Source organism: Odocoileus virginianus, chromosome 12 (assembly GCF_023699985.2).
Source record: "Odocoileus virginianus isolate 20LAN1187 ecotype Illinois chromosome 12, Ovbor_1.2, whole genome shotgun sequence".
NCBI lineage: Eukaryota > Metazoa > Chordata > Mammalia > Artiodactyla > Cervidae > Odocoileus > Odocoileus virginianus.
Window position 1 is genome coordinate 68002334 of NC_069685.1, and position 104992 is coordinate 68107325.

At 63.6% G+C, this 104992-nt stretch overlaps 4 protein-coding genes and 2 long non-coding RNA genes across 22 annotated transcripts; 3 read left to right on the top strand and 3 right to left on the bottom strand.

The window, feature by feature from the left end:
• Nucleotides 1–5244: 5244 nt before the first annotated feature.
• LOC110143758 (uncharacterized) lies at nucleotides 5245–7990 on the top strand. Its single transcript, XR_011490822.1, has 2 exons — nucleotides 5245–5382; nucleotides 6110–7990. It is a non-coding gene; the product is annotated as an uncharacterized lncRNA (long non-coding RNA).
• On the bottom strand, nucleotides 5352–34164 carry TXNRD2 (thioredoxin reductase 2). 3 transcript variants are annotated; one of them, XM_070475785.1, is made up of 18 exons: nucleotides 34039–34164; nucleotides 32221–32286; nucleotides 29011–29067; nucleotides 28730–28871; nucleotides 28298–28372; nucleotides 27577–27655; nucleotides 27123–27185; nucleotides 26154–26224; nucleotides 18245–18264; nucleotides 17557–17648; nucleotides 16227–16401; nucleotides 10067–10203; nucleotides 8894–8989; nucleotides 8622–8714; nucleotides 7318–7389; nucleotides 7154–7251; nucleotides 6285–6464; nucleotides 5352–5515 (listed from the first exon to the last, which is right to left on the bottom strand). In XM_070475785.1, the coding sequence occupies exons 1-17, from the start codon at nucleotides 34106–34108 to the stop codon at nucleotides 6341–6343; spliced, it is 1530 nt and encodes a 509-aa protein (XP_070331886.1). In that variant the 5' UTR covers nucleotides 34109–34164; the 3' UTR covers nucleotides 5352–5515; nucleotides 6285–6340. The 3 variants fall into 3 exon arrangements, with proteins under 3 accessions (XP_070331886.1, XP_070331888.1, XP_070331887.1); XM_070475787.1 differs by lacking the exon at nucleotides 34039–34164 and adding an exon at nucleotides 33888–33995; XM_070475786.1 differs by lacking the exon at nucleotides 34039–34164 and adding an exon at nucleotides 32040–32083 and having other exon boundaries at nucleotides 32221–32292.
• Nucleotides 34092–47769, top strand: COMT (catechol-O-methyltransferase). 2 transcript variants are annotated; one of them, XM_070475788.1, is made up of 5 exons: nucleotides 34092–34175; nucleotides 42742–43033; nucleotides 43732–43925; nucleotides 44128–44259; nucleotides 46217–47769. In XM_070475788.1, exons 2-5 carry the CDS (start codon nucleotides 42742–42744, stop codon nucleotides 46460–46462), a joined length of 864 nt encoding a protein of 287 aa, XP_070331889.1. In that variant the 5' UTR covers nucleotides 34092–34175; the 3' UTR covers nucleotides 46463–47769. The 2 variants fall into 2 exon arrangements, with proteins under 2 accessions (XP_070331889.1, XP_020759145.1); XM_020903486.2 differs by lacking the exon at nucleotides 34092–34175 and adding an exon at nucleotides 34432–36564.
• LOC110143760 (uncharacterized) lies at nucleotides 38723–42475 on the bottom strand. The gene is made up of 2 exons (XR_002315678.2): nucleotides 42187–42475; nucleotides 38723–38921 (listed from the first exon to the last, which is right to left on the bottom strand). It is a non-coding gene; the product is annotated as an uncharacterized lncRNA (long non-coding RNA).
• ARVCF (ARVCF delta catenin family member) lies at nucleotides 47715–78409 on the bottom strand. 7 transcript variants are annotated; one of them, XM_020903488.2, is made up of 19 exons: nucleotides 78190–78409; nucleotides 64056–64264; nucleotides 56769–56927; nucleotides 56142–56662; nucleotides 54947–55446; nucleotides 54407–54590; nucleotides 53745–53862; nucleotides 53332–53503; nucleotides 52840–52857; nucleotides 51947–52018; nucleotides 50962–51089; nucleotides 50658–50808; nucleotides 50370–50568; nucleotides 50029–50140; nucleotides 49853–49943; nucleotides 49537–49590; nucleotides 49119–49204; nucleotides 48650–48769; nucleotides 47715–48354 (listed from the first exon to the last, which is right to left on the bottom strand). In XM_020903488.2, exons 2-18 carry the CDS (start codon nucleotides 64248–64250, stop codon nucleotides 48662–48664), a joined length of 2868 nt encoding a protein of 955 aa, XP_020759147.1. In that variant the 5' UTR covers nucleotides 64251–64264; nucleotides 78190–78409; the 3' UTR covers nucleotides 47715–48354; nucleotides 48650–48661. The 7 variants fall into 7 exon arrangements, with proteins under 7 accessions (XP_020759147.1, XP_070331880.1, XP_070331881.1 ...); XM_070475779.1 differs by lacking the exon at nucleotides 52840–52857; XM_070475780.1 differs by lacking the exon at nucleotides 49537–49590.
• Nucleotides 78410–81438: 3029 nt separating this feature from the next.
• TANGO2 (transport and golgi organization 2 homolog) lies at nucleotides 81439–101607 on the top strand. 8 transcript variants are annotated; one of them, XM_070475789.1, is made up of 9 exons: nucleotides 81439–81510; nucleotides 89739–89833; nucleotides 93490–93578; nucleotides 96853–96972; nucleotides 97324–97438; nucleotides 97938–98008; nucleotides 99885–100056; nucleotides 100347–100451; nucleotides 101163–101607. In XM_070475789.1, the coding sequence occupies exons 2-9, from the start codon at nucleotides 89778–89780 to the stop codon at nucleotides 101557–101559; spliced, it is 1125 nt and encodes a 374-aa protein (XP_070331890.1). In that variant the 5' UTR covers nucleotides 81439–81510; nucleotides 89739–89777; the 3' UTR covers nucleotides 101560–101607. The 8 variants fall into 8 exon arrangements, with proteins under 8 accessions (XP_070331890.1, XP_070331893.1, XP_070331892.1 ...); XM_070475792.1 differs by having other exon boundaries at nucleotides 100351–100451; XM_070475791.1 differs by having other exon boundaries at nucleotides 99903–100056.
• The last annotated feature ends 3385 nt before the right edge of the window (nucleotides 101608–104992 follow it).

Genomic DNA, 104992 nt, shown 5'->3' on the forward strand with positions numbered 1-104992 from the left:
GTTGTTCAGGTCATCTATGTATATGTATTTTTAATTGTAAAATGTAATAATTAACATTTATCATGACTATTTCTAAGTATACATTCAGTAGCATTAAGTACATTCATATTGTTAGGCAAACTTCATCACCATCACCTCCAGGACTTTTGCATCACCCCAAATGGGCACTCTGTCCCCGTTAAACACGCCCCAAGCCCCTGGGAATCTCAATTCTACTTTGTGTTAGTTTACCTCTTCTAGGTATCTCATGTAAGTGGTCTCAAGTATTTGTCATGTCACTTAGAAGAATGTTCTAAAGGTTCATCCGTTGTGTGGCACCTATCAGAATTTTTGTTCCTTTTTAGGGCTGGATGGTATTCCTTCGTACGTGTATAAAACATTTTGTTTATCCATTCATCTGTTGGTAGACACTCGTGTTCCTCCCATCTTTTGGCTGTTGCGGCTGATGCTGTTGTGAATGTGGGTATACAAATATTTGTTTGAGTCCCTGTAATTTTCAGTTCTTTTTTTTTTTTTGTATGGGTTTCTTTTTTTTTTAAATTTATTTTTATTACCTGTTTTCATTTCTTTAGGATGTATGCCAAGGAGTCGAATTGCTGGGTCACGTGGTAATGCTATGTCTAACTTTTTGAGGAACTGCTAAACTTTGCTACAGTGGTTGCATGATTTTTCATTCCCACCAACGGTGCACAAGGGTTCCAATTTCTCTGCATCTTCACACATATTTTTTTTTTAAATTATAGTTGGCCTAATGGGACCTTGTGGTTTTGATTTACATTTTCCTAGTGACCAGCGATTTTGAGCATCTTTTCCTGTGCTCATTGGAGCTGGGTGTGTGTTTGGACTGGGAGGCCCAGAGGCAGTGGTCAGCCTCACGTGTTCAGTTGGTGTCAGGTCTGTGGCTCCCCAGAGCCAGGGCAGCCGGGAAGCAGGGACACGCACGGCTGGGCAGAGGCTCCAGGCCCCGGTGTGGGCCTCTCCTCAGTAGGACCTGGTACTGGTGGCTCTGGAGGGTGGGTGGGAGGGCATCCCGGTGCAGCTCCTCCCCTGGTGTGCCCAGGCGCTGATGGGCACGCGTCTCTGGGAGGAGGCAGGCGCCAGGCGGGCCTCTGACCTGCAGAGAACGGCTTACGGGAACAACACTGCACTTGTATGACGTCTCCCCTTTGAAAACCAGATACTCCCTGAGCTATGGAAACCCGACCGCTGGCTGAGCATCAGGACATTATTATTACCATCACCCGGCCCGATTTCAGCCACCGGGGCAGGACAATGCACCTTTGAGGCTGTGCGGAGGACTCGCCTCCTGTCCACCCTCTCCCACAGGCAGGGGCCTGGCTGTACCTATGCGCCCCTCAGTGCTTTTGCCCAGGGGAGGTCTGCTCATCGGTCTGTCTTGTCTGGTAGAGCCCGAAGGAAATGCGTCCAGGTCTTGCTTGACTGCTTCCTGTTCTGTCCCACATCTCAACCATGCTGGGACCTCAGGAGCAACTTAGGTCTGCTTGGGGAAACTTTCGGGTGTGAAAAAGTCTTCAAAGACACGAAGAGCACCAGGGCCTCTTCGCCATGCTCACAGTCACGGGCTGCCTCTCTAGCTAACATCACTATGAAACAGGGCCCATGGAGGGCATGCCCAGTGCCTGGAGCCCTTGCTGGGTCAGTGACTGGCAGCTGGGGCAGAGAGTGGGGCCCGCGGGCTCCTGACCACCAGCTGCTACGTAGCGAGGCCATAGAGCCTCTTGTTCTTGGTCCCACTTTATTCCCAAGCTTTTGGTGTTACTTGATCATCAGTTTTATGCCAGAAAGATCCTGATTTTATTAGGGGAAAAAAAACCCAACAAACATAACCTTGTGGAATTGCAAGGCAGGATTACCTTCCCATGAAACCCTAGAGCCAGAGCCTCGAGGCTTGAAACAGGCCTGTGCATGCTCAGTCGTGTCCGACTGTGTGATCCCAGGGACTCTAGCCCACCAGGCTCCTCTGTCCATGGGATTCTCCAGGCAAGAATACTGGAGAGGGTTGTCATTCCCTCCTCCAGGAGATCTTCCCGACCTGGGGATTGAACCCGCACCTCCTGAGTCTCCTGCACTGGCAGGTGAGGTCTTTACCATTGCGCCATCTGGGAAGCCTGAGACAGGCTTCCCTCTCCTGTTTGCTTCTGCTGTCACCACTGGGCAGCCTGAGGAATGGACGGGGCAGGACGTACCAGGCAGCGAGGGCTCCACGGTTCCTGAGTTCACCTGAGTTTGTTAGGGTTGGGTCTTCACCCTGCAGGTGCCCTGATCCCACCGGGAATTGGCTCCAGACAACAGGCACATGGAGGGAGGTGGGGGTCCTCCTGCTGCCGGTTTGACAGCGCTGGGATCCCAGCTTGGTCTTTGGGATCAGGGACACCCGAGCACCATAAGGGATTAGGCAGGCTCAGCTCTAAGAGGCTCTGCTGGCCCCAGGGAGGCACAGGTGCTTGGCTGGGGCCCAGGGCATGCAGAGCTTCCAGAGCCCTTGGGGCAGGCTGGGAAACCTGAGAGCCCTCCAGGGGCTGGCGACGGAGGAGTGGGCCGGGGGAGGGAAGATGGGGAGACAGGGGGTCTGCAGGGGGCGGACCCGCTGCACTCCCTGACAGACGTCAGACCCAGGTCTGAAGGCTGTGGCCCACCTGTCCTGAGGCCGGGCACCTCGCGGTCTCCTCCCTACCAGAGCAACCACAGAGGTTGCTCCAGAGACCTGATGGGTCAGCAGGAGGAGGACCCTGGACCCTTGGGGGCAGGCTGCACACTGCTGTCCTCTCGGTCCCCAGGCACTGCAGGAGATCAGGTCCAAGGGGTGCGGTCCGTGGCCATGGGGATGGGGCATTAGTTCAAGCAGAGATGCCTCCCGACGGGGCCGGGCCAGTGGCATGACGTGCCGTGGGACCTCAGCGCTATGGCGGGGGCAGGACAGGGACACTCATGGGGCTGTCTGGGTTCGGTCACCTCAGGCCCAGACATCCTGCTGGCCTGCTTGCCAGGGTGGAGGCACCTCCCGACCTGTTTCTGGCAATGACCTGGACCCAAGGGTGCGCTGAGTGGGACCAGTGGGCACAGGCCCAGGTGAGGCCACCCAGGGACCCTGGGCCAGGCAGGGGAGGGAAGTGGCTTCCAGGGGGCTCAGGGACAGGTGGGGACAGCCCCTGACCTGGCATGAGCTTCTCGTGGAGAACTCGTTAAGGATCAGAAGCTTCTGAGAGTGACGTGAGCGGGTTGGGCTCTGACTGGAGCGGGGCGCCAGGAGCCTGAGCGGGGTCTGCAAGGCTCAGTCACATGGCCTGGCAGCCTGGCCTCTGGATGAGCACACTGCTCAGCCAACTCACGAGTCCCTCTTGCAGGGCCCAGGGCCGTCTGGCAGCTCCGCGTCAGGTGACGAGCAGTGGGTGAGGGTCTTGGGCCCAGTGCGGGTGCCTGCTTCAGGCCAGGGCATCACCCACGTCTCTGAGCTGCCGCCTGGCGTGTGGCCACACACCCTGACCTGTAGGTGCTGCCTGATGCCAGCTGTTGTCACAGGATGTCTGCGTCTGGAGGGACTCTGGACGTGCCTGGCGGGTACCTGTTCAGCCAGGCCTCCAGCCACAGGAAAGCATGGCTGAAGCATGTGTGGGGTGGGTGCTCCCTGCTACCCACCCAGGGATGCTGGGGGTCCCAGCACGGCTGTGGGATGCAGAGGCTGTGAGTCCTCAGCACAGCCCTGGGGGACAGGTCACTCTCATGTCTTATTATCCACCTCCCCGGCGAGCCCAGGGCCTTGGGGACAGCACCCCCGAGGGCTGGAGGAGTCCGGGCGGTGGGAGGGTGAGGCAGGGGAGGGGTGGGCTGGCCCCAGCATTGGCAGCTCGCCTCACATCCCTGCACAACCTGCAGCCATAAGGGGAGGAGAGCAGGACGTCCTGGGGGTAATTGTAGGTTACATGAAACAACCAAGGAATTAAAGTCATATTTTCATTGCACCATAAAAACATGCCAAGGCGCAGGAGGCGGCCCTGGGCCCAGGCGGAGAGCACCTGGCTTGTGGGGTTCTGGCCCCTCCCTGCGCCCTCCGTGGGGAGGGGTGGGGGCTGGGCCGGGCCGGGGAGCAACTTTGGAGCCAGGCAGGCCTGATGGACGCCCAGGACAGGACCCCCTGCGGCCCAGCTCAGGTGTGAGACCAGAGAGCACGTGGGAACCTCCGCGAACGCGGGGCGCGGGCAGGGGGGCCTGGGTCCACGAGGCCTGCCCCGCTGGAGCCCCCAGGGCAGGGTGCACTGGGATGGGGCCAGGCCCACTGCGGCCCTGCGGCTTGCGAAGGGGCTAGGCCCCCGCCCGTGACCGCGCTGGGGGGCGGGGGCGCAGCTCAGCCCCGCGCTGGGGAGGGGCCTCCAACAGGCGGCGCCCCAGGGTTGGCCCGAGCACCGTGGGGGGCTCTGCTCTGTCCTCCACGGCCACACCAACCACGCCAACCGGCCCGGACGAGGGTGCCACAGGCACAGCTGGAGCAAGGCCGCCCAGCTGGGAAAGGGCCTGCGGGGCATCGAGGTGAGGCGGCCGCCCGGCTGCGTCACGCGGAGTCACTGGAAGAGGTGAGGCCGCCTGCGTGCCTCGCCGGCCCCACGCGGTCAGCCCGGCGCCCATGGCCCCGCCCACCCCGAGGCGGCGGAGGCCCCGCCCACCGTCGGGGCCCCTCCCACGGCACCGCCCGCCGGGCCTTTAACGGTCCGCTACTCTAGCCGGAGACCCGGCCCTCGGCGTCTCGCTCGGGTGTCTAAGGCGGTCGCGCGCGCTTCACGCGAGCCTATCCAGGCGCAAAGACATTCCTTTGTTCGCTATAAGCAGGGTCCCACCCAGGGCTCCCGGGCGGCAGACTGAATGATGTTTTCTTAGGGAAGACACGAGATTAACCGCTGCTAAAGCCCCAGCACAATGCAGGGCCCTGCCTGGCCTGTCAGCGCCGTCTCTCCGCCTGACTGACAGGTGCCGGGGGCCTCGCTCCCCGTCGGCCTCCGCGCGCGGGATTAAGCCTGAGCCCAGCCGACAAGCTGGCTGGGGCCCTAGGGGAGCGAGCCGCTCGGGGGACGGGGCTTCAGCGCCGGCCACCGCCTGTCACCGGCCACGCCGCTGGCGGGTGGCTCTGCACAGAGCCCGTGTTCCCGCGAGGGCGGCGAGGTCCCCCGTGGCGGGGCTGCTGGGGGCCTCCGACCCCACCCTCCCCCACCCCACCGGCTGGGGACCCCCGACCCCGCCGTCCCCCATCCCAGCAGCCCACTGCCCCCATCCACACGCCGCCACCCCTGAGCCCACGGCGGGGAGGTGGGCCTGTGGAAGACATCACAGGCCGGGCATGCTTCCGGAAAACAGCCTCTTTATTTACGCCAGGTAATGCCAGGGGCTCAGACATGGGCAGCCCGCAGGGGGTTTCCGCACAGGTCCTCATCATCTGGCAGGGTCCGGGGTGTGCGGTGCCGGCCTGGGCCATCCTTGCCGGGCGCTCGGGCGTCAGTCCAGTGTCCTGCCCAAGGTGGGGGTCAGTGTGGGGCAGCCCGCGTCCCCACACCCCACCCCACACGAAGGGCCCCTGGGGGGTCGGATGAGAGAGCAGGCGAGGGCGGCCCTGCCCGATCAGGTGGGGGCATCGTTGTTAGAAATGCCGAGTCGATGAGGCTCCTCAGAAGCTGTCATAGGGCTTTGTGAAGGCACCAGTGTCTGAATGCCCAGGAGAGGCCAGGGCCTGGCCCACTAACCTTTGGCCTGAGAGCATCTTATGGGCACTCACTGCTCTGTCCACAGGCCCCTGGGGCCCTGGGGACCCCAACCCAGGAGGAGGTGAAGGCCGGGGGAAGCCCCTCCGGCTGACAGGTGGAAAGGCCCAGACCACAGGCACCCCGTTGACCAGAGGCAAGGGGGGGTTTCCTCAAGAAGAGGCTCAGGACCAATGGCACACCAGGGCTTCTGGCCGCCTACCTGGTGGCTTTGCCAAGCCTAACAGAACGAGACTGTGTGTCCACTTTCTGAGCAGAGGGAAAGGACCTGGTGGCTCTGGGCTTGGCAGGCAGAAGGGAGATCACTGAGTTTCCCCACCCTGTGTCCCCGCCCCACCCCCCAGAATAGGTGCTGTGGGTGCACCCGGCCTCCAGACACCCCTGCTCGTCAGCAGCCCGGCCGGGGTCTGGAGTGGCCTCCCTCCCTTCTCAGCCGTTTCTCCGGGGTCACCTGCAGCTGGAGAGCAGTGGGCGGTGCACCCAGCCCCCTCAAACACAGGACCAGCCCCGCACGCACACCTGGTCACCGGGGCAGCAGTGGGCCGAGCACCCGGGCTTTGGATGGCCGCCTAGCCTCAGCAGCCGGTCACTGTGGGGTCCAGGCCGGAGCGCTTGGAGATGCGGAGCTTGGCCACCTCCTCCGCACAGGTGGGGTGGATGCCCACTGTCCGCATCACCTGCAGGTAGGAGGCCCTACACCTGCACGGCGGGATGGGGGTGGGGGATGAGTTAGTCCAGGGAGGCATGTTTGCCCCCACCCCCCCACCACTTCCGAGAAATCTCTGATGGCAGGACTTGGGGGAGGGCCCCGAAGTCAGTCTCCTCACTGCCCTGCAGCCCCGGCCCCTACCCTCTTCTCCAGCCGGCAGCCAGGAACACCTGCCAACTCCACCTCCCACCCGCCCGGCCAGGCCCCCTGCTGCCCCCAGGAGCACACGGCCCTAAGTGAGTCCAGCCCGCTCCCCTCTGCCCTCCTGTGTCTGAAAGCCCTTGCCAGCTGCCCAGCCCCTTCACTCCCAGAAACCCAGCCCCGAAGGAGCGGCCACAGCACGGGCCCTGGGACCCCGCCATGCACAGCCTGCATCCGGGGCTGGCTCCAGGGGACATGTGCTCGCTGGGTGGCCCTCCCAGTACATGCGATGCCAAGCTGCTCCCGACCGCCTGGGCACTCATTCTGAGCAGAGAAGACCCACAGGGACCCCTTGGCTGGTCGAGGACCACAAGCCTGTCCTAGAGATGAACATGACCACGCTTCGGGTGACTGGACCCGCCCCATCGGGTGGACGCTCTCTGAAAACACCACCCCACGGACAAGCGGTCTGAAGCAGCAGACTCAACAGCCGAGCAGCCTGCGAGTGGCGTATCGGCCGACATTCCTGCGGACTCACTTGATCCCCAGGGCAAATCCCTGAGTAACTTCGCCTGCGTTGGGGCCAAGGAAGTGCAGGCCCAGCACCAGCTGAGGGGGCTCCCGCAGACACACCATCTGAAAGGCACATGGTCAGCGGGGGCGGCGGGGCCTGTGCGCCCAGGCCCCCGGGGGGATGCTCACCTTTATGTAGCACTGAGATGCATCCCGCTGGGGGACCGTGAACTCTAGTGGCTTATAGAACGCGTGGTAAACCTGGGCGGCAAGACAAGGATTCCCGGGTCACTGACTGCAGCACAGCAAGCCCCAGGGCCTCCTCGAGTGGGTCAGGCTGTGGGCGCGGTGGGGGAGCCACAACCACCCACTGGGCCTGCAGGCTGTGATCCGGGCTGAGGACAAGGCCCCGCTGGCCTGCAGGCGCCCGCCCCCCTGGGCACGGCAGCCTGTGGACAGACCGTCTCCCAGCAGGCCCGAGACTCTGGAGAACTGCGGCAGTGAGGCAGGCTGCCCTCTGACCTGCCCCAGAGCCCGGGGCTCAGAGCAGGCCCAGGCACCACCCAGGCGGACACTGCCCAGACTGGGCGCTGGAGGGGGCCCAGCTGCCCGTCCCGTTTCCCCAGCCCCCAGTGCTCTCCAGGCCCTCACTCCAGCCGGCAGGGGGGCAACCACAGCCCCCACCGACTGCGGGACAAAGGCTTTCAGCGCCCGAGAAGGGCCGACAGCGTGGTCAGGGCTGCGGCCGCGTAAAAAATGAGCAAGGTGCTCACATGTGCTGCACAGCCATTATTAATTAATGCAGCTTCAGAGAATATTGTTCTAACGGAGACAGAATTGAAAAGAAAACAAACAAAGGGCATTTGGCCATTCAACATTGTGAAACATAAAACAACATCACGGAATGCCACGGACACATGTCCCAGGGCCCTTGTGATGAATTAAACAAAAATAGCAAATAAAGCACAGTTGATGGAGGACGGGGCAGGCCCTGGAGCCCAGGGCTCCCTCCCAGAGGGAAGCCAGCCGCACTGGTGGCCTCGTGGGGTCTGGTGCCTCCCGGCCCACCTGCAAGCTCCTCGGGGCACGCGCTGCGGCCAAAGCAGACCCCAGAGGCACCCGTCTGGTGACCAAGCCCTCCTCCGGGGTGACGCCCACACTGGGCTGGCAGAGGCCCGTGAGGACCAGAAGTGGGCAGGAGGGCAGGGGGGGAGGCGGGTAGAGGGCAGAAGGAGACTTTCCAGACAGTGGTAGACATGCTCGCCACTGAGAGGGCCACTGCTCCAAGGCCCCCTGGTCCCTGCCATGCCTACTGACACCCCCAGCCCGTCGCAGCCATCACGCGGGGCCCCATGCTGCCCTGCTGAGCCTCAGGCCCTGGGAAGCAAGGCTCCGATATTCCCGCCGGCCCTCCGGCCTCTGTGAGGGCAGCCATCACTGGGGTGGGGGCCACACAGGCCTGCATGCTACGCCCCCCCGGGGCCCACACTCACCTCCACGTGCTCCTCGCCATGGCGAGCCACAGCCGCCTCCTCTGACAGCCCCACGCAGCCATACTCCAGGGGGGTGAAGACGGTCGTGGGGACCTGGAGGGCAGGCCCCCATCAGGCAGGCCCCCGGGGGTCCAGGGCAAAGATCCCCCAGGGACACCAAGAGTGTCCAGTCACATGTGCACGCTTGCACACACGCACACACACACAAGCCCCCAGAACGAGCTGCAGCCTCACACAGGCTAGACATGGCTCTGGAGAGCAGAGGCACTCACGTTGTCGTAGTCCATCAGGTCTGAGGTCCGGCCGCTCAGCCGCTGGGCCAGGAGCCTCCCGGCCATGATGGCCGTGGGCGTCAGCTCCGGCCGCCCCTGGAAGCAGGGAGCATGGGTTACTACAGCTTGGCCCACGGTGGGGGCGCCGCCTTCGCAGTGGGGCCTCTGCCTTCCAGAGACCCCCAGATGCGGGTTGCCTCCTACTCTCGCGTGCTCCCCTCCGACGCACCCTAGAGAGCTGCCAGTCTCCCTGGAAGAGGGGGTGGGGTGCTATCGAGCCCAGCCATGCCAGCCACGCTGGCCACAGCAGCGGCACCTCCCACATCCACTGGGGGTTTCTCTCAGGGCCCTGCTTCATGCCAGTGCTCTTGGAGAGTGTTCCCACAGCAAAGCCCAAGCGAGACCCGCCGCCATTCACTAGTTCCCATTGACTGGGGTTCGGGCTAAGACAGGCCCAAGGAGCACCCAAGGGCCCCGACATGCAGCTGGTCCAGCACGCTGAGCCCAAGACAGAGCCTGGATCGGACCGCGTTCTGCAGAGGCCCCTGCCCCAGGTGTCCTGCCATGGAGCAGAGCTGGCACAGCCCCGTGTCCCCATGCGTGTCAGCCTGAGACTAGGGGCTAATCCCCCACAGCAGCAGGAAACGCCGATGTCCGACACTCTGGAAATGACAGGGATTGGCAACGAGAGAGCACCCCACCAGCCTGACCAATGCACACGTGGCCCACACAGCACACACGTCTCCCCGAACCGCAGCCGAGCCCTGGGGGTGAGCGCTTCTGACTGCTCAGAGGGACTTTAGTCGTGACTGTCTTAATTAACGGTCTTCCCAGGTGGCTCAGCGGTAAAGAACCCGCCTGCCAATGCAGGAGATGCAGGAGACACAGGTTTAGTCCCCAGGTCAGGAAGATCCGGAGGAGAAAGTGGCAACCCACTCCAGTATTCTTGCCTGGGGAATCCAATGGACAGAGGAACCTGGCGGGCTGCAGCCCATGGGGTCGCAAAGAGTCGGACATGGCTTAGCAACTGGGCACACACACACGTTTTAACACACAGCACTGCCTAAGCAGCCAGGTCCCAGGGCGCCGAGCATGCGTGAGCCTCGTCCACAGCAGTGGGCTGATGAGGTGGCCAGGGTCAGAGGGACGAGGAGCAGTGGGCGCTGGCTGTACCTCTGCCACGTCGCCGATGGCGTAGATGTGGGGGACAGAGGTGGCTTCCTGGGCATCAACAAGGATCTTCCCAGTGACGGGGTTTGTATGCACACCAGCCTTCTCCAAATTCAGACTTGAGGTTTCTGGAACTCGGCCTGAAGGACACAGAGCAAGGTGGAAGGTTTCCATTAGATTCCAGGTTTATTTAAAACCCTTCTCAGAACGTTCACTTAAGAATTGGTAAGACATCAAGCACTGACAGTGCCAAGGGCCTCAAACATGTGCACACGCATGCACGTGCGCACACATGCAAACACATACATGTTGCACAGGCACACTGTGCATGTGCATGCACGTGTGCATCCATGCAGTGAGCACACGGTATGCACGTGCACATATGCAGGGTGTACACACGCACACACATCTGCACAGAAAATGAAAGGACAGCGCAAGAACAGGAGGAGAGGGGGCAGATGAATGAGAAACCCTAAACACAGCGTATGATACAATTTTGGTTTTTTAAATTATACAGAGTTAATAGTCATACTTATTCAAAAAGTAAATCAAGCATGGAAAAAAAAATCCTGTAACTGGTGAACAACCAGAAACAAAGGGGCTTATTGGTTTTTTTGTCTAAATTATTTACTTTTTATTTTCAAAAATATTTACTTATTTGGCTGCACCAGGCCTTCTTTGTGGCATGTGGGGTATTTAGTTATGGCACACAACATCTCGGTTGTGGCACATGGGATTTAGTTACTTGACCAGGGATCGAACCTGTGTCCCCTGCATTGGCAGGTGGATGCTCAACCACTGGACTACCAGCAAAGTCCACAAAGTGGCCTGTGGTAACAGATAACTTGCTCAGGAGACCCCGGGGGCCCACCCTGGAACTGCACCTCCGCGGGTCACGTCTCAGCAAGTGAGATGCTAACAGGTCCTACGTGTCACTCCAAGAGGACGTTCAAGCCCCATAATGCTGACTTTGTGCTAGAGAGCCATGATTTCTTTCGAAAGTGCCTGGCTCTGACAACAGAAATGGTATAGAAGCAGCAGCTAAGTGCATGCCACATGCCCCCAGCCCCAGACCGGATCCCTAAGCCCCTCCCCGCTGGCGGGGCTGCGTTCCAAGGGCCAGGGACCCCAGGTCATGTGGTGGAGCGATGCAGGCGAAGGATCAGCTTGGCTACACACATGGCCCAACGGGGCCACACAGCTTCCGAGGCATCGGCCAAGTTGGAAAGTTGGAAGTTCCGGCAAGTCGGAAACTCCAGCCCATCCCTGCATGCACCCCTCGGTGGGGGCATTTCAGGGGCCCTCAGGTGGTCTCCCTGGACCGGGGCACCCCCCCGACACTCCTCTTGGGGCCCCTGCCCTCTACCTGCCAGGTTACCCCACCTGCCACAGGGCTACGTGTGCAGGACAGGCGGTGCCTCATGTCCCCAGCCCCTGGCAGGGACGTCACCCCAATGCCCGAGGAGGGTGAGCCGACCCAGAGAAAGCAGACGGTGCGCACGACCACGTCCTGCCCAGGGTCCAGGGCTGGCAGGCACAGTTGCCCATCCTGGCGGGCCATCAGCTTGTGGACTCCGCCCTTAGATAGAGGCTGGGAGGGGGCGCTGCTGGGTGGACACCCCACCACTGCCAGCCCATGTGCTCACAGCTCGGGGCCTCGTTCAGACGACAAGGCCTCTTCGAGTGGGGGTGGCAGTGGGGGGGCAGTGGGCGCCCCGTCTTCCCGGGGCCAGGCGGGGGATCTGGCAGCGGGAGGCTCAGCTTCAAAGGCACAGATCCCACGGCTCCCACGGCTCAGGCCCCCGGGGTCGGCAGGGGCTGGTGGAGCCGGGGAGGGGAGCCTTAAGTCTCCAGCTGCTCTCCCCGCGGGAAGTCAAAACACAGGCTCAGCTAAACCTCCTTCTCAGCGATGGCTCCGGCTCGGCCCCAGGGATCAAGGGTTGAGGGCTGGCGCCCTTCACAGCAGACTAGACACGGGCCCCACGAGGCCGGGAGGGCCCCGCCTCTGACCACACTGATGCTGGCGCTCCAGCCCTGATGGAAGCCCATGAGCCTGCATAGTGCGATGTGCCACCTGCAAACATCCTGCCCTGGGCCTAGGGGCCCAGCGGGCACCTGGGAGGGGGCCGGACCATGCTCCAGCAAGGAAGAAGTGGGCCCCATGGGCGGGGGGGGGGGGGGGCGTGTGCTAGGGGGGTCGCCAGTACTGGAGGCAGGGGCTCCTAGGTCAGCCCCGGGTTTCTTCCCAGGTCCTGGGCCCTGAGCCTCCCGGTGACGTTGGGCCGGGCCGACGAGCCGCAGGCAAGGCGGCAGCGCCCAGGCCAGGCACTCTGATGTGGCCATGCCGCCCCCAGCTCACCCTGCACCCCAGCCCGGCTGGTCGCAGGAAGTCAACAGCACTTCTTCCTGGGCCTGTGGTAACCATGGTAACTGCACACCTTGCAGAGGCTAGAAAACCACGTCTCAGGTCCCCGAGGACACAGAGATAAAGTTGAAGGCAGAAGCAGGAGATGGCGGCCACGCTGGCCCCCATGGTCCATTTCGAAGCCAGGATTTTATAGGATGCGCTGCCTATGTGAGCTGGGAAAGTACGTGGAATGTGTGAGCCAGGCCACGGGTTCAGAGAATAAGCGGCTGGATACCGCTGGGCGGCAGTGTAAGACGCACGGGCCCACACAGCAGGCTTCCAGGGCCAACAGCAGAGGAAGGGAGGCCCGAGACGGGTCAGGCAGGGTGGACGGGCCCCAGCCTTCGCCACACTGCCCCGTGTGCTCCGAGCCGGGGGTCACACTCCCCGGCCAACTGGCCTGGAGCCCCAGAGGCAGGCAGAGGTGGAGAACGGTGGGGCTGCTCAGACGCCCACTCAGACTGGGCTGGGCTTGAATGGCAGCAGTCACGCCATCCCCCACAGCCTCTCCAAGGGCAAGCAGTCCTCCCGTGACAGCTCACAGGGTGCCCTGTCCAGCCTGTGGGCCACCCACTCCTCGCCCCCGGTGCGGTTGGCAGCTGGTCCCTGGGGGAGGCCCTTCCGGGCGGGCGGCCCCCTCCCTCTGCACTCTGCTCCTTGTCAGGGTGGGGGGCTGGGAATGTTCAACGTGCGCTTCTTCAATGATTCATAAAACACAGTGTCCTTTGGCCACGTGTTAGTGAGCTGGGCTTCCTCCTGAGGATCACCGATCCGGCCCTTTTCATCCGTTTGTATGATCCTGAGAGCATCTTTCTTAGGACATGCATGACTTGCTGCCACGGTTACAACAGACGAGGGCGCTGAGACTCCAGTCACACACCCTGCCTTGGGGCTGCCCCCCTGCCTGCTGGCCAGAGTTCCTCAGGGGACCGTGTGACCCTCGCAGCTACCCAGCGCTGACCACCCAGGACAGAGCTCTTGGTGGGCTGGTCTGGGCCAGCCTCCCCTGGTGGTGCTGGGGGAACCACCTGCTGGTCGTTGCCACCTGCTTCGTGCACCCAGGGACACAGAGGAGCAGACACGCCCCGTCACAGGAAGACGGGCCTCCCTGCAATTTCATGCCTCCCTGGAGCACACGTGCTGATGTGCAGGGGATCGTGTAACGAGGGCAGATTCAGGGCCGGCAGGAGCCTGACAGGTGAGCGCGGGCTGCAGTCGGACAGACCTGGGAAGCCGCATGGGCAGGCCTGGGCGAGGCGCTGGGAGGCTGGGCAGGGGCCCAGGCTGGGGGCCTGGTCAGGCTGCGGTGGGGCCCCTGCCTGGAAGAACAGAGCCACACTCAGGTGTCCTGCTGCTGCAGCAGGACGCAGTTCCAGGGGCAGGCCGGGTGGCTCAGACCACCAGCACCTCCGCGGCCTCCAGGTGGCGGCCTTGGATGGAGGGGCCCTGGCCGCAGCCACAACCTCAGATCCCCGGGCCTGGCATAGTCTCCTCGGGCCCGCCTTCATCCTGGGCTGTGGTCCACGTGTGCACCAGCGTGGGGACGGCGCTCAGAGTGGCTTGGGGCCTTCAGGATGGGGGTCGGCCAGAGTGGGGAGGCTGGGACCCACGGGCTTGCTTCCCCCCACGCTAGAGGCGCCCACGTGACACAGGTGAATGGCAACGGCCTGCTGCAAAGGAAACGCCTGAAGAAAAAGCACCGACTTCAGGGGTTGACTGCCCACGGCGCCCCGCTGCTTCTGCCCGTGGGTGGGGCTCCTGTGGCCCGAGCCTTCGTCTACCCTGGACGTGTAGCCCTGCCTGGAGGCCGCCGATTCTGGGGTGGGGGGTGCTGGGGACTGTTTTTCCAAGGCCAAGGCACTCAGACCATTCTTAAAAACAAGAGGAAGTCACAGCAAAGCCAAGGGTCCCTGCTCAGAGGTGTCCACAGGGCTCACCAGTCCTGCTCTGCGCACCATCCCCTCCCCAGCTGGGATCCAGGCCACAAGTGGTTAACTGTGGCGGCCCGAGCCTGTGGGGCGGGCTGACTGTCTTCACTCAGCACAGTAATCGGCGCATCTGCAGACAGGAAATCCTCCTCCCCAGCTCCCGGCCTGTTATCTAAGACACCTGGTGTGAGCGGGTGATTCACAGACAAACAATGAGCCGGCCCCCTGCACAGCAATTAACTGCTTTAGCTGCTAATGTGCTTAATCCACCTCGTGGGGATCAAGGCCGCACCGCGCGGAAGAGGCTGGCAGGCTGCAGGCCAGGCCCACGCCGGCATCCGCGGGTGTCCACGGGCATGAGCCGCAGCCCACCCGTCTCATCCGTGACACATTGGATCCAGTGGGCGCCCGGGCAGACCAGGGTCTGCCAGCTCCTGGTGGGCATGGTGTTCGGACCCCCGGGACCACCCTTTATCGCACGCAAAAGTAATGCCCGGTTCCAGGCTCTCCAGGTAAAGGGCAGAGAATGTTCCGGTTGCTGAAATGGGACGAGGCTCCTGGATGTTTACAAAACCCGCCATGAGCTGCGCCCCGCCAGCACTTGCCCGCGGCCGGGAGGCGTGCCGGGAACCGCCGCAGCGCCTTGGGAAGCAAGGTCAGAGGCCAAGGACTGTGAAAAGCCCCCACCCCCGGCATCAATCACACCAGCAGACTGTCTGGGGGACGCTCGTTTTGAAAATACAGAAAACAAAACGGACTCCCGGTGGGGGAGGGCTCCTAGGGCCTCGCGTGCAGCCCACCAAGGCCATCTGGACACAGGGAGGACCCCGAGGGCCCGGGGGGTGCAGGCAAGGGGCCAGAGGCGAGGGGCCAGGCAGGAGGGGGGCGGCCACCTCGGCCTTTAGAACCGAGCTTAAAACCACGGCCGTCAGTTTGCCTCTCTGGGTCTGAACACTTCGACGATCCTTCACAGTGTTCATCAGAACAAACCCCCTTTAGGTCTACTCTCACGATTTGATCAAGAACATTTCCTCTGGTAATTTAGCGAATCTTGGCCAAGAGTTCGCTCTGGGGTGTCTCAGGTTTTTGCCTCATTCCTAAAACCTGCTCCCGTCAAGCTTCCACAGCCTGGCGCTGACTGCTCCGGGGTTTATTTCATTTTCTGATTTCCACCCATTCTCAGCATTTCAGAAACAGCAGGCTTCTCAGAAGTGCGGCCCCACCCCGGCCCCACCTCGGGGCACGTGGGGACCCGGGCAGCCTGGGTGGACAAGCATGCGGGACAGGCCCTCTGAGGGCTCGGTGGAAACGTCGAGAGCTGAGGAGCTGGATGTGGGGTCTGATGGGCACAGAGACTCAGAAGCCAGGCCCGGCGAGTCGGGGCATGAGAGGCCCGTGGGCTGGAAACACGGAGGGAAGACCCTGACTGTCTCTAGGTCTAACGTGCACACGGATGGGTTGGGAAAACAAGTTCCAAACGCACGGGCCACAGGCCCCAGGGCAGGACGGCGTCCAGGGAGGTAAGCCCAGCGCCCTCTGTTGGGGCAGGCCCACCTCCCACAGCTCTGGGCTCCGGGCTGTGCCCCCAGCGAGGGGAGGAGGCCTGTGGCCTCGCTCCTCCAGGCTAGCCATCCGCGGCCCTGCAGGAGCCCCCACGCCCTCCGCAGGGGCAGCCGGCTGCAGGAGGGGCCAAACCTGGGAGTGTGTCCCACACGGTCACCCGGGAGCTCTCTGTGTCGCCACCCAGGGGGCGCGAGGGACTGGGAGGGGTCCAGATGCCCCATGGCCGGGAAGGGGAGCCTGGGCCCCGTGGCACGCACATCCTCACCTATGGCCCAGAGCACGGTGTCAAAGGTGCCCACGTCCCTCCTGTCCGAGGCAAGGTCCACCCAGGTGACACGGAGTTGCTGGTCTGGGAGCTTTTCCACCCTCTCGGGGGCACAGCCCCGCAGGACCCGGGTGCCGTGGCTGGCCATGTGCTCGGTGACCAGTGAAGCCATTTGCTGCGGAGGGTGGAGAGGGTGCGGGGTGAGGCCCCGGTGCTGGGGGGAGGGTCAGCGCCGGGGCCGCGTGAAGGACCTGCCCGAGTGGGCCGTCCGGGGCGGGGGTGGGCCTCACGCCCCACTCCGGGGACCCTGCTCTCTGCAGAGCTGAGAACTAAGCCAGCAGAGCTTCTGGCACCCCCCACCCCCACGTCTGTGGGCCCAGGCCCTTGGGCTGGGTTGTGTGACCTCTGGACACTTCTTAGATGTTAATGAACCAAGTCTTCTCTAAAGGGTCTGAGACCCGCCCCTGCCCCCCGCCCCTGGCTCTGTCTGCCAGGTCCTGCCAGGCGCGGTGGCCAGGTAGCTGGGAGCAGACGTGGGCACCTCTCTGCCCCCCTTCTCATCCCTCCAGGCCTGTGTCTCTCAGGCCCTCTCTGCCTGTGTCCAGCCCGAGGCTCGAGGCTGTCCCTGGACGTGTGTGCCAGAGGTGTGCGCTTGGGCATGTCTGTCCAGGGGGGTGACAGGACCTCGGGGGGTGTATCGTCCCGGAGCCGCCCGCTGTGCAGACACCTGGTGTTCTGACAGTGACAACACAGACCTGGGCCTTAAAGCGACATCTCCTTGGAGGGACTGTGGCTTCAAAAGAAACTACACGTGCTCATTACGTGGGCACGTCCACCGTCAGCAAGGGTGCCCTGCTCCGGGGCCGCCCGCGTGGCAGACGGGGAGGTGGTGGGGACGTAGGGGCCGGCTCAGCGTCCTGTCCGTCCCATCTATGGTGGCCGGGCTGCTGTCACCCACGACAGTCACCCAGGGCCTTGCTCCCCGCCATGCTGGCCCTATAGAGACACGCCCCTCGGGCCCCAGGTGCTCAGCAAGGGAGCCGGGACGGCATGGCTGCCCACGCTCACCGGCCGCTGCCCTCCCAGCTGGGGACTGGCCGCTGTGCCCGCCCTGCACCCCGGTACCCGCTGTGGCCGCCGCGTGCTGACCCTTGCTGCCTCCCGCCAACAGGTGTTTATGTGGCCAACAGTCTCCTCGCTCAACTCAAGGGCTGGTTACTAAAGACTGAGACCTCGCTCCCAGCCCACACCTGCTCCTGCCCGGGCAGTGGGGTGGGCGAGCCCTCTCGCGACAGCAGGGGCCCGGGTGGGGGGGCCGACCCGGCGCTACCTGGTCGAAGGCCCGGAGGGGCACGCTGCGTATCATGATGGTGGTATCCAAGCCGAGCCCGGTGAGGAGGCCTGCACACTCCAGGGCCACGTCTGCCAGGTGGCTAAGGAGCGCTAACGATGGCAATGTCGGGGCCGGGCAGCAAGACCCCGCGCCCTGCTAGAAGCCCACCCCCACCCATCCCCACCAGCCCAGAGGAGGCTCCGGCCTGGCACCCATCTCAGACGCCCGTCGAGGGCCAGGCAGGGGCTCCACGCACGGGCACTTTCCACGCCCCCTGGAGGTTCACCCCAGGCCACATGGGGACGGTTGGGAGGCGGCGCCCGGACCTCATGTCTCTGTCTCCCCTGGAGTCGCCCCTCCTGGCCCCTCCCTGGCCCCCCATCTTACTGCTCCATCTGAAGGAACTGGCCACAGCGGGGCTGGTCTCCAGGGAGGACCACCTGCCTCACGGCTGTGTCCAGCTGCCCGGCCAGCGAGCGGCTTGGGAAGAGCCTCCAGGAAGCCCCAGACTCAGAGGTCAACCTCAGAGTGTCCCCTGAGCACAGAGGACAGAGCAGGCCTTTACAGGTCGCAGGGGGCAGCCCCCATGGGAGGGGCGAGGGCAGGGGCCGTGCCCGAGCGTCCACTCTCAGGATGGCGAGCAGAGCCGTCCGTCTGTCCATCACCCACATGCAGCAAAGGATACAGCTGGCTCCGACCACCAACCTGTTGGAGGGACGGACAGAGAGACATATGGGTCACAGGGGCTGCTGGCCGCGGGCAGCCCCTGGGGCTCCAAGGTCTGGGCCTCGTGCAGGCGTCCGGCAGCTGATGCACCACTACCGCTGGGTCACTGCCGTGAACTGTCCAACAGGCTGTCCCGAGGGACGACACCCACTCCCCAGGGCTCCTGCCACAGTGAAAGCCAGCCACCAGATCGGGAAACTGCCTGGTGGCGAGGAAGGGACCAGCGGGTCCGGGGACGGGCCTGTAGGCAGGACTGCCGTGGACCAAACCCAGGCGTTGCAAGCTTCTCCTTGACTCCCGAGGGCCTTCTGCCGAGGGTCCCACTGGACCCCTGACACCAGGCTGCAGACAACCAGGGAGGTGCCGGACATGGGCAGAAGGCTCCGGGGCCACAGAGGCCGGGTAGAGGACCCACGCCTGCCTGCCCTGCGTCCCGGCACACAGAGGCTGGGAGAGTCAGCACGGGCAGCAGGGAGGGGCCATGAGACCCAGCAGACCTCTCCTGTTACACACCCTGTGTGCACACACAGCTGAACATATGTAAACACACGCACACACACCTGAACATGCACACGTGCACAGAGCTGAACCTGACACAGACTCCCCGCCCAGGCAGCGTGTGGGTGGGCTTGTCAGATCACCCTCAGCCTTTGAAGGAGAAGAGGTGACGCGGGGGTGGATCAGCAGATGTCAGCTTGATCCCGGCAGGTACTAATGATATAATTCCATTTCAAACAGACACTCGTCCCGGGAGGACTGCCGCTGGCGCCCTGCGGGGAGCTGTTGGCACCCAGCTTCCTTGGGACGGGTCGGGGCTGGGGGCGTCCATGTGGGTGAGTGGAGAGAGCTCGGCATGTGCACACGCAGGCACGCGCACAAAGGGCACACACGCAGGCACGCGCACAAAGGGCACACACGCAGGCACACACACATGGGGCGCACGCGCAGGCACGCGCACACGCAGGCACGCGCACATGGGGCAAACACACAGGCACGCGCACATGGGGCAAACACACAGGCACGTGCACATGGGACGCACACACAGGCACGTGCATGGGGCGCACACGCAGGCACGCGCATCGGGGCGCACACGTAGGCACGCGCATCGGGGCGCACACGCAGGCACGCACATCGGGGCGCACACGCAGGCACACACACTCGGGGAGCACACGCAGGCATGCACACATGGGGCGCACGTGCAGGCACGCGCACATGGGGCAAACACACAGGCACGCGCACATGCAGGCACACACAGGCACATGCACATGGGACGCACACGCAGGCACGCGCACTCGGGGCGCACATGCAGGCACGCGCACACACAGGCACACACGCAGGCACGCGCACAAAGGGCACACACGCAGGCACACACACATGGGGCGCACGCGCAGGCACGCGCACACGCAGGCACGCGCACATGGGGCAAACACACAGGCACGCGCACACGCAGGCACACACAGGCACATGCACATGGGACGCACACACAGGCACGTGCATGGGGCGCACACGCAGGCACGCACATCGGGGCGCACACGCAGGCACGCGCATCGGGGCGCACACGCAGGCACGCGCATCGGGGCGCACACGCAGGCACGCGCACACGTCCGCGTGTGGGCACACACAACACAAGATGGCCTGCACTGCCTCCATCTGGATGTGAACAGGGAAGAGACAAGCCTTCCTTCAAGACAGAAACTGTGAGGCTTGGGCTGCCTTGAACATGCTGCCCCAATGCGAGAACCAATGAAGGGCATGTGTGTGGACCTTGTGGTGGTGGCCTGTGCCCCCGCCAGGGTGCCCACAGCTTGGGCGACTGAGCCGTGCAGGCCTGGGGAGTCCGCTGACCACCCGCCACACAGTCCCGCTATCCGAGTCTTCCTGCCTCTGCAGAGCAGACTCTGGTGTGGGGTCTGCAGCCTGAAGCCCCAGCCCAGCTCCAGGCAGAGCAGCAGCGTGGTCTCCTGATTTTGGCAAAGGCGTTTTTGCTTCCGGAGCCCCTGAGCATGCCCCCAAGCCCTGGGTGTCCCACTCCCCCCTCAAGGTCACGGGGCCCCACCCTCAGGCTGCTGGCTCCAAGCCGCCAACAGTGGGCGCACCAGGGGGCCACGTCCTTGACCAAGCGCCAGCGGGCGAAACCTCCCAGGGGGCGGGCGTGTGCTGGCGCCCACGGTCACCTTGGTCTCCTCAACGGGGTTGCTTTTCACTTCACCCCGGCCCCCAGTTCATCAAATAAGCAATTCGTTATCAAACAACAATTATCTGGAAAAGGCAGGATCCAAGGTCTTAGCCAGAGAACTCCCTTCAGACAGACTCGATGAGAAAACACTCAAACCAGGGCTGGACCCCAGCGCTGGGGGCCGGTGGGTACCGCGCTTCTGTTGGCGGGTCTGAGCTGCACGTGGGCTTTGCTGGCCCCCGAGCAGACCCTGGCCTGGGTGGGGGGCAGGCCCTGGGGGCGGGGCCCCATGGCTGCGTGTGTTCGGGAAGCCCCCCCGCGCGCCCCAGTGCCGCCAGCACAGCACGCCGAGGTGTAGCTGCCACAGGATTACCCACCACGGGCTGGCCGCCGCCTCGCGTCTGGAGGCAGAGGAAGTGGCAACAAAGCCCTCCCCAGGTGTGAAGTCCCGGCTTAGGGAGCTCTCCACCTGCCTCTCGGGTCTGAGGGCCCCAGTCCGCTCCCGGCGGGGCAGGGAGCACCCACACCTCACGAGGGGCCTGTGGCCACCCCGCCAGCGCAGGCAATGCTGGGGCTGTGTAGGCAGGAGCCCCGGGAGCAGCTGGACGTGGGCTGTCCAGAGGGTGCCCAGACCCCTGGGGCAAAGCAGGTGGGTCACCTGCGGAGGCTGCTGGCCGCCCCGTCTCACGCAGGTGACCCTGAAGATGGTCCACACAGGGAGGAGGGCGGACAGCCCCGGAGCCCACAGGCCGTGGGGAGCTGGCCAGCGGAGGCCCCGCAGCTGCAGGCCGAGGCAAATCTGGGCACACCGGGCACCCTACGGGCAGGCTGGCCTCCTGGATAGGCACTGGGGCACGGCCTGCCCACCTTCGAAAGGCCTCCAGGGCAGGGGCAGCCCTCAGGCCCATATTCATTTCAGCTCTGTTTTAAAGGCAAGTTAAAATAAACACCAGGAATATTTATAAGGCAAATAAATCTGGTAGAAACAGCCCCTCAGAGTGTGAGCCGAGGCCCCCAGCCCGGCCAGAGCTGATAAAATACAGAAATGCTACTGTCGGCCCTCGGGCTTATTTTGACTGCACACAGGAATGTAACGAGTAAACACTGCCTCCCGTATCACACTGTTACAACTTGCATTCACAGCTCGGCACAAAAGCTGCGTTTCACAGAAGCATCGTTCGGGGATGTATCTCCAGCTTAATTTTTAAAAAAAAACCATTTCCTCACATAAATCATGCTCAGAACGGAATGGGTGACTGATACGTTGCAAACACTTTTTTTCCTTAAACAATAACATACCTAGATTCCTTCTAAACGAAAGAGCTAAAAAAAAAAAAAGTCTTCTAAATGGTTTTTTTTTTCCCCCGAGGAAAATAAACACTTTCCTGACCTCAATATCTGGGGCTGTCTTCCCCGGCCGTGCATGCCGCGGCCCCAGCACGTGGTCAGCAGGGCGGCCGCGCGGGGCCCTGTGCCCGGACCTTGCTGTACCCCTGCCGTGCGAGCCGTGGGCAGCGAGGACCAGCAGACAGCGGCCCCTCTTGGCGGCTGGACTCGGCGTTCAAAAGGCAATGCGGAAATAACAAACGAAAGAAAACAGAACACGCAGGAACGAGGTCAATGAAAGCCCAAGATTCAGAAAGCACTGGCGCTGGCAGTGGGCAGACATGACCGAGCTGCAGCAGTGGCCTCGGCCAGGACACAGGCCCTGAGCCGCGAGCCAGCATCCAGGCAGCTGTGCCGTGAAGGCCGCCGGCACCACGGTCTCCACGGCCCCTCGCGGAGACGCTGGGGAAGCGCCTGCGTCACCCCCAGAAACCAACGCCCAAGAAAATGACGCGGGTCCAAAGCCTGGTGGACGGGACAGTGAATCAGGGCCAGAGTGGGACAGGGCCCCATTCAGAGGAGTTTCCAGGCCGACGGCAGGCGCTTGTGGTGGGTGCCTGGGGCCCCATCTTCACGCAGACGAGCTACAGACGCCTACCAAGGCCCTGGGACCCACAGGAAATCCAGGGCTTTTGTCAAAAACCATCTTGCTGGGTGGGGGGAGGCTCTCCTGAACATGCAATAAATCTAACAGCAATTAAGCGTAAAAGAGCCTAAGCCACACTTAAAAAACCCAAAACACTGGCTCCTTACTGGAGTTAAAAGACATGACAAGCCGACAAAATCTGCAATTGTAAACAACACGAGATTTTAGCTCTGACAGCAAAGCTGTGGGCAGATAAGAGAGAGGAGAGGCAGAGGGCAGTCCCAGGGCAGCGCGGCCCTGCTCACAGCCACACGCTTACAGACACACATGCTCACAGACACACTCTCACAGCCACTCGGACACACATGCTCACAGCCACATGCTCACAGCCACTCAGACACACACGCTCACAGCCACATGCTTACAGCCACACACGCTCACAGACACACTCTCACAGACACACACTCACAGCCACTCAGACACACATGCTCACAGCCACTCAGACACACACGCTCACAGCCACATGCTTAGAGCCACACGCTTACAGCCACACACGCTCACAGCCACACTCTCACAGACACACACTCACAGCCACTCAGACACACATGCTCACAGCCACTCAGACACACACGCTCACAGCCACATGCTTACAGCCACACACGCTCACAGACACACTCTCACAGACACACACTCACAGCCACTCAGACACACATGCTCACAGCCACACGCTCACAGCCACACGCTCAGTCACTCAGACACACATGCTCATAGCCACACGCTCACAGCCACTCAGACACACGCGCTCACAGAGACACACACACACACACTCAGACACACACAGAAACACACGCTCACAGTCACTCAGACACACATGCTCACAGACACATGCTCACAGCCACTCACACATGCTCACACACACGCTCACAGTCACTCAGACACACATGCTCACAGCCACACACACACACGCTCACAGACACATGCTCACAGCCACACGCTCACACTCAGACACACACACTCACAGACACATGCTCACAGTCGCTCAGACACACTCACAGCCACACACAGACACACACGCTCACACACACACAGACACACACACTCATAGACACATGCTCCCAGCCACTGAGACACACTCACAGCCACACACAGACACACATGCTCACACACGCTCACAGCCATTCAGACACACGCTCTCACACACACTCACACACACGCTCACAGACACACGCTCACAGACACACACAGACACACACACTCACAGCCACATGCTCACAGTCACTCAGACACATGTGCTCACAGACATACGCTCACAGACACACACAGACACACATGATCACAGCCACACGCTCAGAGCCACATGCTCACAGCCACACACACACATGCTCACAGATACTCAAACACACACACTCACAGACACACACAGACACACATGCTCACAGCCACATGCTCACAGCCACACACTCACACACACAGACACACACTCACAGTCACTCAGACACATGTATTCACAGCCACACAGACACACACGCTCACAGCCACTCAGACACACACGCTCACAGACACATGCTCACAGACACACACAGACACACATGCTCACAGTCACATGCTCACAGACAGACACATACTCACAGACACACATGCTCAGACACATGCATACTCAGACAAATACGCTCACAGCCACACACGCTCAGAGACATACACACACCCACAGCCACACATATACTCACAGCCACACTCTCAGTCACACACATACTCAAGCACACAAGCTCACAGCCACACACATACTCATAGACACGCTCACAGCCACACATGCTCACAGACACACATGCTCACAGACACACATGCTCAGATACACACACTCACAGACACACGCTCACAGACACACATGCTCACAGACACACACTCACAGACACACATGCTTACACACATTTACACACACACACTTACATAGACACACTCATCGGCACACATGTTCGATCACACATGCTCACAGACACACACACTCACAGACACATGCTTACAGACACACATACTTACACGGACACATTCACAGACACACACGCTCACACACACATGCTCACAGACATGCTTACATTCACACACACACTCGCACACTTCAGACACACACTCACACTCATTCAGCATGCTCAGATATATTCTCATAGGCACACTCACACGTTCATGCTCATAGACACACAGGCTCACAGACACATACATTCACTGACACACGCACTTACACAGATCCACAGTCTCACTGACACACACACACAAAGCCACACACATTCACACTCACAGCCACACATTCAAAACCCACACTCAGACACCCACATTCATTTTAAACAGCTAGTAAATACCAAGGATGACATAATAGCAAATGCGAAAGAAATCAGACCACATTTAACCTACTAGTCAGAGATAAAAGAATTAGCCCAGATACTATGGAGTAAACAGATAATGTGGTAAATGTGACATAAAATTAAATCCTACCTCCAGGTGGACGCGCCTGGCACAGCTGGAGCCTGTGGAGGTGGCTGCCGGGCGACCCGGGCTGCAGATGGGAGCGGCCGAGTGGCCCCGCCTGGCGGGGCAGGCCTGGTCCCTTCGGCCCACGAGACAACGCCCACCCGGGACCGCGGGTCTTGACTGGACACAGCCCCGGCCATGCACACGGCACGGGAGAAGCCAGGGATGGTCAGGACCCACAGGTCGGGCTTCCCTGCAGCCAGTCCAACCAGGGGAGAGAAAGGGGGCTGGGGGGTCTCAGGAGCCCCTCGCGAGGGGCTGCGCCTGGGCCTGCAAGGACGCCTTGTGAGGCCAGGACAGCGAAGACGTGCAGAGCGCACAGCCCGGCATGCACACACGCTCATGTGCTCACACACAGGCACACACACATGTTCACATGCACACACGTGTTCACACATGTTCACACCAGACACACACATGTGCTCTCACACAGGCACACGCTCACACACAGGCACACATGTTCACACAGGCATACACGCTCATGTGCTCACACATGCTCACACCGTCACGTACTCACACACCGGTGCACACAAACATGCTCACACACATGCTCGCACACAGGCACAAACACACATGTGTTTACACACATGCTCGCACACAGGCACACAGACCTGTTTGGACACAGGCGAACACGTGTTCACACATGCTCACACAGACCACACGCTCATATGTCCACAAACACACGCTCGCACACAGGCACACACACACACGTGCTCACACCTATGCTCGCACACAGGCACACACATGCTCACATACGGGCACACCGCCACAAACAGACCCCCGCACCTGGCAGGCCGCGGGCGGCAGGCCGCCCCAGCCTGGCGCTGTGACGGCTGAGCCTCTGCCGCCCCCTGGTGGCCAGTCTGGTCCTTGCGAACACAGGTCCCCAAGATACCAGGAGGCAGTGCCCAGAGCTGGACCCCAGGCTGGGAGCGAGCCGGGCCCCTGGGCCCTGCCGATCTCAGGGGCGCCCAAGACACTCGGGGGGCAGGTGAAAGCGGGACATCTGATCGGGGCTAGGCTCCCCCCAGTGGGCCCAAGGGCCGCGGGAATCCTGGTGAACATCAGGGCTGCAGACAACGGCCTGGAACACCGGCCGCAGGCCCGGCTTTCTGCCTTCCCTCGGTGAGAAGGAACACAGGCTACCCGCCTGCCCTGTGCACAGAGGAGTGGGCCCCGACACCCCTCAGGCCTTACGTTTTTCCAGGGGATTCCTTCAGCCAGAAGAGGTCATCGCTTGTGATCCCGTATTCCAAGGCACCTTCAATCTGTCTGGGAGAAGGGTCGACATGAGGCAGCGTCTCTGGCCGCTAGGGTGCCCACAGAGGACGCTGGCTCACAGACACGACTCGGCCAGAACCACCGCCCGTGTAGGGCTGCCCCTCTCCAGGAGCGGCTCTGGGATGGGGGCCGGGGGGCCGCAGCCTCTTCCTCCAGCTCTCCAGGATCCCCAGTTCAGGTCCCAGGGCTGGGGGCAGGAGGGGCAAGGCCAGGCGGGCTGGTCCCCAGGGTGCCGGGCTGAAGGCTGGGCGGTCCCCGAGGGACAGTGTGGTGGGCCCCGTGCCCAGGGGCCATGCAGGTCACGCCACGCCCCAGCAGGTGGGGGACGTGGGACGCGTGCCCTCCCCGTGGCCCTCGGGAGTCAGAAGCGCTGGAGAGAGGAAACGGATTCCAAACAGTTTACGGTTCCAATTGGCAAAAAAAAATAAAGTTTCATTAAGTTTGCTCAAGGGAGACCGAAAGGTCTGGGTAACACAGGGACCAGAACACAGGCAGACTTGGCCGGCAGAGAGGTGGGCGGCCAGCGAGTGGCCTCCCCAGGACCTGTGGCTCCCACACTGACCCCCAAAGCCCTTCAGGGGGCATCGGGGTGGGAGCAGACCAGTCCCCACGTGGGCAGCTGGGCAGCCGAGCTGATCGCTGGGTCCCGGGAGCCGACCATGGCCGTCAGGGACTTTGAATGCAGCCTTCACGGGCCCGGCTGTGGGGAAGGGTCACTGACGGTCACTGCTTGGGCCCTGCCTGTGTGGTCACTTGGACAAGGGCCTGCCCCCCTTCGGAGGGCTGTCCAGAGCCACCAGTCACAGCCGCCAGGTCCCCCGACCTGGAGGCGGCTCTTGCTGGGCGGACCACAGGGGTTGGGGTGGGGGCTCTGGGGACACTCACGTGTGTAGGGTACCGCGGCCGCCCTCCGGTGGCGATGACGATGTGCTCGGCCGAAAGCAGAGTCTGGGGAGAAACCGAGAAAGCCGCGGTCACCCAGGCACCCCACGGACACCTCGCGAGGGCTCCACTGTGTCCCGGTCACGCTGCTGCCCTGCGGCGGCCCTGAGAGGGGTCTGAGCACCGGCAGGACAGCCTCCCAGTTTATACAGCATCCCCGGTGGGAAGGTCTCCAGAATCCCACAAGGCCATGCCGGGCTGGCCGCCGGAGCCGCGGGCAGCCTGGCGTGGTCGCTTCCTCTGTCACAGAGGACTGGACTGGCCTCAGCCCCAGAGGGATGTCCTGTCAATCCCAGTGGCACCGATTGCGGGGGACAGTGCAGAGGCCGCGTGAACCCGGGCGCTGCCTGCCCAGGCCACAGACTGGCCCCTGGGAGCCCAGGAGGTGGACGCTCACCTCCTCCCCACCTTTGGAGACACCACAAACTGTGTGCGCATTGACAAAGCTGGCCTTGATGTTAAAATACTTGACTTTCCTGCAAAATAAAACCAGGATGCTCAAATGTGACCTTGGGCCACCCACGGCTCAAGAATGGGGGGAGGGCATGGCTGCTGTGTACCCAGGTCTCCCCAGGTCTCCCCAGACACAAGGCCCACAGCCACCATGCGGGGACGCCCTGAGGCCCAGGGCAGCCCTGGTATGTGGGGACAGAGGTGGCCAGGCTTCTGCTGAGCTCAGTCCTGCCACCTAGACATGTTCCCCAGAAAGAGAAGGCCCCCACGTGCACCCAGTCCTGTCCCCCCAACACCCACTGATGTCCTGCTGCCAAGGAAGGGGGTCAGCAGGCAGGGGCTGTGTGGCCAGGCCCCGGGAGGGGTGAGAGGTGCCTGGTGCCCAGAAGCTGGCTTTTTTTTTTTTAAATCCTTCCAAATGGTGCTGTGTCTTTACTTTTCAAATATTTACTTATTTATTTGGCTGTGCCGGGTCTCAGCTGCAGCGTGCAGGGTCTAGTTCCCAGACCAGGGATGGAACCCGGGCTCCCGCGTTGGGAGCATGGAGTCCGCCGCTCGACCAGAGGGAAGTCCTGACGACCGGGCTTTCTCTGCAGCTCTTCCCTCCTCCCCCGCCTGGGGAGTCAACACCCACGACCGCCCAGGGCCCGACGCGGCAGTGGTACCTGTCCTGCAGCTGGACGCGGTGGCCCCAGTTCAGGGACCTCACGTGGTTCTGAACGGCGTCTGCCATCGTCGCCCTGATGACACATGCACGGTTCAGGGGTGGGTCCCGCCAGGACAGGGCTGCGAAGGGCCCTTCGCAGGCACACCCAGGGGCCAGGCGCTTCTCAAGGTGGCGGGGGTGGAGGCTGTCCCCGGGCCAGGCGAGGGGCTCCCGACTGGGGGGCCCTGGGTGGACCACCTGCCACCTGCCGGGCCTGGCACCCCGAGGGGGATCCTGGGCACCGTGGGGTGCAGCAGGGCCCAGGCCCCACCCAGGGGGTGGGCAGCCTCCCCCACCCACCCCAGGAGACAACCAGAAACCTGGCCCAGACGTGGGAGTGGATGGGCTGCCTGGGGGCTGCAGGGACCCTGGTCTCCCCGTCGCCCCTCACCAGTCATGTGGGGCCTGGGCCACGGCCCAGCCATAGTGGGGGGCATCGCGGATCATGCCCCCCAGCAGCGCCGCCTGATGCATCAGCTTCTTGGGGATGCAGCCAACGTTTACGCAGGTACCGCCGAGGCCCCACCTGGTGCCTGGGGGGCGGGGGGAGCTTGGGTGAGCCGCCGCCCTGCTGACCCCAACTCCGCCGGGCAGCGGGCTGGGCTCAGCCCCTTGGGACTGATGCCTGCCCCCCAGCCCCTGGGGCACGCGGCGCCGCCAGGGCTGGCCTACCTCGGGGGGAAGGCTCCACGTAGTCCAGCACGGCCACCTTCTTCCCCAGCTGGGCGGCTAAGGACAAGGAGCAGGCAAGTGAGCACGCTGGGGACTTGGGGGCCCAGGAGCCTCTGCCCTTAGCCACGCTGCCCGCAGACAGGCACCCGGACTCTTCCTGACCGCCCACCAGGGCAGCGCGGCCCAGCCCAGCCCACCACCCTGCTCCAGGGCCAGCTGAGACCTGGGGCACCGCAGACAGGCCCCCGGCCCCCAGGGCCCCCTCGCTCCCCGCTTCCCCAGACACCACGGGGGGGTCCCCGTCCACCTGCTCAGGGCCCTCAGCTGGGCATTGTTGCCTCTTCTCAGGAAAGTGAAGCTCGGGGGTCAGATGGCAGGTCAGCCGGGCCTTGAGCCAGGGAGCAGGAGTGGACCCCACTCTGCACCCGTGACTGGAGTCCACCCTGCCCCACGCCCTACCCCCAACCCCCACCCTTGTCTGCAGGGTCCGCCCAGTTGCGAGCCCCACATTCTAAGCCCAGGGACAACTGCAGGCTTCCCACCGGCCAGCCCCAGGCCCCGGACCTGCAACCCGCTTCATTCGTGGCTACCACGATCAGAAGCAAGTGTACAAGTCTTCATCAACAAAACCACTTCATTCAACGATGACCGAGGGGACCCTGGCGCTGGATTTAAAGGCTGCAGCCAAGGGGACTCCTCAGACACAAGCACTGCCAGCTCCTGGGTCTGACCGGGATGGGGAAACGGGGACCAGAGTTACCCTCCTGCTCAAAACAACCAAAAATACTGACAAAATGTGCAAAATAGTGGTTTCAAGAAACTGAACAGAAGAAAACAAAGGCCAGTGATCTCTGGGAGGCAGGAGTGGGCGGATGTGAGCCCCAGGAACGGGGGGTCCCTAGGACCCAGCCCGGGAGAGGATGGGCATTCCCGAGAGGAGGTGGGGTAGAAGTGCTGCCCAGCCTCCTGGAGCGGTTGGTGTCATGTCAGGAAGGTCATGTCTCCGAGTAGTCAGGCTGAGACTGGGCCCAGCACCAGCCCCGCCTAACAGACCTCACGCAGAAGATTCGAAAAGACCAGGCTGTCCCTACCTACATCCCAGAACACGCTCTGACACATTTCTAGTAGTGTCCAGAATCCAGAACCCAGCAAACGAAAGTTAAAGAGTGTAAGTCACTCCATCGTGTCCGACCCTTTGCGACCCCATGGACTGTAGCTCACCAGGCTCCTCTGTCCATGGGATTCTCCAGGCAAGAATACTGGAGTGGGTTGCCATGCCCTCCTCCAGGGGATCTTCCCAACCCAGGGATCAAACCCAGGTCTCCTGCATTGCAGGCAGATTCTTTAACAGGTGAAGCCAGTGAGGTACAGTCCAAAGTGTCTGGCACTCTAACAAAAATTACCCGGCACACAAAGGAGCAACCAGTCCATGAAGCAGACCAGGAACCAACAGTGACGTCAGGATCAGCAGAAAAGAAAGCAAAGCAGATGTTCCAACTGCACTCCACGTGTGTGAAGAGCTAAGAAGCCACGCGAAAGCCAAAAAAAAGCACCCGCGTCCAACTGTAGAGATGGACCTGCACCAAGCGGCAGGAAGCCCAGAATGGGGGGATCTGTGTGTACGTGCGGCTAGCACAGCTTGCTGGGCAGCGGGAACGAACACAACATTGGAAGGCAACTGTGCTCCAATAAAAATACTTCAAAAAAACTTGCACCGAGTGGGGTTCATGGTGGAGTAGACATCACAGACTCTTTTATTAGGGAACCTGCAAACGGGAATAGAACCTATCCACAGCGGAGAGAGCTGGGCGAGCTCTGAGACAAGCCAGAGCAGCTGACACACGTGGAACTAATGTCGCCCACGTGAAGGAGTGACCGATGGTTGAACAGTGTCATGGATCAATGAAAACTATGACCCAGCCTTTTCCCCACCCTTTTTGGCACCAGGGGCTGCTTCTGTGGAAGACAATTTTTCCATGGATGGTGTGGGGGGATGGTTTCGGGACGATCTGAGCCCATCACATTTACGTGCGCTTTATTTCTATTGCCATGACATCAGCTCCACCTCAGGCATTAGGGCCCAGAGGACGGAGACCCCTGATCCACAGACCCACGGAGCTCGATGAACACCGGCAGGAAGAGAATTCGGCAGGCACCAAGGCACGCTATCGTTAAACTGCTCAAAAGTAATGGAAAGAGAAACCCTAAAAGCGAGCAGAGGAGAGAGACACACAACAGAGGAACAAAGAAAGATAAAACGGCAGATTTCTCATCAGAGTCGATGCCAGAGCGCAGACAGCGCAGAGTCCCACGGCCCCTTGTGCGTCAACATGCAGGCGTGGGGTGAAGTCCTCATCACCTCCGGGTTGGGGAACCCACCTCTCCAAGCCACGGTCCCCCTTCTGGTGACCCTCTCCCAGTGGAGAAGGATCTACGTGTGCCCTGGAACCCACGCGGCACAAGCAAAGAAGCGGCCACAGTGAGAAGCCCCTCAGCAAAGAGCAGGCCTGCTCACCGCAGCCAGGGAAAGCCTGGGCAACAGAGACCGGCACAAGCGAAAAGCAACAGAGAATAAACTTGGTGGTGACGGCTGCACAACTCTATGAACGCAAAACCCACCGCATCAGGTGGTTTAGACGAGTGATCTCCAGGGTGTGTGACTTACATCTCAACAGAGCGGTCTGAAAAACACGAGACCCTCGGGTAAAACTGACATAAGATGTGAAAGACCGTTTACCAAACTGGCAAAACACCACTGAAAGAAATGAAAGATACCTAAACGGGAGGGACACCACATGACCCAGCTGTTCCACTTTCAGGCAATCCTCCAGCAGACTGACAACATGCATTCACACAGACACACACACACACACAAATGTTTCCAACAGCCCCAAACGGGAAACCACAGGTGAGACAGACACAGTCTAGGCAGCCGCATGAGGAGGCGAGACTCCGGATACACACGCAGCAACGCAGATGACCTCCCGAAACAGGGCCCGTGGGAGAGGCCCAGAAGTAAGGATACTCATAGCGCGAGTCCATCGAAACGAAATTTCAGAAAATGCAACATGATCTACAGCGAGAGAAAGCGGGTCACCGGCTGCCTGGGGAGGGGGGCCAGGCCCGCAGCAGAGAGCACGCACGCGGGACGCAGCTCCAGCCCCTGGAGGCCCCGCCGTGCCAGCCGCATGTGGGACGCAGGACACGCACCTTCCTTGGCACAGGCCAAGCCGCCGGATCCACCGCCAATCACCAGGAGGTCGTAGCATTGCCGCCCTGCGGGGGTGAGGGGGGCGTCAGAAGGAAGGACCAGGACCAGCCGTGGAGGGGGCGCCACCCAGGAGGCTGCCTGCGTTCCAGGGCGGTCCTGCAGCCACACTCGGCCCTGTGATGGTCTGGGCTGACTACGTGTCCCCCAGCACGCACTGATCCCCGCCACCCACATCAAGAAGGCAAGTGAGCCGCCCTGAGCTCAATGTCACCCGACATCCTGGCAGAAGTGGGTGGAAAAGTTTCTCTTGAGTCCACCCGTCGGGCGGCGCGGCTTGGCCGTTCCGAGTGCCCACAGGGCCTGGCGGGGCAGCAGCTCCAGAGGCCGCTTGCAGCCCCCACCCCTGCCCCTGGCGGACCAGCCGCCCCGTCTTCTCCGCAGAAGGCCCCGTCTCTGCAGATGCTGCCACAGAAAGCAGCCCAGAGACAGTGGAACCGGGGTCCACAAGGGAGGGCGGAGGGCAGGGGTGTCCTCAGGGGCGGCCAGCTCCGAGCCGGGAACCCCAGCACCAGGCCTCGGCCCACCGCCTGTAGACAGAAACAAGGTCAGCACGAGCCCAGTTGCTCTTTCCTCTCCCCCGCTCAGGGACACACGGACCGGGAAGAGGTCCCTACCGTCCATGGCCGGGGCCAGCCCTCCCGCTGCCCCGCAGGGTGCCTGCGGCGACTCCCTGGCACACACAGCCCCTCTGCCAGCCGACTCTCCCTGCCCACGCGAACAGATGGCGCAAGGACTGTGGGCTTATCTCTGATGGTCCGCTCTCCCCACGGGGCACACCCAGCAACCCCCTCCGTCTGATAAGTAGGGAGGCGGCAGGCCGCCAGGCCTCCGTAGGCCCCACTGCGGGAAACCGCCTGTAATACCTGCGGGGTCTGGGCGGCCTGTCTGCAAGGAAGGACCCCAGGGGACCCCAGAGAGGGCACTGCCCTCGAAGTGCCCACTGGGCATGCACCTGTGTGTTCCAGGGCTCCCCAGGGCACCTCACAGCCTGGCCCCTCTTCTCGCCCTTCAAGGTCTGTCACCCTGTGTCCTGAGCCCTCCCTCGCCTGGTATTTTCCTCATCTCTGCACTCGGGGCCTGCACGGGGCCAGCAGAGCCTCCAGGAGCAGCCCCCCGCCCTGCCTAACAAGCCGAGACCGCCTGGCCAGACCACCGCCTCCCCAGCCCCACGCCCCAAGGCCACTGAGACACGCGGCGGCTGTGGGCGGTGCTCTGCCCACGGTGCCTTCTCCATGAAGGGGCCTGCCCAGCCCTGCCCGCAGGATCCCCCCAGGGCAGGGATGTGCTGGGAGAGGTTGGGGTGCATGGTGCCCCGAGGCCACCTCTGGGGGTCCCCCGCCCCACCCCTTCTCAGGACCCTGGAGGCGGCCCCTGCCCCTGCTTGTGGCCTTGGGGATACTGTCCGGGTGGGCCCAGGACCCCTGGCCATCCAGGAGGTCCGCAGTGTCGGCTCCCTCCCCCAGGGCGCCCCAGCACAGGGCAGAGCGCCCACCAGCAGAGGGGCAGGGCCCCTCCTGAGTCCCGCACGTGCAGGTGCTGAGCACATGCTCTGTGGGCCGCCTGGCCTTGGGGAGGAGCGGGGAGACCTGGCCGGCGGTCCCCGCACCTGCTGAGCCGGGAGGTGACCCACCCCCACCACGATCGGCACCGCGGTTAACACGGCCAGGGGGATCGCCGCTCCACGACCGGCCGCGGCTCGCCCCCGCGCGACCCCCGCGAGCCCCGGCCCCGCGAGGTCCCGACCCGCGCCCGCTGACCTACGGCGCCCCGCGCCCCGCCCGGCGCGCGGCCCCGGAAACGCGCGGCCGCTCCGCGCAGCGCCGCCATCGCCGCCCCGGGGGCCTCGGTCCGGGCTGCCCGCCGCGCTGCCTGCGCCGGCGACCGCGGACCCGAGGTGGGTGCGCGCGCGGCCGAGCCCGGAGCCGGGCCGCCCGCGGGATTCGCGCGGGGCCGGGGTCCCACCCGGGGCCGGAGCCACGGATGGTGGGGCGTGTAGGACCCGGGGGAAGGATCCTCCCGGGAGGCGGGCTCCAACCTGGGGTGGGGGCTCCGACCTGGATGGGGGGGGTCTGACCTGGGGTGGGGGATCTGGACCTGGATTGGGGGGCTCTGACCTGGGGTGGGGCTGCGACTTGTGATGAGGGTCTCAGGACCTGGGGTGCAGTCTTCAGAGGAGGGGGTGTTTAACCTGGGCTAGGGATCCCCAGACCTATGGTGGAGAGGCTCCCGGAACTAGAGTGGGTCTCCGGACATGAGGTGGCTTCCCCAGACCTTAATTGGGGGGGGTGCCCCGAACCTGGGCTGGGGGCTCTGACCTGGGCAGGAGCCTCTGACCCGGGCTGGGGGCTCTGATGCGGTGGCAGCAGAGACACCAGGCTGGTGGAGGGAAGGGAGCGGTGCTGCAGGAGAAGGTCCCCTCTGGCTCGGCGGGGCGAGGGTGGGGGGTGCGCACCGCAGGGCTCTGGGACCCGGACTCCCAGGTCGTGGTGTTCTGGGAGAGTGTGAACCTGGGACCAGGCTGCAGAGTAGGGTCTGAGCACCTCGGGTGCTCGGGGAGGGAGCACTCCGGGGCCCAGGCCAGGGCTCAGCTGTCTCCCCGTCCTGCTGGCAGGTTGGAGCCTCCTGGACCTTCCTGTTTTGTGAAACTGGCAGCCTCCCCGGGAAGAAGCCTGGGCCCCTCGGCCTGCTGCCGTCTTTGAAGTTTGACCAGCAGCTTCCTTTGGGCTTGTTGAGTCAGATAGACACGGCACGGTACCTGACTGGCTCAGGGGCCGCTGGGCCTTTGAAAGGGAAAATGCAGGTGGGGTGTCGGGGCCCAAGGGAGTCAGAGAGGAGGCACGGGTCCCTGGGACCCCCAATTGAGCTCGCCCGCTGGACCTGGCCTCTTGCCCTCCTGCAGAGCTGGGCGGTGTTGCTGGACATGTCACTTATTCCAGAAGCTGTGAGCTTGTTGGGAGGACACCTTGGGGGGCTGGGATGTTGTAGGGACGTGGCCTCCAGCCATGACATGCAGTCAGCTCTTTGTTCCAGTCTTTGCATGAGGTCTGGTGGCTGGGTCTGGCAGGGACCAAATCTCCTTGGTGGATGATCAGAGGCCACAGTAACCCGGGGTTTTGAGCCTTGAGGGAGATCAGTTGAGAAGATTCTAGATGTCGAGTTCTCAGGTCTCTAGATGGTGACGTGAGGCCGCGGTGGCCATCTGCTGGATTTCTCCAGTTTCCGTGGGATTGACCGTTTGTGGAGACATCAGGGTTGCGTGGCAAGGCCACTTGGGTCTGGAGCAGAGCTCGGGAGATGCAGGCACCACGTGGCTCGTGCAGTGACCCGCATCCGAAGTTCCCGCCACCGTGTCTCCCTCGACGTGCAGGGCTCTGTCAGACTGAGGAGGACGTGGGCAGTGACAGCACTGAGCCGCCGGCCAGGAGGGACAGAGGAAAATGGGGAAAACTGACGTTTGGAGCATTATACCAGGTATTGAGTAAACGGGGAGGACTGAGGATCTGGCGATGACGAAACATGCAAGCGGGCCGTGCAGCCCGACGTGCAGGTGGTGATAAAACCTCAAAGGCATCGACTGGGCAGGACTGGACTCTGATGACCCACAAGGTGTATTGTTTTCTCTACTGAGACAGAATTTCTTTCTGTGGTCACTTCCATTTTTGATCAGTGGTAAACTGAAGAGTATTCATGTTTACAAAATAGCTCTGGTCTCCCTTTTTTGTTGTTTCGTCACTAAGTCATGTCCGACTCTTTGCGACCCCATGGACTGCAGTGCGCCAGGCCTCCCTGTCCATCACCAACACCTGGAGTTTGCTCAAACTCATGTCCATTGAGTTGGTGATGCCATCCAACCATCTCGTCCTCTGTCAAACACAGGAGTTGTGAGTTATGTTTTATTTGGCACAAAATGAGGACCATAGCCTGGAAGACAGCATTTCAGACAGCTCGAGAAGGTGCTCGAAAGAGGAAGGGGAAAGGTCAGTGTACATGTGATTTTGACGAAGGGGAGTATTTGCAGTCAACCACCTCTGTGTGCAGAAGATTGCTGGTCAGAAGGAGAAGCTGTTGCCAGGAAGGAATCTAGTGCTTTTCTAGATGTGAGAAGGTGCCAGCACTGGGCTCATAAAATCAGCTCCTGAGGATAACTGACTCTCTGAAGACCTGTCCTGCCAGTTTTCCCTGAGCACCGAGGCCGTCTCTGCTCCCCACCCTGAACTCCTTCAGGGGGAGCTGGAGGTCAGCAGCTGCAGGGGCATGTGACTTAACCCTTGTGGAGGCAGACGGTGAGTTTGTAGTCGACAAGGATTTGTCTCCCTCTTTTTTTTACTTTTTATGGGTCTTCGTTGCTGGTTGCGGCGAGCGGGGGCTACTCATGGGTCTGGTGCACGGGCCTCTTGTTGCAGAGCGCGGGCTCGAGGGCACACGGGCTTGGTTGCTCCGCTAAACGTGGGGTCTTCCCGGGTCAGGGGTCATACCCGTGTCTTCTGCATTGGCAGGCAGATTCTCTACCCTTGAGCCACCAGGGGAACCCTGTCTCCCTTTATTATTTTGCTTGAGGACAAAAATGACTCTCCTCCCTCAACAAAAACGTATTCCACATTCTCTGCGTGCTTTTCGCGTAAGAACATATCTTCGTTTTCCTGCCTTGTGGACAAAGTTGTTTTCCTTTGTTCGGACTAGTAGTAGTTTTATTCTCATGTGTTGATTGAAGTTTGTAACCATTAGCAGCCTTTATTTTATAGAGAGAACAAGGAAGTAGACAACTGCAAATTATCTGTCTTATCCCAGTATTTTGTAGCAGATGAGCAAATTTTGTGAAGATAGGCTTGCATAATCTGTAAGGTTGGAGGAGGACATGGCAGCCCACTCCAGTGCTCGTCTGGAGAGTCCCATGGACAGAGGAGCCTGGCGGGCTGCAATCCACGGGGTCGCACAGAGTCGGATGCAACAGAGCAACCAACACTTTCACCTTCAAATGTCTTTAGCTTCTTTGTTATACAAACATCAGAAGCCAAAGTATAGAAACTTAAACTCATGCCGTCTTAATCACGAGTGTTTCAGCACTTTATCTTATATAGAAGTTATACAGATATTCAGTGACGTTAGGGAAATTTAAATGGAGGTTGTCTTGTTCAGGCTTCAGGAGTAGGGGAGCAGGCCTCTGACTGACCTCTGACCCATCCTGGACCACCTGCCCGCAGGCACGTCGGTCCTACCGGCAAGGCAGGCAGCACTGATAAGAAAGGGACTTGGTCTTGGAATTTCTTAAGCCCCTGTGGACCCAGCCAGCCCCCTGAGGTCTAAGGAATCTTAGGACTCACAAGGAGAAACAAACAGCATTGTGAAACTTAAACCACAACTGCAATTTTTTTGTGCACAAACCGATGATAGTATCAGTTTGCTGCCTGGGGTTATAAGTGGAGCCCCCAGAGCTGCAGTTTGAAGTCTTGCCCGTGCAGTGGAGGCACCACCCAGGACCCTCCCCTCTGGGGCTCCAGACCGCTGTGACGTGGGGTCTCCCCACACTGTGAAAGTCTGGGTGTAGATGTAGGCTCAGTTTGGTGGTGTATGCACTATTACTCCTCTCTTACTTCTTTTTTCCTAATGACTGTATTTGGGGATGTTTAAAAAATTGTCTTATTTATTTACTTTCGTCTGAGCTGGGTCTTGTTGCCATGCCTTCCCGGGGACGGCAAGTGGGCTCTGCTCCCGAGCTGGGGAGCACAGGTTGCTCGTTGTGGTGGCTCCCTGTTGGAGCGGACTTCAGTAGCCGCTCATGCAGGGTCCGCTGCTCCACGCCACATGGAGTCTTCCCGCACAAGGCATCGAACCTGTGTGCCCTGCATTTGCAGGCGGATTCATAACCACCGGGCCACGAGGCAAGTCCCTGGACATTGAGGTTAGGTTTGGATAATCTTCTGTTAAAAAGTGAAATTGTTTGTTTGTGTGTAACGAGTGCTTTCTCTTTTTGACGAATGCCTCAAACCTAAAATGAAAGGAAAACTTCTGGCAAAACAACGGGATATCTATTGTTTAACTTAACTTGGTAGAACTTTTAAGGTTTCAAGTTACCAAAAAGATTTTGGAAACTGCTTTTAGGCAGACTGAAACACATTATGGAAAGAAAGTTTGTCCGAATAGTGACTGGAGAATTTCCGTGGTGGTCCAGTAGCTGACATTCTGTGCTCCCAATGCAGGGGGCCCAGGTTTGATCCCTGGTCGGGGAGCTGGATCCCAAACGCTGCAACTAAGACCTGGTGCAGCCAAATACATAAATGAATATTAAAAGAGAGAGAGAGAATAGTGACTGGATTTGATTAAAATCAAATTTATAACCTTAAATACCTAATCAATACAATACCAGCTTGTTTGACTAGTCAACCAAGGAGATTTAAGTGTGTTGCAATGTATGTAATGTTGACAACTCTAAAGAGACACCTATTTTATGAGATGAACACTATTAAGCTGGTTTTATTTAGCAAAGATTTACCCAAGTACATGAACTAGAAAAACAGTTGAGTTGGTGCTTGTATCTCTGGGAGTTTAGGAAGGTTTACTTTACGTAAGTGCCCGTTCCTCTGGAAGCCAGTCAGGATAGAGTCCCTGGAAGGCATTGCAGAACTTGATCTGGTCATACCATCTGGAGGTGGGGAAGGAGCGTATGTATATTAAAAAAACACAATTGTACATAAAAATTTATGCCTAGCTATGCATCAGTCATAAACACAGTTACATAAAACCCACTAGTTTATGTAAGAGTTGGACTGTGTCTTTGCTTCATTTGGTATCTTAATCTGAATCGTGTTGTAGCAAGTGGGGCAGGTTGACACCCGTGTGGTGTGACGCCTGAAAGCCCCTCTGGACCCTGATGTATCATCTCAGGGAGGCACAGACTAAATGCTTCCAATTCACTGTTCTTTTTCCTTTTCAGCATCAGGTAGTTGCTTCTGGGGGATCCCTGAGTCCCTGGAGAGGCGCCAGGGGGCCCAAGGTTTCAGGGGCTGGGGGAATTGAGGGGCCGGGGAGGAGGGCGGAGGAGTCAGGGGCTGGGGTAGGAGGGCGTGGTGGGCCGGTGGCCTGGCAGCCCCTGAGGCCCACGTGCTCCGGCGCTGACCAGGAGGAAGTGGATGGAGCCAGCTGGGTGGAGCCAGCTGGGCGGCTCCTGTCCGCGAGGCTGCTGGGACCCCCCAGCCTAGGAGCAGAGCTGTCCTGCCTGTGGTCTGCGGGTCCAGAGCCAGAATCACACAGGACAGGAGACGAAGACACAGCCCCCCGGGGCTCTGTGTCCCACGCCGTCCCCCACACCACCCAAGCGCAGAGGCCCCAGCCCAGGCGCATCGCTAGTTCGGGCAGCCGCCAGGTTTCCCTTTCGTGAGGATTCGGGGCTGCCTGCCCCTCTTGCCCCCCACGGACCCCCGTGCTCTCAGGCCTGCCTTTCTTGGGGAGGCGGGGCCGGGCTGTGTGACTCCTGGCTAAGACCCCCCATCCAACATGCGGAGCCCTAGCAGATTCAGCACCAAGGGACTGAAGAATTTGTGGGTAGTCTGCAGCCCCCGCCTGGGCCTGAGGGGGCCGGGCCGTGGCCGGCATCTCCATCAGCCCCTTGGGGGTTATCGGGAGGAGCATAGGTGGCGATCCGAGGTGATGGAGGGTCTGTCTTGGGGTTGCAAGAAGAACAGTTAAGAACGGGCTTATAATAAGGAAGCTTTGAGGGTGGGCTGTGGCTGCTGTTGTGAGAGGTTTGTGCTCCATCTCTAGGGCACGGGGAACACACACCAGCCTGGGGAGGAAGCGAGGGACTCTACTGCCTTCCCCTTCTCCCAGAGGGGGTGAGTGTGTGCCTCCGGGTGGGGTGGGGCAGGTGCCCAGGCTCAGGGGGCAGGCCCGCAGGCAGGCAGATTGGGAGCTGGGCTGGTTTTTCTGGATCCTGCTTCCCAGTGGGGGTGCCATTTTCCTTTTTCTTTTGGGAACAGAGAGGACCAGAAACAGGGTTGCTTGTTTTCTTGGTTTTCCACCGTTTTTGATGCAGTGAAACATGCATAAGTTGAAATTTACCACTCTAAGCATGTGCACGCGTACAGTTAGGTAGCATCGAGCGTCCACGTGGCTGCGTAGCTGTTGCCTCTGTCTTCAGAGCTCCCGCCCCACCCCAGGCAGAAGTTCTGCCCCCTTCAGCAGTTACCCTGCGGCCCCCCGCCCCTGGCAGCCTCTGTTCTCTGTCCTGTCTCAGTGAGCTTGCCCTCGTGCGCGTTTCATCCAGGTGCGATCATTCAGAATTGATCCTCACGCGTCCAGCTCATCCCACTGACCATGACGTCCCCCTGGTCCCTCCGTGAAGTCACAGGTGTCCGCACGTCCCTCCCAGTGGGACAGGGTCAGGGTGCAGTCATCTTAGTGTGACTAAGGGATGCCCCAGTGTGCGGAGAGACCACACCTCATCTGTCTGCGGGCCGTGTCCCTTCGCGGCCGCTGTGCCTCACACTGTCCTGAACGTGGGTGGACAAATATGGGTTCAAGCCGCTGCTCTCGGGCGTCTTGGGTCCACTCCCAGAGGTGGAATTGCTGGGTCATGTGGTAACTCTGTATTTACCTTTCTGAGGAACTGCCAACTGTTTTCCACAGCAGCTGCTCCAGCCATGCTTGAGTTTCCGATTTCTCCATGGCCCCGCTAGCACGGGGCGGGTCATCCCAGGGATGTGAAGTGGTGCCTTGAAGCTTTGATCAGACTTCCCAAGTGATGTGCTTCCTGGTCACTGGTGTGTCTTCTTTAGGGAAATATCTGTTCATGTCCTCTGTCCCCTTTCGAACTGGGTTCTTTCTGAGTTGTAGGAATTCTTATATATATTTAGGATTTTAAACCCTCATCAGATAGGTGGTTTGCAGATATTTTCTCCACCCCCTGGGTTGTCCTTTGCTCTCTTGATGGTGTCCTTTTATGCACAGAGCTTTCATTTTGGTGAAATTCTATTTTTCTTTTGTTGCCCGTGCTTCTGGTGTCGTGTCTGAGAATCCATGGCCAAATTCAAGGTCATGAAGAGTTACTCCTGTGTTTTCTTCTACGAGTTTTATGGTTTTATTTCTTAAAATTAGGTTCTGGACGCGAGTGGAGCACACGGAAGCAGGGGGTTCGTGTGGGACACGCGAAGCAGGGGGTCTGAAGGTGCTGCTCGGCCACCAGCCCTCACCTCTGGCCAGTGGCTCCTTCGTCCTCCTCTCAGGGCAGTGGGGGCCCTCAGCCTCCCGGGGCCCGGAGCCACGCGGGGCGGCGGGAACCTCAGGCCACTGCCGGGGGAACCGAGCGACCTCACTGTGGCCCTTCCAAAGGGCAGAGCCATGGGCGCTCCAGTACTGGGACCCACAGCACAAGGGGCCCCACGGGTTGTCTCCCCAAGGAGGGGTCTGCCCAGCCCTGACTGGAGGGCTTCCTCCCAGCACGTCTGCCTGGTTCTGTCGGTGGGTCTGTTCTTGGTCCCCGGCACTGCATGAAGCTCCCGGCAGACCTGGGCCGTCAGGCGGCTGAGTCCTCGCCCAATTTTTATACAGTTCAGTTGTTGTGGGAATTACAAGCTATCCTTCACAACTCCAGGGTCCACCAAGGACTTTGGTCTTTAAATGGAATACTACTTTTTTTTTTATTTACGTGTAACATTGATTAGTTTTTTTCATCAACCCAGAGAATACATCAGAGTGGCCCAGCCTCTCTGCACTGCTGCTGAACACAGTGATGATAGTCACATAGGTGTGTGGTTGGGGCTCCTGAGCTGGCAGAACGGAACCCAGCGGGCAGTGCTGGCCATTGCAGGCCACGCGCCCCTGTTGTGTTTGTCACCCATCCCGGAAGTGCGGTTGGCCCCACCCCACCCACCTCCAGACTCCCCCCACCTGCCTCCGGCCCTGTGGTGCACCTGCTGGCCTGGCGGTGCCGCGGGGACCAGGGAGACTGCCGTGGTGTCCCGGGCTGGAGGGACATTCCGAGCGGCGTCTTGCTGCCTGTCTGCTCTCCCCAGAGAGCCGGCTTGGGGCTGCCTGTGTCCGTGCCCGGAAGCTCTCTGGCCACACGAGCTTCCGGGCTGTCCCCAGTGTGTGCGCCAGGGGGTTCTGCGTGCGGTTGGCCGCCCCTGTGGGGAGTGTCCAGCCTCGGGCCAGCCTAGTGCTCTGGGCTGCCCGAGACCCCGTCTCTCCACCCAGGGCGGAGTCCCTGGGGGACGTGGTTTGCATGTGGGCGGGGCCCCGGCCGTATCCCCTGAGTCTGGCCACCGGGCACGGGGCTGGCCTCTCACGGGGCTGAACCTCACGGGTGGGTCAGCCAGGCGGGCCGGTCACTAACACCGTGATGACCACGTGCTCCCACGGGTCCTGCGGGCGGCGGGGCCTCGCAGAGCCCGGAAGGCCCGCCCCGCCCCTCGCCCCTCCGCAGTTGCTGGAGGCCCCGCCCTGAAGCCCCGCCCCTCGCCCCGCAGATGCTGGAGGCCCCGCCCCTGCTGCTGGCTGCTGGTGCCGTCGGCCTGGCCCTGCTCGCACTGCGGTGGCTGGCCCCACTGGACCTGCGGCTCTTCGGCTTGGCCTTTATCTGCTGGAACGAGTTCATCGTGAACCCCGTCCGCAACCTCCTCATGGGCAGCAGCAAGGAGCAGCGCATCCTCCAGCACGTGCTGCAGCACGCGGTGGCCGGGGACCCGGAGAGCGTGGTGGCCGCCATCGACGGCTACAGCTCGGAGAAGGAGTGGGCCATGCACGTGGGCGATAAGAAAGGTGGGTGGCGGGGTGGCTCGGGCCCTGCCCCCCACTCCAGGAGGTGCCGCCTGGGAGCCCCAGCCAGTGCTGGAGGGGGCGGGGACGGGGAACAACAGAGTCATTGCGTGGTTTCCTTGCTCACAGCCGCCAGGCAGAGCCAGGTGCCCCCCAGGGCAGGCCATGGGTCCCTGGGTGTCCCGGCTGGCCCCAGGGTGCATGGAGACTCTTGGACTGAGTCCTGCGGGGGCGCCAGGCCTCGCCCCGCCTCCGGGGCCGCCTCCTGACCTTTGGACTCCAGCGGGGGGGCCCAGGCAGGCAATGCGTGATCACCACACCACACCCCCCCCCCCCCCCCCCCCCCCCGCCCCGAGTCAGGACAGCGGACGTGAACCCTGGGGATGGACTTCAGGGCAGCCAGCGGTCCAGCAGCCTTGAACCTTCCGATTGTGTCCAGCTGAAGGGAGCGGGGCAGGCTCTCTGTGCAGCCCGGGGCGGGAGTGGGGTGGTGCTTCCACGGAGGGCGGCTCTGGGTGGGGCCAGGCTGAGGGTAGCCGGGAATGCTGGGAGGGGAGGACCAGCGCGTGCAGAAGCACAGAGGCCTGGGGGCAGGAGCTTGGGCTGAGCCTGGTGAGGCCTGCGGCTGGCCGGAGGGCGCTGGGCCAGCACGGGGCGGGGGGTGGGAAGCCCCCTGCTCACCATCCCCCCTCCCCCCCCAGGCCAGATCGTGGACAGCGTGCTGAGGGAGCAGCGGCCGTCAGTGCTGCTGGAGCTGGGCGCCTACTGCGGCTACTCGGCGGTGCGAATGGCCCGCCTGCTGCTGCCTGGCGCCCGGCTGCTCACCATCGAGCTCAACCCCGAATATGCGGCCATCACCCAGCAGATGGTGGAGTTTGCAGGCCTGCGGGACAAGGTGCGGCACTGTCCCTGAGATGGCGGATGTAGGCACAGGCTCCGGGGGCCGGGAAGGCTGGGGTCACATCCCAGCGGCTCCAGGCCATGCTTACCAGCTGGCCAGCAGACCCGTCCGCAGAGCGGGAGACTCCCGGAGGTGGGCCAGAGCGGGGACCCGTCTCCCGGAACTGCCAGGCTCACTGGGTGGGGGTCTGTTCCAGGTGACCGTTGTTCTTGGAGCGTCCCAGGACATCATCCCCCAGCTGAAGAAGAAATATGACGTGGACACTTTGGACATGGTCTTTATCGACCACTGGAAGAACCGCTACCTGCCGGACACGCTTCTCCTGGAGGTGAGCCCTGTGCGTGCTGGCTGGGTCGGGCCCTGCGGAGGGTGGCCAGGGAGCCATGGGCTGGCCTGTGTGCAGTCAGGACACAGAGAGGAGTCGGGGCCTGGGCCAGGGCGGGCGGGCCTCGGGGAGCACTCTGGATGGCCTGCATCCGTAGAGAGCAGCAGATACCACCCTTGGAAGTGGAGGTGTTAGCTGCTCAGTTGTGTCCAACTCTTTGTGACCCCATGGACTGTACCTGCCGGGCTTTTCTGTCCGTGGGATTCTCCAGGGGGATCTTCCTGACTGAGGGATTGAACCCGGGTTTCCTGCAGTGCGGCTTGATTCTTTACCATCTGAACCACCAGGGAAGCCCTGTTGCCCTTGGCAAGTAGGAGCCTAATAGCTTTCTCAGTGCCGCTTGTTCATGGCTGCTCATCATCTCAAGGCAAGGCGTGTTCTGCAGCTGGCCCTGCCTTGGCCTGGCCATGCCGCCTCGCTCGGGCGAGGGGCTGGCAGGGCAGGCGGCCTTTGTCCCCATCGCTCAGGCCTCTCCATGGGCTGCTTGGTGTTCTTACAGCAAGGCGGCCGGAGACGGAGGGGGAGGCCTGGCACCCTCGTGACCTGAAGCCGCACCCGGGGCAGAAGGAACAGAGGTCAGGAACAGGGGACACTGCTCTGGTCCTCTGAGTGCCGGCACACGGCCTGGTTCAGACTCTCCAGGGCTTCATCCCCGCGCAGACGGCCGGCCTTTGCATCACTCTCCTCTGAGGCTGACCCATGGGTTCAGTGCCCCACGTGCTGAGCCCCAGCTCACCTTGAGCGTTTCCTCCCAGGGTTGAGCAGCCTGGGCCACTGCTCCCAGCGGCCCTTCCTCGTCAGTATCATGGGGAAGTTCCTTTTTTAGGAGAAATGCTCCACGATTCAGAGGCCCACTTTTTTCACATTCTGGCTCATGGGTTGTCCCAACCTCACCGACCTCTACAGCTGTGTTTTCCACTCCAGCCTCAGGGCCCAGGGACAGAAGGGAGGCAGCCGCCACCAGGAAGATTTGAGGGCTGCACCCACTCCAGTGGTCCCCGTGTTCCTAAGTCACCAGGGGGTGCCCGTCCATCCCTGGGGTCCCACTGGCAACTTAAGACACGCCTGGGGCCTCTTGCTTGACTTCACCTTCCTTTTGGGGGATTGTTTTTTTTTTTCCCACTTTAATGATCATGTAGAGAAAGCTCTGATGTAGCGCAGCAGCTGGGCTGTCCCTTCACTCCTTCATCAGGGAAACATTTCCTCTTGCTTTTTGATATAACCTAAGCAGGGCTTCCCTGGTGGCTCAGATGATAAAAAAAAAATCTGCCTGCAATGTGGGAGAACTGGATTCCATCCCAGGGTCAGAAAGATGCCCTGGAGGAGGGCATGGCAACCCACTCCAGTTTCTTGCATGGAGAATCCCATGGACAGAGGAGCCTGGCAGGCTACAGTCCTTGGGGTCGCAGAGAGTTGGACACGACTGAGCAAGTTTCACACACACCAAGCATCTCCTCCTCCAGCTGAGAGAGACTGGGGGTGAGGTTGGTGGGCACAGAAGTGCAGCTGCCCCTCCCTCTGTAGAGCCAGGCCTGACATGTTGGCCAACTGCCCAGGTGCTGGTGGAGACTGGGGTGCCTCAGGGTGGACCTGAGGGGCAGGCTTGTGGGTGTGGAGGTCTGCCCCCCAGCCCTGCAGGGTCCCCCTGGTCGGACCCTACTGAACCTCCAGTGACCGATGCCAGCAGCCCCCGCACGGGTCACCAGGCATCTTGGTGACCCAGAGGAGCCCGTGTTGCTGGCACCCACTGGCCGCAATCTGGGCCCCACCATCTGCACTCTCATGTCCCCCAGCGTGCAGTGAGCCCCTGCTGTGTGCCACGCTCTGTCCTAGGGCCTGAGGGTCCCCCTGCCCGCTCAGGCCGCCCTCATGCCCTCCAGCCATCTGCCTGTCCCCACAGGAGTGCGGCCTGCTGCGGAAGGGGACGGTGTTGCTGGCCGACAACGTCATCTTTCCTGGGGCGCCCGACTTTCTGGAGTATGTGCGCGGGAGCAGCCGCTTCACGTGCTCACACTTCAGCTCGTACCTGGAGTACTCCAAGGTGGTAGACGGCCTGGAGAAGGTCGTCTACAAGGGCCCGGACAGCCCTGTGCAGGATCCCCCGCCACGCCCGGCCCTGAAGGGTGAGGCAGCCCCAGCCCTGTAGCGCTGGCCTGTCCTCAGGCCAGCAGCCCCGTGGCTGCCTCTCGTCAGCTCCAGGCTGTCACGCTGGCCTGCCCCGAGCATGCCCAGCTCCCCTTCCAGAATCGTGGCAGTACATCTAGAAGGTGCCTGCCTGTGAAGACCCGCTAGGCAAGCAGTGCACGTGACAGTGTCGCGTGCACACACACACACACGTGCAGTCACACACTCACACAGCATCTCAGATTCACACCATCTCACACACACTCTCTCTCCCCCCCTCCCTCCTCTCTTTCCCCGCCTGGCTCTCCTCCCCTCTCTCTCTCTCTCCTGTTTCTCTCCTCTCTCCCCCTCCCTCCTTCCCTCTCTCTCCCCCCACCCCCCCCACAATCCGCCTTCTGCGGGCCGGCACCTGCGCTCTGCCATCACCAGGTGGCAGCAGTGCCTCAGTGATCACCGCCCCCCCACACCGCCCCCCAAACACACTGCTTTTTAAACACGCCTGCTTTTTAAGAATGAAATGCAACTTTTCTACAATCAGCCGCTACCAATCTCACAGACTAACACCCTGTTTAGAAGACAGTGAGGTAGAAAGTAAGGACCTGATTCTTTAGGTGAGACAGGACCTGAGTGCTGCTCTGTCTGCCCCCATGTCCCAGCTTCGCACCAGGCACCCGCCGCTCCCCTCGGCCGCTGCAGACGGCCCCACGGGGATGTCTGCGGGCCGGGCTGAGCCCTACTGGGGACCCAGGCAGCCCGCAGGCTGCTCTGAGCAACCAGTGCTGGGCCAGGTCCGGAATGCCCAGTACCCAGCCTCTCGGGCCTGGTGTGGCTCTGGGCAAACTGCGTCCCCGTCCCACTCGGCCTGGTCTGGGGATGAGATGGCGCAGTCGGAGCAGCTGCAGTGCTTCCGTGGCGGCCTGGCTGCCTGTGACGACGTGGTCGGCCGGCACCCACTCACGTCCACAGGTGCCCGCGGCCCCGACCCTGGCCCTCCAGCCCCCAGGCCCTCAAGCGGCTGGCTGGACCTCTGGCTGCCTCAGAGGCTCTCCCAGGTCCCTCACCCCGAAATTGCCCCTTCTGGCCGAGCCCGCCTGTGCCCAAGACCAGCCACAGTCGTCGGGGCCCCGCTAACTACCCGGGATTGAACCCACACACTGTGTAGAGAGGAGCCACATGGGGGACACATCCCGGGGGCCTGGATGCAGTGGACCCCCAGAGGGGCCAGTAAACAACAGGGGAGTGGCTTACGGACGGAGATAGACACGGGAAGTTCCTTTGTTGCTTTTTATAATTTTTAATTTTTCTTACAAAAATTTAGATGTTTACCAATACAGTCTTAGTTTGGTTTTCTTATAATGTTTTTTATCAGTGTTTTTCTGGTTTTTAAGTCACAAATAGCAGGCACTCAACAGCAGTCCCCCACTGCTGCCAAAGGCCAGTCCCAGAGGTGCTACTCAAGGGCTGCAGTGCCCAGGGAGGGGCTCCAGCCATGGCGGGCGGGTGGGGCCATGCAGCCAGCCCCCCCGCTCGCTGCCTCCAGGATCTCTGCACGGCTGTCCCTGAGCGCCGCCCCCGCTCAGGGCCCAGGGAAGCCCCTGCAGCCTTGGGGCCAGACTCCCTGCCCTGAGCCCCCTCCTCGCCCGTCCGCGTTCCTTGGGGGGCCCTGCTGGCCCCAGAGCAATACCGGGTGCCCTGGCCTGGGCCTCCCGGGCGTGCACTGCACACAGCACCATGTCAGGAAGCTAACTCGCCTGGGAGTTAGGAGCAGGGAGCCAGGGCCGGAGGGGGAGGCGCCGCCCGCCTGCCACCAGAGGGCTTCCACCTCCACAGCGGGGTCTGCACGGGCACCCAGAGGCCCCTTCCCGTGGTCTCTCCAGAGGTCAGACCCTAAGAGCAAACGGTCGGGCCCAGACCCTGCGGACAGAAAGGGGAAGCCTGAGCAGCCCTGGGGATGGCCACTGTGGGAAGACGGGTCTCAGGGGTCCCTGTGCTGGGGCGTTGGAAGGTGTGGGGGGATCAGCCCTGCTCTCGCCCTGTGACCTCCAGGCTCCAATGGCCCGGGGCCCCCCCGACCTGCCCCCCACCCTGGGCTTCCCTCTGCTGAGCTCGGGCGGCCCTGCAGGAAGCGTGCAGGGAGAGCGGGGCAGGCAGGCAGGCAGCAGCTCGAGGAGGAGGCCCCACCCCGACGCAGAACCCAGAGGGGACATACCGGGCATGCAAGCTAGACCCAGGAGTCGACAGGCTGAGGCCTGGCGTCCCCCACAGCGTCCACCAGCCTGACCGCAGGCCTGCTGGGCCCGGGCGGAGGAGCCTTCCTGCTGGGGTCGGGCTGCAGCGGGCGGGCAGTGGGCAGGCGGGCGTTAGAGGCAGAACGCAGCAGGTTAGTATGAGCTGGCGGGTGGGAGCTGGGCTGGTCAGCAGGGCAGGGGTGGGTGCCAGGGGAGGGCTGAACGTCAGCGGGGCTTGGGGATACAGGAGCAGGCGCAGAGCAGGCGGCGGGGCTGCCGTGGGGGCAGGACCGAGCAGGGAGGGTGTGGATGCAGCCTCGGACCGAGCCCGCCCTCCCAGCGTGTGCAAGGGTTCCCCAGGCAGGAGAGCCACAGCCCCGCCCCAGGCCCCCCCCCCCCGCCCCCGCCGGGACATGCCACCTCTCCGGACACCTGCCCAAGGCCACTCACTTTCAGCGGCTCCTTCTCAGAGGCCTCCCCTACGGGATCACTGCCTCGAGCCCTGCGCTCCCTCCTGTCCACAGTGGAGTAGCCATCTGCGGGGCGGAGGCAGAGGGGACCCTGAGGCAGGCACTGAGGTGTGGCTGTCCCTCAGCATCCAGGGTGCACTGGGGAGGAAATCCGCCCGGACTCCGCTGAGCCGGGTCTTCTCATCTGTCCCTACTCCCCCTGCTGCCCCCCTCCCCCAGCTCAGAGCCCTCCAGCCGCCCCCAAGTGGCAGACCAAACAGTCTGTCTGGACAGTGACCTCTCCCTGGCTGCCCCGTCCCTCGCCCCCTGAGCACCCCTAAATCAAATCACTTTTCCAACCACACCTCCTTGGAAGGCCCTCCCCACACAAGGAGCAAGCAGCCTGCACCTGCCCGCACCTGGACCAAGTGCCTCCATGGGGATCATGTCCCGGCCGCCTGGCTTCTCACCGTCTGCAAGGCATGAGCGGGTGGGTGGCTGGCTGCAGGTGGTGGTGGGGGCCCAAGCATGATCTCAGCCACTCGGTACCCTGTCACCAACATCTGTTCCCTGGCACAGCCGCCCCCAGCTTGGTGCCAAGGTGAACACCCCGGGGGGAGGGGGTGCGAGAAGAGTGGGGGCCATCTTCCTGGAGGAAGGCCCACCTTCCTCCAGCCCTCCGCCGGGAGGAGGGGCACAACTGAACCTCGGGATGGGCCCCGGCCCCATACTCACCCAGGCTCTTTTCCACCAGTGGTAGCGTGCTGTCGTCCAAGCCTTCCGGACTCGGGGCTGCCTTGGGGCCCCTGGCATTAGCAGCAGCTGACTGTGGCGGGGGAACACATGGGTCGGGGCGCTGCCGTGGGGTACCCGGCCTGGCGAAGTGAGAGGAAGGGGCGGGCGGGCCTAACCTGGAAGCGCGCCTTGCTCCAGCCATCCTTCTGCAGGGCGCTGCGCAGCTCCTTGTAGCTCCACACCGTCTGCAGCACGTGCGATGCGGCCTTCGCCTCGCGCACCGATTGGCTGCGGCCCAGGCGGGGATCAGCGTCTGCCGGACCGCCGGCCCTGCCCACCACAAGCCACGCCCACCCACCTGCCCCCACTCCGCCCACCCACAGGCCCCTCTTCCACCTGGGGCTCCTTCCGCCCCGCCCACCCACCGGCCCCCTTCCATCCACCTGGGGCCCCTACCAATCCACCCACCTAGACCCCGCCCCCGCCCCGCCCCTCCCGCTGCCGCGCCTGCACCCACCTGGAGGCGCCCAGTGCCACCAGCGCGGGCACGCCGCGTGCTTGCAGGAGCGAGCGCGCGTTGTCCAGACTGTCGGACACGATCTCGTGGATGGTGTTGAGCACGGCCACCACCGTGTCCTCCTCCAGGCGGGCACCGGGCCGGGCGGGCGCCTGCGCGCTGCGCACGTTTCGCACGAGCTCGGCCATGGCGTAGCTCCCTGCGGGCAGCGGGCGGTGGGCGGTGAGGCCGCGCCAGCGGGGGGGCGGGGGGGGGGGCCGGGCCCCAGACCCCCGTGCCCGCACTCACCGATAAGGTCCTTGTTGCGCCGGTCCAGCGAGAGGTTGCGCAGGGCGATGGCGACTGCACGCACCACCTTGTCGGTCTCCGACTGCAGCAGCTCCACCAGCACCGGCAGCCCGCGCTCCTTGCGCACCGCGGCGCGGATGTACGTGGCCCACTGCGGCGAGGGACGGCGTTCTCAGCTGGGGCAGCGTCGCGCGCCCAGCGGCGCCCTGACCGCCCCCTCGAGCCGGATCCGCCCTCCCGCTGCGGACAAAGCCCGCCCCCAGCAGCTCCACCCAAAGCCTCCCTGTCCCGCCGGGCCTCTCACCACCCAATTCCCAGCGCTGAGGTTCTGCAGGGCGCCGGCCGCGGCCTCCAGGGTATTGAAGTTGCGGCTCTCCGTCAGGAGGGACAGGTAGAGACGCACCACCTCGGGCTGGTACAGCAGCTCGAAGCCTGGACACGGAGCGCCCCCGCCGCGGTCACGCATGCCGCCCTGTCACCCTCCCCCTCGGCGCTCCCAGGGCAGCGGAGCCGGGGCCAAGGGCGGCTGTGACGTCACCGGGGGACGTTCCGCACCGCCGTGTTCACCCCTTAGCCACCCGAAAGGAAAAGCCTTCCCATTTCACGGGGAAGCAACGGAGGATGGGAGAGGTCACGGGACCCGGGGAGGGGGGGGGGGGGGCGTGGGCAGCAGCCAGGACTGCTCCCCTAGCAACAGGACTCAGACTGCCTAGCAACAGCCCCCCACCTGCACATCCTATGTTAGAGGCCTATTCTCCAAGCCGCAGCCGCTCAACCCCTCCTGGCCCCGCATCACTGGAGGCCCCAGCCCAGCAGCAGAGTCGCCCCACGGTGCTCCAGGGTGGAGCAGGGAACAGCCTTCTAGGTCTGTCCCCACACTGCGGCCTGTGTCCCCGGGCATCACCCCCGCCCCTCACCCTGCGTGTCAGCACCCCTCCCCGATTCTGCCCCAACGCACCAGGGTGCTCTGAATCAGCCTCCAAACCATACCTGACCGCACCCCCTGGCGCCTCGGCTGGCACGGGAGGCCTTGCCGGTCAGCCCTGCCCTTCACTGCTGCCATCCCCACCCGCTCCTCCACGCCCCCACCCCCATACCTGCCTGAAGTTACCTTGGCACAGACCCTGATTCCCAGCCCTGAGCAGACGGCCCGGGGCTGGCACAGTCCTCTTGGAGCCCCGCCCCTGTGGGCCTCAGTTTCCCCACTGGGCCCCAAGGCCCTTCAGGCCAGCTCAGCGGCACAGACCTTCACCCTTGGACCAGCCTGGCCTCCGCCTCCCCGCACTCACCCTTGGCAGCCTCAGTGCGCTTGGGCAGGTCCAGGGTGTCCGAGTTCCGGTCCATCTCCCCATCCCGCTTCCCTGGAACAGAAGGGCAGTGGAGGGTTAGATGAAGCCTGCAGGGCACAGGTGTGTGTCAGGCGGGGCCCAGAAGACACCCCCAGGTCAGAGACGGGAACCAGGAGGCTGGGAGCAGGGCGCCATCCTGAGTTCAGGCAGATACGTTGGCCCAGAGGGCAGTGGTGGCCAGGACTCGTCTCCTACTGGGTGCTGGGAGCCGCTCTTCAGATCGCCCCACAGCCTCCTTGGGGTCCCAGGGTGTGAACTGAGGGGCCAGCAGCCCAGGCTGGGCAGGCACAGACGGGGTCAGGGCGTGCCGGGCTGCGGTGAAGCAGGCCTGGGGCCAACAGTGCCACTCGTGGTGGCTGGGCCCAGCCCTGGGCTCTGGCAGCCAGGAGACACCCCCGTAACCTGCCAGCCAAGGGCCAGTTAACCACCTCCCAGCCCCTCCACCCAGACAGGAACCCCTCCTTCTGGCTCTGCCTAGCCTCCTGGGGCCTTTGCGTGCTCCCGTTGTCTGCACCATGCCTCAGCTGCTCTGTCGGAGGGCAGACTCTCTCCCCAGGGCCCTGGGGATGGACGTGCCCGGCCCTGTCCACCCTGGGCTCCCCCCACCCAGGGCCGTGGCTGAGGTTTTAGAGAGGGAAAGCCCCTCAGCCTCCCAACCAGCCCCAGGCTGACATTCCTGCCGTTGTCATGGAGATGGCTGCCCAGAGAAGGGAGGGGCCTTCCTGCAGACGCAGTTCCCGCGGTTGTCATGGAGATGGCTGCCTGAGCAATGGGGGGGTCCCTGGTGCCCACTGCACCCGCCAGGCCTGCACGCAGGCCGAGCAGGGACTCACCTTGATGGAACCACTCTTCTGGGCGGCCGAGGAAGCACGGGAGAGAGGAGAGGAACCTGAGTGGGCAGCACCCCATGCCCCCCCAGGGTCAGGCGGGGGACGGGGAGTTTCAGCCTGATCACTCCTGGGAGAGTGACCCCACGGGCAACGGGGTCAGAAAAGGCCACGCAGTGGGCAGGCAAGCATGGCACAGACCCCTGGCAGCTGCGCCGGAGGCGGGGATGGAGTGAGGCGGGTGGGTGCTACCCCCCTGGGGTCCTTGGGCACCCTGCCAATGCCGGAAGGTGGTGATGTCCAAATGTGAGTTCCCAGAACCCTTCCTGGAGCTGAAGGTCTGGGTCCGAGCACCAAAGAAGACCACTGTACAGGTTCCCTCCTGCCTGCCCCTGGGTGCCCCGCTTGGCTCCCTGATCGTGATCCCCGTGGGCGTGGAGGGCCTTCAGCTCAGCGGGGCTAGGATCCGAGAGCAGAACCCTGGTGCCGCCCACACACCTTTGGCCTTCTTGCCACCGAAGCAGCCAGCATCCTCCCTGCTCCGGCGCTGGGCGCTCCCGGAACTACCTGGGGGCCCGGGCTCGGCCTCCTGGTACCTTTCGGCCCCCGGCACCTCCTTATGCACGTGGTAGGAGAGGTTCCGGACAATGCACACGCAGTTCTCCACCGACTGTGGGGAGAGGGAGTGAGGGACGCTGACCCTCCGGGGAGCACGCCATGGCCCATGAAGGCGGGAAGGGCCGGGGACCCTTGGGGTGAGACCCAAGGATGCATCTGAGGGGGAGGGGAGCACCTCCCACTCATGGACCATGTGCCCGCCCCCTGCTGCCCAAGTGCTCCAGGGCTCCTGTTCAGACCCCAGCCCTTTGTGGGGGCTGCGAGTCCAGCCCTTCCCGGGGCCCCCTGCCCACCTTGTTGTCCGTGTCCTTCCTGCCCACGGCCGACTGCAGGGCATGCAGCAGGGCGTCCACCAGCCCGTCACACTCGCGGAGCCGCCTCCGGGCCTCTGCGCCATCAGAGCTCACGTTCCTGGGAGGCCAAGAGTGAGCCTGAGGCCTGGCTCCTGCGGGGACTCCCCCCGCCAGCCCTGGGGTCTTGTCTGTAGAAATGCCGCACACAGTCAGGGCTGCCAGCAGATGAGGGAGCCTGGCAGTGAATGGCAGACCGCAGGACCTGGGCCAGGGGCCCGCCTGCACCCACGTTGCGTTGGGGGGGGGGGCTCCTCTGACTTCCAGATGCCTGACTCTGCAACTCAGGGCTCTACCTCTCAAGGACCCCACAGGGGGTTACCCCAAAGGAGAGGCAGGACCAAGGGGCCTGGATCTGCCAGCCCCAGCACTCTGCCTGGCTGTGGCAGGGCTCCGTGGACGGACACAGACGGGCAGAGCAGGCCCGTTCTCAGACCCGGGCAGGCGCCGTGACTGGCGTGACCAGCTCTGAGGCCGAGGTCTGGGTGGCGAGTCGCCCTGCACATTATCCGGGACACGGGGATGTCCTGGGGCACAGGCCAGCTGGGCACCCGGCTCCCATCTCCTGGGCCGGGAAGAGCCCTGGCAGCTGTGAGGGCCCACACCTCAGGCAGCCTGACGTGTTCTTGAAGACGGTTGTCCACTCGGCGTCCCGCGGCTTGGAGTCCTCATTGGGCTCTGGCTCCCAACCTGAGTTTGGCACGATGACCTCATGGGTCAGCGTCTGCAGGCCGTGGTCGATGATGACCATCTTCAGGGGCTCGTAGGATGACAGGTTCCAGAGCGTGCCTGTGGGCACCATCAATCCATCTGGGCTGACCGCAGGCTCTGTCCGCCCTTCCTTCCCAGGGGGCCCGCTCAGGAACCCCCTCCCTGCCCAGCTTGGCCCAGCTCACATCAACCATGGCTCTGGCACAGGGGGGAGGGGAAGGAGCCCCCAGGGGCCGGGACATGGGAGGGGCTGGCAGGTGCACCCCCTCCCAGCCACCCAGGCAGCTGGGACTGTGCTCCAGGGCCAAGAGGTGGTTGTCAGGTGACCCCCACCTGGCCACGGGTCCACCACTTCCCTGCTAGGGGAGGACCAGGGAGGGAGGGCCAGAGGACTCCCGGCGGGCACACGGGACCTGAGGGTGCGGGCGCCTCACCTGTGACGAGCTCGCGGACCTCGCTGTCCCGCGCGGCCCGCAGCAGGCGCACCAGGGCGGGCACGCCGCCGCAGTCTCGGATGGCAGCCTTGTTGTCGGCGTCCCGGCCATAGGAGAGGTTCCGCAGCGCCCCGCAGGCCCGGCGCCGCACCTCCGCGCGCGGGTGGTCCAGCAGGGCCACGAGCAGCGGCAGCCCCCGCAGCTGCCTCACGCGCCGCTTGACGGCCTCATTCTCGAAGCAGAGGTGCTGCAGGTAGGCGGCTGCGTTGGCCTTCACAGGGTCCACGGGGTGCCGCAGCATGGCCAGCACCTCGGGCAGCTCGGGGTCCCGCCAGCGTGGCTCCTTGCGGGCACTGTCCACCGAGGGCGAGCGCCGCACTGCCCGCTCCAGGCTGCCCAGGCTGCCGCGTTCTGGCTGCGCCAGGGGTGCCGCGGTGGCTGGGAAGGGAGGCCGCTCCTCCATCAGCTCGCCGCCGTCGTCTGCCACGTCTTCGTAGGCCCTGGGTGAGCGAGCACGCACGTGACCGTCCCCTCGTGGCTGCGGCCCTGCCCCCGAGCAATCGTACTGGCTGTCGGGCAGGTTGTCCCCAGACCTGGGGAGCTCGCTAACTCCCGCCACCAGGCAGAACCCCAACTCCCAGCTGAATGTTTCTGTGAAACACCAGGATGGGGTCCCACCTCCCGTGAGGCCCACGTGCACCCTCTGCACACAGCTTTCCTGGTAGGTTCACGTGAGGGGCCACCAGGCCCAGGGTCAGATGTCCAACCCCCTTCCCGGTGAGGGGCTGTGGCTAGGCAAGTGTGTCGCCTGTGGGCATGTTCCCACTTGCAGGTGGAGACGTTGAGAGCGGGAGAGACAGAACCAGAGGTGCCGGAGAGAAGGGAAGGGCCGAGGCCTGGGTTCTAGGCACCCCTGTGCACGGCAGGGGTCTGGCCTAAGCTCAGACAGACGCCCTGAGCTCATATCTCCGGGGCCATCTAGCTGGGGCAGGACTGGAGGTGCAGCTGCATCACCAGCTTCTCTGGCTCCAGACCCGCACGAGGGGACCCAGTGCAGCCCCGCAGACCCGAACCCGCCCTTGCCGCTGTCCCTGAGAAGAGCCAAGGCCCATCCCGCAGCGAGACTGCCAGGTGGTACCCTGGCAGGGGGTGCAGGGCGGACTTCTTGGAGGCGGCAGCAGGGCACAGGGCTCACCTGGAGCGCAGTCCCCGCCCACAGTCCAGCCTCCTCCGCGCGGCGGTGCTGTAGTCCGGCTCCAGCTCCGGAGCCCCATCTTCGTCGGCGGCCAGGCTGCGAGCGTCGTCTTCCAAGCCATACGGCTCCGCCTGGAACCGCTCGGGTTGCGAGCGGCCAGCCGGCAGTCCCGGCTCCGGCCCCGTGGGGAAGGCCTCCCGGCGGCCGGGCAGGGTGAAGCAGCCATCGCCAGGGCCCGGACCCGGGGGGCCTCCGCGTGGAGGCCGGATGCCCAGCCCTCGAGACAGGCTTCCGTAGCCGGGGACGTCGCGGGGCTCTTCGGGAAAGCCGCCCCCGCCGCCGAGGCAGGTGCGGGAGAGCGTGGCCGCCTGGCCGCCCCCACGCAGCAGGAAGTGCCGATCCAGGGGGCCGTCGGTGAAAGGGCCCAGGGGGGGCCCGCCGTCCAGCAAGGGGAGGCCATCGGGGCCCACGGGCACCTGGCGCAGGGTTCTCGTGGTCACCGTCTTGACTGTCTTGGTGACCTGGTGGGCAAGGAGGCGGCCGGTGGGCAGGCAGCCCGGGAGGCCAGGGCGGCTCGGCCCTGCGCCCGACTCCAGGCGGCCGCGCGAGAGGCGGGGCGCCACGTACCTTGGTCTCTGTGCGGCGCGTGGTGCCGTCTTCGGATGTGACGATGGACACGTGGGAGGTGGGGGTGCCCGGGTCCTCCTCCACCGTCACGGTCTCTTCCAGCACCTCGGGCGCCTCTGGCATCGTGGCCAGTGAGGCCTGGCTGCCCGGGCTCTGCTCCTGGGCGAGGGGGCAGGTGTCGGCAGGACAGCCCCGAGCTCACCAGCCCTGGGCACAGACGCCTCCCCGCTCCACCTCCCGCCCTGGGCCTTTCTCAGCCCCGGGGGCACGTTCCGCCTCTGACAGCAGAGGGGCTGGTTCCGCCCACCCCCACCCCCACCCCCACCCACGCGGACGGGGGGCGGGGGAGCCTCCGAGGGCTGAGCCAGTGGGTAAAACCCCGCCCCCCGGGCGGTGTGCAGCCTCGGGGGGGCCCCCCGCTGGGGCTGTGCGGCTGGGCTGCTGCTGCGCCGGGAGGCTCAGGCGCCGGCGGGACACTCATGATCCCTGGTGGGGCCACCTCCCTGACCACCTCAGAAGCCCTGAGTGCAGAGGGTTGCAGGTTCGGCACCGTTCACCAGCTCCCGGAGGCCACACCCAGGCTCCTGCCACCCCCAGGACCCGCGGACACCCTCGCAGGACAGAAATACCCAGTTCCCAGAAAGCCCTGCGCACCCGGAGCAAACAAAATACCCTGGGTCCTTCCGGCCGGACACTGGGGGCCGCTGCAGGGGCAGGGCTTCCTTCCGGCCAGGGGCCGGTGCCCGCTCCCCGAGACCTGGTGCCAGGTCAGAGCCCAGAGAGGCTGGATCCAGGCCAGCGGGGCCCAGCCGACCCAGGAAGGGCGCCCTGGTGTCCCTTCCCTGCTCCCTGCCCCGGTCTCCGCAGCCGGGCCCTTAGCTCTCAGCCCCCATTGCCAACATCCCCACAGACAAGACGGCACTGCACAGGGGCACTTCTGAAGGCCATGGGCCTGCAGGTCAGACTTTCTTGAGGATAAACTGAAGCTTAGAGAGGACTGGCCAGCCCACAGCACGGCCGGGCCGGACCCCTGCCGTGCTGAGCAGCATGAGGTCCCCCCTGCCTGCACCAGCACCCAAGGACCAGCCTCTGGCCAGGAAGGGCAGCAGCTGAGATCCAAGCCCTAGTGGGTGGCGTGGGGGCATACACTCCCAGGTCAGCAGGAGACGGGACCCTGCTCCACGGCCAGGCCCGAGCCCAATGGGTGGGGTCCTGTCCTAAAGGTATGCATGTCCCCCAGCTGCACACAGTGCTGGGGTCGGGGCCTCCTCGAGGTCCAGGGGGAGCCTGGAGGACCAGCCCGCAGGCCCTGATGCCAGGGGCCACAGAACGTACCCTTCCTCCAGAAGCAGGGCCCTGAGGATGGGTGTGGTTTTATAAAGTGACGCTGAGGCCTGACGGAGGGCAGAGCATGAGCAGGACGTGTGCACTGCTAGCAGGACCCCCAGCACCCCAGGAAAGGCTTCCTGGCCACACGTCACCCCTCGTGGACCTCAGCCTGGCGGCACCTCCACAGTCCTAGAGAGCAAGCAGCATGCCCGCCAGGGTCCCAGCCCAGAGGACGGAGGCCGCCCCTCAAGGAAGAGAAGCAGACAGGGGTGGGGACACAGGCTGTTGGCCCAGCAGAGCGGCCTGGCTCTTGTCTGAGGGCCCTGGGGAGCCAGGGCGGTGCAGGGGTGACCTGCAGACCCTCAGCACCCCCCACCCCCGCGTCTGCACTGGACAACGGAGGGGCATGAGTGTGGCCGGCAGTGGGCACTCTGCTGGCACAGGGGGCCGGGGGCTGGGGGCTGGGCTGGGCAGCGAGGCCCCAGGCTCTGGCGCCGGGAGGAGGGAGGGCAGGGAGCCCAGGACCCTGTGTGGTAGGGCCTTGGGGAGGCGTGTGTACATTTGCGTATGTCAACTCTCTCCCAGAAGAGGCTCCGCCCCGCCGGGCTTGCGCTGCTGGGAGGGCACAGGGGCTGAGCCCCTCAGGTCTCAGTGCCACTGGTGCCTGGCTGCCCAGCCTGCAGACAGTGTGCGGGGGGGCCGAGGGGGTGGGGTCCAGGGCAGCCAGGAGCCCAGGAAGGCCTGGCGGCCCTGCGGCAGCTCCCACCAACACCCGGTGGCCGGATCCCGAGGCCCCGAGAGCCCCCGCTGGCAAGTGACCTCAGGGAGCTAAAAATGGCGATGACTTCACCGGGGCAGGCGGGCATGGAGGCGGCAGCCTGAGTCAGCCAGGGAGCATGGGGAGGCCCGGCCCCCGTAAACACGCCTGGGCACACGCATGCAGACAGGGACCTGGACACACGTGTACACTCACACATGCGTACAAAAGCACCCAGCCCAGATCCTGGGCTCTCCCAACAGCACCTATCACCCACACCACCATGATACCACCCCCCTGCCTTCTACCTGTGCCTCCAGGCTCCCTCAGCACCCCCGGCATCCACCACGGGGACGATAGGAGCTGGTAGGTCAGGGAGCCAAGGCCTGGGGGCTGTGGGGACCCAAGGTCGACCCATGGCTGGTGCCTCCGAAACAGCTTTGGGGTGAGGATGTGGGGTCACTGACTGCCCTCCAGGACATGGTCGGCACTCACCAGAGGCTGTGGACCAGCCTGCCTGCACCCCTGTCTGGCTCCAGGCCCTGCTCCAGGGCCCCGTGTCCTGTGTCCACCTACCCAGGCCAGCTGAGCCTCAGGGACCACCAGGTCTGCCCCCAGCCCCAGACCTCCCTCATACCCTAGACACAGAGCCCCCCTCCCCCCCATCCTGCATCCCGCCAGTCCTGTCCACCGCCTTTTCACCCCGTCCTTGGCCCGGGCCCCACCCTTGCCTCTCATGCTGGGATAACTGTCCAGCCTCCCGTCACCTCTCCCCAGAGCCCCGATCAGTTCCATGGTCCTCCTGTCCATAGTGACTGGGTCCACAGCTCCTGGGCCTGGCCCAGCAAGGGGCTGTGTCCAGGCCTGGGGTTTCCCATGAGCTCCTGGAGCTTGTGCACAGGGCCTGGCCCAGGATGCCAAGCCAGGGGCCAGAGTGACCAGCACCCCACTGCTCTCAAGAGGTTCCCTGGGGCCCAGAGCTAGAGGGCCCTGGGCCGGCTACACATCTGGGCTCAGCTTCCTCACATGGAAACAGGAGGAAGTCAGGTGTCCAGGCTGTGGGACAGGGTGATAACGCCAGTCCTGCCTTTGTGACCAGATCTAGGGTGTGCGGGGCATAGAAAAGTGACCTGGGGGACAAGGCAAAAGCCCAAAGCAGCCTCTAGGGGCATGTGCAGCGATGGCAGGAGGGCCCAGGAAACAAGTGTAGTCACAGCTGGGGGCCTGGACAGGGGTCCCGGATGTGCGGATCCACCCCCCACTGCCTGCCTTCCCCAGAGGAGCACTCAGTCTCCGTCATGAAGATCAGAATGTGGGGTGCCCACAACCCCACTGGCACACACAGGGGATGGGTTACAGCCGGTGTCCAGGCATAACAAACCCCCGTCCAGGCCCTGGAGCACGAGATGGCTGCTGGATGACGTTCCTCCAGCCCCTCACCCAGCGTGGCCATCCTGGTAGGGTCTAGGCCAGGCCGCGCAAAGCCTCTGCCCCCAGGGAGCAAGTTCTTGGCCACGACAGACGCCCTCTCCCTTGGTGCCCAGAACGGCGGGCCTAGCCTGGCTGACTGGGAGCTCACCCCTCCACAGCAGCACTCCACCTGCAAGTGCACAGCCCCAGGCCAAGTAACCAGAGGACACGGGGTGGTGGGTGCCCTGCAGACTAGGGGAGCCAGCCTGTGGGCGACAGCAGGGTGGGCTTTCGCCTAACCCAACTTCCCCAAGCTCAGCCCACAACCATCAGCCACATGGTGGCCCCAGATGCCCTCGGTGCCCCTGAACTGGTCCCTCGGTCTCTGGAGCCAGCAGGCACCTAGCTGTCCAGCTGGGCAGGTATCCAGACTCACCTCTTGCCACTCCCCTCTGCCTCAGTTTCTGTGCCTCTAAGTGCACCACCCCACACTGAGCAAGCGTGCAGGCTACCCACGGGCCTTCCCCGGTGCTGGTGCTCGGAGGACACCCCCTCCGCCTCCGCACGTGGGCCGGGCAGGCCCCCAGCCCTCGCTCCACGTGCGCTGCCGCGGCAGACCGGTTTCCATTAGAATCCCGAAGCTCCTGCGTGGCCCCGCGAGCCGGAGCCCTAGGAACGTGGGGGAGGCCTAGCCGCGCCGCCCTCTCTAGACGCGGCCTCCCTCCTGCAGCAGAGGTGCCGCTCCGGGAGGCCCTGCCCACCACCCTGTCCCAGGCACCTGTCCGGGGCGCTGGCCGGGGTGTGCCCGCCGTCCCCCGCCTCCATGGCCCCGGCCCTGGCCCGCTCTCCGCACTCCCCGGCGACGCGTCCACTCAGCCCTCACTCCCGGCCCCGGCTCCGGGGGCGCAGACAATAGCTGCCTCCGGCCGGCGGCTCCACAAACAAAAGCGGGTCCTCCCGGAGGGCCAGCGCCCCGCCCTCCGCCACCGGCCCCCGAGACGGAGCCCCCGCCCGGGACCAAGTTCCTTCCAACCTGTCTGAGTTCGGCCGGCATCGGGCCGGGCGCGGGGAGCGCGGGGAGGCGGCGGCGGTGGCTGGACCGGGATCGGCTCCGGTGCCTCGACCGCTCGGCTGGGGCTCGGCGGACTCGCTCTCCGCGGGCGGACCTGGCTGAGCGGCGGCTAGCGGCCGACGGGCGGGGCGGGGCGACGAGGCGAGCGGCCAATCGGGCGGAGCCAAGCTGGGGCGGGGCGGCGAACAGCCAATGGGGCGTGGCCGAGCTGGGGTGGGGCGGAGCGAAACTGGGGCGGGGCGGCGAGCAGCCAATCGGGAGGGGCGGCGCCCGGAGGGGGCGGGGAGGGGCCGGGCCGGGGTCACCCACCGCCCCCTCGGCTGGTCAGGGCTCCCGGTCCCCACGCCCCTGCCGCGGGGCTGGCATTTTCCCGCTGAACCCTCCCGAGCCTCGGTTTGCTCCCAGTGAAAGCGCTCCCCACCCCTGCAGGTGGCCCAGAGGCCTCTGAGACTTGAGGTCCCCCGCTCTGGGTCCCCCAGCCGCTGAGCAGTGTCATATCACAGGGCGGAGAGGGAGCACCACTGTTGGGTGGCTGGGTGAAGGCTGGCGGGCCTAGCTGGCTTCAGACCCTCTCCTCCCGCCTTTGATGTACTGAGCGGGGGCGGGGGCGGGGGCGGGGGCGGGTGGGAGGGGGGGCGGTTGTCAGGGCTTCTGACCCGTCTGGGGGTGAACTCTCCGCCCTCAGCAGGCCACACCCCGGGAGTCTGGCTCCCTCTAAGGGAACACAGACCTGGGAGAGGTTCAGGGGGCTGAGCACGAGAGGGGGCCCTGGCCTGGGCTCTCTGTTTTCCACCCACTTCTCCCCAGACCCCATGCCCCTTCCAAGTCACACCAGCACACGGGCCACGCAGACAGCATGCTCAAGCTCTCTGGGTGTCCACTGCATGTCCTTCTAAGCCTCAGTTTCCCTTGAGTTGCTCCTCAGCACTGGCCCCTGTAACTCGTAGCCACGCGAGACAGGAGCAGAAGATGGGACCACTGCCCTGAGGGAACCTGGATGCTTCTGTGTGAGTAGTTCCTTCTCCCAAATTTCACCGTCTGCTAGTGCCCCGGCCACATCCCCATCTCGGCCTGGCCTTCAGTCAGAGTTACGGCATAGCCTCGGGGTCACGGCAGCCCCCACCCCTTGGCTCCCCAGCCCCAGCTGCCTGCCTGGCCACCAGCCTCCAAGCTTCATAGACCTGGGCTCTGACCCCGAGGACCAGGTCCAGGCAGCCAAGGGTCACAGGTGGGTCACCAGGCACCTCCTGCTGAGATGGGGCTGGGAAGCAGGTGCGGTGTGGAGGCCGCCAGGCCCGGCTGGCTACATGTGGCCTGGCCTTCCCATGTCCCCATCAGTCCTGCCAGTCTGATCTTAGCCTGAGAAACCATCTCCTGCCAGGAGACAGAATCCCAGGGGTAGGCCTGGAGGGCCCAGGGTGGGGAGGGGCAGTGGCCAGGGAGGGTGGTGGCCTTTCAGGCCAGGGCAGCTCTGGGCTCTGGGAACGTCTTCCTGCAGGGTTGTCGACCCTCAGCGCGCCCTCTGGGCTGGACGCCAGAGCCATTTCCGGACTGGGAGGGCTGGAGCCTGGAAAGAGTGCTTGGCGCCCAAAGAGAAACCTTGGAGTCATGGGCTGCTGTTGTCCCCAAGAGGCCCAGCCGGCTGTGTTGCTCCCCAAGTTTGGGGGTGCAGGCCTCACTGTCTGGAGTGCCCAGGGTCCAGGGGGCCGTGGGGTGGCCCTCATACCTAGACCCACTTGGCCTCAGCTCCAGCCTTTGTGAACCAACTGTATGGCCACGTCAGCGCCAGCCAGCTTGGAAAGAGCTGCCCAACGTGTCCGGTCCGTGGAGAGGTCTTTGGCTCTGACCATGGACCTAGCTGGGCTGTGCTTGCGGACTGCCCACCATCAGATGAGGACATCAAGGCTTGGGGAAGTCACTGGCCATGCCGCCCATCTGACCACAGGCCGCTGCTTCTGAGTCCCACATGCCCAGGCTGGGCAGCCGAGCCTGCTGGGCCAGTCTTGGGCCAGACCCATACCCTGCTCCCTCTCTCTCCAGCCACAGAGGCCCCGGGTCCCCACTCTGTCAGTGTGAGTCTGGCTCCCCTGAACCCTGCCAGCGCCCTACCCTGCACCTCAGCCCATCACAGCAACCTCCATGCAAAGCGTTCCCTCCTCCGCCGACAACCCAGGAGCCAGCCCCCACCTGTGGGTTTGGCAGTGGGGCACAGCTCACATGGGGAGGAGCCCAGGAGGCCTCACCAGATTGTCCACCCGCAATTCAGAGTTTTCAGGCCAGGACCAGACCAGGCTCATCCCTCCTGGGGCTGCGCAGGGGCGATGGCCGTCATGCTCCGGGCAGCAGGCAGAGCCCAGCCTTGCCTGAGCCTCCCTGGCAGCTGGCCCGCTGACGGACGCAGCAGCAGCAAAGGCAGGGAGACTCCGTGAAAGCCGAACCCTCTGCGTGCCCAGGCTTGAGTTCTGAGCCACCCAGGGCAGACCCTACCCAGCCGCCTGGGCCCCGGGGGCTCCCTCAGGTGGAAAGCACCATTTTGAGGGTCTGGCTGTGTCCTGCCCCCTTGTCACATGATGTCCTGCACACCCAGGGGTGCCGGAATCCCACTCCCTTTCCCTCCTGAGGCCCCAGGAGGCCTCAAAATAAGCCGCTGCCTGCAGGCTTGTGGTCCACCGGGGTCCCGTGATTGTCTTCTCTCTGGGCTGAGTCCCGGGGCTAGTACCTGCAGAACCAGCTGTTGCCAGGCCATGGGCAGGGACTGCCCACCGCCTGTGCCAGGCTGCTGGGCACGCTCCAGCTGCAGGGCGACATGACGCCGCTCCTGCTCCAGCGCCCGTGTCAGCCGCTCGAAGCGGGCCTCCTGCTCTCTCACCGAGGCCAGGATGGTGGCGGCCGAGCGCACGCTGCAGTCCTCCATGACCGGGGCGCCAGCTGTGGGCAGAGCAGAGCAAGTCAGGGTGAGGCCAGGGTGGGGGCCCGGGAGGCGTTGTGGGCCCCCTGCCCACCCCACTCTCAGAGCACGTGACTCATGACCGAACCAGAGCGTGCAGCCCTCTGGAGAGATGCCACATTGATTAAATTCTAAATTAAAAACCATTAATCCAAGGCTGGCCAGAAGCAGCCGGCTCCCTCCCCGGGGCGTGCGGGGCTCTGACCCAGGTTCCCTGCTTCCTGCCAGGCCCAGCAGAACCACGTGCCCTGAGCCCTCGGTGAGGACCAGGGAGGGAAGGGAAAGGACAGAGGAACAGGCGTGACCAGCTCGCAGACCTCCCGGGCCCTCCGCTGACCGCGGCACCCGCCAGCTCACCCCAGCCTCACGGCCCCCGTGCAGGCCCAGCTCAGAGGTGGATGCTGGGGCCCGGACAGCTCGGGAGGCCCCTCTGTGGCCACAGGCATGGCCCGGCGGGCCCAGGGCGCCAGCGCACAGGGAGTGGGAAGCTGCCCTGCGGCCGCTGGGCGCCCCTGGAGGAGGGTCAGCCCTGGGCTCGGCTTGTACCAGCGTGGCTGGGCCGGGGGCGTAGGCACACCTCAGAGACCGCCCCCCCATGCCCATGACAGATGGGCAGACCACAGCCCCGCGAGAGGAGAGGTCAGCGGGGTCCCGGAGCTGGCCTTCGCCTGCCTAGCGCCTGTCACACCAATGACACAGCAGCAAGCTGAGTTGCCAGAACAGTGGTCAACGCGGGTGGTAGGCCACTGCAGGCCACGTGTTTTTAAGCTGGACTGAGAAACTGTGACGATGCCTTCTACGGCAGATTCTGGGGAGAGGTGGGAGCCAGGCTCGCCTCTCTGCTGACCCCGGAAGCCTGGGGGCTGGCGCAGTGTGCCCTGTGGGACTGCGGCGACCTTTGTCCTCCTGCCTGACTAGCACCTTCCCTGCCCCTGTCCACCAGTGAAGACCCCTCACAGCCCCGCCCAGACATTGACCCCAGCGTCCTGAGTCCCAGGTGCGGGCTGCTCTTGGAGGGAGGGGACATCTAGCAGGAAGACAGGGACAGACGCACCGTCCAGAGACCACCTCGCCTGTCCCGGGGCAGGTGTCCAGGCTGAGCCCCCCAGGAGGAGCCCCGGGTGGGTGGAGGGATGGAAGGGCAGGAAGCAGGTGGAAGGGAGCGCAGGGGAGTGGTGAGGAGACACGTGGATGCTGAAGGGGGGGCCGGGGGGGTCTATAGGGGGCAGCTCGGGGAGGAAGGGAGGCTGGCCACAGCAGGGCAGAGACAGGCAGCCGGGGGCTGAGTGGGTGGGAAGGAGTGAGGCGGAGACACCCCCCGGGGGCTCCCAGCCAGCCGGGGCGGCAATGTGGCCAGCACTCGCTCCCCCAGGAGGGCGCGGGCGTCCAGAAGGACTGGGGGGACGCTGACTGTCCCCCGAAACCGTGCCTGCACTCGGGCGTCCGTCTTCGTGCTGAGCCAGCCACTCCTCCTCCTCACAGGCCTGGCCAAACCCGGATCCAGAAATCAAATTATGGGGATGGAGTCCAGTCTGGGCTGAGGAATTAGAGGAATTTCCGATGGGTCAGGCCGGCGGGGAGGCGGGCGGGAGGCTGGGGTTCTGGGGCCCTCCCCTCACAGGCCCTTTGCTGGCGCGCTGCCCAGTGCCCCCGACCTCCGTGAGGGAAGGACAGGGCTCTGCTTCCACACCAGCCCCTTCCCCTGGGCGGGAGGGGAGTGGGCCACAGCCCACTGCCTGGGAGGGTGCCGTGTTGCCCCTGGCCCTGCAGGGGCCTGCCTTCACCCGGCCGCCTTGCGGGGGCCAGAGGGCGCCCTCAGCCCTGGGGAGAGCTGCTGGCCAAAGCCACGAGGATGGCACGGGGCCACGGCCAGGCGGGGTCTGCATCCGCCCATCACGGCGAGGCCCACGGGGTCACCTGGCATTGGTGCAGGGCTGGGGGCAGGCCTAGGCAGGAAGAGACTGTCCTCGACCATAAGGCCGTGGAAAAAACTGCAGAGGAAAAGGGACCGGCTTGCCTTCACAGGAAAGAAGGGTTTCTGAACATCCAGAAAAAGTGCCCCGGGCCGAGGTTGTGCCTGGTCCACCGACAGGAGCGAGCGCTCAGACAGAGGCCGGTGGGCCACATGCCCACTGCCGCGGAAGCTGGGCAGGCACGTGGGGACACACGCCACCGCTCTCCACTGTTGCATGTTTCCAATTTTCCACGATAGGCAGTAGGAAGAAAAACACAAAACCGAGATACCGTCGACATGTGGGGACCACGGTTTCACAACGTCCAGTAGACAAGTGGTCCCCGCCATCTACACGGTGCCTGGGAGTCGGCAGAAGCCGAGCCCAGCCCAGGAGTGAAAAGGGCACCTGCCAGGTGTGCTGGGCTTCCCTGGGGGCTCCGCAGGTAAAGAAACTGCCTGCAATACAGGAAACCCTGGTTCGATCCTTGGGTTGGGAAGATTTCCCTGGAGAAGGGAAAGGCTACCCACTCCAGTATTCCGGCCTGGAGAATTCCATGGATTGTATAGTTCATGGGGTCACAAAGAGTTGGACACAACTGAGTGACTTTCACTAGACCCTACTAGACCAGGTGTGTGGCCCAGCGATGCTGTGCGAAGGATGAGTGCGGAAGTGGTCACATGCATGCACGTCAGCACACACGGGCTGTGGTGGGGCTCGGGAGGGGTACAGGAGCCGCTGCAGGAAGCAGGCAAGGGCTGGGAAGGCGGGCGCCCTCCCTGCAGCAGCCTGGCCGGTGAGGGCGGGGGCCGGAATCTCGCCCCAGGGCCCCGAGGGAAGCAGCCAGGTCTTCAGGGAACTGGGTGTCAGGCTGGACGTCAGCTCTGCCCAGCAGAGGAGGTGCCCCGCCCCCACCTGGGCCAGACACTGCGGGGGTGGGAGATGGACACAGATGGCCCCTCGGTGACCTCCTCCTGCCCCCAGGCCGTCCCCATGAACACCCAGGAGCACCCACTAGCCACACAGAGGATGGCCGCTCTGGGAAGGGGCCATTCCTGAGGGGTTCCTGCCCTGCATGAAGGGGACGCCCGGGGCCTGGGCAGCACTGGCCAGCCGCAGAGCAGGGGGCTGCTGGACGGGCAGTCCGGGAGGAACTGAGGATGTGAGGGGCGGTTGCAGGAGGCCTGGAGGCAGGCTAAGGTGGAATGCTTTCTGGGGCATGTGGAACCTGAGGTCCAGCATCCAAGAGCCTAGGGCTGGGTCCAGGGCCGGGACCTGGGAGTGGCCAGGTAGCCGCAGGTTGGACACAGCAGGGACAGGCCTGGCCCTGGCCAGAGGGTGGGTGAGCGTGGCAGCTGCTGGGATGGGAGGCCTGGGCCACAGGGAGCCCCTATTAGACCCCAGAAGGGTCTTGGTCTGAGATTCCTGCTAGGGTGGGTTACAGATTCGTGCTCCAAGTCACAGGGGCCTTGCCGCTCTGGGGAGACTTGGTGGACGGCTGCCCCCTGCCGCTGCCCCAGACTCTGGGTGCATCACAGCCCAAAGGTGAAGCCTGACAGGCTCCGAGGGGGTGCTGGGCACCCAGGACCCCTCCCCACGGTGTCTGCAGCGGCCAGTCCAGGGCTGCCCCAAGGGCAGGACAGGGCAGGGCACGGAGGCATGGGGCTGGCGGGCACACTACTCTCTGCACCAGCGGCCCACTCCCTCCAGCCCGGCCACGAAAGCAGAGCCCATGGTGGGCTGCGTGGGGGAGCAGCCTGTTGCCTGCATCACCTTCCCCAGGGTCCCCCACCACCATTCCACCCCGGGAGAACCCCTCCGCACCGTGCTATGGGGTGGGCACCAGGCCAAGGCATTCCTGAGGAGGGACCAAACCTGGAGGGTCCCGCTGGCCCCCAGGCCTGGGAGCCCAGTTCCTGCCCCACAGCCAAGAGGTCACTGAGACCTCAAGCCCAGCGAGGCACAGCCGGGCAGCTGTCCATCCAGGCAGAGGGCTGTGGCCCGTGTGCACCAGTGCCCTCTGCCGGGAACACCCCTTCCCCCCCAAGACGTAGGACCCCTCCTTCCCAGGCCCCATGTCACCATGGCAATGCCCAAGCTTCCCTGAGAGGGACAGAGCCTCTTTGTGGAGGCACAAAGGCCCTTTGAGGGGTGGCGGGGCTTCAGCCCCAGGGAGCCTGTGGCCAGTGAGTCTCTGGGGGACACGGTCGGGGCCCCTCAGCCCCGCCCCCGCCCCAAGGCTGCAGAGCGAGCTGGAGAGTCTGGTATCCAGGATACCACCCCCAGCACTGCCTGCCTACCCCCTTCTGCCAACCCCAGAAGGGTCCCTGGGGTGAGCCCCTGGGCCTGGCGGGGTTCCCTGTGGGGGTCTGGGGACTTCCCACGGCCTCCCCGCCTTTGACTGAAGACCTGCTCTTCCTGGATAAGGGGTGGGGGCGGAAGCAGCAGGGAAGTCCCCTGCCAGACGGGAAGTCAGGTTCAGGACGGGGTGGGGGACACAGGGCGCAGGTCTGGAGCCAGGCCAGCCCTGTCCCCCATCCCAGCCCACCTTCACCCGCCTGCCCCGAGGATGCGCAGCTGGGCCAGCGGGTGGCCCGGGACAGGCTTGCCGCAGCCAGGAGCTCAGGACAGACGGGCAGGAGGGGGCCTTGCCAGGGAGGGGAGATGGGACCCTCGGGGCGGTGTTGGCCCAGCGCGGAGCCCCCCTAGCGTGTTGCTTGGTCCCTGACGCCCCCATCCCTGCGGGCCTTGGCCACCCTGGCCACTGCTGACCAGGCAGTTGGCAGTGCCCCATGTGTTGGGCACCCTGCCCGGCGGCCCTCCCCGGGTGACCTCAGTCTGATCCCTGCAGCTTTGCTAACCCAGCGCCTGGAGCAGGGGCCATAGCCCTGGGGGCAGCTCGGGGCTGCACTGGTCTGGGAAGGTTGGTCCTCTGTGGGCAGACCCACACGGGGCAGGGGCGCGGGCTGCCAAGGGGCGGCCCCCATGGTCAGGGGCGGGGGCCCCTCACCCGCCTGGCTGGCTGCCCTGCCAGCATTCCTGGGAGCTGCTGACTCTTCTGGGCTCCCAGACAGGCTCGCACGGACCACTGTCAGCAGTCCCAGCACCCCCACCCCCACCCCCCACCAAGCCCAGCCCGGGGCCTCGAGGTCCTGCAGCTTGGCTTCAGGGAGGTTCCCCTGGAAGTGAGAGAGTGGGAAACGGGTCACCCATCCCCTCATCGGGGAATAACGGGGGACCCTGCAGACACCGCTCCCACAGCCTGGGCGGGTGACGGTGTCAGAAGACCCTCCAGTGGCTGTGGGCAGAGGCAGGGTGGCTGGGTCACCCGGGCGTGAATGAGCGGGTGACCAAGCAGACCTCGCCCTGGGAAGGGGGCCCCGGGCCCTTCCAGCCTCACCCCAGCCCACAGCATCTAAGGGCCCCACTGGTCTGCCCTTGCCCAGGGTCCCATGTGGCCTCCAGCCGGCACCGGCCCCTCCCGGGGGCCCTGGAACCCCCACCTCCCCCCACAAGCTGATCTGGATGCCAGTTCCTCTGCTCCAGACCACCCTTCCCCCTCCCCCAGGATCCTGGGAGCCAGACCGGTGCCCGAAGCCCAGGGGTGCCCATGGCAACAGGTCCAGACACCAACAGCCTCCAGCCAACAGTGCAGTCTCATATTTTACATGCAAACGCCCCAGCAGGGGCAGGGGGCTCCACCCCACCCCATCCAGTGCAGACTCTGCCCCCTCAACCCCGCCTCTCCTCAGTGCCCCTGCCTGGCTCCCCGATCCCCCCACCCCATGAGACCGAAGTGGGCGTGTGCCCTGGCCTCACCAGCAGGATGTGGATCGCTGCGGCAGGCCGACTGGCAGTTTGGGGGCCTCCTCGAACCCCCCTGCGGGCACACGCCTGCAGCCACCCACAAGGTCATGCGCACACACGCCCGTCCACGCTGTGCGGCTGTGAGCCCACCAAGCTGCCCTGAGCGGCCTTGCCTGCCCTGGGGAATGGGTGGTGGGTGGTCTCTGACATCCGTGTGCTGGGGGAGGCAGGAGTCTGGCTCCTGGAGGGTTGGGCAGACCCATGAGGCCTGGCCTGCAGTGCCCAGCCTTGGTCCACACCGGAGGTCCCTGTGACGGGAGGGTGGGTGTGGCCGGGCCAGGACCCTGGACAGAAGCCCTGGGGCAGCAGAGACCCCAGCGCCTGGGGCCACCCCTGCCGCCCCAGGGCCCCAGAGAGCTGCAGGTAACTGATGCAAGCCTGAGGGAGCTGCTGATACACGTCCTTGAGAGGTGAACGATGACCTTGATCTGATGAACTGGGAACAAACTATAAGAAAGACTGATCATGGACCCTGCGGGGATTTGAAGAAAAACACAGTGGAGGCTTGGTGGCCAGGATGCTGTCCGAGGCCACGAGACACAGACCAGAGGCATACCTGCCAAACCGTGGAGAACAACCCAGAGCCGTCAGGATGGAGGATGGCGGTGGTGAGACTGGGATGCCGGGGCCACGGCTGCCGGCGCAGGGGGTCCCCGAGAGACCCCAGATCCGGTTGGGAGCCGCCCCACAGAGCAGCCTTCAGCAGGGCTGCGGGGGTGTGGCAGGCCTGAGCTACCCGCCCAGGAGGAAGCCGGGAAGGCTGTACTCGCACCAACGGGGCCGCACAGTGTGCTCTCCCCGGGCTCTGCGCCCCGGCCGCCAGGCTGCCGCCCCTCCTCAGGCCACCGGGAGCTGGGCCACCCCAGGGAGCACCAAGGGGTCCACAGTGCCCCCAGGCAGTCTGTGATGTTGGCACAGCCCCCAGTGGCCCACCCACCCTATTTGCAGACAGACGCTCCTCTACGGTGAGGACCAGCTGACAGCTCTGCAAACAGGCACCTCCCTTTCTCCCGTGTCTCGATATCTCGAGGGTAAACACAGCTCTGGACGTTCTAAGGAAACATCGGGCAGCGTTCCCATTGTCAGAGCCAGCATGCCACCCAGGCCCCGTGTGCCCACCTGCACACTTTACCCCCACCCACGGCCCAAGGGCGCCAGGCTCTCCCTGCTGGGCACGAGCAAGTGGAGGCCCCAGAGGACGGGCTGCCAGCCGGCTCCCAGTCTCGTTATCTTGCAAAATGCAGAGAGCAGCAAGTACATTCAGACAAATGGATGGCCTAATTAGGATTTCACGGAGAGTGAAAATATTTTGAAAAGAGAAAGTTTAACTAAAGGCATATTTGAAATACCAAACTCATCGATTGCAAACGTCAACCAGGGCTCTCCCCAGAGCCGAGCACAAGGCCGAACTCAGGGTGGAGTGGACGACGCTGGTGCCCTGCGGAGGGTCACACCGGGCTGGGACGGGCACAGGCTCCAGGCCTGGGGAAGGAAGCTGACAGACTGGTCCAGGCTGGGAGTAGAGCAGAGCACCCGGGTGACAGGCAGAAGCTGATTGTGGTTGGCGGGGCGAGGCCCCACCCCGAGCTGAGACTCAAACAAGCAGGTGTGGGTGCAGCTGGCGCTGCATCCACTGGAGGTCACAGGCGTGCCAAGCCCACACCTAGAGGAGACCCACACACTCCCTTGCAGGCCTCCAGGGAGCGGGAGAGCCTCGGGGGACCGCCCAGGCCCGCCCAGCCACAGGCAGCCGCATGCTCAGAGGCGGGACGCCGCAAAGGGGGCCCGCATCACTGTGGGGGCTTCCGAGAGGCTTCCCCACAGCAGGGACCTGTTCTCCGTCACCAAGGGGGCTCAGAGGGGCTGGAGACTAAGGGAGACCAGAGTGGGACTTGCGTGCAGACGGGCCAGCATGGTGGGGCGTGGACCAGCCCAGACCCACGGGGCCAGTTTGAGGCCGCCCAGGACTGTCCCACAGAGGCTGGTCGGCTGGAGCTGCCAAGGAGGACCCAGGGGTACTGTTTGGGGGTTCCACTGACAGGACACGTCGCTCAGGTAACAGGTCACATACAACTGTGTCAACCAAGATCGGCCCTCGCCTCCCATCTGCATCAACGCAGACTCCAGGTAGGTGAAATCTCGGGTGTGGACGCCGACCTGCAAACACCAATGGGCTGGACGAATGTGAGCTCGCCCAGCCATGCTCAGAGGACACGCGTGGGATGTGGAACCGTTGGAAGAAGAAGACTTCCACAGCTTCCGCGCAGAATGTGCAGTTTGAAACTTTCTCGAATGGAAAGTCACCAGCCACAGGCAAACACTGAAAGGCTGTAAAAAGCCCGCCATGGCCGATGCCTGTGGCCCTGACCCCAAGAGGCCCACAGCCTGGACGGGGTCAAGCCTCCTCATCCCGACCAAGCAGGCCCCGCGCAGCCCCGCGACCTGGCCACGGAGACGCTCGGTTGGTGTTCTCAGAGGCCGCCACCCTCCGTGAGTCCAACGGCGCGGCAAACAGACCGCCCAGCCACGTGGGCCCGGGGCCCCCTCTGCCTCTGTCCCTGCCTCCTTCCCCGGGCACTGCGCCCCATGCCCCTGGAGCTGTCACCGCAGAGGAGCCCTTGAGGCAGGGCTGACGCACGCCGGGCACAGCCCCTCCCCCCGACCATGGCCCGGCGCGGCTGTGTGTGCTGGAGGCCACCCGGCCCCGAAGGACAGAGCCTCCCGCGGCACGTGGGCCCGTTGCCCGTCAATGCTGGCGGCTCCAGCCTCTCTGGTTCAGCAGGAGCTTCCCTGAATAGGAGCGGAGCTGGCGGCCTGTGCAACATGTGGGCGCCGACCTGCCGGGCGTCCACGTCAGGGCAGCGCAGACCTGCCCTTCTGACGTCCTGGTGGGTTGTCCCCAATGTGGGGGCATCCCACAAGCCAGCATCTGTGGTCCACACCCAGCCCACCGGTGGATTCAAGCAGGGCTGGCGGGAGGCCTCACTGTCCACCCCGGGGGCTGCGCCCACCTGGGCTGAGGCTGACCAGAGGCGCACACACATACTCAGGCCACAGCCTGTCCTTCTGTTGACCACAAGCCACCCTGCCCACCACCCATGTGAGGATGGAACGTCCCCGGGGAGGTCAGCACGTCCAGACACCCATCGGCAGGCTCTTCATCCAGCAGGGAGCCAGAGGACACCTGCTGAGGCCAATCTGTGGGGTCGAGTCCCTCCTGGACGGGGTCAGACCCCGGCTGGTCATCCCGGCCCAGAGGCATCCCACGGTGCGCCGACAGGGGCCCGCCCCACAGGACCGTGAGCACGTTCTCGTCCCCCCTCCCACTGGGTCTGTCGCATCCACACTTAGCATTGGCCACCTGGCGTTTCTAATGCTTCTGACTATCCTTCAAAACCCAGTGTTCAGAGATGTAAGTGGATAACGTCTCCGGGTTCCCAAGGCTGGGCGTGCTCTGCTATGATAAGCTCCCACGCCAGGGCCAGTGCAGGGGTCCGCGCCCCACCTCCCCAGGTCCCCTGCGGCCGGCCCCATCCGCGGGCCTCCCAGGCAGGCGGCGAGCCTCCAGGCCTAGACCAAGGACCTTGGAGGTGCCTGTCTCGGCCAGGGGGCTGGGGACACCTCCCCTCCACCTGTGTCCAGGCCTGGGGACACCTCCCCTTGGGCTTGCATCTAGGCCTGGCAATACTGCTGAAAAAATGAAAAACAGGGTGGTACAGACAGGCGGGAGGCCCCTCCAGGGATCACAGTGACAGGAGTTCTCCCCCCGGGTCTGCAGTGTCACCCAAGTGTTCCAAGCCTCCATCCAGCCTTTCCTTGTGGACATGGATCATTCGGGGACCTGAGGGTGCGGCCTTCTGTCTCCCGGCAGCCCCTTCAACAAGGGGAAGGGCTTCCAGTCAGGGCAGGATTGTGACAGGAGAGCAGGAGGCCAAGGCCACAGCCAAGGAAGAAGGCGGGGCGGGGGGGGGGGGGTGAGTGCTCGAGCCAGGCGTGTGTGTGCGCACGCGTGTACATGTGTGTATGTGAGTGCCTGGGAGTGAGGCGTGGTTGGGAGTCTGCCTGCCCGTGGCAGGACCTGCGGCCCCCACCCTGAGGTCAGGAATCAACATTTGGTCCGAATGTGGTTTGTCTGGGGCACGCCTGCTTCTGGCTTAAGTGTTGACAAAGACCTCGTCCCACGAGAACAACGTGTCTTTATTATCAGTCCTAATAACCACCCAACTGTAGGAAGAAACCCACCTCAGGGGCTCCAGCAGGCCAAGAAGCCACCAAAGCACAGGCAGCCCAGGGTACAGGCCAGTGTGGGGGTGGGGTGCGTCTTCAGGACGAGAAGGACCGAGGACCGGGAGGGTCTGGATGGTGCACGGTGGGCGTGGACCTGGGCGGGGTCTGCGTGCCCAGGGCGCCTCGCCTCCGCGGCGCTGTATGCTGGGGCACTGGGGGCAGAGTCTCATAAGAGCCAGACAGATGGACAGACAGATGGACAGACAGACGGGCAGGCCTGAGACCTGAGGGCAGAAGCAGCAGTAGGGCTTGTGCTGCAAGGCTGAGGGTGCCTGTCACAGGGAGCCCTCCTCAGCAACCCTCAGAGCCAGTGGGCGGGCTCGGGGTTCCCTGTGGAACAAGGACCCTGCACCAAGAGCCCGGGGGCCGAGGGGGCTGCCCCCGCCCCAGAAAGGCCTGCAGTGTCCCCGTCTCGGCAGGAGCCGTCTGCACAGGCTGGCCAAGAGCCACGACAGCAAGCACAGACGGGAGATGCCTGGCAGTGAGAGGGAGCCCCCATAGCATGATCCCAGTCCAGAGGGGTGTGGGGCTCGGGCTGGGGGGCGGGGGATGGAGGGATGGGGCTCGCGCTGGGGGGCAGGGGGATGGAGGGATGGGGCCTGAGCTGGGGGGCTGGGGGATGGAGGGATGGGGCTCGGGCTGGGGGGCAGGGGGATGGAGGTGTGGGGCTCGGGCTGGGGGGCGGGGGATGGAGGGATGGGGCCTGTGCTGGGGGGCTGGGGGATGGAGGCAGGGGGCTCGGGCAGGTGGGATGGGGGGAGGGAGGGATGGGGCGCGGGCTGGGGGGCGGGGGGATGGAGGGATGGGGCTCGGGCTGGTGGGATGGGGCCCAGGCTGGTGGGATGGGGGATGGAGGGATGGGGCCTGAGCTGGGGGGCAGAGGGATGGAGGGATGGGGCTTGGGCTGGGGGGCTGGGGGATGGAGGGATGGGCCCCAGGCTGGTGGGCAAGGGGATGGAGGGATGGGGCTCGGACTGGGGGGCGGGGGGATGGAGGGATGGGGCCTGAGCTGGGGGGCTGGGGGATGGAGGGATGGGCCCCAGGCTGGTGGGATGGGGCCCAGGCTCGGGGGTTGGGCCCAGGCTGGGGGGGGGGGTGCCCAGGCTGGGGGGCTGGAGGGATGGTGGATGGACGGATGGGGCCCAGACTGGGGGGATGAGGGGATGGGGCCCAGGTTGGGGGTAGGGGGCCCAGGCTGGCAGGCTGGAGGGTTGGGGCGGGGGATGGGGGGAGGGGGGCTGGGGGCTTGGGCTGGGGGTAATAGGCAGGCAGCTCTGGGCCATGGAAGGTGGTGAGGAGCCCGAGCTTGCCCTGCACTTAGCCTGGAGTCCTGCTCCACCACAGAAATCCTGGCCAGCCCCTGCTGGCCGCTGGTCACTCTGTGCATCTTGAAAGGACCCCCTTTGGTTGCGCCCTCTGTGCCACCCGGGACACTGAGGCAGAGAGGCACGGCCTGGTGTCGAGTGGCTGGCGCTGAGGCCTGGCCTGGACCGGGGGGCCATGCATGACAGGATGGCCACTGGGAGCCCGGCTCCAGCCTGCTCCCCCTGCTGTGCCCAGTACCCAGGGGCCTTGCCCTCTCTAGCTCCCCACCCTGGGCAGGGGGCCCAGACAGAGCAAAGCTTCAGTGAGTGCCTCTGGGCACCTGGGAAAGGGCCGCCTCACCCTCGCCTGCACCGGGCGGGGTGGGGGGGGGGGGGGGGTGCTGGGTGGAGCCGCTCTTGCTGGCTGCGGCGGCCCCGGGCGCCCTCTGCTGGCCGCACTCAGCTTGTGCCTGCTCTGCGGGAGGGCGCCGGCCATTCAGGGTCCGCCAGGGCAGCGGTTAGCGCGGTGCCTCCCACACCCAGGGAGGGGCCCCGCGAGTGATATGGGTGCCCCCCAGCTCCCGACAGGCCATCTGTGCAGCCCCCCAGGAGGGGGCTCCCGACCCCGAGTCCCCCTGCTCATTCTTCTTGGACCTGAGTCTCGCTGGTTCCTCTCTGACCTCGAATTCCCCCAGTTCGTCTCTGGCCCCGAGTCCCCCCGTAATTCTCTGGCCCCGAGTCCTCGCTTACACTCTGACTCTGGGGTTCCTGCTGAGTGGCTGACACCTCATCTGAGTCTTGACGGATGAGGCAGCAGGGGAGCAGGTGCCCAACTGAGCCACCACTGGGGAAAGCCCCGGGAATCCTGGCTACCTCCCACCTCACAGCACCTACCCCAGGACCCCCACCCCCCACTGGCTCTGGTGGGCTGGGGTCTCCATCCACCCCTTGGCTCCTCTTGGAGGTGGAGGATCTCACTGGTCGCCCCGGGGTGGAGGGGAGGGAACCCACCTCAATCCCGTGCAACACAGATGGGGCTGGTGGTGCAGCCCCCGAGGAAACCGGGAGACGCAGAGGGACTCCTGGGACCGAGAAGTGACCTGAGGGGCCACCCTGGGGGGAGGCATGCGGCCCAGGCTGGGTTGAGGGGCAGCTCTAGCCTGGCAGGACTGAGGGCGGGCCCCACTCCTCCAGGAGGCATGTGGTTAGCAGGCATCGTGCCCCGCCATGTTGAGAGCGGGGTAGGGGCTGGCCGGGCTGTTCTTGCGGGACCTCCTCCCCAGGCCATGGCCAGACCAGAGTCCTGAGCGCAGTGCGTGCTCTATGCCTGGCCCTGGGCTGGGTGCCAGTGGACCTCAGACTCGGGGGTGTGGGCAACGGGGGAGAGACAGGGCACTGTGGAAGGGACGAGCGAGGCTGCGGGAAAGCACAAGTGCCAGATTCACAGCTCCACACGCTGTGGCTGAACCCCAGACCCAGACCACCTGCTCGGGAACTGACTGCTGTAGGTCCAGATACACTGAGGCAGGGCAGATGGGACCTGCTTGGGCCCGGCGGACCTCCGGGAGCCTAGACCCCGAGGCTCCCAGTGCTGGGCTGGGCATGCCCTCACTGCGAGGACGCCCCTGGGCTCATAGACCCTCACCTGGTGTGTGCCCTGCACGGCGACTCGGGTGACCTGTGAAAGGGGTGTGTGGGGGGGTTACACAGGGAATGAGACCCTTGGAGCAGCTGTTCTTGTTCCTAAACACCTTTGGGTTAAAGGGAAAGGGGCACGGGAGTCTCCAACTCCTGTTTTCACTGTGACACGTTGTGCAGAGGTTAGAAATGGTGACATGTAGTAACCCAATATTTATTTAAGAGCAAAAGAGGCAGGCTGGGGATCTCCGGCTGCGCGTTCAGGTTAACAGCCAATCTGGGCCGAGTCCCACTCCGGGTCGGGGGGAACGCGCCTCACACCAGCGGTTGGGGCCCCACCAGCGGGGCGCAGGGCAGGCGAGGAGGGGGAGCCAAGTTGGGGCTCCGGGCAGGGACCCCGGGCAGCGTTCCCTCCCTCGTCCTCTGGGCGGCGGGCGCGGCGCGGCGCCGGCGCCGGGGCATTCCCCGTCCCCGCCTTGCCGGTGCTTCCCGGTGGCTAGCCGCCCCGGGAAAGTTCCCCAGCCCCTGATCCGCTAGGCCGATGGAAAGTTTCCGTGGCTGCGTAGCGCCGGCCCAAGGCGCCCGGTCGAGTAGGGCGGACACGGCTCAGGTTGCGCCGCGACCGGAAGGGTGCGCGGAGCTAGGCGCACGGCCGGCCGGGCAGGACCCCAGGCCGCGCACAAAGAGACCCGCCCCCGCCGGTCCGGCATCTCGCGCACCGCGGCGCGGTGCGGGTGGAGCGGGGCCGGCCTGGATCCCCGGCACGGACCGTTGCCCAGACCTCGATTCCGGCCCCTGCCCTGCCCGCAGCCCGGATGCCGGCCCCGACCCCGACCCGGGTTCCCGGCCGGAGCCTACCTGGAGCGCGGTTGTGGGCGGTGCCGCAGCACGGCCCCCGCCCCAGACGGGCGTCCGCCTGTCCCTCGGCGCGCGGCGTCCCCGGGCGGGCGCGGGTGACCGTCCGGGGGCCTCCGATTGCGCCGGTGCGGGGCGCACCGTCAGCGCCCCGCGCAACCGGGGCCAGCCCTCCGCCCCTTGCTCCTCCGGTGCGCAAAGCCGGCCTGCCGGCGCCGCGACCCTCGCCCCTCCCCGCCGCCGCCACTGTTCTCATTGGTCGGGAGGCCCGGCAACCGGCGCCGATTGGACGAGCGCGGGGAGACGCCGGCTTGCCATTGGGCGCTGGGGGTGTCCGTCTCTGCCGACCACGGCCCCTCGTGGAGCGGCGGAGGCCGGGGCACCTGCCGGGACCTATGCGGCTGTGGCCCGGGCTGCCGGCCGCCCTCTCCCGGCCTCCTTCGAGGACGTACCCGGGCCATGCGGCCCGCGCGGGGAGCGGGGCAGGCCTGGAGCCCCATCCCCGGACTTGGGCCGGTCGGCCCTATCGTCACCCCCAGTTTCCCGGGTATCCTCCTCCAGCGCCTGCTGTTGGCTGCACGCGGCGCCCACCCATTGGCACCAGTTGTATTCCCACAGTACGCGAGGGAGCGTTCTGCTGTCCTCCCGTTTTTACAGACGGAAGACCCACCGAGGCATAGAGAGGTTTTCGCCAGCTTTAGGTCACTGGGAGGAGGCGGTGGGGCTCCAACCCAGTCCATCTGGTCGGTCTCTCACCCTCATCGCCCCAGGGCTCCCACTGTGGAGGCCCTAGTGGGTGGGACCTCTCGGGGAACAGTGGCTTTTCTCTTCCTTCAGGGGTGAATTTACGACTGCATGGGCTCCGCCCACCCTGCAGGACACGGGGACTGGCCTCCCTCTCTGACCCAGGCTGCAGATGGGGGCTGGAAAGAGTCAGAGTTCAAGGAAGGTGGCCTCTGCCCCTGGCCCACCACCACAGGGCCCAGGAGCCCCGTCTCTCCCTCTCACCCACCCTCCACCTGGCTTCTAGCCAGCTCTATAAGGCCATCCCTCGGGCACGTATGAAAAGCTGCAGGGAGAGCCAGGTTTCTGCTGGATGTTAGAAGTTCCCAACAGCTGCAACTGCTTGAGGTCAAAAGGGTGACCACACAAGGTTATGAGCTCCCATCTAAGGATGTATGTGTTCAGAGGTAGGGTGACAGGGAACCCGTGGTGGCCCTGAGACCCCCCCCACCCCGACCCATCTCATTGGCTGACAGTGGAATGAGATTTCCACCTCCCCAACCTAAGCATGGCTGCATCCCCTTTGCAGATAATGGGAAGGTGCTGGTCAGGAGGGCTTGGCCACTCGGGGTCCCGCACCTCTGGGCCCAGTGGTTTGGGGCAGATCACTCTGCGGCTGCTGCCTGTTGTCCCCCCTGGGCATGGCCACTCGCCTCCAAGCCCCAGATTCTGTTTATCCAACACTACCACCTCTCAGATGGACTGCAGAATCCAGCTGCCCAGAGGGGAATCACTGGCACCACCCAGCTTGACTCTTGCCAGGTGGCGCGAGGAGGACTGAGTGTCTCTTGCTAGGTCTGCCACCTGCTGGCCAGGAGTCCTGGGACACGGGGAGCCCAAGGACAGGGGGAGCCTTGAGACATGGGGAGCCCTGGGACACAGGGAGCCCAAGGACAGGCGGAGCCCTGGCCATTGGGGGGCCTGGGGAGTCCCTGGACAGGAGGAGTCCTGGGACACGGGGAGCCCCAGGACAGGCAGAGCCCCGGGACACAGGGAGTCCTTGCTTTCCTTGCCTGCAAAGGGCTTCTGTGGACCTCGAGGAGTAGCACAGATGAGACAGCACAACAGTGAAGTGGAATGGGCTTTTAGGGGTGTCATGCAGGTTTGAGATGGAATCATGCCTGGGGTTAATACCAGTCTGGCCCTTGCCCTTGCTGAGTCCCAGTTTCCACAGGGCATCAGATCTCCAAGAAAGGATCAGGCACCTACATCCTCACTGCAGGGTTGTGAAATTAATCCAGCCACTGCCACTGGCCACTTAATTCTGACTTCAAGCAAGTGACACAAAATTGCTCTAAGCCTCGATGTTTGCATCTGTAAAATGGAGAAATGAGAGCTGTGTCCTGGAATGCTGGGTTAGAGCACTTAGCACACTGAAGTGAAGAGCCAACTCATTGGAAAAGACCCTGATGCTGGGAGAGATTGAGGGCAGGAGGAGAAGGGGGCAACAGAGGATGAGATGGTTGGATGGCATCACCGACTGAAAGGACATAAATTTGAGCAAACTCTAGAAGATAGTGAGGGACAGGGAAGCCTGGTGTGCTGCAGTCCACGAGGTCGCAAAGAGTCGGACACGACTTAATTACTGAACAACAACAAAGCACATTGTTATGTGTGTGTGCTCAGTCCTATCTGACTCTTTCTGACCCCAAAGACTATATATAGACCGCCAGACTCCTCTGTTCATGGGATTTTCCAGGCAAGAATACAGGAGCAGAGTGAGTTGTCATTTCCTCCTCCAAGGGATCTTCCAGACTCAGGGATCAAACCAGCATCTCTTGCATCTCCTGCATTGGCAGGCAGATTCTTTACCACTATGCCACCTGGAAGCACCATTATTAGCAACCTTAATATAATTGTCATCCTCGTCATAGTTTGCTGAGGACCCATCTGGAGCAAGCCCTGGGCCTCTGAATCTCCACTCAGACCCCAGACGGCCCAGAGGACACTGTGGGCAGGGAGCCGCAGCGAACGCCTCTGTCCACCGGTAAAGGATCTAGTCAGTGGCTTTTGCTCAGTTGCGATGGTGTGGAGATCAGGCCGGCAGCCCTGCATCTTGGAGTCGGCCCTGCCAACAGCCTTGAGGCGGGTGAACGGTTGCGGTGACCGGTCCGACGTCTGTCCTGAGCGCAGCAAGGATATCTGCGGTCAGAACTGCTAATGGGGAAAGATGGCCAGTTTACAGGCATGGACTGGGGAGGCAGGGAGGCATGGCCTCCTGCAGGGCCCCGTGCAGCGCTGGCCGCTGGGCGGGCAGGAACTTGTCCACGAGAGTAGGGCTGGGGGCCGGCACCGTCCTGCCCGCGGGGGTCACGAGGCGCCCCCGGGCGCCTGGCGCAGCCCCGGGGGCGGGGCGCCGGGAGGTGCAGCCCGGAGCGACGGCGTGGGCAGCCAATGGTGTCCGGGCTCGCGCCGCGACGCCCCGCCCCCTAGCATGGCTGCCCAATGGCGAGCGCGCGGGCGGCGGGGGGCGGGGCCTGAGCGGTGGCGGCTGCGGCGCGCGGGCGCGGCACCCGGAAGTCGGCGGCCGTGGCGGAGGCGGTGAGTGCGCGCCGGGATGCGGGAGGCGGGCGGCGCTCCCCGCGGGGCGCGGGGCGCGGGGCTCGGACTCGGCAGCGGCCACCGCGCCCGCCCCGATTTCCCCTTCTCGACGCGGTGATTGCCCGTCCAGCGCCCGGTCCGGTCGGAGACCGAGCCGACCCCGGCCGACGGAGCGTCCTTCGCGTTCCTGAAACCGCGTTTGCAGTGTCCCCGCCGGGACGGGGCGCGGGCCCCGCAGGCCTGGCCGGTGTCCCTGCCAGGGTGGGTGGGCTACGCGGCGGTGGGCCGGGGAGACCTGAGTCACGTTGCTTCCTCCTTGCGCCCTGCTACAGGGGATAGCTGATGCCTGTCCGGGGAGGCAGCCGGGGCCGGGTCATGTGCGCTCCTGGACACGGCCTTCCTGGGCTGGCTCGGTCGTCAGGCCCTCCCCACGGGAGTTCAGGGCAAGGGGCTGGGCAGGGCTGCACCCTGGGTAAGGCCCTGTAGCCACTGGTTTTGAAGATACACCTGCCCCAGCAGCTGCCCCGCGCGCCTCTGGGCCACAGATCTGGTGTGGGCCTTCTGCCCTTGGACAGCTCCTGAGGCCCAGCTGGCCTCTGCTGGGGCAGTCCCGTGGTTAGCCAGGGCTGCCCTGCTGTCCTGCTGTGGGCCTGCCCACTGGTGTCTTGCTTTTTTGGTCTTGGTGGACAAGGGATAGAGCTGTGAGGGGTGCCTGCAGCCGGGAGCTCCTGGGAACTGCTTTCTGCTGTTTGCGCCTTGTCCTCTGGGCAGCCTTTCAGGGCAAGTGTCTGTTGGCCAGACGACGGCATTCACAGTGAAGAAAACTCAGGCTGAGGGCCAGTGGTGTCCCCAAGGTCACTCAGAGCTAGGCTGGCCTGTCTTCCTGCGCCCCTCTCCCAGAAGCCTTCCTGCCTCGAGTGACCTATCGTGTGGGGTGGGGTGAGAGGGTGAGTGTGTTGGCAGGTGGATACAGCAGAGCCTCCACTCCTGCTCCCTGGGGCCCAGGGTTCCCGGTGGGGAGAGGGTGCTGTCCTGGCACTCCCACCTGCTGGGACCCCTGACCGCTGACTGCAGAAGCACGCGTACCCCAGTACCGTGGCTTTCTGTCACTGGTGTGTCAGCAGGATGCAGGCCCCTCGGACCAGGCCTCCAGCCGTCTGCTCTGCCCCGCCGCCCCGTCCCTGAGCTGTTAGGACTAGCTTGCGGGCTCTTTGTGTGTTCATTTCTGGGCTGTCACTTAGGTCGTGTTTCATCCTGGTACAATCACGTGTGGTGTCCTGGGGACTTAATCCTGTGCTGGCTACGGCTCTAGAAGGCCCCTCCTGGCCGCTTGGTGCCCTGCGTGCTACTTCTGAGGGTGTCTGTCCGTGGCCCTGGGCAGGGAGGCCACTGCAAGTGGGGCCACACTCGTCACTGACACCCTGGGTGTGTGAGTGTAGGTCTGTCAGCCAGTGTGTGAGGACAGTTGGTTGGTCTGGACCTTGGGGGTTTGGTGATGGGCTCTGAGAGAACAAGGTCACCCCTGGGCCACTGAGTTCCCTTTTCAGGGTGTCGGTGCAGCTGTGTTTCCTCCTTCTCAACTTTCTTTCTAGGTTGCAGAAGTGCTGGATACACGCTTCACAGTGAAGAGGCCCAGGCCCCACCACCTGGTGTCTCTCCCGGGTCCTTAAGACCATGCCCAGTAGAAGTACTTGCTTCCACACTCCTTTTAGGGGCTGATGGGAGTGCCCCCTTCCTCCCTTTAACCCCTTGAGCTGCAGGGCTAGCCCCCGGCTTGTGGGGAAGCCGTGTTCCTGTGGGGGGATGGGGACCAAAGTGCAGAGCGTCCGGCGTGCGCCATGACTCCCTGCGTCCCTTGTTGGTGCTGCTCTTTTGAACCCTGAAGGGACAGTGACACTCACTGTGAGGCTGAATGAGTGCCCCTCAAATGGCTCTAAGATCTCAGGAAACATTGTCGCTGTAGAAAATGTGTCATTGTGAAATGCTACTTATCAGCCAGAGCCACAGAGCTGGGTTGCGGAGTCCTGGGCGGGGAAGGGGTGCGGTGGGCGGTGGCGGGGTGGGCAGCCGGCTGCTCTGCATGATTAGTTTGGGCTGGTGTCCCCCTGTGTTTATGTCCTGTGCTGGCAGCCGCCGTGGAGTCACGCATCACACGTCACTTGTGAGCAGCTCCTGCTTGGAGCTCCAAGCTCCGCCCCGCGTGGTGGGCAGGGTGCCCGGCGCCTTGGCTCCAGGCCAGATGGGCTGGCTTGCTGGCCTTGACTGCTTTCTGCCAAGAGTGTGCGGTGGGGGACAGAAGGAGTGGACCTGCCAACCCCAGGGCTCGGTCACCCCCTGCCCAGAGCCCTAGGGAGCAGCTGGAGGAGAGTGATTGCCAGGCCCTTGGATCCCTCCCCCGCACCCACTCCCCCACCGCTTGCATTCATGGGTCCCCCACTCCTGACTCCTCTGGCCAGTGTGCCTCCCTGTCCCCAGGTGTGCCCCCCGGTGTGTCCCCCGGTCCCCAGGTGTGTCCCCCGGTCCCCAGGTGTGCCCCTGTCCCCAGGTATTCACCCCTGTCCCCAGGTATGTTCCCCTGTCCCCAGGTGTGCCCCCCTGTCCCCAGGTGTGCCCCCCTCTCCCCAGGTGTGTCCCCCGGTCCCCAGGTGTGCCCCCGTCCCCAGGTATTCACCCCTGTCCCCAGGTATGTTCCCCTGTCCCCAGGTGTGCCCCCCTGTCCCCAGGTGTGCCCCCCGGTCCCCAGGTGTGTCCCCCGTCCCCAGGTATTCACCCCTGTCCCCAGGTATGTCTCCCTGTCCCCAGGTATGTCTCCCTGTCCCCAGGTATGTTCCCCTGTCCCCAGGTGTGCCCCCCTCTCCCCAGGTGTGTCTCCAGGTGTGTCCCCCGTCCCCAGGTGTGCCCCCCGGTCCCCAGGTGTGCCCCCCCGTCCCCAGGTATTCACCCCTGTCCCCAGGTATGTCTCCCTGTCCCCAGGTATGTCCCCCTGTCCCCAGGTGTGTCCCCGTCCCCAGGTGTGCCCCCCGTCCCCAGGTGTGCCCCCCGCCCCTAGGTGTGCCCCCTGGTCCCCAGGTGTGTCCCCCATCCCCAGGTGTTCCACCCCGGTCCCCAGGTGTGCCCCCCCTGTCCCCAGGTGTGCCCCCTGGTCCCCAGGTGTGTCTCCCGGTCCCCAGGTGTGTCTCCCCGTCCCCAGGTGTTCCTCCCGTCCCCAGGTGTGTCCCCCATCCCCAGGTGTGTCCTCCTGTCCCCAGGTGTTCACCCCGGTCCCCAGGTGTGTCCCCCATCCCCAGGTGTTCCCCCCTGTCCCCAGGTGGTTCCCCCAGTCCCCAGGTGTGTCCCTTAGTCCCCAGGTGTTCACCCCGGTCCCCAGGTGTGTCCCCCATCCCCAGGTGTTCCCCCCGTCCCCAGGTGTGTCCCCCTGTCCCCAGGTGTGTCCCCCAGTCCCCAGGTGTGTCCCCCATCCCCAGGTGTTCCCCCCTGTCCCCAGGTGTGTCCCCCTGTCCCCAGGTGTGTCCCCCAGTCCCCAGGTGTGTCCCCCTGTCCCCAGGTGTGTCCCCCCAGTCCCCAGGTGTGTTCCCTGTCCCCAGGTGTTCGCCTCTGGTTCCCAGCTGTGTCCCTTAGTCCCCAGGTGTTTCCCTGTTGTCCCCAGGTATGCCCCCTTGTCCAGGTGCCCTCTTTGCTTCTTTAGCTGAGGGTGTAGGCCCCACCCCAGCCAGCGGCCACCTGAGTGCATGAATCCTTGTGCCAGTCTCTTGGCCACTGGCCGCTCCAAGCCGGGGCTGCATCTGGTGTCCCCGGTCTACCGAGAACCCCTCTTCCTGCCCGCCTCCAGAACATCTCAGAGCCCGTGGGGAAGGAGGGCAGGGTCTGTCGAGGTCTTCTCGTGGGCAGCTCCGGGAGGGTGCTCCGGTTCCCCCCAGGAAGGGCACCTGTTCTAAGTGGCCAGCTCGTGGGATGGCACAGAGCGAGCCCCACAGGCTGCCGCCCAGATCAGGGTGTGTACCTGCCAGGGGCACTGAGACTGGGGACCCCTGTGGGTCCCCAGACAGGCAGGCTGGCCTCCGGCTCCGGGAGCGGACTTCCTCACCCGTGTCACTTCACAAACACGGGCGCCTGGTGTGCCAGATCCGTCAGTGTCAGCGGCTTCTGTGAAAAGCTGAGCAGGGGACTCCCGCCCCGAGATAGTGCAGCGTGTGCCAAAGCTCGACCCCAAGGAGTCGTGTGGTGGGCATCCGGGGAGGCCTGGTGGTGCAGACAGGACATCTCCGCCTGGGAGCACGGGGGTCCCTGGCTCACACCTTCCACCTGGGCAGACACGTCCGAGAATGGAGCCTAAAGGCAGCTGTGTGTGGAGCTCAGGAGAAAGGGGTGTTGCTCTGGGACGAGGGGGCACGTGCCATGAAGCTTGGATGCAGAGACGCCCTCTGGGAGGACGGGCAGGTTTTCACGGGGACAACTCAGGCAGCGGCAGGGCCACCCCCCGGCCACCGTGTTGAGGGACAGCGGCCAGCAGATGCACAGAGCACCTCCTGCCACGGGGGGCACGGACTGACGGCCAGTGGGCAGGAAGACGGGGTGGCGGGGTCCTGTGTGAGTGATGACTCCGGTATGCACTGTGCTTTGCCGAGAAAGGTCTGGAAGCACACAGCCAACCGGAGACTCCTGGGTCACCCGGGGATGCCGCTCCCTCCCCCTGGGTGCTCAGCCGTCTCTCAGTGTCCACGCTCTGGTCCTCTTTCCGCCCAGGCCGCTGCTGTCTGGGGGCTTCCTTCCCCAGGCACCTGTCTGGGGCCTGGCTGCACCCCCAGCGAGATGCATGTGGGTTCAGCGACGACACCGCCCGGCACTTGGTGTGGGAGGAGCCTGAGGAGCCTGCCTGGGAACTGGCTGCCGCTGTCCTTGCCCCGCCTGTGGCCTTGCGGCCTGCTCTGCTCTGGATCTGCATGTCCCGAGCCCAGAGAGCTGAGTTCCATGACAGCCGCCCCATCAGTGGGGATCCTGCCTCCCGGTCTGGGTCCCCCTGGCCACCCTGCTTGCTGCGGACCGAGCCCCCTTGCCCGCAGAGGGTGGGCGGCTGGTGTCCGACTGTGGCTGGCACCCCTGGCAGGGGGCTGTCACTACCGCGGCCCCCCAGCCCGCCAGGCTGGACAGCTCCCGCCAGGCTGGACAGCTTCCTCCAGCGCCCGGTGCCCCCAGCTTCACCCACCTCCATGCGCCCACCCGGCCCTCAGGGCCGTGCCAGGACCGCAGAGTTCTGACATCTCAGGCTGCCCTGGGCCTGTGGGCACCCTGGGCTGCAGGTGGAGCTGGGCTGGGCAGGGTGGGGATCCCCCTAGAGGGCCAGGAACGGCGTCCCCACACCCCTGGCCTGGTGTCCTTCAGGATGATCTCATCCTGACCCCGGCCTCGGTGTCACTCGGAGAGGAGGAGCCCCGGCTCACTTGGAGCACTGGGACCTTGAGCCCCAGGTTCACTGCCCCGCCCTGACCTCGGAAGTCTCGGGAAGCAAGCAAAGGGGAGCGCCTGCGTGCCCTGCTGCGGGGCTGTGGGGCGACACCAGTGCAGTGTCCAGGGCTTGCCCTGGGAGCCCTGGGTGGCAGCGGGGCTGTCAGGGAGGACTCAGACCCCAGAGCGGATATGGAGCCTCTTGCGAGCCCACAGGGCCTGGGCAGGGCAGGCTGGGAGGAGGCACTGGAGGAGGGCATGGGGGCAGGGAGACTTGGGATGGGGACGGGCCGGGGCAGCAGGCCTGCTGAGTGGGGGGCGAGGGACTGGAGAGAAAGGCAGTTCCTGATGGTCCCCTCCCCAGGGGCTGGCTTTCCTCCGGCCCCTCCCTCCCGATGACCGCGTCTGCACCGAGGCTGCAGCCCTGGGCCCGCGCCCACACCTGCCCGGAGACCCACTGCGGCCTTCCTGGTACTGGGAGCCCTGCTCACCGCTGCCTCCTGGGGGCTTGTCTACCCCCGCCCTGGGTGGCTCGGACCCCCCGCGGGGGCCCTGTAGCCAAGTGGAAGAGGGGCTCTGCGTCCGTGCTCAGCAGTGGCTGGTGTCCCCCCCCACCCCTGGGCCCCGGCACACAGCCTGGGCTAGACATGGTGGGGGAGGGCAGGCCAGGGAGGGCACGTTCAGCGTGGCGTGTTCCCGGTGAGGTGGCCCTCTGTCCTGGCGGGGCTGGGGGTTGGCAGGAACCCAGCGGGGCTCCTCCCGCTACCCGCCGCCAGCCTGGTCGCCGCAGATGGCCCTGGCTGACCCGCCTGGGGCGTCCGTGTGTCCAGGAGTGAGCAGCCCCCGGGCGGGCGCGGGTCTGTGTCTCGGGTGCAGCACTCTGGTCATGGGGCAGATGGGATGCTGAGGTCCTGAGGCACCCAGCGGCCACCCGTCTCCCTGCCCTGCCTCCTGGGTGATCTCGCTGACTGTCCCATCTTCCGTGTCTGACCTGCCCCAGCACCGTCAGCCGAGGTCTCACGCTCACCCGTGCGGCTGTTTCTTCTCTTTTGTTCACGGCCATGCTGCGGGGCTCCCCTACCTTAGTTCCCCGACCAGGGATCAAACCCGCGCCCCTGTGTTGGGCGTGCAGGGAGGTCCCTGAGGCCATTGCTTCTGGAGGGTCTTTCTGGTGCTGGGAGGCCCCTGGTGTCCTCTCCGCACACGTGGCCCCGAGCCCCTCTCCTGTGCTCAGACGGGCGGTGTCATGGGACGTGGTGGGGGCCTGTGCTCAGACGGGCACCCAGGGCGGTGTCCTGGGACATGGGGGGTGCCTGTGCTCAGACGGGCGGTGTCGTGGGACGTGTGGGGGGCCTGTGCTCAGACGGGCGGGGTCGTGGGACGTGTGGGGGGCCTGTGCTCAGACGGGTGGTGTCGTGGGACGTGTGGGGGGCCTGTGCTCAGACGGGCGGGGTCGTGGGACACGTGGGGGGGCCCTGCCGCTTCTTGCTTGCGGTGCGCCATCTCGTCATGCGGGTCTTTCCACCGCACTGCTCTCTGTCCTGGAAATCACTCCAGAGACTCTCGGAAGTCTGGGATGAAGATGGACACTTCAGTGTGCCCAGGGGCCCTGCCAGTGCAGACGCACCTCAGACCAAGTCCCTAGGCACCCCGGGCGTCCCTGGCTCTGCACATGGCGCTTCTTAGAGACCCCCTCACTTCTGTGCACCTTCCCTGCAGCCCCCGTGTGGCCGTGCAGGCACGCTGGGTCCCTGTCTCCTCATCCCCGAGGCCGCCAGAGCCCAGGTCGCGCCATGGCGGGCCCTGGGGCAGGAATGGGCACCATTTTCTGCTCTCTTTCTTCCCTGGATTTCTGTGTTCTCTCAGATGTCAGCTAAATCCTGCATGACCTTGTCAGTTCTTGGCTTTGAGGATTTTCCATGTTTTTTCAAGTGTTTTGAGTCACTTTTACCAAGGAGGTTGGTCCCAGTGGTCTACCCACAGGATGGGGATTGCCGGGGACTCTTGGGACGCTGGGCACCAGTGGTCCCTGATGGGTGGGAACCCGGCCTGTCCACACCACCCGGGGGCCCTCTGTGTGTGCGCTGCGGGTGGTGTGGCGCCCTGGGCTCCCGCACACGGCACTGGTCACCATGGCCGCGTCTCCCCTGCATGGCCGTGGCACCTCACTGAGAGCAGAGGTCGGTGGACTGGCCGTCAGCACACCTGTGCCTGGACGAGCACGGGGCTGAGTTGGGGGTCCCGCCGGGCCTGTGGGCACAGCCGGGGAGAGTTCCGGGTGCATCCAGGTCTGCTGGCCATTCTGTCAGACCCGTGAGGGCAGTGAGGGGAGGGGCCGCTGGCGGCCGTGAGCCAGGCGGCTGCTGCGTGACTCTGCGTTGCGGTCGCGGCCTTGGTGCCGGCCGTGGGCTCCGGCCCTCCTCGGCGTCTCCGAGCAGGGCGGCCAGGGCTCCCGTACCTGCTCGCCTGCTTTGAAGGTGGGTTGGTGTGCTGGCAACGTCCTCCTGTGAGTCCTGAGATGGGAGATGCTGTTTCAGACCCCAGACCAGGGAGCGATCTCCAGCCACCAGGGCCAGCGAGGTCACTGGCCTCGGGGAAGTGTCTGGCCACTGCCTCAGAGCACGTTTACAGAGACGGGCGAGCATCGCAGCATGCACCACGCAGGTCCCTCGTCCAGCGAGGGTCTGGGCACTGAAGCCTGGCTCAGTTCGGACAAGGCGGGCCTGCCGATTGGGGAGGTACTCCTGTCGTCTGCCATTCACTCAGCATGTTTCCTTCTCCTGCAGAGCTCGTGACCCTTGGAGCCAAGCCCGCCCTTGGGACTCATGTGCATCATCTTCTTTAAGTTTGATCCTCGCCCTGTTTCCAAAAATGCATACAGGTAACCCCCCCGGGCTGCACCCACTGTCCTGCTCGGCCTCGGGAGCCCACCGTCCTCGGGAGCCTGCGTGGGCACCGCGTGCCGGGTGGGGGCACAGGCCAGCGCCCTGGTTCCCCGACAGCAGCTGCTCAATGGGCCCCACAGGGGGTTCCTCCTGGGGCAGGGACCCCGAGTCGACGTGCAGAGGTGCTCAGACTTAGCTGCTGGAGACGGCCGCGTGGGCAGGACGGAGGATGGAGTGTATGTGCGCACAGCCCCATGCCCCCAGCTGGGGACCTGGCGGCAGTAGGAAAGAGTGGTAGTGAGGGAGACTGGCCTGGGGGCTGGAGCCTCGGGCCAGCAGGCAGCCAGCATCGTGAGGGCCGCCTGTGCGGGGGTCAGGGGCACTGGGGGACCCGCCGGAGCAGGCAGGAGTCTGAGACCAGGGAGGGGCTGCTGGCTCTGGGGGGCACCCGTCTGTCTTACAGCTCCGTGGTGGGGATCCCCCAACACTGATCCACATGGAGAGGGAGGCTGGGTTGTGACCCCCGACCACAGACGAGTCACCAGTGCAGCTGCTGCAAAGTCGCCACTGTCCTGGGGCCTGGGCCATCTCAGCTGCTCCTCGGGTGCCTGACGTGTGGCTGAGGCCACTCACTCCAGGCAGTCACCACTGTCCCGGGGCCTGGGCCATCTCAGCTGCTCCTCGGGTGCCTGACTGACGTGTGGCTGAGGCCGCTCACTCCAGGCAGTCGCCACTGTCCCGGGGCCTGGGCCATCTCAGCTGCTCCTCGGGTGCCTGACTGACGTGTGGCTGAGGCCGCTCACTCCAGGCAGTCGCCACTGTCCCGGGGCCTGGGCCATCTCAGCTGCTCCTCGGGTGCCTGACTGACGTGTGGCTGAGGCCACTCACTCCAGGCAGTCGCCACTGTCCCGGGGCCTGGGCCATCTCAGCTGCTCCTCGGGTGCCTGACGTGTGGCTGAGGCCACTCACTCCAGGCAGTCGCCACTGTCCCGGGGCCTGGGCCATCTCAGCTGCTCCTCGGGTGCCTGACGTGTGGCTGAAGCTACTCACTCCAGGCAGTCGCCACTGTCCCGGGGCCTGGGCCATCTCAGCTGCTCCTCGGGTGCCTGACGTGTGGCTGAAGCCACTCACTCCAGGCAGTCGCCACTGTCCCGGGGCCTGGGCCGTCTCAGCTGCTCCTCGGGTGCCTGACTGACGTGTGGCTGAGGCCACTCACTCCAGGCAGTCGCCACTGTCCCGGGGCCTGGGCCATCTCAGCTGCTCCTCGGGTGCCTGACGTGTGGCTGAGGCCACTCACTCCAGGCTAGGGAATGAATGGTGCCCAGCATCCCCTTCCTGCGGGGGAGTAGGCTGCAGGGCCAGGCTGGGGGCTGGGAGCTGGCCCTCGACAGCCCCCATCAGAGCTAGGTGGGAGTCGGGGTCCAGCCAGTGGACAGAGCCCTAGGACTGTGATTAGAGCAGGGAGCTCTAGCGTGGGATTATTAGCCACTGTGGGGTCCGGATGCCCGGGGGCAGAGCCCGCCCTCCACCACTGGGCTGAGCCCCAGCCCGGGCTGCCACACTGGGTGGCCAGAAGCTCTCTGGGCACTTGGGAATCTGCCCGCTTGCACTGGCCACCGTCTGGGCTGTGCCCCGAGTCAGGGAGCGAAAACCTCTCCCCAGCAGCGTCCCTCCAGTGCCCTCTGCTGATAACACTGGGCCCGCAGCCGCTGCAGAGCCCTGGGAAGGGCGGCGATGGACGCTGGTGCCACGTTGCCGAGCTCTCCTGTGATCCGGGCCGACCGGCTGAGAGCACGTGTCCTGTGGGCTGTTCGGCAGAGCGCCCTCGGGGGTGTGGGGGGAGGGAGACAGTGTGGCTGGTGGGGGGCTGGGGTACATCTGGGAGGCTGGGGCACGTGCAGGGGGGCCTGGGCTGCATGAGTGGCTCGGCAGAGGCCGTCTGGACCCCTCGTCTGTGCCCTGTGCTGCGCCCGTGTTGTCGCCCCACTGCCCTGTTTTGGGGCACCCACCCCTCTTCTCGTCACCTCCCGTTGCCATTACCCCCGGCACGACCCCTCAGGTGCCCTCGGGTTTGACCTGCCTTCCAGGCTGCGCACCTGGCCACATGCAGGAGTGTCGGGCCTTCCTGGGGCTGCCCTTGGCTCGACACACCCGCCCCACCCCCCGTGCCCTGCCTGGGTATGACCGCTGTGGGAGGTCCCGGCCTCTGTGCCCCCGTGCCTGTTGTTGCCCAGCACTTTGCCTCCATATTTTGCCAAATGATGGAAATCTTGAATCAGGTGACCCCGAGTTCACAGGGGGTGTGTCCTGGGGGGGGGTTCTGACCTCAAAGGGGTTGCTGCTTTTGGATGGGCCCATGGCTAGAGCTTGCAGGTGACCTCCGGGAGGAGAGTGACCCTGGCCCATGACAGGTGAGACCAGGCGATCTGGTCCTGTGGCTTCAGGGGACTACCCCTGCAGCAGCGGAGACTCTGCCAGCCAGCACGTGCGTCGCCCCCGGGGCCCCGAGCTGATCACCTGGCTGAGACGATAATTGTGTGGGTGTTGGGGTGCACAAGCCAGTGTTCCCCACAAGTCAGCGTTCATGGAGTCAGGCGTCCATGTGAATGGTACTCTTGGGCGGTTTTGAGGGGTACAGGCTGGTCCCCGGCTCCACACCAGCCCATGCTGCTCGCAGGGTCCCTCATCAGAAGCAGATGCTGGGTCTCCGGGAACCTTCAGGGTGACCCCGCCCACTTGACCACCACCTGTAAGCGGAGTTGTTTCTGTTGTCTTTTGGGGTATCTGGGCCCTGCCAAGCCTCACTCAGGATTTTAGTTCCCTGATTAGGGATCACACTGCACCCCCCACAGCAGAAGCACGGAGTCTTAACCACTGGACTGCCAGAGAAGTCCCTTTAGAGCTCAGGGTAGCTTTGAATGTTCGTTTAGACCTGTTGGGGAGGTTGTGTTTGCTGATCGTGGCCATGGACTTCCTAGATGGAAAGCCGAGAAACTGGAAGCAGAGGAGCAGCTTGTTGTTTTTAGTCGTTAAGTCACATGGGACTGTTTTGCGACTGCATGGCCTGTAGCCCTGTAGGCTCCTCTGTGCATGGGGTTTCCCAGACAAGAGTACTGGAGCGGGTTATCATGCCTTTCTCCAGGGGCTCTTCCCGCACAGTTACTTTAAATGGCAAAACTGACCAGAAACTTCTTACCTCAAAACCAGTGCTCTGAAAACATCAACATGTTTTCTAGTTGCCAAATAAATACTTCTATGATTCATAATACTAAACAGGAAGGGAATACCGAGAAATCCTCAGCTGCCCCCTCCCAGAGACGACCCAGAGTGCAGGAGAGAGCAGCCCTGGGACGCCCTCAGCGCTGCTGGGGGTTTCACGGCGTCCTCAGGGAAGGGGCCCAGGGGCCAGAGGAGGTGCCTGGTGCCCTGTCCCTGGTGACTGGGGAGTGGGGCTGGGCCAAGTCCGCTTTCCCCTTTCTGTGGGCTTGCATCCTGACTACTGAGGCACTGCTGTCTTGGTAATGAGAGGAAAACCAAGGCTGTTCCCAAGAGACGGTCTGCCCACATGAGACCGCCGGAGTTCCCCCGAGACCATCCGCCCACGCGAGATGCTCCAGTTCTCGTGAGACCCTTCTCCATGCTCTCTCCTCAGGCTTATCCTGGCCGCCAACAGGGACGAGTTCTACCACCGGCCGGCCAGGGCCGCAGACTTCTGGGGGAGCAACAACGAGGTCCTCAGCGGTGAGTGTCCCCGCCGCCCTCCACGCGCCTGGTGCCCTGGGGAAGCGGCCGGAAGGTGGGGGCTGTACCTGGATCCACCCTCCACTGGGGCTGGTCCAGCACGAGTCCGGGCCGCTGTCCTCGAGGCAGCCTGGTGGCATGTGCGCGTGTGTGAGTCCGGGCCGCTGTCCTCGAGGCAGCCTGGTGGCATGTGCGCGTGTGTGAGTCCGGGCCGCTGTCCTCGAGGCAGCCTGGTGGCATGTGCGCGTGTGTGAGTCCGGGCCGCTGTCCTCGAGGCAGCCTGGTGGCATGTGCGCGTGTGTGAGTCCGGGCCGCTGTCCTCGAGGCAGCCTGGTGGCATGTGCGCGTGTGTGAGTCCGGGCCGCTGTCCTCGAGGCAGCCTGGTGGCATGTGCGCGTGTGTGAGTCCGGGCCGCTGTCCTCGAGGCAGCCTGGCGGAACATGCGCATGCTCAGCCACAAGCGGTTATGGTACCCTCAAGCACCCCTGGCCCCAGGGGGTGCCGCCGGAGTTTGGGGGCCGATGGGGGGCCTGTGGAGCAGACGGGCCCCTTGGGAGCAGCTCCCGGCACCCAAAGGGCGTGTGCGTGTGCATGGGCCAGGGCCCTCGGCCATCCACGGAGGCTTCCTGCGTGCAGGGTTGGGCAGAGGAGGCTGGGCACCGGAAGAAGGAGCGGGTCCTGCGCGGGGTGGGGAGGGGCGGGCCGGACCCGGCGCCCTGAGCTCCGGGCGTGGCGGTCCTGTGTGTGGGGTCTTTGCCCGGGCTGGCCTGGCTTCCCAGCGGCGTGGGGCCCCTGGAGGAGGACCGAGGAGCATTCTGGGTTTGCTGTTGTTCAGTCGCAAAGTCACCACCAGCTCTCTGCGACCCCATGGACTGCTGCACGCCAGGCCTCCCTGTCTATCACCCACTCCCGGAGCTTGCTCAAACTCATGTCCATCGAATAGGTGATGCCATCCAACTGTGTCATTCTCTGTCGTCCCCTTCTCCTGCCTTCAATCTTTCCCAGCATCAAGGTCTTTTCAAATGAGTCAATTTTTCATGTCAGGTGGCCAAAATATTGGAGTTTCAGCTTCAGCATCAGTCCTTCCAATGAGTATTCAGGACAGATTTCCTTTAGGATGCACTGGTTGGATCTTCTTGCAGTCCAACGGGCTCTCAAGAGTCTTCTCCAACACCACAGTTGAAAAGCATCAATTCTATGGTGCTCAGCCTTCTTTATGGTCCAACTTTGATATCCATGCATGACTACTGGGAAAACCATAGCTTTGACAATACAGACTTGTGTTGGCAAAGTGATGTCTCTGCTTTTAATATGCTGTCTAGGTTTGTCATAGGTTTTTTTGCGTCTTACCCAAAGTCTTTGCCTATCGTGAGATTGTAAAGATACCTTCCTCTGTGTGGTTCTGGAAGCCTTCTGGTTTTGTTTATGCTTAGGTCTATGATTTCTGTCAAACGCCAGCCTGCCAGGTCTTCATTTGATTGTGGTCACTCTTGGTCATTTGGAGAGAACTGTCATCCTTTTTTTTTTTATAGTTGGTTTACAGTGTTGCGTTAGTTTCTCCTGTTCAACACAGTGATTCAGTCTTACATATGTGCATATATATATTTTTTCATAATGTTTTCTGTTATGGTTTATCACACGATGTTGTGTATAGTGTTTTGTGCCATGTGGTAGGACCCTGTTTATTTGCCCTATATACACGAGTTTGCCGTTGCTAACCCAAACTTCCTCTCCCACTCCCTTGGCAACCACAAGTCCGTTCTCTGTGTCTGTGAGTCTGCTTGTTTTGTAGATAAGTTCATTTGTGTCATATTTTATTTTTAGAGTATTTATTCGGCTGTACTGGGTCTTAGTTGCGGCGTCGGGAATCTTTAGTTGCCACATGCAGGATCTAGTTCCCCGACCAGGGATCGAACCGCGCCCTCTACATTGGGAGCAGAGTGTCAGCCATTGGGCCGTATTTGAGAGTCCACGTACAGGCCATACCAGGTGGTGTCTGTCTGTCTTTGTGTGACTGACTTCGCTCAGTGTGACAGTCTCTGGGTTTTGCCCATGTTGCTGCGAACGGCGTTATTTTGTTCTTATGGCTGGATAGTATTCCACGGTGTCAACACACCACATCTTCATCCATTCGTCTGTTGGTGAACATTTACTGTGCTTTTACATTGTGACTGTTGCAAATAGTGCTGCGGTGAACACTGGGGTATGTGGGTCTTTCCACGTTAATTTGTCCAGATACATACCCGGGAGTGGCCTTGTTGGACTGCTTGGTAGTTCTGTGTCAGTGTTCTAAGGAGCCTCCGTACTGTTCTTCATAGTGGCTGCACCAGCGTGCACTTGCCCCAGCGGTGTCAGAGGGCTCCCCTTTGTCCACGCGCTGGCAGAGCTCCTCGGCCACGTGAGCGACTGGGCGCCAAGCAGGGCTCGTCGCTCAGTCAGGTCTGCCTGACACGTGTCCTCAGCACACGTCTTTCCTGTAACATTTTCCTGTGTGTTTTGAAAATCATTTGGTGCTCTTGTAAATGATAATTAAATTTTCATTTTCCAGTTCTTGTTAGTATTTACTCATTAGTTATGGAAGGCTTTTTTTTTTTTTTTTAGATTCTTTTTGGATCTTTTTCACGTACAAATAAGGGCAGTTTTATTTCAATACTTCTTTCAGATCTTTCCCTCTTTTAGTTCTACTATTGTAATTTCCCTGGAGGAGGATAAGGCAACCCACTCCAGTAATCTTGCCTGGTAAGTCCCATGGACAGAAGAGCCTGGCAGGCTACAGTCCATAGGGTTGCAAAGAGTAGGACATGACTGAGCGACTTAGCGCGTACTATAACAGTTTATTAGTGTTGTAATAATAATGTGTTAGTGACTTAGTTGTTTTCACCCCAGTCTTCAAGCAAGTGACCCCACCAGCCTAGGAGCTCATTGCTGGTTGCTGTAGCCACCTTGCCTGCCCAGGGTGGGCCCGTGGTCGTGGAAGGTTGTAGCAGGAGGGCTCCCAGTGAAGCCTGGTCCTGCCCAGGGACGACAGCCAGTGTCCCTGCACCTGGCTGGGGCCTGGCGTGGTTCCCGCAGCAGAGCTGGTGCTGCGTGTGCCCCAGCCTGACGCCCACCAGGTGCCAGCATGTGTGTGTGGGGCCGGAGGTCCCAGGGACGGCAGCTGTTGTCCCTGATGAAGGTCACCCCGCAGATCTGTGGGCCTGCAGGCTGCCCCGTCCCGCAGAGTTTGCGTCCTGGGCGGCCCCAGGACTGCTGGTGACACAGTCGTCTGCTGCAGGGCTGGACATGGAGGAAGGCAAGGAGGGTGGCACGTGGCTGGGTGTCAGCACGCGGGGCAAGCTGGCCGCGCTCACCAACTACTTGCAGCCGCGGCTGAACCGTGATGCCCGGGGCCGAGGTACGGGGCTGCGGGCTCGCGGACACTGCAGGGGCGGGAGGTGGGGTGAGGAGAGGGGCTCTGCAGTCCCCTGGCTGGTGACGCCGGCAGCCATCTCGGCCTGGCTGTGGCCTGGCTCCTGGCCGCTGTGTGGTCACCCCCGGCCTGTGGACACACACTGTCCCCCTGACATCCCCTTGTGCTGGACCTCCCCGTGAGGGCTCCGCAGGAAGATGTTCAGAGTCAGAAGTCTCGGCACTCACCTCCTTGGCTGCCAGTCGGTGAGGGGGGGCTGGCCCGGGGGAACCATTGTCTCCCGGGAGAGGGGCTCAGTCCTGCCGCCCTCCCATGGGCATGTGTCCCCTGCCACAGGTGAGCTCGTGGCCCAGTTCCTGACCTCGGACATGGACAGCTTGTCCTACCTGAAGAAGGTCTCGGCCGAAGGCCACCTGTACAACGGCTTCAACCTCATTGCAGCTGACCTGAGGTGAGTCTTCAGGTGGGGACGGCCCCTTGCGCTACCTGGGATGGGGCCGAGGGCAGCGAGGTGACCCCAGGTACTCTGAGGGCTTGGGAGCTGTCTGTTGGTCTGTCCGGAGCCGCCAGGGGGCCGCGATGCCAGCCAAGCCAGCCATGGGCCCTGTGGGCAGAGGACGTGGGGCAAGGGGCGAGGGACATTCCCCGCCCGGGGTGGGGGGACAGCGAGAGGTGGGGGGAGGCCTGTCCCCAAGGCAGGAGGAGCTGTTCACCCACGGAGGTTGGGGCCCCGGAGCCCTGGGCATCCGTCCTGGCCGTGAGGTTCAGGAGCTGGGCTGTTGGGCCCTGTGGGGGCCCCAGGGACGCAGCAGTCGAGTTGTGGGCAGGCCTGTGTTGACGCACAGAGAGGTGTCGGGCTGATCGGGCACAGGTAGCTCGTAACAGTGGTGCCTGTGCGGAAGGGTGTGGCCCTGGCGGCCCCAGCTGACCCTCTCTGCCCTCGGCTGCAGCACAGAGAAGGGAGACGTCATTTGCTACTATGGAAACCGGGGGGAGCAGGAGCCTGTCGTCTTGGTGCCAGGTGAGGCCGCCCCGGCGGGGGGCGCAGGGTGGGCTGCTTCCCTGGGGGCCCCTTGCCGCTTTCTGGGCCTGGGGCTCTGCTGGTGTCTCTCCTGGGGCTGTTTGCAGCCGTTCATGCCCCCTGTGGCCAGTGGTGGCTGTGGCCTCACCTGGCCCACAGGCGGGCTGCTTCCGCCGACGCGGAGCCCTTGGTGCCCCCAGTTCTGTGACCCCTGTGGCAGCGCCAGGACCTCCCCACGCTGCCCTCAGCCATGCCCAGAGAGGCTGCCCATCTGCAAATTGCTGCTGGGATGGAATTCTTGTCACCTCCCCACTGCTGTGTCGTCCCAGAGCTTACCTCGCTTGATCCCTGTCACTTTCTGTTTCTTTAAAAAATTGTATCTATTTATTCATTTTTGGCTGTGCTGGGTCTCCCTTACTGCACGGGCTCTCCCTAGTTGTGGCGAGCGGGGCTGCTCTTACTGGAGTGTGTGGGCTGCTCTCTGCGGTAGCTTTCCTCGTTGCGGAGCAGGGGGTCTAGGGCAGGCCCTGTAGTCGTGGTGCAGGGGCAGAGATGCTCCATGGCACGTGGGGACTTTCTGGGTCAGGGATCGAACCCCTGTCTCCCGCATTGGCAGATGGATTCTTTACCACTGAGCCACCAGGGAAGCCCTCCATATTACTTTAAAAGAAAAAAAGGAACTGCTCCATCGAGCCGTGACCACGCGGCATCCAGCCCATCCGTTACAGTATGCCTTCAGTCGCTTTCACTGTCCCTAAAGTGGTGCAGCTGCCATCAAAATCCAACTCCAGAAGGGAAGCTCACCCCTTGGGGCTGTTACCCCCCAGCCCTGGAGACCACCGTCTGCTTTCTCTCTCTGTGGGTTTGCCCACTCCGCGTATCTTATGTAGACAGGCGCAGACAGTACCGGCCTTTGTGTCTGGCCTTTCCCTTTGAGGAACGCTTTCAAGGTTCATCCTTCTGTGGTATGATGGTTCCGTTCCTATTTGTGACTGAATAGTATTCCATCCTGTGGGTTTTCTGCCTCATTTATCCCTTGCCCACTGAAGGACGCTTGGCTGTCCCCACTACTAGGTGCTGTGAATGTTGGTTCCACGTTTCAGTGTGGGTACCGTCATCTCTCTTGTGTGGGTACTTCGAGTGGAGTTGGCAGATTATAAAGTAACTGAACATTTGATGAGTTGCCAGGATATTTCCCAAAGCAGCTGCACCATTTTACATTGCCAGCAGCAACTTTACGAGTCTCGCCAAGACTTGTCACTGGCTGACTTCTCATCGCAGCTGTCCCCAGCGTGATGTGGTCACACTGTGGCCTTGGTTTGCATTTCCATGGTAGTTAATAACATTAAGCAACTTTTCACCTGTTTGTTGGTCATTCTTGTGTCTTACTCGGAGAAATGTCTACTCAGTCCTCTCTCTATTTTTCAGTTGGGTCATCTTCTGTTATTGAATTGCAAGAATTATTTTATGTATTCTAATACAAGTCTCCCATCAGATACTTGATTTTTCTAATGTTTTCTTCTGTCCTGTCTTCCCACCTTCTCCTTGGTGTCTTCTGAAGCACGTCATTTAAAATTTTGATGATGTCTAGTTTACGTGTTGGCACCTGGGGCATTACAGGGTCGGGCTCCCTGACCCCGGCTGACCCTGGCGGGCAGCCTCCTGGCCTGAGGCTGCGGGGTTCCCAGCCTAAACCTTCCCGGTTGGCCCCCACCTCGGGCCCCCCCTACTTAGGGACGGACCTTCCCCTGGTGGATTCCAATTACCCGAGCCCTCCCCACAGCCAGGGCTGGCAAGTTCCTGGAGACGGAGGTGTGCAGAGAAGGAGTGGGTGGGTGGAGTGTGGGTCACGGTCCCCCCGCCCCCACTCTGCCAGACCCCCGGCCTCCTGCAGGGACCTACGGGCTGAGCAACGCTCTGCTGGAGACGCCCTGGAGGAAGCTGTGCTTCGGGAAGCAGCTCTTCCTGGAGGCCGTGGAGCGGGGCCGGGAGCTCCCCAGGGACGCGCTGGTGGCCCAGCTCCTGGACGTGCTCAGCAACGATGAGGCGTGAGTGCCCCCCGCGCACACCGAGGCTCTGTGAGCCGGCTGCTTCAGTTCGTGGGGCCTGTGTGGTTGGGCCCCGGGCAGCCCTGGGGGGGCCTGGCACAGGGACGGGCTGGCAGTCGCTGTCCCGTGGCCCCTACAGCGGAGCCCCGAGTAACAGGCTGAGTGGGGGTTCCGGGCCCTGACCTGGACATGCAGGGAGCAGCTCTTGTGGCTCCCCCACCCAGTCTGGTGGGCTCCCGGGCGCTGCAGGGCTGCGGACTGGCAGCAAGAACGCCGCCTCTGTCCTTCAGGCAGCTGCCAGACCCGGCCATTGAGGCCCAGGGCAGGGAGTACGTGCGACCCATCCTCAGCAAGTATGCGGCTGTGTGCGTGCGCTGCCCAGACTACGGCACCAGGTACGACAGGCAGGTGCAGGTGCCGCCTCCGCCCTCCCTGGCTGGGAGCCCCGTGGTGGTGCTGGGAGCCCCGGGTGCTCTGCCTAGTCAGCTCAGGACCCACCGGCCAAGTGGTAGGGGGGTGGTCCTGCTGGGCAGAAACCTGTGGGGCCCCCAGCTCAGTGCCCCCCCCCCCCCGCCCCGCCCTGAGGCCCAGAGGCACTGGGCCTGAGAGCACCCAGACTGGAGCCTGGCCGGGGCCCAGCGAGGCCCCTCCCACCTCCGATCTGCACCTTTCGGGACAGAACATGGGCCCTGGGCTCTTTCAGGACCAACACGGTCATCCTTGTGGATGCAGACGGGCATGTGACCTTCACGGAGCGCAGCATGCTGGGCTCGGACCCCACCCGCTGGGAGACCACTACCCATGAGTTCCGGCTGCAGAGCTAGCCCACAGCCACTGTGGCTGGGGCTCCCGGGAGGCCCTGTCATAGGTACTGCCTGTGACCTGGCCAGCGTCCCCCAAGGCAGAGCCCTCTGTGTGAACTGTCTGTGTCCCTGGGTCTAGCTCGGGGTCCAGCCTTAGGCCCTGGAAATGACAGTGGCCTGCAGTTAGGGTGCTGGGCCTCCCCTGCCCGTGTGCAGAGCCCCATGTGACACACGTCACGCAGGCGTGCACACACTGCAGGCCATAGGCATGTGCACATGTGCTCAGACGCATACATGCTCCAGGCGTGCCACCTACAAGAGCCGGCCTCGCGGCGAGTGCCTCTCATCCTCATGCGCTTCGTCCCGTGAGTCTCGCCGCGATCCAGACACAAGGGTGGATGTCCGCTTCAGCGCAGCCCCTCCTGTCCTGGCCATGGTCTTTGCTGCCCCCAGCCCTGCTCCTGGAAGGAGACAGACCCTCTGGAGGGATGAAAGCCTGCCCCCTAGAGAGACACAGCCTGGGGCCCAGGGGCGCCATGTGCATGGGGCTGTCCATGAAAGGCGTCTGTGCGCACTGCGCCGCCTGGGGCTCCGGGGCTCCAGGCAGGCCCATCTCAGGGAGGGCACACAGAGGCCCCTGCCGTTCTCCTCCCGAGAAACTAAACATCGTAGGACTCTGTACGTGAATGGGGGACGCTGACAATAAAACTGAGGCCGGTGCATACCATGCCTCAACTGTGAGACAGAATGACCGTGTGGGCTGGGGAGCTGCCCTTTTGGTCCGCAGACCCTGGTGCAGGTGGTGCCCTGCACCCCTGGGGAGCCGTGGGGTCAGGCCTGTGGAGGCCCGCGGGTGGTGGAGGGGCTCTGCATCAGCTAAGGGGGCAGTGGCGTCCATCCTCCGCGCAGCGCTGGGCCCTGGCTTTGGACGAGCACCCTGGTGCTCCTGTCCTCAGCTGGGTCCGGGCACCTGGAGTCCTGCATCCAGTGTGGGCACCCAGCTTCCCTCCACCTCGGCGGCCAACCCCTGCCTAACCTGGCTTCCTCAGTGTGTTGATGGCTCGGGTGGGCTGGGCACACCCTGGGCCCGCCCTGCCTCCCTAGCCCTCCTCTGTCTCCTCTTCACTCCTCATGGTCTAGTGGGAAGTGGCCCCTTGTGAGGCAGCCTGTGCCGCTCCCCGCCCCCCTGCGTCTCGCCCAACCGCCATTGGCCAGGCCCCTGGCTCTGGCCCAGCCAGTGCCCTCTGTCTGCCTCACAGGCCCCCCCCAGGCAGCCATGCTGGCCTTTGGGGTGCCGCTGCGCTGGTGCAGGGCCATCCGGAGAGGCTTTCAGATGTTTGCTGCCCACATTCCCCATGGGCCCTCTGCCCTGTGTTCCTGGGCAGCCCGGGCCCGAGGAAGCAACTCCAGACTTGGTTCTGTGGATCTGGGCTGACCTGGGCGCCCCCTGGGAGATGACGCTGGGCTCCGGCCCCTCAAGTGACCTCGTCAGGTGTTTCCAGATGTAATCAGAAGAGAATTGGTAGGAGCGGTGTCCTTATGAAAAGGGACACACAGGCACAGGCAGGCACACAGACAGACGCCTGCAAAGGCTGGGCCCAAGCTGCCTCCTGCCCGGGGGCCCCAGACGCAGGGAGGGGGGCCTGCCATCCCCGGGAACCCTCAGAGGGAGCAGGGCCTGTGATGGACACCGCGACCTCAGACGGCCAGCCTCGAACCAGGAGAATAAATCTCTGTTGTGTGAGCCCCTCACTGGCGTGCTTTGTCTTGGCAGCCGAGCAAAATGAAAAATTGTGACCTTGTTTTACACACCTGGGGAGACACAGGGACAGCCCTGCAGCCCGCAGGCCAGGAGGGGGCAGGGTGAGGCCAGGTGGCCCTTGGGGTCCAGCCATGCTGGACTTGCCCTGCTCTCACTGCTGCTCCTGCCCCAGGGCCTTTGCTGTGAGGTTCCTTCTGCCTGAAGGGCTCCTCCCGCAGATGCCCATGCCGCACTCCCCCTCCCCCACCCCGCAGGTCTTTGCTCAAGTCCTGACAATCACCCTGTCTGAGGCAGCCTCCCTGTCTTGGTCTCTGCTGCACAACAGAAAGCCCTTGTCTTGACAGGCTGTGCATTGACCGAGTGTTGCTTGCATGTCTCCCGGTAGGAACAAGAGCGTGAACACCTTTCCTCTGTTCCACCCCTGTGTTCTGATGCCCCAGCCAGATAGATAGTAGAGCCAAGGATGAAAGTGCTGGCTCTTTGCATGCCCCCTTGGCTCAGGCCAGTGTCTGGAAGTGAGGTCTCTGTTGTTTGGCGGATTCAGGACCCGGGTTAACTGTCTCCTGGAAGGGCCTTTGACATGCCCAGAAGAGGCCTCTGTGCTTGTCACCAGATGCATCTGATCCCTGAGTCCCTGCCAGGGTCTCTCGTGCCCCTTCCCCAATGAACTGCTTGTTCAGCCCCAGGACGGCCGAATGGAGGTGTGCAGGCACAGAGGCTGGAGGCCTGGGGCTGAGCAATGTAGAGGCACGTCTGTGAGCACAGCCAGTGGGGGACCTCAGGGACCTCGGGTCTAGTCCTGTCTGGCCTAGGCTCCTGTGAGCACAGCACCAGCAAGGGATGCAGGGATCTTCAGGTCTAATCAGTCTGTCAGGCCTGGGCTCCTGTCTGCAGAGATTCACCCCCCCCCCCCCCGTCTTTTGATCTCCTGTGCTGGCAGAGACCCCCTCAAGTGAGCCAGGCTGAGGTGGAAACCCAGAAGCCCAGAGGGAAAGGTTTCCTCCCCCAGCTTGTGCTGGAGTTCCAGCTTCCAGGCATTGATCTTTGTGACTCTGATGCTGGAGCTGGCTGAAGACAGCGGGGCAGTCCCATGGTAAGGTCCTTGTCTGTCACCTGCTTGGTGCCAGGCCAAGTGGGAAGTTGGCTGTAGTGTGCAGGGCTGAGGTCTCAGGTTTGACTGGGGTAGGTGGGGTCCCTACCTCACCAGGCAATGAAGTGTGGTGAGGCAGCTAGCTGGAGGGTGGTGGGTTAGGGGTTTCCATGGGCTCTGAGTGCACTGGGCAAGGCCAGCAGCTGGCCGAGTCCCAGAACCAGACCCACAGGGCTCGGTGCGCGCTGTGGAGTGCCTGGTGCCAACCTCATGGCGCAGCCTGGCAAGCAGAGGGAAGGCCTAGGTGGGCCTTCAGCTTAGGGACCTGCAGCACCCCTCCCCTGGCTCTTTTTAGGAAATCATTTCAACTTGCTACAAACTTGAAAAATGGAACAAAGAATCCAATATCCTTCAGGAGATCCAATCTCAACACCTTACCTAACCACAGTAAACGTTTACAACCATGAAATTAGCATTGATACAATATGGTTAACTAATCTGCTGACCTTTGTCCCACTAATAACCCTTGCCTGAGCGCAGACCCCCTCATCACACTTAATTGTTGCTCCTACAGCCCTAGAGGGCTCCCCAGTCTCTCTCTGATTTGAATGATCTTGACATTTTTTGAAAAGCACTGGCCATTTTGGGGGTAGAAGGACCCTCCTGTGGGTTTGCGGGGTCTTTGTAATTACACACGGGTTTTGGCCTTTGCGGCTTTAGCATGTCCTTCTCCGGAGGCCCTCCGTATGCCCCTTTACTGGCTTTCCCCCCTCTTTTCTTTTATCGAAGCATCTTGAAGACACAAAGCAACACGTCTTTATCCGCTCTGATGATGGACGTGCGCACCTTTGCTGGGGCGCCTGGCGGAGCGGTCTTCCCAGTTGGCTCCTGCAAAGTCACCGCCTTGGCCTTGCAGCCAGGGAGTGTTGGGGGGTGGGGGGGGGGGGGCGCCGCTCTGTAACGCCGTCAAACTGACGGGCCCCGTCCGGCCCTCGGTCCGCACCGCCGGCTTTGGTCTGCAGCCGTTTCCGTGCCAGGGGAGCTCCCGCCTTGGCAGGGACAGTCCTGGCTTCTCGTGCAGGACCAGGGAGCCGAGAAGGGCCGGACAGCGGCGCCCTCCTGTCTTTGCCCCCCTTATCGTTAAGCTCACCGCCTTCACAGGGAAAGCGTGGAGGCCGGCGTGCCTTCGGTCTCTCCCAGGCCCGAGGCGCGCCCTGGGCTCCCACGCCCCGCTCCCGGCGTCCCCCGCGCGACCCCGCTCCCGGCGTTCCCCGCGCTCCC

What these genes read in the sequence shown, in the direction of transcription:
- TXNRD2 (XM_070475785.1), bottom strand. Translation starts at nt 34,108, where the DNA reads ATGGCGGCGCTGCGCGGAGCGGCCGCGCGTTTCCGGGGCCGCGCGCCG. An exon ending in CGTGGAGCCTTCCCCCCGAG is followed by an intron (nt 28,872 to 29,010) that starts GTAGGCCAGCCC and finishes CCCGCCCCCCAG; the next exon opens with GCACCAGGTGGGGCCTCGGC. An exon ending in ACCTGATGGACTACGACAAC is followed by an intron (nt 8,715 to 8,893) that starts GTGAGTGCCTCT and finishes CCTGCCCTCCAG; the next exon opens with GTCCCCACGACCGTCTTCAC.
- COMT (XM_070475788.1), top strand. Translation starts at nt 42,742, where the DNA reads ATGCTGGAGGCCCCGCCCCTGCTGCTGGCTGCTGGTGCCGTCGGCCTG. An exon ending in TTGCAGGCCTGCGGGACAAG is followed by an intron (nt 43,926 to 44,127) that starts GTGCGGCACTGT and finishes GGTCTGTTCCAG; the next exon opens with GTGACCGTTGTTCTTGGAGC. An exon ending in CGGACACGCTTCTCCTGGAG is followed by an intron (nt 44,260 to 46,216) that starts GTGAGCCCTGTG and finishes CTGTCCCCACAG; the next exon opens with GAGTGCGGCCTGCTGCGGAA.
- ARVCF (XM_020903488.2), bottom strand. Translation starts at nt 64,250, where the DNA reads ATGGAGGACTGCAGCGTGCGCTCGGCCGCCACCATCCTGGCCTCGGTG. An exon ending in TCAGCGCTGGGAATTGGGTG is followed by an intron (nt 50,809 to 50,961) that starts GTGAGAGGCCCG and finishes CCCTCGCCGCAG; the next exon opens with TGGGCCACGTACATCCGCGC. An exon ending in GCGCAACAAGGACCTTATCG is followed by an intron (nt 50,569 to 50,657) that starts GTGAGTGCGGGC and finishes CGCTGCCCGCAG; the next exon opens with GGAGCTACGCCATGGCCGAG.
- TANGO2 (XM_070475789.1), top strand. Translation starts at nt 89,778, where the DNA reads ATGTGCATCATCTTCTTTAAGTTTGATCCTCGCCCTGTTTCCAAAAAT. An exon ending in CTCATTGCAGCTGACCTGAG is followed by an intron (nt 97,439 to 97,937) that starts GTGAGTCTTCAG and finishes CCTCGGCTGCAG; the next exon opens with CACAGAGAAGGGAGACGTCA. An exon ending in TGCCCAGACTACGGCACCAG is followed by an intron (nt 100,452 to 101,162) that starts GTACGACAGGCA and finishes TACATGCTCCAG; the next exon opens with GCGTGCCACCTACAAGAGCC.